At 37.8% G+C, this 144,179-nt stretch overlaps 2 long non-coding RNA genes across 5 annotated transcripts; both read left to right on the top strand.

The window, feature by feature from the left end:
* Nucleotides 44,490–107,158, top strand: LOC102165694. 4 transcript variants are annotated; one of them, XR_002336726.1, is made up of 7 exons: nucleotides 44,490–44,567; nucleotides 64,215–64,318; nucleotides 84,776–84,873; nucleotides 88,325–88,449; nucleotides 88,642–88,781; nucleotides 92,613–92,762; nucleotides 107,119–107,158. It is a non-coding gene; the product is annotated as an uncharacterized LOC102165694 (long non-coding RNA). The 4 variants fall into 4 exon arrangements; XR_002336725.1 differs by lacking the exon at nucleotides 44,490–44,567 and adding an exon at nucleotides 62,490–63,126; XR_002336727.1 differs by lacking the exons at nucleotides 44,490–44,567; nucleotides 107,119–107,158 and adding exons at nucleotides 62,490–63,126; nucleotides 96,202–97,631.
* LOC110255843 lies at nucleotides 107,303–113,796 on the top strand. The gene is made up of 2 exons (XR_002336724.1): nucleotides 107,303–107,345; nucleotides 112,208–113,796. It is a non-coding gene; the product is annotated as an uncharacterized LOC110255843 (long non-coding RNA).

Raw genomic sequence — 144,179 nt, 5'->3', positions numbered from 1 at the left:
TGTAATGGTTGGTTTGAATGGAGGCCAGATGCTGGGTCCTGCCCTCCCATCCCCATCCAGGGCCATTGGGCCAGGGACGCTTGCTCTCACAACAAAACCAGGCTTGGGAAACAAGAAGAACACTGCCCTGTCTTGCTTGAGAGCTGATTCTCTCTACAGTCCAGTAGAAATGGCAAATCGATTTCATTAAACACAGAAATAACTCACTTGTATAAACTGAGATAATCCTTCAAGGATGGAGAAGGGTTAAAATCTGAACTTTGCGAGAAGGTCTTCTTTCCTTTGAGCTAAACACTGGAGTCACGGGACTTAGTTTTCAACAGGAGGGATTTAACTTAAACTTTAGGCAGAGCTTTTAGGTGATACAAGTTCTAAGCTATTTGAGCACATGAACCACAGAAGTTACAGGAACGTATCTAGGGGTTTTATCTTTTCTTCACAGATTTCAGGGCCCTTCCAGGAAGCAAAGAAATGGCCTGGACGAGGTCCAACAGTAACTTCCTAGCACATCGATTCTAATTCCTCCCTCCCTTCTTTCCTCTCTCCCTTCATTTCTAAAACAAAATTATATTTTAACTTTTATTTCTTCTTCCATTTCACTCAGTTAAACATTAGATTTAGGGCATGGGGCCTGGGGATTGGTGATTTTTAAAAACTCTGCAAATGATTCCATTGTGCAGATAAGGTTGAGGAGGACAAGTCCCAGAAATTAGGAGGGCCTGGTCCCCAATCCTGTGATGGGATCCAGTACCGGAATGTCCTATTTCCTGCTACCCATGGTTGCATCTTCCACTATGAGCCACAGAGCTGAGGGGAATTGAGAAAGTCTCTCTCCCCACTGATCTTAACAATAATTTTATAAAGTTCCCTCATGGAGCGCTCTTAATCTTAGTTTTTTACAGGTACTCTGGTGCATCTTCTAAGAGCTTCTTATGGCAACATCTTGTGAGAAAATCAGGGCACATTGTAGAACATTTTTTATTGCAGTTTCCCACCTGAAGTTTTGCCTATTTATAACTAAGAACATTCTTTGAGATAATAATCAAAGGCATTTTTATGTGCCACCCTCGTTAGCATCTTCATTGTACAAATGATGCAGATGAGGCTCAGAGAAGTTAAATAACTTGTCTAAGGTCACACAACTTATGAATGATAGAGTTTGACTGAAAGCCAAGACCATTGGCTTTCGAGCACAAGTTCAGGGTAGTGGGATCCAGCCTCGAGGGAGTTAGAGACGGGTGGCCAGGTGGCTAGCAAAGCAGAGCAGGACTGCAGTGCTGGAAAGGGATGTTGGAAAACTTATTTTTTAAGCCAATGTGGAATTCAAGAATACAAACAAAGGCAGCAAGAAGAGTCACAAAGCAGCAGCCTAAGGAGACTGAGGCTCAAAATACGGGGGGATGATTAGAAAAACTCAGAAAAGCAGTCAAGATCGCTGGAGGCAGAAGGCTCCTGTCGGGATTCTCCTCACCTCTGGGAAGAGAACTTGAAAGATTAGGAATTTGTTCAAGTAGCTGCTTGCGCTGACAGGGCCAAGAGAGGGGAGTGGAGCCACACAGGGTAAGCGATTAGAGTTGCTGATGTTTTATGAGCACGTGCCCATGTTCCAGGCAACCGGGTAAGCAAATGGGATGCATTTTTTAGAATCCCATCCTCAGAATAACTCTACGAGATGAAACCTTTTTCATTTCCATTGTAACTATCACCCATGTGAAGCTGTAACAAATGTACCCAAGTTCAAAGATAGTAAATGTTAACAACAGATTTAAATCCTGGATTTCAGAGCCTTCACTCTTCATCCCCACACATTATGGCCCCCTCCTCAGGACCCCATCTCCCTACTCCTTCCTTTTTTGTGAGGGGCAGATCAATCGGGAAAACTGAATGCTAGCTATTTTCATTTATTAATTCAATGAAGTTAAATTGCTAGCCCTGTCAAACATTCAGTATTTATGGAAGGCCCTCGGTGTGTTTTATTTGGTGGGAGGGTAGCCAGGAGCTTCCGTTTTTGAGGAAATCCCCCACAGTCTGTGAGCTGTGATGAGAGAGGTGGCAATTTCCCCCCCTCTCTCCCACATCCTGGAAGCGATCATGTGACACAGGCTCGGCCAGCAAGGAGGTATTTTGGCCTGGGGCTTTGCATTTTCCAGTCTTCAAGGGGAAAAATGACCAGTGAGAAATTTTCCACAGGGGTGATGGAAGCATTAGATGAGGTGAATCTTGAGTGCCCACTGGGGATGCTGTTAATAAGTCAGCATCATAGGCTGTTTCCGGGTGGGATTTAGGCCGTCTCATCTCCCTTGGGTGCCGTCCATTTCTGAGACTCATTCTCCAGCTGCCCTCCACCTTTCTCAAGTCAAGTTTTTGAGATACTAGATATGCTATAGTAATTTATTTGTATTAATTTTTTGCTTAAACTTGAGTCAATGTCTGCTCTTTACCACTAAGAACCCATAATGATATTGACTGCTATACTTTAGAACAACTTAAAAACAGACTAATTACATACAGGAAGTATACAGGAGTGTGTGTGTATATATATATATACATATATATATATTTCCCTACTTCCCTTCATTGTTGTTATACTACATTTTAACTTCCTCAAAATTTTGGCCATATTAAAGTTTTTTTTTTTTTCCTTCTAATTCACCTACATTTATCTCACCCTCAAACTTTCTTTTTGATCTACTTTTCTGATTTATTTATTTGACTGCTTCTCCAGATTTCTTTTCCAGCCAGGTGGGCCACATGTGGAGTCTTTAATACTTCCGTCAGCTTTCTCTCTGGGTGTTCCGCACCTCAGCTTTCCTAATCATAACCATGATTGCCTTGTACTTTTACAAGGCATTCGCTTATTTAATTTATTTAGTGTACTGTTCCATTAGTGACTTAGTCACTGGCAGCTTAAAGCTTCTGCTGTGCTCCAACTTGGAAACACAAAAAGAGAAGGGTTGCCTTTTTTTTTTTTTAAATCTCTGAACTGGTTTATCTTGAATCAGAAAAGGAGTATTTTAATTCTTTCATCACTGTTGTATCTTCTGTGACCTCACATTAGATTGTTATAAATTCTCTCTCCTGTAACAGCACTTGTAAAGTTGAGGGTACTCCTGGACTATCTCTGGTTATGATGACCTTGACATAAAGGACTACATGAGCTGCTTTCGAGTTAAAAAAAAAGTAACGAGGAGGAAAATGAGGCCAGTTAAAACTACAAATAATATAGCTGTTTTTGCCCCTAAGGAAGTGGCATAATTCTCTCTGGAAATATTGTTTAAGAAAAAATTTAATGGTCTGATCTTGAGAGCTAATGCCTATGATTTGGAAGGCAAAATAGAAGATTGGTAAACTGGCTGCAAATAAAATGAAGATAAATTGAATGGTGGGAGCTAGAAGAAGTGAGAGGGACAGACCAGGACTTGCAACACGGTAGGAGGTCACCCATGTAGAAGTGTAAACATTTGCTAGTGATGGAGATAGTTGAGGGACTTTTAAGGGTGGAATGTCTAATATTTAATCGTAAGTGGTTTGCTCCAAACTTCTAGCAAAGGGTGCTATGTACAGGTGAGGCTGATTGCCAACCAAGAGAATAGAGGTCTCAGAGTGGATAAGGAAATAGGCAAGAGGGGAAATGACTCCGTGATTAATATGAACCAGCTTCTCTCTCCTGAAACAGACCAGAGGAAGGAGGATAAGAGTGGCCTGGAGGTATTTGGGGTGGAATTATTACTACTTAACGAGCATTTGGGGGAAGAAATTAACTAGATAGGAAAGCAGAAGGGGAGACACTAGAACAGCTAAGGTATCTAAAATAAGATGAGCAGGTTGGAGGTATTTTCCTCCAAGAGTATGAGTCAAAGCAGAAAGTATAGATGATCTGAACATCTAATAAAAACGTAACTAAGCATTCTTAGAATGCACATTTCTTTCGAGGAATGTTTGTGGGATGCAGATCATTTCCTTATAGACGACGGGTGGAGAGGCTATTTTATATCCATGTTTATGATACTAAAATATGTGATTTAGATGACTATAGCCACAAATGCTTAAAAAAACCTTTTTATTGAGGTACACTTGGCATATAACATACTGGGTTTAGGTGTGTAACACAATGATTGGATGTTTGTATACACTGTGAAATGATCACCACAATACACCTAGTTAACATCTGTCACTATACTAAGTTAACCTTTAGGATTTACTCTCTTGGCAACTATCAAGTATGCTCGACAAAACTATTGACTCTAGTCACCATGCCCTATATTACATCTGTATGACTTATTTATCTTATAACTGGAAGCTTGAACCTCTCGACCCCTTAAACCTGTCCTGCTCGCTCCTTAAACACCCTCCCCTCTGGCAACCACCCGTTCGGTTTTCTGCACCTGTGCTTTTGTTTTGTTTGTTTGTTTTTAGATTACGCATATAAGTGAAATCATACAGTGTTTGTATTTCTCGGACTTATTTCACTTATTAGCTCCCTCAAGGTCCATCTATGTTGTTGCAAATGGCAAGGTCTCATTCTTTGTTGTGTCAGGTATTATTCCACTGTATATATTTCCCATATTTTCTTTATCTGCTCATTCATAGATGGACATTCAGGATGTTTCCATATCTTGGCTACTAAGTAATACTGCAGTGAAGACAGAGGTGCATATGTCTTTTCAAATTAGTGTTTTTATTTTCTTCTAATAAACACCCAGAAGTGAAATTGCTGGATCACACGGTAGTTCTTTCTTTAGTTTCTTAATACAACAGGTCTTGTTAATCTCTTTATGATTAAGAAAAAACTTTTAAACTTCAAAATTTAAAATTTAAATGTGATTAAACCCCAAGGAAATGAACAATTATCCAACTGGGATTTTGACTACCTATACAAGGGGGATATAGTAGTCTGGAGGGAAGAGGCAAAGGTCTCTTAGGCAATTAGAATAGAGATTCAGGATAGGAGGAGAATGAAGAAGAAGTTAGGATAGAGAGGGTAAAGGTGGTGAAAAAAATGAAGTTGATGCGAATTATTTTTTGAGGCATTTAAAGTAGTATATTCTTCTCAACTTGTAATTTCTACTTGAGAAATAAGATTGGCTGCTTTGATCTTAGCTAACCCATTACATTATGTAGCAGCTGATCAATAGTCATGAAAGTTTGTGCTATAGTAATAGCATATCACCACCATCAGAGAAAATCCACAGGTAGTTTAGTAGTTTTGAATTAACTATTTCGATTTAATGTTGCTCTGTTTGAATACTGAAAGCTTATAAAGCAATTCCAGAGTAAGAGATTTCTCACTCAGTTAAGGGTTAAAATTTAGCATTTTATCATATTTTTAAGAACATACAGTTTCCTGGAGGATAATGGCTGCCATCTAAATACGAGTCTCCCTAAACTTTCTCTAAAGAACCATACGTATCAAAAATGATAGCAAATAAACCATCCATAATCCACATGTAGAGCATAAGGAAGAGATGGTAATCACCACCAACTTAAATTATTTATAAGTTAGGAGATAAATAAAATATGTCGTTAATAACACAAAAGCCAGTTCCATTGCCCACAGTGGAGTGAGCATTAGATAGACACTGAGTGAGAAAGCTATCTGAGGCTTAGCCTGGACCAAGCGTCCTCTCGAAAGAGTTTACTTGAGTATCTTTCTTAAAGACCTCATTAGATTGTTTAAACTGAACATTCCCCCTCCCCCAGTGTAGAATTTGATGGTGACAAGGGACATGGTGAAGGAAAAAAAAACCCCCAACTTTTAGACATAAAATGATTAATTTGTATGAACTGAAAGCTGTTTATCACATTCAACATGTCATTTTGCTTCCCGTTCCTCATTTAAAAGTAAAACATAAATTATTAAACATAATTATTTAAAAAAGCAAAAACACTACTCATGAGTTAAAACATTAAAACAAGCCAATATAGTAAAAGGATAGAAACTTACCCTTTTGGTGGAGAAAATTACCAAAAAGGGGCCAGATAAATATCCTTTATTGGGTTATAATTGAAAAATAAAAATTATATGTATTTGTATGATGATTTAATATATGTACATTGTAAAATGATTTCCATAAGTTAGTTAACATACATCATATAACATAGCTACCATTGTTTTGAGTGTGTTGTGAGGACACAAGTTTTATTCTCCTAACAGCCTTGTGGTTGCCAAAGGGGAGGGGGAGGCGGTGGATAAACGAGTTCCTACTGCATAGCACAGGGAATAACATCCAGTCTCCTGGGATGTATGTATATAACCGAGTCACTTCGCAGGACAGCAGAAATTGGCACAGCATTGTGAATCGACTCTAGTTTTAAAAAAATAAATAAAAATAATTTTTTTTTAAAGTTTTATTCTCTCGGCACATTCCAAGTACAGTTGTTCCTTGGTATCCAAGAGGCAGTGGTTCCAGGACTATCCTGGGATACCAAAATCTGAGGATGCACAAGTCCCTTACGTAAAATGGCACAGTATTTGCATATAACCAAGACACATCCTCCCATATGCGTTAAATCATCTCTAATGGATTAGATTTAGATTTAATAATCTAAATTAGATTTTCATAATACCTGATATAATGTAAATGCTATGGAAATAGTTTTAAATACAATATAAATAGTATGTACATAGTTGTCTGCTCATGGCAATGCAAATGCTGCTTCTGGGAACTTTATGGATTTTTTTTTTTCATGCATATTTTTGATCTGCAGTTGCTGAAATCCGAAGGTGAGGAACCTGAGCATATGGAGTGCCGACTGTATACAACACAGTAGAGTTAACTTTAGTCACCATGCTAGACCTTAGATCCTCAGAGCTTACTATCTTACAGCAGAAAGTTTGTAGCCTTTGACCACCTGTACCCATTTCCCCCACCCTCCAACCACCTTTCTACCCTCTGCTTTTAGAGTTCAACTTTTTTCGATTATATGTGTCAGTGAGGTCCTATAGTATTTGTCTTTTCCTGTCTGGCTCATCTGACTTAGCATAATGGCTTCCAGGACCATCCAGGTTGTTGCAAATGGCCAGATTTCTTTCCTTTCTTGGCAGAGTAATATCCTATTGTAGGGAGGACATTTTATGGGACAATTATAGGTGAGGTCTCCCAAACTCCTGCCTAGTACCTCTGTTCAGAGCTCAAGGGCAGGCAGCTGCAAGGTCTGAAAATGCAGGACTATTATTCTGGTTGACGCTGTCACCTGCAAGATACAACCTGCCTGTCAACCTGCCTGTCAGTTTTTATGTATACAAATAGTTGTTTCCTTCCCCACTGGCTGCAAGCTCATGGTTATAGAAATACTTCTCTCACTTATTCTCAGGTAGCTGAACAGAAACCTTGGTGGTTCCTTTGGTCACAACGTGTTCTCAGTTTATTATGTCTTGTTCCTTACCTGTGACTTCCTCCAAGGAAGGCTTCCTGAAGTTCACCTCCACCCATCCCCAACTTACTACCCATCATCTCACCTGTTTCAGGTGACTTTCCCCATATCTGGTGTCTACTGAAGTTACTTTTGTCCTCATTTTTTTTTTTTCTTTAATGGCTGCACTTGTGGCATATGGAAGTTCCTAGGCCAGGGACTGAATCTGAACTGCAACTGTGACCCGAGCCACAGCTGCAGCAATGCTGGATCCTTTAACCCACTGTGCCAGGCCAGGGATCAAACGCTCACCTCCACAGCAACCCAAGCCACTGCAGTCAGATTCTTAATCCGCTAGGCCATGGCAGGAACTCCCATTTGGTACATTTACGATGTTGTAAAATATCATCTCTCTCTCTACTTCCCAAACATTTTCATCGCTCCAAAAGGAAACTCTATACCCACTGAGCAGTTATTCCTCATTCTCCCCTCTCCTCAGCCTCTGGAAACCATCAATCTCTTTTGTCTCTATGGATTTGACTCTTCTGGAAATTTTACATATCTGGAATCTACAATATGTGACATTTTGTGTCTACCTTCTTTCACTTAGTAATGTTTTTGAGTTTCAGTACTGGTATAGAATGTATGACTACCTCATTCCTTTTCATGGCCAAATAATATTCCATGGTATGGATATACCATGTTTTGTTTATCTATTTACCCATCAACAGACCTTTTGGTTGTTTTGGATACTGTGAATAGTGCTGCTATGAATATGCATGCTTGTATTGCTGTTTATGTGTTTTCATATCTTTTGGCTATATACGTGGAAGTGGACTTTCTGGGTCAAATGGAAATTTTATGTTTAACTATTTGAGAAACTGTCAAACTATTTTCCACAGTGGCTGAACCATTTAAAATTTCCACCAGCAATGTATAAGGGTACCAGTTGCTTTACATCCTTGCCAACACTTGTATTTTTTTTTTCTTTTTTGGTGGGCCCACAGCATATGGAGTTCCCTGGCCAGGGATCAGATCCAAACTGCAGTTGCAACCTATACTGCAGCTATGACCTATGCTGCAGCTGCAGCAATGCCAGATCTTTTAACACATTGTGCCAGGCTGAGGATGAACCTACATCCTGGCACTGTGGAGGTGCCACCTATCCATTGCACCACCGGGGGTACTACACTTTTTTTTATTATAGCCACTTTAATGGATGTGAAATGGTACCTCACTGCAGTTTTAATTTACATGCCTTTAATAGCTAATGATGTTGAGCATCTTTTCATGTGCTTTGGAAAGATGTCTAAATCCTTTGCCCTTCCTCAATTGTGTTGTCCTTTGGTTTTTGAGTTCCAATAGTTTTTTTGTATATTCTGGTTATCAGGTCCTTGTCACATATATAAATTACAAATATTTTCTTTCATTCTGTTGATTTCCCTTTCACTTTCTTTCTTTTTTCTGTTTTTTTTTTTTTTTTTTTTTTTATCTTTTTAGGGCTGCACCCATGGCATATGGAGGTTCCCAGGTTAGGGGTACAATCAGAGCTGCAGCTGCCAGCCTATGCCATAGCCGCAGCAATGCAGGATCCGAGCTACGTCTGTGACCTACAACACAGCTCGTGGCAACCCTGAATCCTTAACCCACTGAGCGAGGCCAGGGATCAAACCTGCAACCTCATGGTTCCTAGTCGGGTTCATCAACAGCTGAACTACGACAGGAACTCCCTGCCCTTTCACTTTCTTGATAATGTCCTTTGATGTACAGAAGTTTTTAAATTTTTGCTGAAATCCAATTTAATCTATTTTTAATTTTGTTTGTGCTTTTTCTGTCATATCTAAGAATCCATTGTCAAATCCAATGCCATGAAGATTTACTTCTATGTTTTCTTCTAAGGGTTTTATGGTTTTAACTCATATTGAGGTCGTTGATATATTTTGAGCTAAATTTTGTATATGGTGTGAGGTAGAAGCTCCTTCTCCTTTGCATATCATCTGTCATTCAGGTAAACAGAAATACATTCATCCAGAATAAATTCCTGTCACCAAGCCTTTATTATTTCTTCTGCCTCCAATGGCTTTACTCACTGTCACTACCTGCATTTATATTACCAATCATTCAATGTGCTACACAAACCCCAACTCTATTTTATATTTTTTCTTAAATTCCTGTATCATTTATTCACTTCCCATCTTACCAACATTAACAGGAATAATTTGTCTTTTCTCTGAACTCCCATAACCTCTTTTATGACACTAATTCATATATCCATTTATTTATTTATCCAAATAATTATCCACACATTCAAAAATATAATTAATGGGTATCTACTCTGTGAATCACTAAACTCTTTTTTCAAATATATTACGTAATATGTCATGTATGCATATGTTATGTCATATATATTTCTGTGAAATACATATACTTATGATTTATACATGTATTATGTATCTGTGAAGATGTCCTCTTTCTCCTACTGGGGTGTAAGTTTTAAAGCACAGAAACATCATCACATTGACCTCTCCTATCCCTCACTGGTCTCAGCTCAGCAAACTGAGTGAATTAATGGATGGTCAAATGCAATCATTTTCTAAACAGTCTACCTTTGCCAGTGTAAACAACTGCCTTGACCCTCACATATCTTTCAGTAACTTGAAGGACTCAGCTGAAGTTTATAGCAGCACACTTTCCCCGAGCTGATCAAATTTACTGCACCGTCTCTCCTTTAGCTCACTACTCATCCTTTCTTGGGAAATGCGATTTTCATTTTCTTCAGGGTGGGAATTGTTGCAGCAAGATAACCATCAGCTATTTCCTGGGAGCAAAGCCAAAGCATACAGGACTATTTCGACTTACTTGCTTATCGATTTTAATAAATGATTGTGCCCAACTCATTTGAAGTTTTCATAAAAGCATTTTACAAAGTGCTAATATTAGAAGTGGTTGATACACTTTTAAGGATGCTTCTGCAAATGTTCCTTATGTAAATATTAGGGGAAGTTACGGTAGTTTTGTTAGGTGTGTGTGTGTGTGTGTGTGCGTGCGTGCACATGTGAGTGATATGCTTCCTTCACCCATCCATGGTGAAGAGTTTTTCACAAAATTTTTTTCTGAGTAGTCTTGAGGCAATGAAAATGGCCATGGTGGGTAGAGGATTGATAGCTTCCAACACAACAGCCGACGTTTTAATCACACCCCGCACTGAAGAAAGACACACTGTTGAATCTTTTCTAGATCTTTGGATTTTTCCAATTGATAGATTTTGATGACCTAATTTCTCCAAGCTACAATATAGTCCTGAGATAGAAAAGTTCTTAATTTAAATACTATTTGCCACGTAGCCCCAGTAAAATAAAAAGTCTATTCTTTGAAAATAAGAAAAGATCTAGGTGGCAGGTATTTAGAAAACAAATCCGGCTGGTGTGCTGAAAAATAAGACCCAAGAGCCATGCATTCAATTTAATTTAACGTAAAACCCTGATAAAAGCATTCCTAATTCGGTGGTTATTTTCAGTTTCTCTTGTTTCCCCGCATTTCTCAAATCACTTGCTGATTTTTAGCGATGCGTTAGATGGCAGTGTTCACACAGTTTACACTGGCACTTACTGCAGTCATTTTATTGCGCAGAACCAAATACACACCTTCATTTTTGATTTTACACCATTTCAGCTCTGTCTTTAAAGCTGCTCTTTTCCTGGACTCTTTTTATGCCTTTGGTGCAACTCGGGAGAAAACATTTCTAAGAATGTTAGTAACTGTGGATATTCAAGCATGACTATAAAAGCATGAATAATTGTGGCTATTCAAGCATGAATATAAGAGCACGAATCCTTATGCCTTACTTAAAGCCATAAGGAAATACGGCTGATTATACCTGTTTTTTACTCATGGGCACTTAGAGTTCACAGAAATACACATTGCTCTCATTTGCCAATACAAAGCCATCCATGCTCACTTGAAAGTAAAGGCAGCTCTTTTTAATAAGAAACTTATAAGGTTTGATTCTCAGTTTGATTAAAAATTGTTTCTAATTTAGAAGTCTTACTCAACTTCACTGTTTTTTTTTTTTTTTTCTTATTCTTTTCTCTTTTGGCTTTCTATTGACTCTAACCCTTTGGCTTTTGAAAAGAAAACCTCTATTCTAACTCTCCTTGTGCTTCTATTTATTTTTATCCTCAAATCCAATAAAGATAATTTTCCAGGTCCAAGCCTGAGAAACTCTCTTAGAGCTGAGTACATTTTGCACATGGACCAAATGCGAAATAATTTAATATGTCTTAGTTGCCATCAGGGAAATATCTCAAAGGCCTAAATCAAGATGGCTTTTAGCATCAGGGCATAGCTTTCTTTTAGAAATTTAAAACAACTCCAAATCCCCAAGTCACTGTTTTTCTCCAAATAGTTGAATGGCCTTCCTTCTCCAATTTCTACCACCCAGCAAAATCTGTTTTCCAGTTTTCCAGAAACTCAGGGACCTCTTGACCTGGGAAGGTATGATGCCATATGTTAAAACCACTTAGACTAAATTTAGAAGCATCTCTTTCCCTACCCCAAGTGAGATCAAGCAGTCTGCAGAGAGGATAGACAGGACTTCCAGAACTAAGGGCTTAGAGGTCAGAGGAATAAAGGGAGCTTTGTAATACCTGAGATTTAACCCTTCTTACTCTTTCCAGAGACACCAGAGATGTTGGCTACATCCAATGATAATAAACATTCAAGTGGAATAAAATCCTTTTGGAGGGTGGAACTCTCCAAATACATTCGTTAAATGAATACCATCTAACTGTGAATGATAAGGTATATCTAATAATAGTTATGAAATTCTTTCTGACATAAAATAAAGACAGGCCCAATGGATTCTCTTAGCCTATTCTGTAGAGGAGGAAAGTGAGAATCAGAGACGTATTTACTGTTCAAGTTAGCAGATCTAAGACTAACACCCACATCTTTTGATTTCTGATTTTGTCTTTCTATTAAATTCTGAAAGTTCATCCAAATCCAGTGCAAATTTTGTTTTTCCATATAACAATCTGGATTATGTATGTCCTATTTAAACATTGATCAGATTTCTCTTGACTTATTAGCTTGGGGTAAATCTAGAAGTTATTTTCTCTTTTGATCAAGAAATCATGATGAGGAATAGCTAGAAGGGCCAATTCACATCTTAGCTGGCTAAAGTGCTGTATTATTTCCAGGTTAACCTGAGTACTTTTTAGGAGGCACCTTTCTCTGGATTTAAGAATTTTTCAAGGAGTGGGTAGTGTCTTAGAGAATTCCTCTCTTAAAGGAAGACTGAAGCAGAACTATTCTCTTTAAGTGAGAGTTTCTATGAAAAAAACAAACAAAAATTTACCAAGTTGCGATAGACTACATTTGCTTTTTAATACCCACCATATGTCTAGTTTTATTCAGGGACTAGAGGAGTGGGTTAGTGCTTATTTTCACAGATTATATAAATAACAGCCTTGCTATTGCTTATTTTTTCTAGGTGATAACATTTTGGATTGTACTAAATAAAGCGCTAGGGAAAAACTTTAAAACCAGCCCTAATTATTAATAGAGACAGTCCGCTGATAGGTCTTTGGTTAGCATCTGTAATACTCTGGGCTGTGACAGTTTTTAGAGTGTGGACTGTTTTACAACTAGAGATAAAGGTGATTGCTTTCAGAGGCTTCCATATTAATATTTCATTTCCTGTTGTATTTTTCTCCCTTTGAATTTTTTTTTTTCAGGCTTGGCTTAATGACCTATCAATCAAAGCGAATTTTAAAACAAGGGTCCAGCAACAGTCTTTCATATTTTTCTTTTCTTCTGTATCTATTCCCTTTTAGGACATCCAACACCACCTTTCCTCTATCTCAGTGGTAGAAATGCAACTAGACCCTGCCTGCTTTAGTGCCCAGAGGGGAGGAAGGCACTCCCATTTCTGGGGCACGCTCATGTCCAGGCACTGTGCTAACCTGTTACATATGTGCTGGGATAATATTTCAAAGTGCTAATTGTCCGGTATAACTGCCAATTCTCCCCAGCTTGGCAGCTAAATGGAAAAGCAGCATGGCCATGGGGACGATTTACAGTGGGGAACCAAGTTCTTTGGCTTTTAAGTTCAAAGGGCACCATCTGGGTAGGAGAAAGGAAAATTTTTGAAATGGAATGCAGCCAGGGAGAACAGGTTTTTCTTCTTCTTTGGAGCCGAAAGAGATAAAGGCGCCTGGAGCTGGAAACTAAGTCATCTCCAAAGTCAGGCAGTTCTCTAAACACGGGACTCGAGGTTACGTTTCTAAGCGTTCCTTCCTCTAAATGTGATTGCTGCTGCTTTGTTTCTGAGGCCACCCAGAATCAGCAGGTTTGCAAAGGACAGCAGATTGAGGTTACGTCTTTGGAATTTGTCACCAAAAAGGAACAATTGAGCACAATGGACATTGACTGAAGAATTGATTAAACATTTTGGTTGAAGTGGTTCCAGATATGCTGTTTGTTGGAGTGGATTTCAATCTTCCCATTCCTCCTAATTTGTGAGTTAATAACGACAGGTCTGGCCTCAGTCCTCCCCTTCCTGAGCTTGCTTTCTCTTGGTTTTAGAGGGTTTACACACTTCTGAGGCGATGACTTCCTCTTCCAGGAGCAGCTCTGTGACGGTTTTCTAGGCTTTGTAGACCACCTCTGCAAGTTCCCCATTTTCTTTTCTTTTTTTCTTTCTTTCTTTTTTTTTTTTTTGCTTTATCTAGGGCCGATCCCACGGCATATGGAGGTTCCCAGGCTAGGGGTCGAATTGGAGCTGTAGCCGCCGGCCTACGCCAGAGCCACAGCAACGCGGGATCCGAGCCGCGTCTGCAACCTACACCACAGCTCACGGCAATGCTGGATCCTTAACCCACTGAGCAAGGGCAGGGACCGAACCCGCAACCTCATGGTTCCTACTCGGATTCGTTAACCACTGCGCCACGACGGGAACTTCCCCATTTCCTTTTCTTACCCAGCCCTGGGCCCTCATCATCTGCCATCCTTTTCTCTCTCGTGGCCCCTTCGCTCCTTCACACCTCTTGCCCCAGCACATCCAGCCTCGGAGGCGCACACCCCAGGTTGCACCTCTTTTCCACGGAGGAGTTCCTTGGCAATTGCAGGATGGGTGGGGCCTTGTATTTCCTTTAGAAAGCTGTCATTTCAGAATGAAAAGTCTGACTTCCAGGAGTAGTGACCGGTTCAGCAGACTGCTAAGCCGAGTCCTCCTGACTTCCTCCTTCCCCAAAAAACAAACCCAAACTCTCTTGTGTCTCTCGTTACTTCCTGAGTTTCTAATTTTAAAGTGTGCCTGCAGCAGCCAGGTTCGGAAGCACAGTGACCCGGCTGCCGGGACCGCAGAGGGAGACAGGAGCTTTTAAGTCAGTTTCTACTGCAATGTTGGCCACTGTGAAGAAGCCACACTAGATATGAGGGCCTCAAGTTCCCGCAGAGGCAGCCCCTCGTGCGGATGTCACTTTGGACAACAAATCATTTGTCTCTGTCTCCACTCTTCATCGGCAAGATGGATTCTACGGCCCCAGAATTAGGATAAAATGAGATGAAAGATATGCCAACTTTTTCAAGATAAAAATGCTTTTAAAATGCAGAGTAGTGCTATTATGCTGCAGAAGCACTGTGATAAAAATATCCGCTCTCTCTTATAAAAGACTAATAGGCTCAAAATGTGTGTTCTATTTAGATTGGATTTCAAAGCAAATCTATTTACAGAAGATAAGTAAATTTGAACTGTTTTTGACAGCTTCATGTTGCCTGAATTATTTAAAGCAAGCAATTTTTGTCAAACTGAGCAAATTGTGTTGATTGTTAAATCAGATTCTTCCTTTTACCTTGAAAGGAATCGTTGGGTAAATTAGAACTCATTGCGTAAGGAAAGGGAGCCCAAAGAACCGTGGCTCAGTTGTTGGATTTTTGCTACCTAATGAGAGTTTTTGTTTAGTTCCAGCTGTTATGAAAACATCACTTTTTATATTTGCCGATGACAAGTGCATGAAAACCCATTTTTCAAGAAAAAAATCTCGACAAATATTTTAGACAAAATGCAGATCCTTTTACGTTTCCTCAGGTGAAACTATGGCAAAGTTGGTTATAGTCTATTTATTTCATTCAGAACACTCCCCGTCAAATAAATATTTCTTCTCTTCAAACAATTGGAATTTAAATGAAAAACATGCTTTCCTATCACAGCGACGTCCTGTGGGGCCTCCATCTCAGAAGTGATAGATGACAGACATAACCTTTTCTGTCTTGTTAAAAGCTCTGATCCAATGGTAAGTTTGTTTCTCTTCATAGGGTGGGATGTGGTGGGAAAAGAGGAGATGATTGGGTTGGGAATTAAGGCTGAAAGACTGATAAGTCCGGAGAGTGGCCACATGAGAAGGGAAGAGGAACAAGTGACTGTGGTGAAAACACTCTTGCGTTTCTGTAGGAAAATGATGCAAAGTGGAAGCTAACCTAATTGGCCTCAGCAATGCAAAGACATCTCAAGACCCCTTTCAGACACTGGGCAGAGATTCAGAAGTATCACACCTCCCACTTCACCACCATCCCCAAACACTTGCACCACTGCCACGGGAATGTAAAGCTTTATGCCTAATGGTGTCAGCATTTCAACTCAGAATTTTACACCTGATCGAAGACACAGTCTTCCCTCCCTTTTCGTTTGTTCCAGGTACTGGTGGGTTTTGGTAAATACTTCTGTGTCCTGCACAGGATTATGAATAACTTTGAAGTCAGGAAGATCCCCTTCCCCCTTTTCGTAATTTTAAGTGTGTCAGTGGCAAGACTTATGATGGTACTTTGCTTCTTGTGAGCGCTCAATTAATAACCTTAGTTAAAATTTAAGAAATGCAATCCATCCACTTTATAAGATGTTTGTTTACGGAACAAACACTCTACACAGCTGTTCACAACAAATAGAATGATACTGATCATACGGCAACCTGGCAGAAGCGTACACAGACAACTGAAAAAAAATATAGTGAAATTTCAGAAAAATGACTACTTTAAAAAGAACCATCTCGCTCTAGAAAAAAGAAGAAAGTATTTGCATGTAGCAGAGATATGTGAGTTTCCCTTTGCCCCCTGCTCCCTGGCCCCCAGGTCAAATCTCTGCCTTACTCTGCCTTGCTCTGTGTTCTAGGAATACAGCTTCTATGAACATAAGTTTTTATGTCTTGAGATGAATATCCAAAGCACAGTTGCTGAGTTGTATGTTTAGTGCGTGTTTTATTTTGTAAGATGGTTCTACTTTAACTTTTCCCATAGCTATATAAATCTTCTCTTCTCTTGAGTTAGCCATCTCCTTCTGGTTGAACTGATAAACTGATAAACTGCTGAAATTGGATAAAAATAAAATGCTGTAAATATAAAAAGTCTTTGGTTCTGTAAACTATTTAGCCAAGTGCTTTTTGCATATACGTATATATGCCATTTTTTTTTTTACCTCACAGCTGTAAACATAGGACAAGAAAAGTGAACAAAGAATAATAATTATCTTTCCCACCTAACACAAGAACTCCAAGATAACATCATTCTCTAAAATACATTAGCAAAAGCTTAATTTGTCTCTGGCTATTAGCTATTGTCTTCTATACATCATGTGGATTCTACACAATGAAAAAGAAAATGAAAGCATCAAAAAGCTACAAAACTCAAATGATCAGTAAAAGTGGGAATCACCCACATCCGTCTGAACATGTGGTATCAGAAGCAAATCCAGCATTGCCTAGCACAGCCACTTAAGTTTTTAGAAAGAGCAGAGAAAACAGCATGCAGAATGCACCATCTCAGAGTGGGATGCTCTGAGCCTCTCCTCTAATTAAAATGCCACATATTAGTCATTCATCCATCCATTCATTAATGCATCCTGCAAATATTTGTTGGTCATCTACTATGTAAAATACGTGGCACCGGAAGCAAGTTATCTTTCTATACTCCAAGTTAATTCTCTGAAGACAGAGTTATTCATCAGAAGTAGCTTGAGATCATCCAAATACTAATAGATATATTAGCAAACCATAAAGGAGGAACTCTGTCCTTGAATTTAGTCATCCAATTCTGCATGAGAAAATAATGGAATCAGATAAATTCACCCTAAAAGACAAGCTCAATTTGATAAGGTATTGGTGGCAATGACATAAGAAAAATATTGATTTAAACATTTTTTTTCTTATTTATTGTTCATGGATGAAATGAACCTCGATTAAAGAATTGCTAGATCTTACAATATTACATTTACTGCCTTACAAATACGATAATCAGTGTGTCAGTTTAACGTAAGATCAGAAGTTTAACACGCTATATTGCTCCAAAGGGTAGAGAGGACAAGGAAAGAGCTCAAAGATAAGAGACACAGATATCTTTACTACTCTCCCGAATGCATGGGACTAGAAATTAGGAATTGGAAGATGCCAGACAAATTCAACCTCTAGCACTTTTCCACCGTGTGTCATCTTGGGTAATTCACTATCTGGGTAGTCTTCCAGTCTGTCTCTGTCTTTCTGTCTCTCTCTTTACAATTCTAATATTTTTTTCCAATGTTATTGAGAAACAATTGACCTATATCACCATATAAGTTTAAGGTGTCAAGGATGGTGGTCCGATTTACATATGTTGCAAAATGATTACCACAATAGGTTTGGTTAACATCCATCATCTAATACAGGTACAAAAAGTAAAGAAAGAAAACTTATACTTGTGATGAGCACTCGGGGTCTATTTTCTTAACGACTTTCCTATAAACATTCTTCAGTGTTAACTCTAGTTATCATGCTCTATTATATCCCTCGTACTTATTTAGCTTCTACCTGGAGGTTTGTTCCTTTTGACCGCCTTTTTGCAATTCCCTCTCATCTCTCTCTTCCAAATTTTTTTTTTTTTTTGGATTATAGGATATTAGCACCTACCTTCCCAAGTGATTATAACCCTTAAGTAACCTGACTTTTGGAATGGTCCAAATGAGAAGCTATATATGGGAAAACACAGTTAAATACACACATACACACCTTCGTGATCAAATAGCGTGATTTGCACTTATTCCTATCAGTTTATTCCATTGATTAAAATTCTTGGAAATTCCCCTTTGAAATGATATTATTGTGACCACTTTCATAAAGAATCAACCTCATTATGCTAAAGCTGCATTTCCCTTTTGGTCAACACACCTTTTCTTTGTTTAATCACCCATTTTATTCATCAGCTTCAAAATGACCTTTGATATTTTTAAAGGAGTTCAGTGAAATCCGCAAGCAGGTAAACATTTGCCATTACTGAAGATATTTAAAAGAAACTGCCTCATGTATTTATTTTAACTGTTTAGTAGAAATAGTGCACACATGTAGAAAGTTCCATAAATCCTAAGTGTAACGCTCAATGAATTTTTACAAAATAAAGACACCAGTAAGTCAGAACACAATTTCACGTCAGGAAAAATAATATTGTTGGTATCCCAAATGCCCCCCTCTTCCCCCTTACAGTCTTTAGCATTTCTTTTCTTGCCCAAGGGTAACTATTAGCCTGATATCCATTAACATAATTTATATAGATAAACTTTACATAGACAAGATTACAAAGTATGCATACTTTTGTGTTATTTACTCAAAATTTACAATTACATAAGTTGTGTATATCGGAGTTCCCATTGTGGCGCAGCAGGAACAAATCTGACTAGGAACCATGAGGTTGCGGGTTTGATCCCTGGCCTCAATCACTGGGTTGAGGATCCAGCATTGTTGTGAGCTGTGGTGTAGGTCACAGACGTGGCTCGGATCTGGCGTCTCTGTGGCTGTGGTGAAGGCCAGCAGTAACAGCTCTGATTAGACCCTTAGCCTGGGAAACTCCATGTGCCGTGGGTGAGGCTCTAAAAAGACAAAAGACAAAAACAAAAACAAAAACAAAAAACCAAGGTGTGTATATCTATAGTTCATTCATTTTCACAGGATGATATATTGAATGAGTATGATAAATATGGCACCATTATCTGCTATAAATGGTTTGATACTCATTTAAAGAGAATGTAGACTAATTTGGGGCAATTTCAAATGATATCCCCATAAACAGTTTTTGTATATGTGTTTTTAGGTAGGCATTTCTTTTGAGTACCTTCTTAGGACTGAAATTGCTACATCAATGGACTTGTTTATTTTTAGTTTCATTTGGTACTGGGATTTTCAAAAGCGATGGTACCAATTTGGACTCTTATCCTCAGTATGGAAGAGTTCCAGTTCCTCCTTTCCTTCCCTCCCTCCTTCCTTTCTTCCTTCCTTCCTTCCTTCCTTCCCTTCTTCCTTCCTTTCTTCTTTTACTTTCTCTCTTTCTTGATGAATTACCTTATTTCCAGACACAAGGTGGATTTATAGTGATTTGTTATTGATTTCTGGCTTTCATTAGAGTGAGAGAAGATACTCTGTCTGATTAAATTTCTTTGAAATTTGTTGCAGCTTGTTTTCTAGAACTGCATGTGGCCAGTTTTGATAACTACTCAGTGTTTACTTGAAAAAGCATGTACATTCTGCAGATCTTAGTGCTCTGTTGTATGTTAGGTCAAGAGTGTTAGAATAATTGTTCAAATAGTTTATAATCTTAATGATTTTTTGTCTTATTTCTCTTTCCATTACTGACATAGGTTTTTAAAACCTCTCACGGTGACCTTTCTACTTCTCTTTATATTCTGGCAATTTTTGCAGAATATATTTTGCAGGTATATGTTATTAGGTTCAGGCATATGTTATTAGACTTACTTTGTCTTTTTTTGTGGAGGAATGTGAAAGAATATCTCTTTTTATGTCTATCAATTTTTTAAATCCTACTTTAGTAATTACATGTGCTAGTTTTCTTTGAATTTGTGTTTATGAAATATGTTTTTCTCATGCTTTTGCTTTCAGCCTTTCTTTGTCTTTTTATATGTTTTCATTAATGTGTCTTTTAAGCAGCATTTAAAAAAATTTTTAAAACACAATTTGTAGCTCTTTTTTTTTTAGGGCTGCAGCCATGGCATATGGTGGTTTCCAGGCTAGGGGCCTAATCAGAGCTGTAGCTGCAGGCCTACCCCAGAGCCACAGCAACATAGGATCAGAGCCACGTCTGTGACCTACCCACAAGCTCATGGCAGTGCCAGATCCTTAACCCACTGAGCAGGCCAGGAATCAAACCCGCAGCCTCATGGTTCCTAGTCGGATTGTATCTGCTGTGCCACAACAGGAATTCTTTCTTTTTTTTTTTTTTTTTAAGAGTATTAATCCACTTATCTTTTTGTCTGGGTTTTTGTTGTTTGATTTCAATTTTTTCTTTTCTTTTTTTCTTTTTTGGCTGCACCCATGATACGCAGAATTTCCAGGGCCAGGGATTGAACTGGTGCCACAGCAGCAACCCAAAGCACAACAGTGACGACACCATAACCTTAGCCTTCTGAGCCCCCAAAGAACTCAATTTTTTATTGAAGTAAAATTTATATACAGTGAGACGTATCTTAAGTATATAATATGATGAGTTTTACGAATGTATGCATCCATGTAAACAATACCTCAATCAAAGTATAGAATTTTCCATCATCCCAGAAAGTTTTGTTGGCCATATTACATGTGATGTCCACTCCACTCTCAAAGACAACCATTGTTCTCAGCTCTAATGATGTCGATTAGGTTAGATATGTAGTCCACATAAATGAATGCTACAGCGTGTAAGCTTTGATGTAAGGTTGCTTTTGCTACACATGATGCACATGAAACCTGCTTAGCGAGTATCAGTATCATTTCCTTTTTTATTTTATTTATTTATTTTTTGTCTTTTTTTTGTCTTTTGTTGTTGTTGTTGTTGTTGTTGCTATTTCTTGGGCCGCTCCCGCGGCATATGGAGGTTCCCAGGCTAGGGGTCCAATCGGAGCTGTAGCCACCGGCCTACACCAGGGCCACAGCAACGCAGGATCCGAGCCATGTCTGCAACCTACACCACAGCTCACGGCAACGCCGGATCGTTAACCCACTGAGCAAGGGCAGGGACTGAACCCGCAACCTCATGGTTCCTAGTCGGATTCGTTAACCACTGCGCCACGACAGGAACTCCTATGAATGGAATCTTGATTACTTCTTAGACCACATGAGTGTCTTTGAATGTTTAATTTTACTGGCATTTATTGCTAACCCTTGCCTTTTGAATTGTTGTTATACATTTTAATTCTATAAATACTTTTTATACATAATATGAAATTATTATAAGTATTTTCAGTTAATATTTATTTATTTAGACATCCACATATTTAAGATTTCATAGCTTTTTATTCTTTCCTGCATTTCTGGGCTTCCATCTATTATAATTTTCCTTTTGCTTGAAAAAAATACTTGTAATATCTCTTTTATGCAAATGTTGGTAACAATTTGTTATAATCTTTGTCTAGAAATATTTTTATTGGTCTTCATGTTAGAAGAATATTTCCCTGATTATAGATTTCCAAATTGGTAGTTTTTTTTTTTAACTTAAAATACGTAATTTCATTGTTTTCTGGGTTCATTTATTTCTATTGCTTTATTTGCCATAGGGGTTATTTTGTTGCTTGGAAGTAAAAACTTGTAATTTTTCTCTAGATGCTTTGAATGTTATGTTTCTTTTTTTGTGGCACATTTTTGTGATTTGCCTAGGTGTATTTTTCTTTGTATTTATCATACTTTTTTTTTTTTTTAATGGCCACACTTGAGGCATATGGAAGTTCCCAGGCCAGGGATTGAATCCGCGCCTCCCCTGTGACGTATGCTACAGTTGCGAATACTTTAAACCAATGCAGCAGACCAGGGACAGAACTTGTGCCTCCACAGCAACCCAAGTCATGGCAGTCAGTCTTAACCCTGGTACCACAGCAGGAACTTCTATATTTATCATACTTGAGATTCATATTGCTTTTTGAATCTGTGGCTTGATACTTGCATTCATTTAAAGAATTCTTGGTTACGATGTCTTCAAATATTAATTCTCTCTCTCTTGCTTTTGTTTCCCCTTTGGGGACTCTAAGCATATATGTATTAGATTTTGACATTTTGTCCTATAGTCTTCATCTCTTTTCTCTCCTATCCAGCTTTGTTCTCCCTACCCTTGAATCTGGATGTTTTGTCCCTGGATCTATTTTACAGGTCATTTTCCTTCCTCCGGTTGTGTCTAACCTATTACATTATGCCTATCGATTGCATCCTTAATTTCACTGTATCATACTTTTCAGTTCAGAGGGCTCATTTGATTCCTTCTTTGAATAGATTTCAACTTTCTTAGAGTCTTAGCCTGTTCAGGCTGCTATACAAAATACTCTACACTAAATGGTTTGCAAACACAGTGGTTTAGTTTTTACAGCACGTGAGGCTGGAAAGTCTAAGATCACACCGCGAACATATTTGGTATCTGGTAAATGCCCACTTCCTAGTTCACAGGTGACCACCTTCTCACTGGGTCCTCACATGGTGGAATGGGAAAGGGAGCTCTCTTTTTTAAGGGCATGAATCCCGTTCATGTGGGCACCGCCCTCATGACCTAATTATTTCCTAAAGGTCTTACCTCCTAACATCATCACGTTGGGGATTAGCTTTCAACATATGCATTTTGGAAGGACATAAACTTTCAGTCTATAGGTCTAGTGAAATTCTTATTTTTTTTCAAATATATTCTTGAGCTACTGTAAAGCCTGGACCTCATAATTCCATTATCTATCCCATATCTGCATTTGTCATCTATTTTCTCTATACATCAGATCTCAGATTTTTGTGTTCTCTCCTCTGTCCTTAACTTCTCTCCATGATCTTGGCTCTTCAGTTCCTGGGCTCCCATTTTTCTATCCCCAGCCCTATGAGACTGGAAAACTCTTTTCTACCTATTCATGCCCATGTTTTCCTACGCGTCTCAGCCTTTACGTCTATGCTGCTTGGGAAGGGCAGACAGCTCACGGGAAAAGAGATATAAAAAGGAGTCTCATCTCACTGAATGTCTCTTTCTCTTGGAATCTTGGCTCCTTAAGTCTGGCTGTTCTGATATTTCTCCAAAACTTTCAAGCAGATTTTAAAAAAGTATTTTGTCAAGCTTGTCAAGTTGTTTTTTGGGCGGGAAACTGATCTACACTAGACTGAAATAGGCAGCATTATTTACCTCCAGTGTTCCTGGCAAAGTCACATGACTTACTAGCTACAGAACATCTGGAGTTGTGCAACAGTCCAAAAGCCCTTTTAGCTTCAGGGCAAAGGCAAGAAAAGCCAGCAAGAAAAGCCTGGTCAGCTGTTCTTCCAAGTCAGCCATAAGCAAAGCTTAGAGAAAATCAAAGCAGGTCTTGACTATTTCAAACCCCCTAGAAAAAACATACGCTTGATAAAGTCTGCTCTAAGGAGCAGCTGTGATCTATGCATGGGAATTTCACAACCTCTGAATTTTCAGAATATTTTTTGTCTGATGGCTATACTACAGAAATACAATAAAACATGAGGCAATAGCCCCTCACCTATGGAGAGAAGTGGAGGCTGATACGATTATTCTATCAACTTGCTCTACATCTGTGCTATTAGTTGAAATATCTTAATAATAAAATACCCTGCCTCTCTCCCAGATGCATACACTGCCCCAAAACTCTTCGAAATTCATGTGTAAATTTAAATAAATGGTACATCAAGAGAAATACCACAAACACTAATTTGAAAAGATACAGGCACCCCAATGTTCACAGCAGCAGTATTTATAAAAGCCAAGATGTGGAAGCATCACAAGTGCCCATCAACAGATGAATGGATAAAGAAGATGTGCTTCATATATGCACAATGGAATATTTCCCAGCCGTAAAAAGAATGAAATTCTGCTATTTACAGCAATGTGGATGGATCTACTGTATAATATACTCAGTGAAATAAGACAGAGAAAAACAAATGGTGTATGATATCATTTATATGTGGGATATGAAAAAATTATAGAAATGAATGTGTAGGTAAAACAAAAACAGACTCACAGATATAGAAAACAAACTTACAGTTACCAAAGGGGAGAGAGAAAGGGGAGAGGGACAAATTAGGGATATGAGATTAACAGATACGCACTACTATATATAAAGTAGATAGACAACAAGGATATTTTGTATAGCACAGGGAATTTTAGTCATTATCTTGTAATAACTTATAATGGAGTATAATTTTCAAAAATACTGAATCACTATTCTGTACACCTGGAACTAATATAATATTGTGAATCAATTATACTTCAATGAAAAAAAGAGAGAAATACCACAAATGTGCGTTTCAACTTTAATTGGTCTAGAATACTGCAAGAATCACTTTTTAAATTCTGAGGTTTCAGGGCTTTTTTTTTTTTAATAAAATGGAATTTGAATGACTAAAAATGTATAATTAACAAAATAGTTGATTAATTACTGTAATAAATCAGAGTAATAGAAAATAAGTTTAATAAAGACAAATATGGTTCACTCATTTTCCTTCCGTTAGAATGAATTCCATCTCTTATTACCTTAAATAAATATATTCTAACATCTAGATTTTTTTTTTTGTTTGGCTGGATTCTTGAGGATAACCTCAAAATCCTTAGAAAAAGAAAATAAACAGCAAAAACAAAATTTAAAACACTGTTAACCTTTTATCCATCAAATATAGTTTGAAATAAAGATTTACCAACATTTCAGTGTCCACTGTTTACATAAAAACTGTACTAGAATGCATTTCTGCCCAGGTAATTTGAGTCTTTCTTTTTAAAAGTCATCTTATTTTAATTGTGGTAGAGGATTTTACTATTTAAACACTCCTGAAATAAATGCACAAGGAAAAAGAATTTCTTTGTTAAAATCAGCTCTTCCTTTTCATTTATGTTTTTTTTTTCCAAGTTTGGAATATCCATTAATAAAATTAAAAAAAATAAATCTGAGCTATTTTTGAGCAAGTATAAATTATAAGTAATTTTGACACCCTATTCAAGAAAATTGAATTATATTTGAGGTACTACGACAGATTTTGAAAACACAGAGCCTTTGACATTAATAAATGCATATTTACCTAATTTAACATTTATGGGTTGGTTGTCAAGAGAGCTACCTTCTAGCAGGGACATCTGTCTCTCAGTGGTCTCAAGAGACCACCTTCAATACTCAATATTTTTCCCTTACAGGTGGCAGTAATGGGAATTCATTTTTAGTCATAAGGTTAAACATAGTCCTATGAGTTCTGTAAGTTCCCATTCTATTTATTTGCTTTCCTTTGGTAGTTGTCTAAAGCCAGACCCCTGCAGGTTTTATTTTGCTCAGAAATGTTTAAGCCAGACTGCCAAACACCTCTTCCTGCAGCTTTTGAAAAACCATTTCTCAGATGTATAGGAATTCTTATTTGTCAGAAATCTGCATGAATCTAAAATTAAACACAACAACAGCAATTCATGTTGAAAAGAATTTATAAAGAAGGAAACCATGGCAACGGAATCATTTATTTTTAAATCGCACCAATCCTTATCTCCACCTTCAACTCCAAACTAAGCACATTTAACCCATAGCTTTTTCCATGCTGCTTTATTCCCATTGTAATTCAACAAGCGTCAAAAATAGCCATAGGAATTGTCATATTTATATTACGAAGGACAGTGCTAGCCAGGCTTCTCCGTGTTTGCTCACTCACATTATCCTGCAAATGGCCTTGGAGGAACTTGCATGGTTGTTAAGGGGAAGCTCAGGTAATGCATCCTTCAGGATCAACACCTCTGTTAATGCCAAGGACAGGCTCTCTAGTGGGAAGATTAGAGTCCCGATCTAATTACTCAAGGATTCCACATCTTATCAGAGTTGAGCTGACCACGATGGGCAAGGGCAGATGTAACTGCAGCAAATTCCAACACAATTTCCCTTGACTCATAGGGACCATGCCTCTGCATGGTATCTAGCCAGCTCTGATTTTGCTATACCATTGCCTGTAATAGCACTGTCCAACGTTACATCAGGCCAGGAGGACCTACAGTGTATGTGCTTTCTTTAAGCAACAGATTACAAACTCTAGGCAAAGAATCTTGTTAAAAAGTCTTAAGAGTGCTCATCAGAAATTGTCAGTGCTTGATACCACTGGAAAACATAAGCATACTTTCCTATGAATAATTTCAGAGGCAACACACTTTCCAGACCGGGAGGTATTTGAAAATCTACTAGCCCCTTTTAATAAATATCAGCTGATACAGGATTTGGTATTAGGAATGTGTCTTTTCTAATTCCTTTGTCTACACTGATTTCTGGTAGTTCTGCTACATGAAGAGCTTAGGCTGCCCGAAGATAAGGGTTCATTCCTTATTGATTCAGTTGAGCTATTCACCCTAGAAGAGCCCTGAGAGAAAATGCAGACATTCGTTTTAAAGATCAAAGCCGTGGGTAATAGAAATAGGCACAGGGTTATATTTGAAGCCATGAAGGGCATTAACCCAATAAGCCAATTGAATCACATGGAAAATTGATCTTATATTTTCTGAAATAAATCAACAATCTGAGGGTTAAAAGGATGCAGGCCCACTATCTGTGATCCACAGTCAGAGTTCAATCAGAGCCTGCAGGAAGGCTTTGTCTCATGATACACTCCAAACAACAAGAGGAATGCAGAGGCACCAGCCCCTTATCCTTCATTCTAACTTGCACCTTATTTAGCCTACTTGTTTCTGGGGCCCATTTACCAGGCTTTCCCTCCATCAGGTTGGTCTTTAGGTCAATTTGCCTGGCTTTGTTTCACTAAAGGCTTTCTGGGTATGAATGAACCAAAGGTTATCAGGTATATTTGCACAAAAGTTTGGCAAATTCTCACAGAGATACTCAATGAAAAGAATGAACCTTTACCAATGGCATGAAGTGCTTGGGTTTTTCTGAAGTAAGGAAAATAAGAAAAAACATTGTTCAGAATTATTTCTTTGAAATCAGACAAAGCCCAAGTATATGGTTTTTCAGCTTCAGTACAGAGAAACAAAACCTTTCTCTTTGGAGGGATTATGAGCAGAAAAGCATGAATTTTATGCAGTCATCTATTTTCCGCTGCAGCTACTCTATATCTGTGATTGCTTCTTTGTCTCCAATACTTTCCATTTTTAGTAGTAGCTCTGAGAATTTATTCAGCAAATATTTATTTGGCTCCTACAAAGTCTGAGCCACTGCCCATGATAAATGGCAGGTGTAGAGTCGGGCTGCAGAAGCACAGAAACACGAGGGAATCCAGGTGTAAATAAGGTCTAGAATAGCTATCTCTCACCATCCCAGAGAGACACGCAAAAAGAGAGGGGCTTATTCAGCAGGAAAAAAAAAAAAAGGAACACAAAAGTAAAAAAAAAAGGACAGATAAGAGATATTTTTCCCCCTACATGTTGTGGACTGCTGCTAAATAACTATCCTCGAAGCAAACTAAACTTTGACACTATCATTTAACGCACAGATAAGAAGAAAATAAAGATTATCCTTTCTGAGCCCAAGCTCAGCTTTGTTATATAAGTCGTTTCTATCAAATTGGATGCCTTCGTATTGAAAGATCAGCTAAGAAGTTGATAAAGCTAATGGTTTCCATTACTTCGATATGACACTGGTGATTTATTAAGCGTATTAATTAGGTAAGCATGTGACGGGGCTGTTTGAAATGTCTGAACAAATTGTTTTTGGGTCTTCAGGGGCCGCTTCTGCGGCATATGGAGGTTCCCAGGCTAGGGGTCCAATCGGAGCTACAGCCACCGGCCTACACCAGAGCCACAGCAACGCGGGATCCGAGCCTCATCTGCAACCTACACCACAGCTCAGGGCAACGCCGGATCCTTAACCCGCTGAGCAAGGCCAGGGATCGAACCCGCAACCTCATGGTTCCTAGTCAGATTCGTTAGTCAGTGAGCTACAACGGGAACTCCGGTGCACCCATTCCTGAGAGGGCATAAGTATTTAAACTCGTTCCTGTTGTCAGCAAACACCGTAACGAAAAGAATACTGAAGTTAACATTAGGAAAACCGAAGCTTTGTACTGGAATATTTTATTTACAGCCAACCTATTCTTAAATGCATGTTTTAAAGTGTCTGATGTGAGGAGTTCTCCTCGTGGCTCAGGGGAGACGAATCTGACTAGCATCCATGAGGACGCAGGTTCCATCCCTGGCCTCGCTCAGTGGGGTAAGGATCCTGTGTTGCTGTGGCTGTGGGGTAGGCCAGTGGCTACAGTTCCGAGTCGACCCCTAGCCTGGGAACCCCCATATGCCATGGGTGTGCCCCCCTCAAAAAATGACCCAAAAAAAGACGAAAAATTAAAAAATAAAAAAATAAAGTGTCTGTTGTGATAACAATAATCAATATGCGATTAAATGAAGGCAAAGGGGAAAGCAGGGAAGAAAACCACTGAGAATAAGCCCAAGGGGCGTGGGGATGAAAAAAGGCACATGGGTCCTGAAGTGCTGTCCCCTTGCCAGGAAAGAGACACCCGCTGGCCCTGGAGCTCTCACGCCACCATCCTAAATGGGAAACAACCACTCAGATGATTCACATTATTCATGAGCTAAATCTGCAGCAGTCATTCAGAAGAAGCCTGGTACGTTCTGGTACTTAGACTTGAGGGAAATTTCCCCTCCCGTGAGTCCTCATAAAAAAGCCAGTGAGTCATCTGGTGAGGGTCCTGGAGAGCATCTCCCCGGGGGGGCCTGGGGGCGTTTCACGGAGGAGCTGCCTCCTATCAGGCCCCTAGGGTCTCGCATCCACTCTGCCACTCAGTCATGAGGTCATTTTACCTCTTGGTGACCGAGATGCTTCGACCGGAGAACGAGGGCCTGGGTGACCTCTTGGGCTCCATCCAGCAGTAAATTTCTGTTTCTTGGCCACTAATCATTACAGTATGTGCTTTAAAAGCCATAGCAGTAGTATACCCAAGACCACCTCTGCTTGCTACAGTTAGTTGTTCATCTTAGGAAGGCCTATTTCAAAATTCTCAAAATAAGGCTATGTACACGTGTTGGTGTGTATGCAGTCAGACTTTTTATTCATTGATCTGCTGTTTTAGTCAGAGTCCAGGAAGAAAAGAGAATCCACACCAGCAATTTGAAAAGGGAAGATTTAATAGCAAGAATCATTCACTGGTAGCAGGTACATAGCCTCTCAGAGGGAAAAAGGAGAACTCAGGTCCCCTAGCACTGAGAGATTAGTACCCAAGGAAAGACTCCTGAGGTGAGGGTGGAGCAGCTGCTTTAGATTTGGACACAGAGTTAGAATTCACTGGTCAGAGTGCAGCTGGACCCACCGGATGAATAACCCTATGTCCAAACTGGTCACAGCCAGCAGGCAGGGGCTGATGAGTATGAAAAGCTGCAAAGGGAGCATTCAGGAAGCCTTCTAGGCCAGTCTCCGCAAAACTTGCTGGAAGGCCTGTGCCACTGGACCTCCTGAATACGCTGTCCTGCAGCCACATCTTAGGAATAAGATGAGAGGATGCAACCTAATCAAGAGAAGTCTTTTCTCTGGCACAGTCCCTCCTCTGACACCCTCTATGGACAAAGGTTAATACGATGCCAGCTGGTAAAGGAGAAATCCTCATGGACTTTCTGGAACCAGTGGATTCTAAGTAACCTGTGGATACTTAGGGACAATTTTACCCACTGTATGCGAGGTGCAGGGGATACAGAGCAAGATAAGAATGAAGAGGCTGACAGTGATGAGTGTTTTGAAGAAGTCGTGTAAGTGCTGTGGAAGCAAACTTGGGGAGATTATATATATGTTATACCTACTCACGAAGGCTGGGGAAAATGTCCTTCAGGGAGTGCACGTACAGGTGCATGGAGGGGAGTTTAGTTGCCCAAAGACAGGGTGTGGTGGATAAAAGCATCCCAGGACTAAGATACATCAAGTACAAGGACCTAGATGGGAAAGAATATACATTCAAGGGGCCGAAAGGAGGTCTGTGTCCCCGAAGCCTGAGGACTTCTTAGGGAGGGGTCACTAGACGAACTCTCCAGGGGACTGCCTTGAACTTCATCTGTATCATCCACTCTCTGGGGTTTCCAGCCTGCTGGCTCTCATGGAGGATTTAGACTTGCCAGCCTCCCTACGTGCGTGAGCCAATTCTTTATAATAAACCTCTTTCTATGTATATTATACTTCCTTATGGGTTTTGTTTCTCCGGAGAAACCTGCCTAACACAGATCTTGGTAGACAGGAAAATACTATGCAGATTCTTTTTAAGGATTTAATGTCTAGCTCAGTGGTTCATAACTGGGGGCAACGTTGGGGGCTTTGGCAATGTCTGGAGATGTTTTTGGTTGTCACCACTTGAGGAAGGTGATACTGGCATCTGGGGATAGGAACCAGCCCTTTTTTTCTAAAATGAAAAAAAGACAGCCCTGCACAACATGGAACTAGCTTATCCACACTGTCCATAGTAGTATGGTTGAGAAGCCCTATTGTATCTGAATGGCTAGCAATTGAAATATTTTACATGGACTTAGGAGTGGGTGGTTGTGGTGAGATGGCAGAAGGGGAGAGCAGTGAAACTGATGTTTTGCATTTCAAAAATATCTTGCTCTAGAGGACATCCATAGTAGGTATACACTGAGCTCAAAGGGGTCTTAAGAAATACTACTGTCAATATTAGCCTTGTAAAACTCTAAGTAGATAAAATTTGTTTACTATCTTTCACAATATTATTATTTTAAAATCACAGCTGTAAAAATTCTAGATCCCGTCTTTCAGGAAGAAGGAGAAAATGAGAGGTAGCATTTACATGGCTTAATGGAGGGGACACAATTAAACATGGCTAAGGTCCATCATTGAGTTAATCTTGTTCAAATGATGTATCACAGATTTCTATGAAATTAAAGGATCCATTTATTTTCGAGCCACTCAACTTTCAGACGTAGAAACATTTTCAGGTAGGAATGCAACAAATGTCTTCAAATTTCCATATGGTTAATTAAATTTTATTGAAGACTAGCTCTACAGGAAGTCATAAATATTTCAGTGGAAAGGTAATGAAGACTAAATTCTGAGACTTCTAGTTTGGAACCACGACACTTAGCTGAGAGCTGAGGGGGAAAGATCCTGATCGTTGCAGGAAGTTTTTCGCATTGTGGTGATAGATGTGAAAATTAGGAAAAAGCATGTTTGGATAGCACCGGATGTGCCACAGTACGCCGTAGACATTCAGAGAGCATTGCATATCACTCCACAGTTTGCAGTCCATTCAATTTACACCACCCTGCACTCAGGAAGCAAAGCATTTTAATAGTTGGTCACCTTTTAATTAAATTCTGTCAAGAGATTACGAAACCTATAGGTCACAAATAAACTTCTATAAATAGATTTGAATTAAGATTTCAAAAAAAGATTTTGCTTTCAACTCAGTTTAAAATGAATTACAAATACTGAAAAATCTTTGTGGCAAGATTTTAACTAGACTTGTTTAAGTACTTGGTAAACCCTTAATTTTCCTCCTCAACTCTGATTGAACCAGGTAGATTGACTATCTAGAACTAACTTTGTCAATGTGCCAGTTTTCACTGTATTTTCAAAGTAGCAAGCACTTCTTTTTATCCTTAGAGAAACTGTCAGGACAAAAAAATAAGTAGATTTCCACTATAAAGCCAGTGGAGATAGCTAAAAATAAAGCTGTCCCCCCAATAAATATTAAAATATTTTTATTTTAGTGTAAGAAGAAAAAATAAGAATCTCCATGCTGGCTGGGAAATAAGTAACCAAAAAAGTATTCCTTAAGTAGACAATCCTAGAGTACTAAAATTTGAGAGATTCCATTTGTTCTCATCTAGAAAAAGTATACATCACTCTTTGCTATACTGAGCCCTCTAGACACTTTAATTAACCTATATGGTCAAGTTTCCCCTTCCCGATTATTTGTTTAAAATAAATAAGCAAGGAAACAAACTTGAGTATTAATAAGGAACACTAGTGAAAACCCAGATCATTTGATAGTTACCAATCAGTATGTGTATATTAGATCCTTAACAGTCAATATCAAAAAGACTAAGTAATATCTGGGACTTCATATTGTATGTATTAAGTAACTGAATATTCAAATGTTACATATTTAACATTTTTAAAACTATGGACTGCCTAGGTTCCTCATCTGTGAGTAAAGTGGTTCTAATTCTACATTTTACTCCAAAATGTTTACACATATTCACCTTTCACTCGGCATCCTGATAAGGGGAATTGCATTTCTTTGGCTATGGAAGCAATTTAGATAGCGGTTAAAAGGAAGTGTTGATGAACACACAGCTGCAGGGGTGATGTCTGCAATTTTTAATGACTAGCCTGCAAAGAATCAGAAGCACAATTTATAACAGCACCACCCTTCCTACCTCTTGCTATATCACATTTTAAATCAAAGAAAACAAAGATTTTAAGAGAGGGAACATGTGGCCGACTGTTCTCACTCTAGCTCCTGAAATCAATCTACTTCACCGGAGAACACTTTAAATGCTAGATATTTTTCCTTCATTCTTTGTGACTTGTTTTTGTTTTTGATACTTACTTTCTCCTTGCCAGATCATTGGCTGACAGACTGTTTTTAAACATTTATATGACTTCTGCTTATGTATTCCAGAAGAGGAAAGACCTTTTGTTATAGGTAGTAAAAATCAAGTGAAACAGATAGTCAGGGCTGTGATTTGCCAAAGGTCAAAGGTTATGACAAGTGAATGGCTCCAGAGGCCTTGAGGTCAAAGGTGCAACTGCAATCCCATAACCTCCCCTCGGCTTTTTACATCACAAAGGAGAGCAGGGCTTTTCTAGCCTCTGTGAAGGAATCTATAGGCATGTTCACATTTTTCCTTGAAAAATTATTTCAAAATGATCTTGCCCATGATTATTTTCCCTCTTGAAACCAAGTGGCATGAAATAAGCTTTTATATAAATTGAATGTCTCCTTAGCCCTTTATTGGTATTCTATATTGGCAACCTAGAGGAGGAAGAACTAACAGAGATTAATATGTGTTTTTTAAATGGAAAATAAGCACATTTTTTAGAAGATCAAACCCAAACCAAGGAAGTGCATTTATCTTTTTTATTATTTTCTTTTCCAGGCCCGTGTGTATTTATTGAATGTACCTAAAAATCTGTTTTCCTTGAAACACTAAGAGCAATAGTGATTTCTTATGCTTTCTATTTGGGATACATCTTTTTGCTAAATTCTCAATACAGGTCCCAAATAAGGTTTTGTAACAGGCACTACTGTGGTACTGTTATTAGGTGTTTTTTTTTTTCTCTTTTTTTCTTTCTGCTAATTTAAAACAAGTAAAATTTCAGTGACACCAGGGCCACTGTTTAGGTCAGGATGTCTGTGGCAGATCTCCCAATATATCAGTAGCAGCAGTTATATCTATTCCACATAAGCCAGAGGAAAATGCAAAACCTTGCTTTTCAACTCCATTGGTTTCTAACCTCTCATGAGCACTTAATTCCTCATAGAGAAGGAAACAGTCACGCTGTGGAATCCTGTGGCCCATGAAGGGTAATTGGATAACATCTTTTGAAAGATTTACAAGGCTGCCAAGGATTTTGCCAGCTTTAAACCTGATTGATTCAGTGTGAAAAGATCTGAACAATTCTGACCTAAAAGTTTAAAGGCAGACCTTTCTTGTGAAAGTATAATTTAAAGCCTGTAATAAAATTGTATTGGAAAACACCACATTGAAGAACACAGCCATAAATTGCAAAACAGTATTATGTTAAAGGACATTTTTTCCCCTCAAGTCCTCTGAAAGAACCCTAATTGTTCACCAGATACTTTAATAATGAGGTGTTTTTGGTTTGGCTTTTTTTTCCCCTCCTTGGAAAAAGTCCCTAAAGAAAGATAAAATTAGCCAACTGTTTTGCCTCCTTAACCAAAAAGTTTGACTTCCTGCTTATACACACAGAATTTCTACAACTTTTTTCTTAGTAGGTAACAATAAAGTGAAATTTCACTTATCTTTAACAAAGAATAGACCAAACAGACGTGTTTCATATTTTGAGTTTTCAAAGTGCTGATTCTCATCATATATTAATTTCCACCTTGACAAATACATACACTCATAATTAGTGCAATATTTTGTGGGTAGGTGCAAATGCTTGTGATGACTCAGACAGATTAACGATTAAACATCTTCCAGCTAATTACTCCAGGCCATTAATTATTTATCTAAGTCCATAAGTCTATCATCTGTTTTCGCCTCTCTCTTCTACTGTCCATTTAAGAAGAGGTAGGTTTAGAAAAACAGAAGCATAAACGTTTCAAATAAACAAAATGAAGTAGAGTACATACTTTGTTTTTTCTTTTTCTTTAGGATCAGGGAAAATTGAGACTATGGTATTTAGACAAAAGCCTGTTTATCTTTAAACAATACCTCCTTTGTGTCCTGTTCACTAACTGCATTTCCTCCTCAAATTTCAGTTTGGAGGATTTAGGGAAGAATTCCACGTGCCTTCTTACCTGTGATTTGGGCGATATGCCACTTGCCTTTTGATTCTTTGAACCATGTGAACTAGTCTTAGATGTCTGCATAGGAGTCTGATTTATGGGTGCTTTTGTCACTACATACACATTTACATGTGACCAGAAAGGATTGCTTTTGATGCAGATTTGTGAGCACACTAACTTTCCAACAAATTGAAAGCCTACTTTCCTCCCATCCTTTAAAAAACGAACAAACAAACAAAAAAAACAAGAAGAGAACTGTCACACTAAGGAAAAAAAAATTTAAGAAATACGTAAAGGAGGAGCCCTCTTCCGTGGAAGTAGTTTGTACTGAGCAAAGGCATTCAGACAAGAAGGAGGGACGAAGTGCTGTGGGCTCTCAGATTTCTTTCCTGAAGAATTAGGTAATTAGTTAGCTCAGGGTTTCACCCTCTTCATACTCTAACTAGAGTTCAGTGTCTGGGAGGTAATTCAACCAGCCACTTGAAAATCCTCCCTGCCTTGTGAATTAAAAGACTTCCCCCTTATTGGATCAAGGGTTGAATAATTTCCCCTGTATCGGCTTCCAGCTGGCAGTGAGCGATTTCTGCAAGAAGGCTTGCTTATTTGGTCTATACCTGTACTCTGAGTTGGCAGGGTCCCCAAAGTTCCTCTTCAGAACGTTACAGTCAGTTGAGCTGAAAATTGTTAACTACTGGAAAAAAACACCCCAGGGTGAATAAAGAGGCAAATTAGGAATTGGCAATAAAAACATATTTTGATATGTTCACATCACATCAAATGTCATCATACGAGCAAGTCTTAGAGCAGAGGTCGCCTTTTCCCCGTGGCCTGATTTTGAGTTCTGGTGCCACCTAGTGGGAAGGGGAGGAAGAGAAGATGCAAAAGAGGCCTGACTTGAGTCTTTGCTCTGGAGATGGAGGGCTGTCTGATTAATTTCCTTCATATCACTATGCATGTGTATATAAATGAAACCTATCAGTTTCCTGATGCAGTATTTTTCAGCTCTCCCCATCAGATAAAGGATTGGGATCGAATCCCGAGGCCCCCTACAATCTGATTCCAGCCTACTTCTGCAACATTACTTGCAACCATGAATTTTTCATAAGTCAGTCCGTTCTGCTCCCAAACAACACTCCTTACTTTTGCTTGTGTTACCTTTCCAGCCAGCACATGTTCTCTTATTCTTGTAGAATCTCATATTTGTAAAGACTTTATGGTTGGATTTAATGTCTTCAATACTAGTGCCTCCCATAAAATTCCTTTATAAGAAGTCCTCCAACCCCTTTCTTGAATATTTCTGGGACAGTGAATCTAATATCTGAGATGGCTTGTTATATTTTCAGCTACTTCTGGTAGAAAGTATTTCCTTAACTTGGACCCATACCTCCAGCTCAAGAGCAGAGTGAGTGCTAGGTATAAGCAGTTCACACAGACTCTGGAACAAGGTAGGCTCACATTCCACCTTTGTAACCTTCTAGTGGTATGATGTTGAGCACGTGACAAGTTCCCTAGGTCTTGGTTTCTTTACCTGTAAAATAGGCATAAGAAGTGTGGCTAATATCATTCAGGGTCATGAATCAGCTTGTACATGTGAAAGTGCTTAGAATAGATGTGACATATAGTACAGGCTTTGTACGTATTTCTTGTTTTTTTCTTAAATCTTTTTAGGGCTGGACCTGCAGCATATAGAGGAACCCAGGCTAGGGGTCGAATTGGAGCTGTAGCTGCTGGCCTACACCACAGCCACAGCAATGCAGGATCTGAGCTATGTCTGCGACCTACCCACAGCTCATGACAATGCCGGATCTTTAACCTACTGAGCGAGGCCAGGGATCGAATCCACATCCTCATGGATGCTAGTCCTATTCCTTTCGGCTGAGTCACGATGGGAACTCCACATGTTTCTTATATTTATGGCTTTGGGAAAGCATTAGGATATGGGTGACGGTTGCAGTAAAGAAAACAGACGCAAAGAGTGCCTTGAACACCATATCTCAGTGGGCATACTTGGAGCACCACATTGTGAGATGCTCCCCTTGCTAAGGTTCCATGGTGGGGAGATGCTGCATGCTCTATGCAGCCACCTGCTGTATGCAGCCATAGCCTATATGTATACAGATAAATGATAATGAGCGTAATCAAGGCTGTCAATTCCTGACATATAGCAACCTACCTTTGTCAATCCTGGCACTTCCTAAACCTATTTGACCCAAGACTTCTTTTTAATATAACATCTTAATGGCTCATTACTCATTTATGTTTTAGGAGAGGGGTCTTCGACTCTAAATCTTAAAGGACAAAGGAAGCAAGATAAGCAAGGGAAGTTGGCTGGGTGAAATACAGGATGGTGTAGGGTGAATTATGGAAACCTAGAGGGCACATGTCTTACCTAAGCACATTTCAATTTGGCTTGTGAGAAAACACCATGTAAGCTAACGAAACCATAGCTGCCAGCTGAATCTGGGCCATGTTCAGCAAATATGTGATTCCTGTAGAGCAAGAAAAGAGAACTAGCTGCATTACCTGGGGAAGAACCAATTGTCCGAGAGACTCAAGAGGAGCTAACAAGACAGATTTCGAAGGAACCCTAAGAGATGTGGAACCACTGTTGCAAATTACCACAAACTTAGTGGCTTAAAACAACACACCTGTACTATTTTCCAGACGTCTGACCTGGGTCTCACTGGGCCACAAGGAAGACATCGATCAGCAGGGCTGTGTTCCTTCTGGAGGCTCTGGGGGAGAATGGACTGCCTACCCTTTCTCTCCCAGCTTCTAGGGGCTGTCTGCAGTCCTTGGCTGGTGGCTCCTCCTCCAGTGAAGATGCGCGCATGCTTTTCTCATCACATCACTCTGACCTCCTCTCCTGCCTCCCTCTTCCACTTTCAAGGAATCTTGTGATTACAGGGATTTGCCTGGATATCCCAAGATACTCTCTATTTTAAGGTAAACTCGTTAACAACATTAATTTTACCTGCAAGTGTAATCGCCCTTTGTCATGTAACACATATTCATTCACAGGTTCTGCGGGTTAGAATGTAGACATCTTGGGGCGGGGGGGGGGGGCATTATTTTTTCCGTAGCAGAGGCTAAAAGGGAAGAATACTGAGGAGAGCCAAGATTTGAGCTCCCCCTACCCCAACAATCCATCCCCTTACTTTATAACAGTGGAAGGGAAAGTTGGGAAAGAGGAAGGAATTCGAAACCCACTTGGCAAGAAATTAGGCTCATCATTTGCACGGTATGGATCAAAATAAGCTGCTCTGTAGTGTCTGTGCAAATTGCAATGAGGATGCCCCTCCAGGAAAATGAGTTAGAAAAAGCGGCCTCTTTTACCAGATAAATTCCCCCAAACCCACCTGGGGACAGAGGACTGCACAGGTGGCCCTCCTCCAGGCTGATGCAGACCTAAAGCGACTGCATAGCAGGACAGCTTGGGCATCTTTGCAGCCCTGCGCTGGGTTCCTTGGTTTGGGGCACAGTCCCCATAACCACAGTGACAGGCCAGAGACAGCCTGCATCCTGGGGTCCCCTGAGAAAGCTGTCCGGAGCTCTAGAATAGCCCACAGCACGTGTTGTCTTGGTTTCTCCCTTCTTGACAGTGGCTCTGCTGAAAAAAATGGCATTTGAAAAACTTTTTCAACTCCAGCAGAATGTCTGTATCTCTATCATTAGATTTGCCACTGGTGGGCGTGTAAGATGTTTTTACATGATATAAGGGTAAGTTAAGTATATATTAGAAAAAAAAATGTACTAAATCTCGGTATTCAAAGTGGGGTTCTCAGCCTTATTCGCTAAGAATTGATCCAATAATTCAAAGCAGATCTAGTATGAATTGTTGACAACTGAAGCCATTTTATTATCTAAGACATTCAAATGATCACTTCTGCATGTTATTTTGATGCAAGAGCTATAATTTAATGTTAATCAGATGTCTTAGGTTCTTTATTTATATTTTCTCATTTAATCTTCACAACTTCCGTTTTATAGGAGAGAAAAATGAGGTACAGTTGCTTTGAATCCAGGCAATCTGGGGAGCAATTTGAAGCTCTTAAGGCCTTCATTACCTCCTTAACTTAAAACTTTAAAAACATTTTTAATTAAAAGAATTTTTTAAGTTAAAAGTGTCTGTGAAGCATGAGTCTAGAATATTAGGGAAAAAACTGGCTAGCTTTAAATAAAAATACATTGAAACGGAAAGCAATTAATTTTTCTTATTGTGAATGAAGGTTGATATAAATACTTATAGAGAGGGGATTTCATATGTGAAAACTTGCCAGAAAAAAAAAAAAAGTCCTCTTCTTTGAATAAGCAATCATAGCATTAATCCTTTGTTTTTAATATTTATATTTACATTTTTTACATATGTTCTTAAAACTTGGTATTTTCTACCAAAGCCCTGATGACTGGTATATTATATTCTCTCTCTCTCTGTGCATATATACACATATATATGTATATATATATTCTATTATTTATTCATAAACTGACTGAGATTCACTGCCCTGCCCCTCTTTACTCATCTATAAATCTTTCAGTTCTCCAGTGTTTGGAAAAGAAGTATAAGCAGTTGAATAATCTCAACCAAAGAGGCTTTTAGTCAAAGCCTTGCCCAAGCCTGACTGGCCATTCGCACCTTAGTATCTTCTGTCTGTAACATGAGACCCTAACAGATAGGGTTGTGGGGAGCATTACATACAGTAAGGAATGCCAATAATACCCTCCCTGTGGAGGGACTTCGGGATTTGATTCTCCATGCCTGTTTGCTGATGTGTTGGTAAAAGACCTAGTCTCATTTTGAGGGGTGCTTATTAAATTCCAGCCCTCCTTCTTTGAGTCAATAAGCTAGGACTCAACATAAGCCCCACTCAGGCTTACCTGTCTGTTCTGTGTCAGTTACAAACTGCACTTCTAGCAAACACAGCTTTCCCTCCAATGTGGTAGGAAAAGTGGTGGCCTTGAGGGAAGTTGGGGAATAGTGTAACAAAGATCTAGTGAAATTAAAATACTGAAGAATCACGGAACTAGTATATGCTGGAAAGGGCATGATGGCACCCTTGTAAAATAAGATTAGCACATGCTTTAGAAAAATTTTCAAATGCAAATGTTTTTTCTCTATGGTTATTGTTACTGAGGCTGTTGCCCCAGAATCATACCCCTGCTCTTCCCTAGAATAGAAACCAATTACTCTTATTTAAATTTCAGGAGGAAGCTGCAAAAGATAAAAAACAAGAACCATTTAGAACCAACTAGGCCTAAGGTGGTGAAGAATTTAACTTCCAGTAGAACTTGAGCCCCATTTTAGGCTCATTTTGATGCATTAGCTAAAAGACACATCCACCGGTGCTGTGACAGTTGACCATTGCTGCGACAACAACGGGAAAAATCCATACAAGGAATGAAGTGTTGCATCAGTTCCTGGTCCAAACTACATTCCTGTTGTGAGATAATTCATGAATATTCCTCTCACACTTTCCAATTCCCTCCTTTTTTACCTCAACCCTCCTATTTATTTGGTGTCTCCATTTGAATTGGGCTGAGAAGTTGATTTGCAACTAGGTTCCTGCTTGTCCACTTGGCCATTAAATAAAGTTTGTTCTGTGCATTGATTTTGCTATCAGCTGAGTAAATTCAATCAGAAAAAGACCCTCGCTGGCAGGAGGGTCCATTGTCAATTGGACCAATGGTCCAATGACCATTATGACCAGGGGCACAATAATTTTTATATGGCTATGAGGCTTGATGTATGAATTGTTTAGATTTCTTTCTTTTCTATTTTTCAGGAAATTAACCTTTTTCTTCCAGCTTTTATAACATTCCTTAAAGAAATCTCAAAAGAGACACTCAAATGTTTCAAATAACTATTCTGACCTGTTCTGAAAACTGCAGAGGAAGGAACACTCCCAAGCTCATTCTATGAAGCCGTCATTACCCTGGTACCAAAACCAGACAAAGATACCACAAAAACAGAAAGTTACAGGCCACTATCACTGATGAACATAGATGCAAAAATCATCAACAAAATATTAGCAAAACACATACAAATATACATTAAAAAGGTCATACACCATGATCAAGTAGGATTTATACCAGGGATGCAAGGATTCTTCAATATCCACAAATTTATCAATGTGATACACCACATCAACAAAATAAAAAATAAAAATCATATGATCATCTCAATAGATGCAGAAAAAGTTTTGACAAAATTCAACACCCATTCCTGATAAAAATTCTCCAGAGAGGGGGCATAGAGGGGAACTACCTCAATAGAATAAAAGCCATTTATGACAAACCCACAGCTAATACCATTCTCAATGGCGAAAAGCTGAAAGCATTTCCACTAAGAACAGGACCAAGACAAGCATGTCCTCTTTCACCAGTGTTATTCAACATAGTCTTGGAAGTCCAAGCCATGGCAATCAGAGAAGAAAAAGAAATAAAAGGAATCCAAACTGGAAAAGAAGTAAAACTATCGCTGTTTGCAGATGACATGATTCTATACCTAGAAAATCCTAAAGACACTACCAGAAAACTATTAGAGCTCATCAATGAATTTGGTTAAGTCACAGGATACAAAATTAATACCCAGAAATCACTGCATTTCTATATACTAACAATGAAAATCAGAAAGAGAAATTAGGGAAACAATCCCATTGACCATTGCATCAAAAAGAATAAAATACCTAGGAATAAACCTACCTAAAGAGACAAAAGACCTGTACTCGGAAAACTAAATGACACTGATGAAAGGAATCAAAGAACAAATAAATAGATGGAAAAATATACCATGCTCTTGGATTGGTCAAAATGACAATACTACCTAAGTCAATCTACTAATTCAATGCAATCCCTATCAATTTACCAACGACATTCTTTACAGGACTAGAACAAAAATATGTAAAAATTTGTTTGGAAACACGAATAGGCAAAGCAATACTGAAAAGAAAAAAAATGGAACTAGAGCAATCAGGCTCCCTGACTTCAAACTCTACTACCAAGCTACAGTCATCAAGATGGTATGGTACTGGCACAAAAACAGAAATAGAGATCAATGGAACAGCATAGAAAGCCCAGAAATAAACCCAAACACCCATGGTCAATTAATTTATTACAAAGGAGGCAAGAACATACAGTGGAGGAAAGACGATCTCTTCAATAAATGGTGCTGGGAGAAATGGACAAGTGCGTGTAAGAGAATGAAATGAGAATATTGTGTAACACTACACACAAAAATAAACTCAAAATGGATTGAAGACATAAATATAAGGCCAGACACTATAAAATGCCTAGAGGAAAACATAGGCAGAACACTCTTTGACATAAATCACAGCAACATCTTGTTTGATCTACCTCCTAGAATAAAGACAATAAAGACACAAATAAACAAATGGGACTTAATTAAACTCAAAAGCTTCTGCACAGCAAAGGAAACCATTACAAAAACAAAAAGACAACCCACAGAATGGGCGAAAATTTTTGCAAATGACTCAACTGACAAAGGTTTACTCTCCAAAATGTACAAACAACTCAACAACAAAAAACAAACAACCCAACTGAAAAATGGGCATAAGACCTAAATAGACATTTCACCAAAGAAGACATACAGACGGACAGCAGGCACATAAAAAAATGCTCAACACCACTAATTATTAGGGAAATGCAAATCAAAACTACAATGAGGTACCACCTCACATCTGTTAGAATGGCCATCATTAAAAAATCAACAAATAACAAATGCTGGAGAGGATGTGGAGAAAAGGGAATCCTCCTACACTGTTGGTGGGAATGTAAATTCATACAACCACTGTGGAAAACAGTATGGAAATACCTCAGAAAACTAAAGCTAGAACTACCATATGCCCCAGAAACCCCACTCTTGGGCATATATCCTGACAAAACTTTCACTGAAAAAGATTCATGTACTTGTATGGTCATTGCAGCACTATTCACAATAGCCAAGACATGGAAACCACCTAAATGCCAATTGATGGATGAATGGATTAGAAAGATGAGGTACATATATAAAATGGAATACTATTTAGCCATAAAAAAAGGACAAATAATGCCCTTTGGAGCAACATGGATGGAACTAGAGACTCTCATCCTGAGTGAAGTAAGTCAGAAAGAGGAATACAGACACCATATGAAACGACTTATATGTGGAGTCTAAAATATGGCACAAATGATCTATCTACAAAACAGAAAAAATCATGGACATGTAGGGTGTGTTTGCCAAGGGGGGAGCGGGAAGGAGGGGCATGGATTGAGAGTCTGGGGTTAGCAGATGAAAACTCATGCATTTGGAGTGGATGGGCAATGAGTTCCTGCTGTGTAGCACAGGAAACTATATATCTAATCTCTTGTAATGGAACATGATGGAAGATAATGTGAGAAAAAGAATGTATATTTAGGTATGACTGGGTCACTTTGCTGTACAACAGAAATTGACAGAACATTGTAAATAGATCATAATAAAAAATTTAAAAAAACTATTCTGCAAGCCTAAATTTTCTATACTTAGCATGTATTGGAGCATTTATAATTTTAACATAAATATTTTATTTAAATATTTTACTTTAAAATTAGATAATGTTTTTTGAAGTTACTTTAAAAAAAATTGCTTTTGGGGATGATTGTAGCCATTGTGTAGAGCCAGCACTTAAAGAGGGATTTGACACTTCAAAAAATAAAACACATTTGGCATGTGAAAAGTCATTTACAATCACACTTCGAACTTTAGCTGTTAATATTAACTGGGATAGTTATAGCTGCAAGGGTCGTTACACACTTATAAAGGAAGTTTCACTAAATATAGTTAGCATTAAGGAGAAGTGTTGACAAGAAGAATTGAAAATAAAACCTCGAGACAACTTTTTGATTTAAAATGCTACTCTTTGTGTGTGAATGTCATTTCTGAGGAAACTTATATTTTCTTCCAATATAATAAAGAAATGAGAAAATAAGCCAAAGAAAATGTTATTTAGCTGAAGTAGCAGGAGAGTCTAAATAGGCACACAACTATCCTACGGGGACAGTTTGAGACTTTATCTTGGTCACCCTGCATCTATTCAGGAGACCTGCCTATCCCAATTTGATTGCAATATATCATCTTATAGTTTTAATTGAATCACATGAAGATGATTTTGTCCTAATAAATAATCTGCATTTTCTTCACTATAATACAGGGTTAATAGTCTTATAAATATTAAACCAGAACATTTTAATTTCTTACTGAAAACATGTCTCCTTTCAGGTCAAAGACATGGGAAGGCAGAGCTTTGGTCTCTACTAAAATGATAGCCTTGCAAACTCAGTTATTGTCGCAAGAGAGGTTTCTTAATTCATTCGTATCTTCTATAAGCATGTCAGGAAATAAAGCTGGGGCCCCTGAACTCGGGTTTTTTCCACAGAGAAGATAATCTTTCCAACATAAAGACACTGTAAACTCTTCTATCTTCATGTTTTTCAAAACCCAAGGGACTGAAATAACTATTATTTTTTTTCATTGTGCTATATAGAAGAGCAATATTCTCACAATGGCACTTGAATCTTTAAAAGCAGGTTAAATTCAATTCAATAGAAATTGAGTGATTACATTCATTTCCTCAGGTCTGTGCCCTGAGGAATCTGGGCATCAGTCCCAGTGCCATCGTACTTTAGATACGAGATGTTGATGTTAGAATAGTAAACAGTCTTTGCTTGTGTGGTACTTACATTCCAGAAGGTAGAGGCAGCCCAGTGAGTAAGTAAGCAAGCAATTCACCAAGAAAACTTCCAAATATGGTGAGTACCTTCAAGAATATTACCAGGGTCATGTATTGAGCGACTGGGGGTTGGGTCTACTTTGAAATGGGAAGCAGGGCAGGAATTGACATATGAGGTGATAATTAAAGAAGAAGGAGACAGGGAGGCAAAGGCCTGGGGAATCAGTATTTCCAGCTGCATCCCCAAGGAAGCAGAAAATGCAAAGCTTCTAAAGAAGAAAGAAGCTTGCTGATTTGCATGCAGGGAGAAAGCTGATGAGGGTAAATAAAGCAGAGTGAGTGAAGGGAGAGAGTGAGAGAAGAGGTATCTGGTACGAGTTCAGTTTTGAAGCTGGTGAATGAGGCATCTGGTTTGCAATTTAAAGATCACTCCGGCTGCTGTGTGGAGAAGGGCTGTGTGGGGACTTACAGGTAGAAACAGAAGCTGGATCAGGAGGTCACTTTATCAGAGAAGACACGAAGAGGCTTGGACTGAGGTGGTAGCTGTGGAGATGGAAGAGAATGGATGTTACAGGCCCTATAATATATATGCTCCAAAAGGGCCTGTTTGGGAAGTAGACTTGCTAAGACAAGAAACAAGAAAAGGGTCAAGGACAACTCTAAGGTTTTTGTCTTGCAAAGGTAGTGTGTGATATCATTTCCTGAAATGAGGAAGTTTAAGGAGAAAGAAGATTATGCCACGAGGAAAATTTTCAGAGCCACGTGGCCCATCTCAGGTGTGGATGTTGTCCACATGTGACATGATTCCTTGGGCACAGGGCAAACCTGCCTCTTCCTTCATCTTTTAAAAATATCATTCACTTCTAGCTCATGCTTAAAACTTGATGCAAAAGCTTAAATATTTTTGCTTAGCTCATGTCCGCAGCTCCCTATCTGCCATTCTAAGATCCAGTAGCTTGAAAAACTACAAGAATTATGGAACTCACTTGGTGGCAAAACTCATCTGATAATGATCTCATTAGGCAAAATCCAACTTGAATTTAAGTGAGACCATTTGTAGACTTGATCCCTTTTGGTAAGTATCACAGTTCATGCATTTTAGTGCAGAAATATGAATACGTGGTTACAGGATACCACTTTGGATCCTATTGGATTACATAGGACAGAGTACATGTTTGGTATTATCTTTATCAAATTAAAAGAAAATTAAGAATTCGAAACACGTCTGTCCCAAGGTCTTAGAGAAGGGATTATACAGCTTGTACTCTTAAACTTCAAAATGGACAGAACTTTATTATGTGATTTACTACTTGGTATTTTTACACAATGTTGGATCCTTTTCTGGAAGGAAAACAGGTTTGCAGAGTGCATTCTGCCCAAGGGAGGAGAAACTGGGAAAGCAAACAGCTGACATTATAATTTGTTTAGATCCAAACATAGGGAACAATGTAGGGGATCAGAATAATGGATTATGAGGGCAGAAAGGTCAGTACCCATTTGAAAGAAAAAGTTACACAGGTAAATTTTCCCTTTTTTATTTTAATTTAGTTTAATTTTTTGTCTTTTGAGGGCTGTACCCACAGCATATTGAAATGCCCAGGCTAGTGGTCAAATCAGAGCTGTAGCCACTGGCCTACACCACAGCCACAGCAACACCAGATCCAAGCTGGAGCCATTGTCTGCAGCCTACACCACAGCTCATGGCAAGGCCAGACACTTAACCCACTGAGCAAGGCCAGGGATCGAACCTGCATCCTCATAGTTACTAGTCAGATTTGTTTCCACTGAGCCACGATGAGAACTCCCTTTTTATTTAAACAACTTTTTATTCACTTAACCTTTTTTTTTTATCCCCCCACATTCACAGCATGTGGAGGTTCTAGGGATTGAGTCAGAGCCACAGCAGTGACAATGCCAGATCCTGAACCTGCTGTACCACCAAAAGAACTCTGACAGGTTAAAATAATCAGCAATCATTTAACTCTAACAAATAAAAGTATTATATCAAAACTCTTAAATCATTTCGTCCAAGTTAACAAGGAACAGCTTGAACATTAGTGTCATTAATTCTACACTATACATTTTCCACATTTTACTTTTTCTGAAATTGGCATATATCTTACAAACGATGTAATATTAAAATGGACTCTGAACAGGTAGAAGGGATGATATGTTATTGCTTGTGTGTGCTTGACCTTGGCTGTTGTTTCTTGGCAGCACGATGGGAAATCTGAAACCCTCAATGTCGCCATCATAAACTATCTAAGGACCTTAATAGGTTGGTGTCTTAGTACATTCAGGCTGACATGATCCAAATACCATAGGCTGGGTGGCTTATAAACGACAGAAACATTTCTCAAGAGTTCTGGTGGCTGGGAAGTCCGTGATCAAGGCATGGGGTTTGGTCCCTCCTAAGGAACCTATTCCTGGTTCATAGATGGCTGCCTTCTTGCTGTGTCTTCACGTGGTGGGAGAGGTAAATGAGCCATGTGAGGCTCGTTTTGCAAGGATGCTGATTGTATTCATGATGGTGCTATTCTCATGACCTAATCACCTCCCAAAGTCCCCACCACCAAATACCATCAACATTAGAGATTAGGTTTCAATACATGAATTTGGGGGGACACAATGTTGAGCCTAGAGAAGGCTTAACTGTTACCTGATATCCTGCCTTGTCAGTATCAGTTAAAATCAAGAACCACCAGTATCAAAACTTGCAGGATATCAGAAACTTGGAAGAAGATCCCAAAAAACAATATTGGAATATATTTTAAGAGCATCCTTTATTTTCTGGATGGCACAGAGGGGGATATTTTATAAGAAAACAGAGGTGTCTATGTCTTAGTTGAAAGTGATCCAAAAGAGTAAGATCTGATCATCTCTCCCAATTCATTTTTATTCTATTTTCCTCTTTATGAATGCAAAAGAGTGAGATATGAAAAGCATTACATGCATATATAATATTTTGCATATTTTTTCAAGTATAAAATGAAAATTCTAGTTTTAAGAAAGCATTGTTAATTTGGCTGATTCAAAAAATAGCTCTACATGAATCAGGGGTGCATCTTAAAACTGATAACCATCTTAGATTTGATGAACTACCCTTCTCCTTTATAGAAAGAAAAAGGCTAAAAGGACTTGGGTGTAGGGGACGACTGAGCAAAAGGCAAAGATTCCAATCTCAGATTATATTTCTTCTACACTGCATTTTTATTTCCTGAGCCCAGGTTCATCTATTACTTTCCCTCTGGCCTTTTCCTGGTACTCTGCTGCTAATGCTTAAGTGAAGTATCCACTTCATTAATTTCCAGCATTTCTAGCACATAAACCTTTGAGTACAGGTCAAAGACTGGACTTTTGGCCACAAGCAACCTAAGTGGATGTTTTCCTCAATGATGGCACATGTCAAGAAAGGTTAGGCTTTATATTCATGAAATCTAACCTAATGAAAAATAAACTTTGATTTTTTTTTTTTTTTTTGGCCATGCCTGAGACATGCAGAAGTTCCCAAGCCAAGGATTGAACTTGAGCCACAGCAGTGACAATGCAGAATCCTTAACTGCTAGGCCACCAGGGAACTCCAAACTTTGAATTTATATTCCTTGAGTATCATCCAAACTACATGATTTTTTTTGTCTTAAATTCTCATTACTAAATAAGAGTATCAGATTTGTAAAGGTTGTTGAGGTGCAGAATTTTATACTTACAAGTTGCAAAAAATGTACCCTGTAACAGAGATTTTTGTCAAATTTTTAGCACTTAGTCAAAACACATTAAATGGCAAATTCCAATGTCACATTCAAGGACATTCGTTTTCAGATTGTTTTAATTTGACTTGTATAATCTGAAAAAAACCTGTATCCATTGAGGTCAGTTCAAACATGACAGCATGATTAAAAGAAACACAAATCTTAATTCCAAAAGTATTGGAAAGTCGAGTCTTCATTGATGTTTTCTGTAAGTATTCTGGATGTTGCTACATAGTATATTTTGTAGGTGAACTATCTTCAGTCTAATGGTTAAGCAAGTAAGCTAGAGCCAGACTATCTGGGTATGAATTCCAACTCTGCCAATTTTCAACTGATTTTAGCAAGGTACTTATTTTCAATGTTCCAGCATTTTCTTATGTGTAAGATGGAGGATACTAAAATTACATGACTATTTATGGTGTTTTTTTTTTTTTTTTTTGAGGATCAAGTTGAATTCAGACATGTAAGCCACCGAAAAGAGTACCTGTTACATAATTAATAATCAATAAATGTTTCTTTCTGCTATTAATTTTTAAAATCTCTTTTATATATTGCTCTCCTTCATAGTGTCAGTTATTTCTCAAATTTCTTTCCCTTGTATCTTTCAAAACTCTAGCCTACTGCATTATGACACTTCCTTCCAGATGATTTGTTTTCTTGAGTTTTTGCTAGGTGTAGCTCTGTTCTTATATAAACCAACTTAGATTTTGTTGGCACAATTTTCCACCCATTAGTTCAGATAGCCCAATAGAAGTTGGAGGTAAAGTACCTTTCCAGGAAACCAAAGTGACTGGTACACAAGGAAGAGGTGAGGAGGAGAGGTGATTATTATTTCTTATATTTTATCTTGTGTCCATTTTGGTGTGTTGTTGTGAGAATTTTTTCAATGCTATTTGTAAAAGTTGCATAAATATATAAAATAGAACATGAAGTCATTTAGGCCCTCAGCCAACAATGGAAAATATATGCTGACAGTTATTTTTAACAATTAATGGAATGAAATTTAATGGGTCAAGTCTGAACTGGAAGGCAGGGTGTGTTTTATTGATTTCTCATTGAGCCTGCCAAAGCACTCGTCTTTCTTCTTGAGTACAGTGGGGTAACACATTTAGAAATGACCTACAGGAACATTTTGAAGGTTCATTGTCCAAAAATTAATTTCAGCTCTGTAAGAACATGACAAAAATATTTATAGTGTATATTTTATTCATATATTATACCCTATGTACAATGGTATTCTGGTAAATGTTTAACTACTGAGCCCTGACACCCATTCCCCACCCCCCTCAATAACCTGTTTACTGTATTTTCTGATTTTCATGGTATAAATACTTCCTCCATGGCCCATTTCAAGGTATTAATGTGACATCACTGAGAAGATTTGAGAAGAGATATTAGTAGGATACCATTATGGGGTATTTCCACCACAAATAAATAATAAATGTAAACAACCTCAAGAACATAGATAAAAGGAAAATGCATGAAAGTAACTAGAAGTTGGTTTCGTTTTTTGGTCACGGCCACGGCATGTGAAAGTTCCTGGACCAGGGATAGAGCCACAGAGGTAACAACTCAGGGTCCTTAAACTTCTGAGTCACCAGGGAACTCCAGAGCTGATGAGTTTTAAGTATATACTGCCTTTGATTTTTGATGTAAACATTTAACTTTAGGTTTATATGATTTAATTTTTGATAATGGCTATGTTTAGTGACTGACTTCCAAACTTCCCGAAACTTAAAGAATTGGTGTTTACAAGCACAGCAGTTCTGTATGCATAGATGATTTTTGATGTTGCCTGGTATAATGTAATAACATAGGCTGAAAATACTGAAGCTTAACCTCATGTGAAGACCCTTCTTTCCTTCCTTCTTTTATTTTTATTTTTTCCAGCTTTTGCCGATTTGCCGGACATGTCAAGGATTTAAACGGGCAGCAATCACTTTGGACGAATTATCAAATTACTTATTTATGGTGTTGACATGGGAACTGAAATAAGAAGGTTATATTTAATTAGGATTTTATGATATGCATTTCATTATATATCATGACATAGGTACATAACTGCCAGCGTATCTAGATATCATAGGAGCTCTATCTTTGTTTCTATGAAAACCACGTTGCATGCCATGGAAAGAATCAATAAAGGTGGGTCACTATAAAAGAGTTTCTAAGTATGAGCAAGAGCTGTGGGAGCAGATAGAAGGAGTACCAGCTGATGGTATCTTGTGTTGCTAGCCCCTGCTTTAAGTTCTTGGATCACTTTAAAGACGAAAACTGGAAACTTTAGATAATGAACTCTTGAGTGTGGAGAATACTAATCTGTGGATTTATAATCAGAGCAAATATCTATATGTAGAGAAAGGCAAACAAATGTGTTTTTATGTTAAAATTTATTTCTAATGATTATCTGCTTGAACCTTTTTTTCTTTTTTGCCATTAACTGATAAATTAATGCTCAAAACCCAGTGGATAATGTGGCTTCAACTATATTTATACTTAGCATTTCCAAAATTTAGAAACAAAGAGTAGGAATGTTGTAAGCCAACTAGATAATTAATAGCTTTAGATGTATCTCTTCACATAATTAAATTTAACCAGATTCAAAAGAAAAAAAAATCAATGAAGCTATTTCACCTTTTCTGTTGAAATAATTACACGATTTATTTAGAGTCAATTTTGCTAATACCTAACAGTTGTTGTTTACTTTTTGTTATATTGTCTAGCATAGTATAGTTACTTCTAAGAGGAAAAAAATCCAAATTCTTTTTATCCCAAAGTCTTTGTCATGAATGTGACTTCATAGATTTTTCTAAGGGTTTGTGTGCATGTGTATGTGTATGTATGTGTCTGTGCACAAAATAATTATTGTTTAAAAATGAATATTAAATTTGTTACAGATAAAAATTTTAAAAATTTAGTTCTTTGTTAGGCTTATAAATCAACTTATATAGTTATAAAACTCAAAGAATTTAATAATACTTTGAGAAGATTTTAATTATTGATTGGTGTTGTTTAAGAGAAAGATTGGTAAATATTTTAAACTAAATTCTTATTGATATAATCAAATATACTTTTTGGGTAATTTGATTTTCTGACTGACCAATGTTCAAATGCTCCAGTAGTACATTTACTCATTAAACTTATTAAAATGGTTATTTGTAAGTTCCATTAAATGTCCGATACTTTTCATTAGTATTTCACTTACACTTTCAACTTTAAATCACAAGTTGAAATCAATTATGCAGCAACACATTTTAAATTGAAATCACAACGTTTTTCCTCTTATAGGAAAAATTCTCTGGAACATTACAAATTATAGTAGCTAAAGGCCCAGATATCTTAATACAAAGATGTTAACACCACATGCTTGATTCTCTTAGGCCTCTCCAGACTTAATTTTATACCAGCTCTGGGTTTAAAGAATCTTATTTTTTAAATAAACAATTTTAGCATCTCAAGCAATTTGGGAGATATCTTCTCAGTTATGGCTACACAATGAACAGAGACATTTGACAGAATATTCACTGCCTCTTTTTTGTGACATTGATGGGGCATTATAAGCCCTATTTATAATCACTCATATTTAGAGCCATAAACCTAGAGTATCAGAAGTCTATTTTCCAGGACTACTCATGGGAAATTCCCACTCATGATGCTCTATTACTTGATTAGACTTTGTATTTCTTGGGCTCTTAATATTTACATGACCTCCTTTGCAAGTTGTAAAGACCTTCAACGTTTTGGGAATCCTGCCTTCTTTTCCTTTTCATTTTATCTCTTTGGAAACATAACTTTTGCAAATATAATAATGATAGACGATTAATTTTTGAATATCTCTCACGGCTTTAACTATTTGGCCAAGTCTTCAAAGATCTGTCTACTGTCAGAAAAACATTTGAGGCTTCTTGTTAGTTTAAACAAGATCAGAGTGATAATTCCATGACTTTAACACCAAAACTATGGAATAGATATATTCATCAGTGCTATTGGTCCAATCCTTTTTTTTTTTTTTGAATAATAGCTTCTCTATGAACTTAGAAACTATGCCTATGACATGATGATATAAAGAGCCCTTGTAAAAATTTTAAACTTCTCTAATTGTAAATACTGCCAAGTTGGACCTTAACCTCCCTTAAACCCTTGGCTTCCTGGGTCCCTTTAGAAAAAAAAAAATAGAATCATTGATTTCTCATGAAAATATATGGACCATAAACACAGTGGGCACATAGGTCAAAGATGTTGCAGCAGCAGCTGTAGTGAAAGCATAATATGCCTTCAGGATGGGCTACAACACAGCACCCTGGGGAAGAGGGGGATATCAAGAGTGAAAAGGAGGAGAGCAAGTCAGGGAATAGTAGAAATGTGGCATTTTTTCAATCCCACTTTCATATCTTTCTGTATTTTGATGTAAAATGATTGGAAAATAATACGTTCTTTGCTTTTGAGTGCCTGCACCCTGCATATTACTAGAAAATTCACTATACACATCATAAATCAAATGGCAATCATAAAGTCTCAAAATGTACTCATAAATCTTAAACATGTACTTCTGAGATGAGACCTGGTGTGGGTTGGTCAGCTTTTCACAATATAAGGCAAGGAAGCATGGGGTCTACTACTAAATCTGTTCAAAAAAGTCATGTCAAAAACTACCAGTCCACTGATTTTTTTTTTTTCTTTATCTAGATTTCAAGCAGTTACACTTTCCTTTGTGGCTATCTTTGCCTGCTACAGAAATTGCCCTCTTTAGTGCTCCACATCTTGAAAGTATTTTTCAACTAAAATGTGATTTTTTTCATGGGGACAGCTTGTATACCCTGAGGTATACAAAATGTTCATATGCATAAATTGCAGTAGAAAATTGAGAATTTTAAATCAAATGCTTTCAACCTTTGCTTTCAGCACATCAGTCTTTGGATATGAATTATCATGGTTCCAATAATAACTTAGGAAATCATTTTGCTTGGGATCAGTTTTAAAAATACTCAAGTCAGTAACAATTAGCTTCGAGGAACATGCAACTTTTTTCTAACAATGTTTTCACTTATGGTTTTTTTTGGTTGTTAACATCTGTGTTAGCATCCACTTATCTGATGGATAGGGCACAGCTGTAGGTATTAATGTAGGAAAGAGGACGTTGATCTAGATGAGAATATATATTCCCTTGTACAAAGACAGTGAAACACTAAGTCCATTACGCATGTCTAAATTCCAGTCACCAAAAAATCTCATTGATGGGTTGGAAACAGATGCAGAGCTTAAGACAAACACAGGAACACAGGAACAAAACTTACAGGAATGGGTGTGTGTGTGTGTGTGTGTGTGTGTGTGTGTGTGTGTGTGTGTGTGTGAATTGTTAGGTCTTATGTTGGTAACAGCTAGAAGTCAGGTGAAATTCAATATTAAAATTACTTAGATACTGCTTCAAAAAGCGTATCAGGTTTCCACATTTGGCAAGCAATTTTTTTTTTTCTGGGTAATTTCTTTTCTTCCTTTCACTACTCATTCTTCTAAACCAATATCATTCTAAACTGGTATTGTCCATTTATTTACCAGGTTAATGAGTGAATGTATTTGTACTTCTAATGCAGGCCACTGTTTTAATTGTGATCTCCTGGTCTTTATAAAGCCTTTCTAAGGATCACAAAATTATTTGAGAAAATTTGGTAACTGGGAGAGATATGCATTATCAAAGTGAAAAATTGAGCGAAGTAAAAGTAACTGTGACAATTAGGGATAAAAAAAGAAAGAGAGGAGAATACTTTCATCCTAATTCAGATTCCAGGCAAGAGGAATAGCCATTTGCAGAACTATCTGGAAAATTGCTGTAAATAATTGAAATAACGTATGCTTTGGTCTCATTGACCATTCATATTACATACAATAAATTATGATCAAACCCAATAAATACATATTTTAGTCAAAAAGACTTTTTGTGATAGGTTTGAATTCTGTAGTTTTCATTTTTTTTTTTTAAATTCAACTTTCCTTTTTGGTTATCACTAAATCCAGTTGTGTGCTGTAGTTTGAGTTCATGCAGTGAGTGCTTAACTGTGTGGTTCTACTCAAGTGTGAAATTAATAATGGCGCTAGGTTTGTTGTGTGGCCTCTGACTTCACTTCCCACAATTGGAGGTGTCAGAATTACGTCTTCTATTAACATTTCTTTAAGAGGAATTTGTGCAGCAATCAGATTTGCTCCCAGAGAGACGCAGTAGAAATACAGTCATCCTTGCTGTTGTTTTTCATTGTAAAACTAAGAAGACACACTGGTCTCAGCTTGTCAAATCATTTCAAACCACCCACTGATCTGAGCGTGTTCAAAACCACAGCCCTGTGCATCTGCTGTGATTGTGACTAAAGTGGTCAAGAGCTTGAAAAACAAAACAGAGCCCCTGAAAGATACATCACCAGGATGAAAATCATAGCCTCACCTTCCAAAGAAATTGTTTTCCGTTTCCCAAGAAGAACAAGCTAGCATCATATTTACTGCGCCGCATTTACTGCAGGAAAACATTCCCTCGTGGATTCAGCCCTCAAGGTGGGTCAGTGACATGGACAGTAAGTGCACTACAGCAAACCATAAATATCCTTTTGTGTCCAAAACACCAGACTTTATTTAAATATCACATAGGAGATGTCTAAAGTCTGGTGAAAAGCGTCCACAATAACTGAGTAAATTTAATGCAACAGGAGGAAGGAATCACATTATTCCTAAAGAAAATTTTTGTCACTATGACTTGTTTTACTTAAAAAAAAAAATCTTCTCATCTGTGTATCCTTTGAAGTAGAGATATGCAGCTCAACAAGTCTACTTACCACAACTGTGGTAGCTTTTTTTATTGTTGTAGTTTTTGTTTTAGTCTCTGTTTACCCAGTGAGAGAGATTTCAGTAAGTTTTACTATTAAATCAATTCAATACAGAGCTCTTCCTCTAGTGACAGAGCAAGCATTTTGATTGAAGATCTCTTTCAACCTTGAAAGGGTCAGTTAAATTTTACCCCAGCCAATGGCTTTATTGTCTGCATTGCCTTGAACTGTGTTTCAAATAATAGGGCCTCTGCTCTACTTTTAAATCCAGTACTTTGCAGTGTGTGTTGCTTTTGTTTCTCCTAAGCGGAAGGGTGCTGGAGGCATTTAAAAAATTTCATTTTTTCTCATATGAGAAAAATAAATACATAAATACAAAACAAACCTTAAGCATCATTATTGTTATTTTTATCAAGAGGGACATACTTCTCAGTTCTTTATGAAAAAAAATTTGTTGGAAAAAAAGACTGATGCTTCATTTTAATTTTTAATACAGAATTCAATTGGGTCAGGGTACCTATGCTTTGTAATCAATGAAGGGGATATGATATCTAAGAAATGCATTTTAGCCAAATCTATATTCTCTGCTTCCTAAATGGGTATTTCACTGCATTTGTTAATACTACCAATAGTAGCCTAAAACCCATTCTCTCTCCTCCATCTTTCTTAATCACTCCTGAATACAATCCCCTGAAATCCCACCACTGAAGGCTTTATTTCTGTGTTTAATGTTTTCAGTGCCAACATAATTTTCCAAATTTGTGTTGTAAAGGAAGTTTCACAGGGAACAGCAATATTTCAAAGTTATCACTTATTTTTACTTATATCAGAATTAACTTTGGTTCTATTCCTAAGATTTGATGTTGATCAGGAAGGAAAACCATGCACAATGGGGAATGGGAAAGAGAGTATGTGCCTTGGGGCATAGAAGATCAATATTTCATTAGTAATTATAACTGAAGGTGGCCAGGAATCTTAAGCTTTTATAGGACTGGCATATAACCCAAATGTGTACATGGAAGAAAGATTTCCTCCTCCTTAGGTTGCAGCCTAGGCTTTGGTCTTAGGTCGCTTGATATTTCTTAATCAAAAGGTCTGTTGGGGGCACTAAAACAGAAATTTCAAATTATTAACACCTGATATTAATTTCCAGTTACCTATTTCCCTCAGTTGATTAGGGATGAGTCTCCTGTTTCCACTGGAGGATCCTATAAAGACCATGCCTAGTTCCTTGTAGCTGACTCTAGATGGAAAAATCTAGGAGGTCTGGGCAGAAACAGATTAATTTGAAGGGATTCTCATGACATTTCCGATTGCTGGTGGCACGTGGATCTCTCTACCTTTGACCTTTTTTTTTTTTTTTTTTTTTTTTTTTGGCTGAATGTGGAAGTTCCCAGGCTAGGGATCAAATCTGAGCTGCAGCTGCAACCTAAGCCACAGCTGTGGCAACGAGGGCTCCTTAACCCATTGTGCCACAGCAGGAACTCCTGCCTTTGTCTTTTCTCTCTCTGGATGATCTCATACATTTTCATTCCTTTAAATACTATATTATGCAGGTGATTTCCGCATTAATATCTCAGCCAAGACATGTCCTTTGTCCTCCAAACTCACATATACAGACATGCCCTCTAGGAAGTATTTCCACTTGAACAGAACTAAAAGTGGACTCCTGATTCCTTCTTCCACCCAACCTCGGTGTTCCCTCCCTTCTGTTGGAGAGGCAATACCGTATCAGCAAATGCATTAACTTTCACCCATTTTCTCTAAAGTCAGCCCTGGTTCCTTGCTTTCCTTATTCCCATCTGCACTATCTAATGCTTCAGCAAAGGATATTCAGTCAAAGAGCTCTATTTTTCCCTGTCATGACTGTGATTGCTCAAATTGAGGCTGCCATCGTCTCACTTCAGAGATACCTCTATGGCCTTTAACTAGCCTTCCCACTTCCACTCTGGTTTCCCTTAAATCTAATCTTCACATGGCAGCAAGAAAAGTTTTTAAGTTAAATTAGATCATGACCTCTGATGCATTTGGAGTAGGTGTCAAACTCTCCCATGGCACTTGGAATAAGAGTCTTATCTTGGTTTTCAAGCCTTTGCATATCTTCCCACTGCCTCTTTCTCCAACTTCATCTTTTGCCAAATTCCCTCTCACATACTCCTCTGACCTCACTGGCTTTTATTTCTGGTTTCTTGGACATTTGGTTTTCTCTCTTTCAGGAACTTGGCACATGTGTACTCAGCTCAGAATGTATTTCTTCCCACTTTTTGAATGGTCATTCTTTTTTTCTCAACTTCTAGGTCTCAGAATAAATATCATTTATTCTTAGAAGTCCTGAATGACCCCACCCCTTGTCCACTAGTTACTCTCTACTCAAAACAATGTTTATTTCCTTCACTATGCTTTCCACTAAATAATAAGCTGCAGGAGATCAGAGATGTTTGTCACATTCGTTGCTGTCACCCAGTGTTCACCATGCAGCCTGGCACTTGACTAATATTCAAGTACTGAATGAGATGAATTCTCACTTTGTCTGGATTCTCCAGTTGCTGCAACCATCCTGAAAGCTGTCTGCTTGCTTCTTTTTATTTTTTTAAAGCCTCTGCTGTTTCCTGCTTATTTTCCCTACTGCTTATAAATACCTTCTTCTTTGTTGGTTTCTGTGCATTATCTTGACTTCCATACTACAGTGTTGAATCATGGGTGTTCATCTGATCAATTTGTTTAAATGTATTTGTGAACCCTTTAAATGAAAGGCAATCTGTTAGACATTGCAGGGCATAGAACCATAAGAAAAACAAAAGCCCACTCTTTTGCCATTGGCATAGTTTTGGATATAGACATGAGGCAGAAAGCAAGGAAGAAAAGGTAAATAAACAATTACTACATTTGAAGAAGGTAAGGGACAGATAAAGAACTATGGAAATTTCACCATGTTCTCTGTTGCTGACATAATACATAATCTAAATCCTAAATTTTCTGGCTTCTAGGGCCCAGCTTCATGCTTTTTTTATGCTTTGGGATTTGTCATAATTCTAGAACTGAATATAATAGTTTTTTTGTTACATACATTTTTATTACTTTTTATATTAAAAAAATTTTTTTTTGTCTTTTTTGCCATTTCTTGGGCCGATTCTGCGGCATATGGAGGTTCCCAGGCTAGGGGTCTAATCAGAGCTGTAGCCGCCGGCCTACGCCAGAGCCACAGCAACAAGGGATCCGAGCCATGTCTGCAACCTACACCACAGCTCACGGCAACACCGGATCCTTAACCCACTGAGCAAGGCCAGGGACCGAACCCACGTTCGGGTTCCTAGTCGGATTTGTTAACCACTGGGCCACAACGGGAACCCCTTCATACATTTTTATATTTCTATAAACTTATCTAAGAATTTCAGCTCATTTGTTCAAGAGACAGTTACTTTAATGAAAAACAAAATATTTAGAGAAGTTTGATTTATATCTCAGTGGCAGAGATAATGGAAAAGCCAACCAATTACAGTATGTTATTAAATATGCTGTGACCAGATTCACCACTTCAAAATGCTGATGTCACTCTGAAGCTATATCCTGGACAGGCATCCACATCAGCAGCAACAATAGAATTTTTCATTAAATTAGTTTACCCAGTTTCTTATAAGCAAAATTTTGCTAAGGTTTTGGAATCCACAAAGTGGCTGCTCTTGAAAGGATGGAAAAAGTTCAACCAAACCGTAAGCAATGTTGAGAAAAAGTTAACTGTAAAGGAAAGAGTTGCACAGTTAATATAATGCTCTTTCTCCTTTACAGAGTTAATATAATGCTCTTTACAGAGTTAATATAATGCTTTCTCCTTCTTTATAAGAAGAACAGTTCAGTAATATAAAAATTCATCATTACTTCACATTGATCTGTTTGATTTTTCAAATATTAATCTGCAAGGGAACCAGCCAGAAAGTGTTCATGTTTATTATACTTGGATCCAAATTCAATGAACCAGTAGTTAATAAATACTAGTAGAAACTTAATTGCATAGTAACCTCATTCCAGCAAAATCCAAAACATGCAAACAAAAACAAGGCAGAAAAAACCCAAAGAGGCGTTCTGTTCATGGCTCGGTGGTTAACGAACCCAACTGGTATCCATGAGGACGCAGTTCAATCCCTGGCCTCGCTCAGTGGGTTAAGGATCTAGTGTTGCCGTGAGCTGTGGTGTAGATCACAGACACGGCTCAGATCCCATGTTGCTGTGGCTGTGGTATAGGCTGGCAGCTGTAGGTCTGATTTGACCCCTAGCCTGGGAACCTCCATATGCTGCAGGGCGCAGCCCTAGAAAGACACAAAGACAAAAAAAGAAAGATAAAAAGAAAAAAAACCCAAAGAATTAAATTCTAAACACTTGGCTTTTGCAATATCAAACTAACTTTAATAAGAGAAGATGAATGCTCTACTTAAATCTATCCAAGGAAGAAACAAAACTTTTCTGATCACTAACAAGAAATTACTGGCTGATAACTTGTGTCTGGTCAGTTTAACATTGTTAACTGTTTATTTAGTCTGCCATCAAGCATTTATAAAACCTAGAAAAGTTTCCAAAGTTGCATGAGAATGGTGCTTGAGATTAATTCTCAGAGTAATTTATCAGCTCCAATATGTTGATTATTTTAATTTTCAATTTACATATTTGGCAGAACTAGCAGCCACTTGACAATGTGAATGGATCCACATGAGAGGGCAATGACTTAGGTGTGAAAAAAATTTACAATTCATCAAAACAAAACATTATGAGCAAAAGCCTCACTGAATAAACCCAGATCCCTGCTACCAAGGAATGCACACTCTCCTGAAAGCTGTAAATGAGTGACTGGAATAATTTTCATTCATCAATTCTTTTAAAAAATAAATACCATAGGCATCCATATATATAGAGACACATCTCTATTTTGATACTTTTTTTTCTTTCTGCTCTATATTTTCTGTTGTACAAGAGGATGTTAATTAATTAGATGCTGTTGAAACAAAATTTCCATTTAAGAATACGTATAAACTCTTTTTTTTCCTAAAGGTCAGTGTGACTCAGATTGAAAAAAATATAGACCAATCCTAATCCAAGAGGAAACCTCATCAGATTTTACAGAATTACGTGAAATATAATTCATCACTCCGCACTGAATACAATAATATTTTGGTAAAACTAAATTCCCAGAATAAAATGGTCTTTAGAACTAATGAGCTTTAAAGAGAACATATTACTTTCAAATTTTGATCATTCTGAAATTAATGCAACCTAATGCAATTATATTACTATTTTAAAGTGATTATTAAGATATTTTAAACACTTAATGAAGAAAATTAAGAAACTCCATAAATAATAAAGCCAGTGTGCTGAGATTTTGAAGGCACCAAACTTTAGTGAATGATTTGAGTTACAGCTTTTTATTGTGTAAAATTGGTGTCAATATCATTGATTTGAGTTATAGGGTTTTATCATGTAAAACAGGTGTCGATATTATTATTCACTTTCTGGGATACTTTATATAAGCTCCTTGTAACATGGTTTAGTGGTGTGCACAGCAAAATAAGTAGTATTCTTTGTTACTACACAACTAATTTTTACAACAGCTGTGCATTTTACCATCCTCAGCTGCTCCAGTTACAACAATCATCCTTTTAACAGCCTGACACCTGTCTTTATTATATTAGAGAACAATTGTTAATTTCCTTAAATTTCCCATCCCTCTTAGTGCCTTTGCATTGCTTTATTTCTCAGATGCAAATTTACATGGGCTATTATATGAATTCTCTCATTTCATCTTGAGAACTTAAAAAATTATTAGCAAGCTAATTGTGCAGGGATCAGAGGTGTTTCTCACTTACAGTATAACTCTGTTAAATGACACAGTTTGTTCCAGCTTCTTGCTGACACTGCAAGGGATTGTCTAGAACGAAGAGTTCAATTACTTTCACAGTGCTAATCATATATCATTATGTAGAGGCATGGATCCTTAATTCCCAAGCCAGTGCCCAAAGCAGCATGGCAGCAATAAAGGATACATTCCAAATTCCTCTGTCCACTGCAGCATGCAGGTAATAACTGAAGAATAAAATAATTGTGTCTCCTTGGCTATGCTCTTTATTCATTTGAATATTTGATGCCCACAATGAATCATGTTCCATTAATTTTTACGCACCCACACCAGATTTTTGTCAGACTTGATTTAAGATGCGTTGTTCAAGGCCAAATATGTATTTACACTTTTTTGAGAATTTTCCCTCCACAATTTAGGAAACGCTTACTTTCTGGTCCTTTGTAACTTTTCAGGGTACAAACTAAAGACAGTAAACAACACAGCCTTTTGAGTCTCACAGGTAAAGAATTCCTCAGCTATTGGGGAAATAACTATTTAAAAAAAAAAAAAAAGAAAGAATTCCTCAGCATTAGCAAAGCCTGATTACTCCTTCTCCCCCCACACTCTCAGGCACAGAGGTTAATGTGTAACCCGGACCCTTCTCTTGTTCAGCCATCCCAAGGTCAACGAAGAAACCACATCAGAGAGAAGAATACTTTGTTTGTTTCATAGGCAGGAAAATGACTTATGAAATCTCAGAGCAGGGTGTAACCTCATTAAGATAAATGTAAAAATAACTCACCAATCACAAAGTTATGGAAACAGGAAATCAACGCCTGTGTTTTATAACAAAGGCACTCTTACATTTCTGGCATAAAAAAAAATGCTTCTGTACCATTTGCTTTCCTCTCCTCCCCCCCTCTCGCTGTCCTCTCTGTTTGCCTTGGCTCACTGTTGTCTGCTGCCCTTTTGTTCTATCATCTGCCCAGCGCTGGTGGGAGAGGGCTGATCAACTCCCCCCCACCCCCGCCACCGCCCCCCGCCCAGACAGATGAGTAACTTCCAAATCTGGGAGAGTTATAATCAGATTGCCTTTTGAAGAGAAACAGGGGCAGCCGAGCACAGTCCTTAACTGTTGAATATTTTTTTCCTCTTAAAGCTGCTCAGCATCTTACTGCCTATTTTTCAACTGATGTTTTGTAGGTTGCACTTAGCACTAGAGATGTTCTAGAGCTGCAAGCACATCATTTTGTTTAGAGAAAATAGCTTCTAAAGGACTTTTCTGTTGTGTCACTTCAGTCAAGCAGCGATGTTGGCAAATACTAAGTTTGAAATGGGTCCATTGTTTTTATTTGCTTGATTTCCCCCCAAATTGATTTTCCTGTTCCTTCTCTCTTCCTCCCACCATCCTTCCACTCCTCCTCCTTTTCTTCTTCCCTCCCTTCCTTCCAACTTTCTACCCTCCTCCCATCTTCTTTCTTTTGCTAAAAGTCTCTCCTGTGCCCTTTTGTATTCCACATACCTAGCTCCTACAGCTGGACTTTAATTGATACTCAGCTAATATTGCTTCTGTGTCTGCTTATAAATCACCTGTAAGTATAGCTCAATATTGTCTATATTTAAAATGTATTTGTTTTTCACAAGTTGAACCTGACACATCAACAGTTCGTTTCTGTTTTTCAGTCCCTTCCTCAGCATAAACATGTACTCTGCTTCATGTAACTGGGAAGTAGTGTTTTTCTTTGCATACATAATCATTTCTATAGATACAGCAGGTTCTTTGGGGAGTTAACTAATAACTTTTTGCCTTTGTCTGCTATGTAATCCACTTTAACAACTGTGAGATGCACTTTACCAAAATATCACTGTGTTACTCTGTAAATATTTAATAATGTGACAGCTCCTCCGGTTTTGATAATCAGAGCACATGACCCAATCAGGTTGAATGCAATGAGACAGGGAACAGCGTGGGATTGGGGATTTAGCAACTGTAATTAATCATTAATTGACTTGTGTGTACTCGGGATAGGTCACAGAAGAGATGATTATTAACTTGGGGTACAATTTAAATGGCATAGGGATCTTTAAACACATACCAGTGTCAGACCAATGGAGTCTGGGGGGGGGGTGCCTGGGCACCTGTATTTGAAAAAGTATCCAAAGTGTTTCTGATGCAAGTGAAGCTGAGAATACTTGAGTTCAAATCTCTCAGTAACATCAATGAAAGAAAATGCTGCTTGGGGTCACTATGACCAGGTGATCAACTATTGATCCTACACACTCTTAAGCCTCTTACTACTCTTTATTTGCTTTCACCTCTTCCTCTTCATGAAAATAGACACAGTTTGGTTGGACTCATTATTCTGCCAAATCAGTATTTGCTTGGCATATATCAGTGAGGGCCTGGCTACCCGCTTGACTTCAGTCTCCATTTCAAATATATTTCAAATTAGCTTTCTTAAATATTTCATTATCTCATTTGAAAAATCATTGTTCTGAGGTTTACCTTGAAAATGTGTTTACATTTTAATGTATTTTTTAAGTCACTGAATTCCATAGTTTTTGAACTAATGCTTTATCTTGTGTTACTAGAAGTCGCCTCCTTCAAAAGGCAGATATTTCTTTCAGTCTAATACCGAAGGATTTTGTAATAAACATCATATTCAAGTTTATAATTTCATAAACTGATTATTATTGGAATTCATGTATATCATTGGGTCTATTCCAATTTCATTTTTTCCTGATTTTTTTTAAGTTAAAATCATATCTTATGTAAAAACGTGAAATTTTTGTAACTGAAAATTTTTCATGTAAATGCAGTCACATGCCAGAACATACACTTTTTAAAAATTCTTTTGGCTGTGCCATGACATATGTAAGTTCCTGGGCCAGGGGACTGAACCCTCACCACAGCAGTAACCAGAGCCACAGCTGTGGCCATGCCAGATCCTTAACCTGATGAGCCACTAGGGAACTCCCTAGAACATGTACTCTTAGTTCATGTATCTTATTAAGAAAATAGTCATGTTAAATATATTCATTTTTATTTTTCTTTCCGAATCCTCAAGACTACTTTTCATTTGTATGGCAATCTCCCTCCCACCTTTTTTTTTTTTTTTCTAGGTTCTTGTTTTTCTTTTTTCTTCATCCATTGTAATTTATGAATGGCCAGTGGCTGGTGCATGTATCATATATTGATTAATTCTTGCTGCAAAACCAATTACCCAGATATTCCATGGCTTAAAACATAATCATTTGTAACATTTCTTGCCCCCTCTGAAGGTTGGCAGATGTTCAGCTGGTGTAGGCTGGGCTCAGCTTGGTGACTTCGCTTCTCTGTTCAGTCTTACAGGATGCCTGGGGCAGCTCTGCTTCAGGCTGTGGGGACCAGGATGGTTTCCTTTCATGTATCTCTCATCCTTCCTTGGGGACCACAGCACCACCTAAGGTATGTTCTCTGGAAAACGCAGTGATGTGAGAGAGCAAGTGGAAACACAGGAGGACATTAAGGTGTTGGCTCAGAAATTGCACGCTTCTAGCCACATGCAATTGTCTGAAACAGGTTACAGACCCAACCACAAGTCAAAGGGCAGAAAAAAATCTACTCTGCTCTTCCTGAGGACATGCAAAAGTATGTATACAAAAAGAGGGTTGGAATTGGGGTAGTAGTTGGTGTATGACATTGCAATACTCCTCATTCTTGTGCTCATTAGCTGATGTCATTTACCTGGTAAGTCACTCTTTCTATTGAGCTAGGAAGGTTGGCTTCAGAATTCTCAAGTCAGTGTTCTCTGAAACTAGGCAAAATTGATTTCCTAATAGAGTGGGAACCTGTTTTCCTTTCCTTACCTACTGTTTGCCTTCTTCGTGTTGATTGTTTCTCCTTTATATTATTTAAACATTAAAACTTGGTCCAGATTGGGTGACTGGTATAAAGCATTAGTAACAGCATATTTTTATTTAACTGCTAGTTCATTTTTGCCTTCTTTTGGACAAGACTGTAGGGAGAGATGGCACTGCTCTGCCTCTTAAGGTGATGTGTGGCCACGACTTATAGTTCTAATGGAACATGAGCAGACGTGACCCATGTTTCTCCCAGGATGAATCCTTTAATTTTGAGACTCTTCAGCACTTTCACCCTTGCCATGTGGTCAAGGAAGAAAATATTCATTTGGAGGTGTGATCCTGAGCCATTGCAGAGAAAACAGATCCCCCAAAGCATTAGCCTGACCCACTGCCAACTTGCTTAAGTGAGGAATAAAACTTTTTTTAAAAAAACCACTGGGATTTTGGGGACTTTCTATTACCCCCAAACTTAACCTACCATGAACAAACTGTGTTTTCCTAAAACTGGAGCTGAAGGTAAAGATATCTATAAATGAACGCTATTTTCTGGAGCCAATTCACTATTTTAGATGAACAAGAACATCTAAAGTAGCCACATAGAGATCAAGAAAGGAAGATCTCAGCAGACAAATGTGAGTGATTTTCAATATTTCTTAGGTTTTTTTTTTTCATCACTGGTTGCAGTTCAAATTGATGGCCTTTGGAAAAACTCTCATGCTGATCACTATGTCTAGCCAAAATAGGAGAAGAGGAGAGGCTTAAAAACGCCACGCAAAGGTGGGGGTGGGAGGGCATTCTTAGCAAATTTTCCTTTCCTGCTGTCACTTACTCCTGACTGAACTGACGCTTGACTTTGGAGGTATTGATTGGGAAGGTATCTTTGAAGAAGTTGTCCATTCAGCCTTTGTTTATGTCAGGCTAATCTTGGACTGAAATTTAAGATGCTGCTCTTACAACTCTCTGCATTGATTTATCTCTTGCCTGCCCTGCAAAATTGATTTTTGACACTTATTTTGGTATCCCGGAAAGTACAAAGTTGAGACTTTGATATACTTGTGGATAGAGAGAGATAGTAATTTTTTTGACATTTGGCAGAGATGTGTCCTAATTTATACAATACTTAAGGATATTCTTAACTTAAAAATGTTCAGGAACATTGCTTGTTTCATGAGGACCCCACCAGTCCCTTGAGAAAGAATTTGAACACTATATATAATTAGGGTTCAGATATACAGAAACAGACGACAGACTGATGGGCCTGGAGGTAAGGAGGGACATGAAGGGTTCCTGATGGAGAGTTACATGGATGAGAGAGGCATCTGGTGGGCTAGGCCAGAATGAATGGATGGGGATGGATGTCAAGGGTGGGGGAAATTCTAGGTATAGAATGAAGCTCTGCTTTAATACCCTCAAGCCCAGAAGGTAATCAGTGCTTTTGGGCTTTGAGAAGAAAAGGGCTGAGATGAAAACAAGAGGCTATGGAACTGGAGGCTCAGTTCTCCTCTGACCAACCACCATCCTCACCTCTCAGAGACCTGAAGGTAGGATGTGGGAATCACTTACTTATTTCTTGAGACAGAAAAAAAAAGAATCAGGGAGTTCCTGTTTTAGCTCAGCGGTAATGACTAGTATCCATGAAGACTCAGGTTCAATCCCTAGCCTCACTCAGTGGGTTAAGGATCCGGTGTTGCCATGAGCTGCAGTTCAGGTCACAGATATGGCTTGGATCTGGCATTGCTGTGGCTCTGGCGTAGGCCGGCGGCTACAGCTCTCATTGGACCCCTAGCCTGGGAACCTCCATATGCCACGGGTGTGGCCCTGAAAAGACAAAACACACACACACACACACACACACACACACACACATAAATAAATAAAATAAACAAAGGCTGACAACTTCTCAAAAGATATCTTGCCAATCAATACCTCCATATTCAAAATTCAGCTCGAACATTTTAGTGAAACATACATACCTACAAAAAGAAGACTAATCTTTGAGCTGACTATATAACTCAAAGGACTTCCACAAAATAAACACATTGGTAACACCAGAACCCAGATAAAGAAATAGAATACTACCAGCATCCCAGAAACTTCCTGATTTACCCTTCCAATCAATATGCCTTTAAAACTGACACAGCTTAGTTTCGCCTGATCTTTATTTACATGGAATCGCACAGTAGATATATATTTTTTTAAATCTGGCTTTTTTGGCTCAACATTTTATGTTTGAGGTTTATTCCTATCACATGTAGTTTTAATGTGTTAATTTCTTATTGCCCTATAGTAATCCATAGCATGATTAGACCATAATTTATTTATCCATTCTACTGATGGATTTCTTTTTTCCCCAGCTTGAGTTTACTAGGAATAGTCCTGCTGTGACCTTTCTGGCATATGCGTTTTGATAAGCATCTGTACAAATTTCTGTTCTTTGTATAACTAGGAATGAAATTACAGTGTTACAAGAGGATGCGTGTATATGGCTTATATACAATTGTACTGAACATTCTACCAAACCGGTTGTGCTAACTTACATTTCCATTGGTAGTATATGCAGGTTCCATTTGTTCCATGTCATTGCTAACACTTAATACTGTCTTTTATTATTTCATTTTAACCATTCCTGTGTAATTATAAAAGCCTCTCGTGGTTTTAAATTGCATTTTGCTGATGTCTAATGATATTGAGTACTTTTTTATATGTTATTAGGCATTTCGATATATTCGATAAATGTCTGTTTAATCTTTTTTGTGGCTTTCTTTTCTATTGGTATTAGGCTATTTTCCTCTTAGTTTGTCTGTCTTTTTCTCACTGATGTGTCTTTGGTAATTATTTCTTATGTCAGAACATACTCTGAATTATTTCAGTATTTTAAAATGTGTTGCCTTTCATTATGGCCCAGATTATGGCCAATTTTGTTAAACAGCCCATAAGTATTTGAAATAAATGTTAATTCTAATGCTCTAACACATTTTACATATGCTAATTAGATAAAGTTTGTTAAGATATATTTTATATCTTTACTATTTTTGTATGATTTTTCTGCCAGCCATCTAGAGATCTGCGTTAAAATCTTCATATATGATTGAGGATGTGCATCTTCATTATTTCTGTCAAATTTTGCCCATATTTTTTAAAGCTATGTTTTTGTATACACATAGATTTGGGATTATAATGTCCTTGTTTTAACTGATCTTTCAGCATTTTGAAATATCCCTCTTTATCTGTGGGAATCTTTCTTGCCTTAAAATCTGCTTTAACTGCTATCGATAGACCTACACTATCGATCTATGTATCTATCATTTATCTTCTATTATTGTTCATTTGGTTGGTATGTGTTTCCTATCCTTTTTTCCCCCCAAACTTTCTGTGTCCTTGTATTTAAAGTGTTTTCCTTTTCATAAATAGTATATAGCTGGATGTAAGTAGCAAGTAATTTGTCTTTTATTTGGAGCACTCAGTCCAAAATCTTTTAATGAAATACTGAATGGTTGAGTTTATACCAACCACTTTACTATTTGTATTACCACCTGTATTATGTTAAATTTCTCTACTTCTTTGCTTTTAATTCATCAAATATAATTTTTTATTATTTAATTTTTCTCTTCTAAGAACAATGTGGTAGCTGCTAGCCACAGGTGGCAATTTAAATTTAAATAAAATTAAAATTTTATTTCTTTAGTCACACTAGCCACATTTCAACTGGATAATAGTCTCCTCTGGCTAGAGGTTAAGGTATTTTCAGTACAGATATCAAACGTTTCTTTCACTGCAGGAAATGCTATTACACAATATTGCTCTAGAGGATGCCTCCTGCATCTTTATTAGTCTACATTAAATTATTATTTTTATCACTCTCTTGATAATGCTAGAATTTTAGTTAGTGCTAACTTATATTTTTCCAAAATTTTGCATTATTACTGTCATTCATTTTAATTCTATATATTTTAATAAACTTTTAAATTTACATTTTGTTTTACACTTATAGAAAAATTGTGAGATGTAACAGAGTTTCTGTATAATTCACACCCATTTTGCCCCCATCTTACATAATTATAATAACTTTGTCACAAGTTTACAATACTGATTTCACAAGACTGATATATTATTAATGAAAGTACATACTTTTTTCAGTATTAGATTTTCTTAGTTTTTAATCTGATAATATTTTTCTATTTAAGAATCTTATTCAGGATACCAAATTGCATTTAGTGGACATGTCAATGCATTTTTCAACTTCTAAAATTTTACTGTTACTTAGTACCATTAATATTTGCTTGTATGTGCCCACTTTTTAAAACCTTTTCTAATCTTTTTCATTCTTTCTGGTACTATTAGCTTCTTCTTGCTTTTATATTTTGCCTGAGATCATTTTTCTTTTTTCATAAAGAATTCCCTTTTGTATTTCTTTTTGTGAAGGTGTTCTGTCAATGTGCTTTAGCTTTTATTTGCTTGAAAACAACTTTATTTCATATGCATTTTTAGAGGGCATTTTCACTGGGCATAAAATTTGAGGTTGGTTGTTATTTATTTTTATGAATGTTAAAGACACCATGCTTTTGTCTTTTGGCTTCTCTGACTTCTGTTGGAAATCTGCTGTCACTTTAAAGTTTCTCCTTTGAAGGCATTGGGTCTTATTTCAAGAGCTATTTTTAATAATTTTTTCTTCATCTTTGCTTTCAGCAGTTTTATCACAATGTGTCTACATATGACTTGCTATGCAATTATTTTGCTTCAGATTTTGTAGCATTCCTTGAAAATGTTTATCAATCTTTTCCATTAATTTTGTTATATTCCAGTCATTGTTTCTTCTGATATTGCTTCTATCCCATTCTTTTTCTTCTCCAAGTTCACATGTTTAATACCTTCTCATAAGGACTGACATGCTTCTTATGTTTTTTTTTTTTTTTTTGATTTTCCAGTCTTTTGTTTCTCCCTTTACTTCAATTAGTATATTTTCCTTTGACCTCTCGTCCACTTTACTAATTCTGTCTTTCACTGTCCAATCTGGCAGTAAACACAACCAATGCTATCTTAATTTTAGATATCATATTATCAGTTATAGGATTAACTTTTGATTATGTATTTTTTAATCAACATAGTAATCATTATTACTTTAAAGCACATAGCTGCTAACTCCAATAAATGGATCATCTTCTAAAATTGAATTTCTTGGTAATCAGTTAATTGGTATGTAATGGTTTTGAGTAAATGCTACGCATTTTGGATAAAAAAACCTCAGAAGTACCAGATGAGGTTATCTTTCATGAAAGAAGCATGACAATTGCCTCTGTTTAGCAAACAGAAAAGGGGACTTTGCACCTTATACTTCCATTTCTAAGCTGAATTGATTTTGGATAAACTTTGTCTCGTTCTGGTTCGATTTTTGTCTTTGACCGTAGACTTGCATTTTTTGGGGGGAGGTCCTTTAAGGGATGCATCCACGGGATATGGAATTTCCCAGGCAAGGGGTCAAATTGGAGCTGTAGCCACTGGCCTACGCCACAGATCTGAGCCACATCTGCGACATACATAATGGTTTTGAGTAAATGCTACACATTGTGGATAAAAAACCTCAGAAACACCAGATAAGGTTATCTTTCATGAAAGAAGCAAGACAAAGCCAGATCGGAGCTATACCTGTGATGTATGCCACAACTTGCAGCAATGCTGGAGCCTTAACTCATTGAGTGAGGCCAGGGATTGAACCCGAAACCTCATGCCTACCAGTTGGGTTTTTAACCCACTGAGCCACAACCAGGACTCCCAATTTTTTAAATTATTCTTTGGGATCCCTATCCTTGGATGATGTTTCTGTCCTTTGCAATGAGCAAATGAAGAAAATCCTGTGACATTACTTATAATTTCCTTCTTCAGGCATCTTCATAAATCAGCAAATGTCTATAAAGGCCCTTAAGTCTTCAATTTTGTTACCTTTACCCTCTGTGAACACTAAAGTCTCTGCTGGTTTGTCTGAACTTCAGTCCTTTGCCAGGGGGAAGAATGGATTCTCAATGTCTTCCTTTCCCCATTAAAAAAAAAAAAAAAAAAAAAAAATTGAAAATACAGCCTTGGATCAACAGTACACCATTCCTTCCAAGACTTTCCCCTGAAGTGGGTTCACTGGAACCACTTCATCTGAAGGGTCTTTTCCCTCCAACATCACAACATTGTAGAAAAGTCTGCTTTAAGTTTCAGAGGTTTTTGGCTGAGCTATTTTGCGTCTTTCCTGTGCAGTTAGAATTCAGCGCATGTCTTTGGAGGAAACGGCTATCTGCTTGAGGCTACTCAGTTCTACAGTCTTGTTTTTCTAGTGCTCTACAGCCACTGAACACTTTACTGGTTTGATTTCCCAGTAGTGGGTCCCTGCCCAGGCCCAGCTATATTCTTCTCCTCTTCCTGGTGCTCTGAATTAACAAATCTCTCTCTACCTCCTTGGAAAGAATGGGTCCAGATCATTAGGTCACTTCTCCATGGTCCTTCCATGTCCACTTTATTCATTGCCAGTTTTAGTTGCTTCTGCAGTAATATGATCTTTTAAATAAATGACTTTTGTAATTTATCCACCTTCTGTGTCCTTTGTGGGAGCTTGTAATTTATCCACCTTCTGTGTCCTTTGTGGGAGTACTAGCATAGCATGAATGATCCAATCCTTCTTTTAGTTTAGATTTTCTAGATTTGATTTCTGTCTAACCAGTGGCTTTTCAGAGCATGGCAATTAATATAAATATAGCAAATGTTTAGCTATAGAATTACTATTTATAAAATTACTTTCAGAAATAAAAATTACCTCAGAAATTCTCCATATAGCCCTGAAATATGTAAAAATTTTTGGTCTTTTCTCATTATTTACGGTAATATTTTACAGTACTTTACATAGCGCTATGTATGTATTACAGTATGTTAATGCTATGTACCTACTATTTTGAGCACAAATAAACCTTATGTTGTTGTAATAGAAGGTGAGCTCATTAAGACCGTAGGTGCAAAAGAACAATTATTATTGTTAGTTTCCTTAATGTTTTATGCACTTTCTTATTTAGGTACTTTAAACTTGCACAATTTCTGCCAAGGGTAACCTGTTCTCAAGCTTTGATATTTTGTCTTCATTACCCTCAGTTTTCTGCCTTGTAACAAAGTTTATTAGTTAAGCTAACAGCCATGAATTGTGGTTCATTAATTGAAACTTCGGATTCACTGGTTTTAATAAAAAAGCCCACAGTCACGTCTTCAATCACTTTCAGATGTAGTTAATTTATTCTAATTGTTTTTGTTGTTGTTGCTTCTTTTTCTATCCTTGTGTGAAAATAATTACTAGAGATTAATTAATTAAAAATAGCTAAATGGTTCAGTTTGCAGCATGAATAAACTAAAAACCATAAAATTCTGATATTCTTTTTCAGGTCGTATCATTTTAAAACACTTCTGATAACTAGGATTTAAAAAATTGAAAAAAAATTGTATATTCGTTTGCAGTTTTTGAGATAGTAAAAAATGGAAGAGAGATCCAACTATTTCATTTTATGAAGGCCTTAATGTGGCAATGTTTTTTTATTTTAATTCACTTTCTTGGTATTATCACAAAGTGTTTTGTTTCTAGATAACATCATGTAGTTTTGAACCATTTTTCATGTCTTTTTGCTAAAATGATAATTTCAGTAAAAATCTAAATTTACAAAGATTTTGCATATAACACAAATAATTTAATATATATGCATACAAATATACACACATACACACACATTACACACAGAAATATAAATAATATTCTGTTAAATCTAATGATAAAAAATATAACTTTCAATTGTTCAACACCTTGTCACCTCTTTGAAAAGGAGTATTCTTCAATATACGGTCAGCTTTCAAAGTTTAGTGAAAGTTTACTTGATAGTTCCAGTGTTTTTGAATTCTTGTACAGTAAATTAGGTTCTACAAAGCTCCCATGTATTTATTGGAATTTAACAAAATTGCATGATTTTGTACTGCTTGGTACCAGCAGGAAGAAACCCCGGGGAGAAGAAATCACAGCTGGGAACAATTAAGACTGATTAGTTCGTGGCTGAGGAAAAATGGAAAGAAACTTCTCTTCAGGGGAATTAGGAGCTGCATTCCCAAGCATTTCCAAGTGAAGTGCAGTTCTCAGAGGAATTTAGGATTGAGGGAAAAATGTGAATTTTGAATATTTGGAGGTTTTCTCAGCTTATTTAATGTCTGCTTAACCACTGTGTGTTCACTATTGGATATCTGAAGGAAAAGAAGTTCAAGAAAATTGACCAACTTTTTACATATTTCTCAACTTTTTTATATACCCCAAGACTTCTGTAATATTTTCATTTGACCTTAGAGATAGAATATAGACGGTTTTATAACCTTTTACTATTCATTTTATAGAGATTGGGATAGTTGTGGTTTCTGAGAAACTGGCAAAGCACGTAAATATCAGTTCTCTTGGAAAAAAAAAAAAACCCACATTATTGTGCATGAGATTGGGCTGAATTACCCTTTAGAAACCATAAAACAGTCCAGTTGAAATTTTAAGCAAGAAATACGCAGAGACTTTTTACTTAATTCCTGAAACTGCCATCCTGGATAAAGAATTGGTTTTTAAAAGCTAGATAAGGATGTGCTTAATAAAGCAAAAGAAATTAAATAAAATGACAATAGAATTCATAGACTATACCAGTTTCTTCTGGTTTATATTTGAATTATAGGTATGCATTGGAAGCATATTTCTTTTGAATAGGTTGAATTGGGTAGCTAGAAAATTACAAATAGTTAAAGCTAAATAGAAAATTGTTTTCCTAGACTTAAAATAATCTACCAGAGATTCATTTATTCTCAATTCTATTTGTCAGCTGGTGCTAACCTTGTTTTATGTGGCTACCTTTGTTATTACATTGAATCTTCTATAGCATAAATATTATGACAATCCTAGAATGTCATAAACAATAATGATTTTATTTTTTTCTTTCTCTTAACAGATAGAATGGATTATTTATATAATAACATCTATTTAACATGATATTCATCTGTATCCAGATTTTCACAATAATGTTTTTAAAATTTCCCTCTTGCTTTTCTTTCTCCCTTCTTCTCCCCCTCACCCCTTCTCTTTCTCCTTTCTCCACTCTTGGGTATGTTGAAAAATCACATGTGATGAATGAGGCAAAGGCCAATTTTCAAAAATATATTTCAAACAATCATTTTGAACGACTGATGGCTCAAAATGCATAAACAGTATAAGAGAGGGAGTGTATAATTATTAACTACAAAAAAATATGGCCTAGCAGGATGGTAACTACTGAACCAAAATTGTCTTGTGTTTTATTTCTAAATGTACTTCTGTGTAGCCTGTTTCCTTAATTTAGTTTACTACTTTAACCACTTTAGAGAGTGATGATGCTAATCTTCTCTATGCCAGATGAGTGAATCACCTTAATATTATACTTTTAGAAAAATCTTTATTAAAAATGTAATACACTTTATTACTAGTTTGGGACAATTACTAAGTTTATAGGAAGTCATGGTTTAAAATCCTGCAATCGCTGACCAGAGATTACATGAAAGGGAATGGTTACTGCCCAGCTGACTTTCTATTTTCTAAACCAGTAGTTCTCAATTTTTTATATTTTAAGTCCCATGAATTATTCTATAAAAGAACATAAGTTTCACATAAGAAAATCAAAAGTTCACTTTTTCTGAGTTGGAAATGCTTATATTTTCCTGCATTATAATGACATTCACAGTAAGATTCAGAAACATAAATCAGCTAATCAATGTAAGGGTATATATATTTGCCATTGGACAATTTTTATCTGATAATATTGTATCTCTTGGGCAGGGCAAGCTACATGACTGTCGGTAGTGGCAGTAGAGCTGCTTCCTAGACTGATAAGACACAGCTATAAAATGGCCAGCACATTGGGAGTGAAGTGTGGAATCTACAAAGAACTGCAGAAACCATTAAAAGAAAGCCTAGGAAGTGATTAATAAGCACAAGCCTCAATTTCCAGGTTAATCCTATATGATCCATAGAAGGATGGGTCAGCAATATGTTTCTACTTGCAACTGGATGTGGGAGTTTAGAAAAAATTCTTGGGGAGTTCTGTCATGTCGTGGCGGGTTGAGAACCCAACATAGTATCTGTGAGGATGTGGGTTTGATCCCTGGCCTCGCTCAGTGAGTTAAGGATCTGGCCTTGCCACAAGCTGCAGTGTGGGTCACAGATGCAGCTCAGATCCTGTGTTGCTGTGGCTGTGGTGTAGGCCTCAGCTGCAGCTCTGATGTGACCCCTAGCCTGAGAACTTCCATATGCTGCAGGTGCTGCCTTTGAAAAAGAAGGAAAGAAAGAGAGAGAGAGAGAGAGAGAGAGAAAGAGAGAGAGAAAAGAAAGAAAGAAAGAAAGAAAGAAAGAAAGAAAGAAAGAAAGAAAGAAAGAAAGAAAGAAAAGAAAGAAAGAAGGAAAGAAAGAAAGAAAATTAAAGAAAGGAAAAAAAAAAAAGAAAGGATTCTTGGACTATTTAGGAAAGAGCTTTGTGTCACCAGTTGTCTTCAAACTAGGACAGAATACGGGAAGAGATGCATCAAGTTCAGGTTTGGATCTGGCTTTTAAAAGATATATATTTTACCAGCAACTTAAATCTCTAAAGGCTGAAACTTCCTATGAAATGCTCCTCAACTGGGGAACGGATAAGCAAACTGTGGTTCATCCTCACAGTGGAACACTACAGAGCAACAAACAGGAACAGACACTGATACACACAATAACATGAACGCATCTCAAAATGTGCTGTGCTAAGCGAAAGAAGCCAGATTCAAAAGTGTGCTTCCATTTCTATGGAATTCTGGAAAAGGCAAAATTTTGGGACAGAAAACAGATGGGTAGTTGCTAGGGGCTTAGGATAGGAAGGGTTGATGTCAAAAAGCATGAAGGGATTTCTGGAGGTGACAGAATTGTTCTGGGTCATAGTGGTGGTGATGTCTCAGAACTGTCACTAAAAAGGGTGATGACTGCTGAATGAAAGTTATATTTTAAATTTTTTAAAAAGCAAGTAAGAGTTCACATGAATTTAACTGTGGTCCCACAGGTATAACTGCGCACGTCTGCTTGCAAAGCTGTGGGTCACTCAATCCTTGCTCTTCCTGTTTCCCTGTCAAAGGGTCCCCAGTAGCGTTTGTCAAATGGAGTGCTGTTGCATTTGAGATGGGATAATTGTTCAGTACCTGGGAGTGCCCTGTGCTTTGTAGGATGTTCAGCAAGTCTGGCATTTATCTGCCAAATATTTGCCAATGGTCCCTGGGAATATATCTGCACCCTCGCTGAAAACCACATGCCAGAGGTGTTTTTTCTGGACTCTCTCTATATAAAGATGAGTAGTTCTCCAGTTCATCAGTGGAGAGGAAAAGAACTGGCATGGTTGCCTCAATCTTTTCTATTGTGGGGGAGAACTGTCTCCTTGTAGAGAAAGTATGTTCTAGTCGTCTTTCTCCCATGAGTAGTGGAGCTGACTTTGCTTCTGCCACATGTTAGGACTGGGAAGTGTGAAAGGGAAATTCACATGGGTGTTTATAAGCCATCTGTCAGCACACCTGCCTCATGTCCTGCGATGTAGCTTTTAGCTATAAGAGAATTGGCGCTTTAGTCTCCATTAGTCTGATTTCTATATCTTATCAGAGTTTGGGAAGGAAGGGGAGGGATATTTCATACAGACCTCACCTCAAATTTATATAATGTTCATTAGTAAAAGTATCAAAGGGTGACTACGTAGCTTCAGCTTTTAGTTCCCATTATTACGCACACGCGAAGCGTATTAACCCAAACCTTGGAACTCAAAATAATACTATGGCACTGAACTTTCTGCAATTGGTTCAATAGGTGTGTACTAAAACCTGGTGCCATTTGTGTCTCTCAGCACACCAGCTGTTTCTAAGATCTTCACCATCTTTGAATGTTTCGGGTCAAGGTTACATAGCAGCTATCCCTGCCCTGGTAATCCCATGTCAGGCTCTCTCATTGTGACATGGATCTCCACTAAGTCCTGCACTGCAATTTGTACTCTGCACACAGCCTACATGAGACTTCCAGGGTTAGGTGGAGACTAGCTTTCCCTTTGAAGCATGGAACCTTTATTTATTTATTTATTTTAAAGCAAGAAAGTCTTTATTTTGTGGGATAATGGAAGTGTCATCCCATAGAACATTATCAGATCTTTTTGTCAGTGACTTCAAAAGCTTGATGTACTACCACATAAAACCTGAAGTTGAAAATTCTTGTTTTAAAGTAGTATTGACGGCATTCTGAGATGAAAGAGGTGGATCAGCCCTTGAAAAAATTAAGTAGGCAGTTTATTCCCTCTACCTTATCATAGAGCCCTGCAGGCAGTCTCCTGTTAGCTTCCTTGTTCTTTCTCTGATAGAACCCCACTGACTCTTTGTAACCAGTTGACCAATCCAATAAACTATATGGCTAAAGTGTCAGGTATTATCTTATTTCCCCATCTTGTTCTAAGTGTTGGCCTCTGTTTTAATATGTAATATCCTCTTTCCACTCTTTAATTTTTTTTTTTTTCCCAAATGAACGTTCAGTGGTTTCACCAAAGTCTTATTGGATGGGCTTCAGGCACTAGAGCAGAGTTTGTGGGAACGCTGTGGAGTTCTCAGAGGCCCTCAGATAGCATGGCAAAACCACTTCTTGCTCTGCCAAGACCATCCTCTGAACTTCTTATTGTCTTAGACCTTGCATATTTATCAAGTGTGAGAATACTCTGTGCTATATGACCAGATTAGGGCTGCTAGCCATTGTTTTAATTCAACAAATATTTACTGAGCACTGAGAAAAATAATAATGAAAACATAATAGTGTGATTCTGTGCTGGACCTTCTTCTCAAGGATTTCTGTGTATTGATTTATTTTAATCCTCACAACAATGCTATGAGGTAATTCCTATTATTAACATCTCATTTCTATAGATGAGGAAACAAGTTCAGAGGGATTATGTAACCTGCCCAAATCACACAGCAGGTGAAACTTGATTTGAGTTTCAACTCTCACATTAGGCTTAAGTTTCTGCAGTAGAGGTTAATGTTGAAGGAGACTAAAAAAGATTCCATTTCAAAGATAATTTTATGTCTGCATATAATAAAAACAACAAATATATGAACTAAATTTCTGCAGAATGGCTCTAATCATGAGGTGATTGTTTTCTAAGGGGTATTATTTTGTTCACATTTACAGTTCTTTTTTTTTTCTCAAAGTTAATTATTCCTTTCATAACTTCCTCTAACAAATAATGCAACTTTTGCCTGTAGATAGAAGCAAACTTTACAGAAATAGAATGTGAAGTTTTATCACTGGAAAGTATAACATTTCTTCATTTTAATTTTTAAATGATTAAAAATCACCTATTTAAGAAAGACCTCTTTTCTCTAGGAAGGGACACTTTGATATCCTTTAAAAGATATTTGTAGACTATTTTTTAATTTTCTCATTAAGATTTGTTTGTAAAGAGTCCATCATGTACTATGTGTTTTTACTTTTAACTTTTTTAAAAATTGAAGTATAGCTGTTTTATAATAGTTCAGCTATACAGCAAAGTGATTCAGTTATACATATGTGTGTATATATATATTCTTTTTCAGATTATTTTTGATTATAGGTTATTACAAGATATGGAATGTAATTCCCTATACTCTACATTAGATCCTTGTGGCTTATCTTTTGTATATAGTTGTGTGGTATCTGTTAATCCAATTTCCTAATTTATCCGTCCTCCTCCTCTTTCCCCTTTGGTAGCCATGAATTTATTTTCTATTTGAGTCTATTTCTATTTTATAAATAATTTCATTTTTATCATATTTAAGATTTATGATTTTAAAATGTTATTTGTCCTTCTCTGACTTATCTCACATAGTATGATAATCTCTAGGTCCACCCATGTTGCTGCAAATGGCATTTTTTCATTTTTCTTAATGGTTACTATTCCATTACATATATGTACCGCATTTTCTTTGTCCATTCCTTTGTCGATGGACATTTGGGTTGCTTCCATGTCTTGTAAATGACTCTGCTGTGAACACTGGGGTGCATATGTCTTCAAATTAGAGTTTTTATCTTCTTCAGATATACACCCAACTTATAGTAACTGATACATATGTAAACTTCGTAGAATGGCTTTTACAAATATGTCAAAACTTGCCAGGCCTAAACCAAAAACTAAGCCAAAGCCACACACAATAGTCACTACAATGGATAAGAGTGCATAGAAAAACTCACTTACAGATCTGATGTTTGCCAATAATGTTTTGAATATATAGTAATGATGTACCAATTTAGGAAATAATTTAGGTACCTGGTTTTATCTGATTATTTTTTGGACAGTTATTTATATCAGCACTATCCTCTGTAGGTGTAGAGAAGTTGTAATTATTCTTTGAGTTAATTCTTTCTAAATTGATAAATTGCTTGAAATTAAAGCAGGGAAAATTAACTTTTTTATTCTGTAAATAACAAAGACAAGATCCAGGACAAAATTAACTATTTCAGTATTTTGCATTTCTTTCATTGACTTGACTGTATGTCTTCTGCTTTTTTATTTTTTAATAAGATTTTTATTTTTTCTATTACAGTTGATTTACTAAACATATACATATATGATTGGGTCACTTTGCTGTATAGTGGAAATTGACAGAACATTGTATGTCTTCCACTTTAGTTATAAAACTTGACTGTTTATGTTAAGCATTCTCTTCAAAGTGGTTGGTGTGTTGGTGACACATGAGTCTCTTCTCTGAGGGGGGCTGGTGACACTGCCTGCTTCTGGGAGGAAAGGGAGGGTGGTCCATACTTTCCCCCCCTCACTTTCAAGTCAGGCTCATAGTGAAGAAGGTAAACTTTCTAATAATTTGGTAAGTAATTTACCCCAGTCAACTTTGGTAATTAGATTAAGCAAATCATTTAACTTTTGATATAACTGCATCAATTAAAAAATCAAAAGGTGGGGAAAGATTAAATTTGTATCTCTCTCAGAATCTTGAAGAATAGTTCAATAATTTTAAAAGTGGAAAAAGTAGTATCAGCAGTGAAAGTGGCCTCAACTAGAACTTTGGACACTGGGGTCTAAATCCCTACCTTGCCGCTAACCAGCTGAATGATTTTGTGTGAACCACTTAAACTCTTGAGGTTTGGTCACCTCATTTATCAAAGTAAAGGCTGAAAAAGGAAACTGATGACTATGCTGTTTTAGTCTTTTCTCCATCCTTCACTCTGAGTTTACAAAGATACCTGTTTTCCTCTGGAGAAGTTAAGGATGAGTCAGATCTGAAGGCCCTGGAGAATGGAAAAATGGGTCCAGGAGACTCTCCAAGCATAACCAGTTCAATGAGCACCCAATTTCTTCCAATCCTGTTGTTCTGGGAAAAGCCAGCAGAATGCTTCCTCCTTACCCTTCATGATGCCATGCCCACACTTAACAGGTAACTTGAATTCAAGAGTGCTCATGCTCTTAGAATTTAATATCCCAGTCTTAAAAATATGTCAGAGAAAGTGAATCGATTCTCCCCTGAGCATTGCTTTTGTAAGATTCTGTTGCTGCTCTAAATTATCTTTCATCACCATTGATCAAAAAAACCAAATTTACCTGACAGGGAATTCATTCAGACATGTGTCTATTTGCCAGGAATGATCATAAAGGAATTCTCATTTTTTCTATCATTTTATACTTTTTACATTTTTTACATTACATTTGTACATAAATATTTTTATATTTTCAGATGCATTCCATGAAGCTTTGAATTAGACTGAGTTGCCCTGAATCAGACCTTGAGATGAGGAGTTAGATAAAACTGATTTATCAGTAAATGTATACAGGAAAAATGCATAAGATGAGTGGAGCCTGAAACAGGGAAGGGATGGGCGGGAGGGAAGGGGAGGAAGCAAAACAAGCTTGTGATACTGGGTGAAATCCAAGAGTTGCCAAGAGCAACTGTGGCTGAATGTGGCAAGGTGTATCCAGAGAGGCTGCATCAACTTCAGCTTTGCCCCCACCAAGGATGGGGGAGCAGAAGTATTTATACACCACAGCCACAGTCAATGATTGGCTGCAGTTGGGTGAGGAGTCGGGGGCTATGAACATTCTGGACTTTTCCATCTTTTCCTGTGCACAGGCAGAACCGTTTTGGCAATCAGGAAGAGCAGGTGTTAGCTTAGGGGATGAAAATAAAAGAAACCAGCAAAAAGATGTAGAGATATGGGCCACATGCTGACAAGGTCTGTTGCAGGACTGTTTGTAATTGCTCCACAGCAACCATAAAGCTGGTGAAATATTATTTAATGAAGTAGTTTTCCTTAAAGACCAGAGAGGTAGATCCTGCTAATCTGTTTTACAGATAAGTTGTATGAGTGAGGGTCCTTCAGGAAACAGATGGCACATCCTGCGGAGTAATTTTAGGAATTTAATAAAGGAACTTTTTACGGAGGGGAGGATGGAGAGCAGGGAACCCCAGGCTGAGCGAACCCCACCTGGTGGTGGGGGAATTTCCATCCTTAGGCTTGAAGGGGCTAGCAGTATAGAAATGCTGAGAAGAGAAGCTGTGTCCCGTCTCAGGGGGAGGGAGAGTCAGCCTGCAGAAGGAAGCTTCTATCTGGTCTCGCGCTCCACCCCCTTTCCTGTTGTGCCGCTGCTCCCTCTTTCAGCCAAAGGAGAAGCCAGAGACTGGAGCTAGCTGAGCGGAGTGGGTAGAAGACAAGGGCAGGGGGACAGAAAGGGGCAAAAGGAAGCTGTGCAAAGGGTGAAAGGTAAATTGTTAAACTGGCTTAAAGGAAGTTAAATGGTGTAAGTCCACACCCAAAGCATTCCTATCATTTTTTCACTCCAGGAAGATAGTCTAAAAATTTTCTTCAAGACCTTTTAAAAATGTACTCCTAAAACCTCTCTTCTGCCCCTTACCAGACCTCCCTATTTACCTTGCTAGACTTAGGAAAAGAGAAGTGACCCACGCCTCGGGACTTCTTTCACTGGATACAAGGCCTTGTCTCAGTGCTTCAAGATTTGGACTTCGACTCCATCTCATGTTTATCTTTTAACATTTGAGTTTCTGTGGTTTTCTTCGCAATAGAAAACTCTTTTCGGGTCACTTTCATTTCTTTCTTTTTTATCAAAATTAAGATAGCATTATTTCCTGTCATTCTATATGCTTATTGTTATAAACAAGGCAAACAATATTCATTTTTTAAAAGTGCAGCAAAAATTTACCTTAAGTCCCCAAACCAAGAGATAATAATTGTTAACGCATTGTTATCCATCCAATGTTCATTTTACACAGACACGCACACACACAAACACACATATAGATACTCATTTGTCAAAGTGGGATGGTTTACAAAATTACTTGGATTAGGTAGATAGAGCTTCATAATAATTTGATGATAGTACAGATATTTTATTTTATGAATACAAGCAGTTTATAACATGTAATAAATCTCACAATATTGAACATACACTTTCTGATTTTTTTTTTACATTCTTTACTATTGCAAACAATGTGACTATGGTATACTTGTACATATATGTTTTTGTTTTCCTCCTTGATTTTCTTAGCCTAATTTCTAGATTTAGTTCACTTGCTAGAAATTTTTTTTAATTAAAGGTATTTCTTCCATTTTTACAACTGATATTCTTTTTGGGATGCCCGTCCTAGGTGATATTTTCAACTTGGCAAAAATTTTATCAACTGAACTGTCCATTAATATAACAAGAATATTTTCACTATATATTTATTGCTCTTGTCTAGTAGAAATAAGTAGAAATTTCTTGAGGTTAGTGTATTTCAAAATGGGACATGCTTTATGATGCTGTAGAGGTTTTTCCTGTGATCCAATGTTAGAGTTATAGTAGGGCCTTAAGAAAAGATTGAGTTGAAGAATAGAGGATTAAAAACCCAGGGAAATCTTTTGGGTGCATGTGCATATTCTCTCCTTCTGTGTTTGTATAGGAATCTGAGTAGGAGTTGTGGCTCAGTGGAAATGAATCTGACTAGCATCCATGAGGAGGCAGGTTCGATCCCTGGCTTTGTTTAGTGGGTTAAGGATCTGGCATTGCTGTGAGCTGTGGTGTAGGTCGTAGACACAGCTCGGATACCCTATTGCTGTGGCTGTGGTGTAGGCCAGCAGCTTTGGCTCTGATTTGACCTCTAGCCTGGGAACCTCCATGTGCTGTGGGTATGGCCCTACAAAAAAAAAAAAAAAGAAAGAAAAGAAATCTGATTAAAGCCAATCTTCCTCAGTTTCTCATTTCTCATATAAGCCATTGTTTGTTCCATTGAAATATACTGTTCATAATTCTCTGGTCCAATTCCTAATTTCCTTAAGAAGGTGGCAGATTGACTACAGCAGTTTGGATTTGAATGCTCATTCCTGATCTCTCTCAATCCATGAGAGGTGAGTAGCACAGGTAACACAGGCATGACCACTAGAAACCTTCTGCTATGACCATGAGGATTGCAGGAGACAGTGTGAACCAGTGTCTTAAGACAAAGTGGATGGACAGCCAAGCCAAAAGTTAAAAGTATAATTGGAGACTTCAAAACAAACTTCTAATAATGGATAGAACAACCAGGCAGAAGATCAACAGGAAAGAGAAAACTTAAACACCTCTATGCACCAACTAGACTGGAAGATACCTTTGGGACACTCTACCCAACAACAGCAGGATACACATTCTTCCCAAATATACATGGAACACTGTTCAAGATGGGCCACATGTTAGGCTGTAAAACACACTTAAATAAATTTAAAAGAACTGAGATCATACAAAGTACAATGGAATGAAATGGAATGAAATTAGAAGTAAATCAATAAGCAAGAAACTTGGAAATTTCGCAAATACGTAGAAATTAAGCATTCTACTCCAAAATAACCAGTGGGTTAAAGAAGAAGTCACAGGAAAATTAGAAGTTACTTTGAAATGAACAGAAATGAAGATACATATATAGAACATATGGCATGTAGCTAAAGCAGTCCTTAGAGAAAAATTTATAGCCGTAGATGCCTATATTAAACATTTATCATCCAAATATAAGCATATTACCTGTGTCTGATACATCTGCCTGAGTTCTCTGCAAGAATATGAAAAAAAGCACCACAATATGATACATTAAAACTGAGAAAGTATATCGTTTAAGGCAGAATTTCCAGTAAATGCACTTCTGTTGAGTTAAAATGTGTTAAGATGCTCATTACTGAAAAACAACTAATATTCTAATCTTTGAATCAAATAGGAGACCAGAAGCTGGATAAGCATTTTGGCTATTTTCACTAACCAAATTTTATAATAATACATACTAATAACCTGATAACCAGAGGGGAAGCCCCCATTATAAAGGAATAAATTTTGAGTTTAAAATGTTTTCATTATTAACAAAGGGGAGAAATGCTAATTTTATTCTCTGTGAGCCACAACGTCACTTTGGTTTTGTAGTTTTCCAGTTGTATTATAAGACAAGTTCTTCCTGTTTCATTTTTTTTGAAAAGGAATATCATATATTTTTTAAAATGTCTATTCTGGGTTAGGAATTATGTTAAGGACTTTTTTTTTTTTTTTTTTTTTGTCATTTCTGGGGCTGCTCCCGCGGCATATGGAGGTTCCCAGGCTAGGGGTCGAATCGGAGTTGCAGCCACTGGCCTACGCCAGAGCCACAGCAATGTGGGATCCGAGCTGCATCTGCAACCTACACCACAGCTCATGGCAATGCTGGATCCTTGACCCACTGAGCAAGGCCAGGGATCGAACCCGCAACCTCATGGTTCCTAGTCGGATTCGTTAACCACTGCGCCAGGACGGGAACTCCCAAGGAATTATGTTAAGGACTTTGATACACGTTTGTTCAGGTCTTTGTCTCATTATCTCTGCTGAGACATCTATAATCATCATCATTTCAGGGATTAAGAAACTGAGCCTGTGAGTAACTAAACAATTTACCCAAAGTCATGGCCTGTGTATGGGCAGGTAGATTTAAAAAGGTCTGACCCAGGCTTGAGTTTCTACTTTTTCTATTACTCCAGGCTGTCTGCAACCTACCACCTCCATTTCTGCATGTTGCTGTAAGAATGCCATCTCCAGTCCTTTTACCCTGTACTTTTCCTTATCTCAATGGAAGCACGTAAGCAAAACCTTTGAATTACTCTTTTTATTACTTGGATTGCTAGAGCAATTTTGGGTTCTACCTCTCATCTTACCATCATTGAAAAATTAACGATTGAATTTGAGAAAAGTAATGACAGTTCCTCAAATATATTGTCTATTTATATGTGCCTGTTTGAATTTCAACAAGATTTAAGACATTTAATTCACATTTGTGAAGCCTTTAAAGTGTTTCGAGTAATTTTACATACGTTGTCTTATTATGAACTTGGTTTGGCATGCTTCTAATCTCAACAAGTAGCTATCTATACTTATAATAAACCTTATAGTTTCCAGTATCTTCTTTTCCATTTGTAGAACACATAAATTCTTTATTATCACTACAGTGGTCAAAATTTAGCTCTGCAATTTGACTTGTAAATATGTGTATATAAAAATCAGAACACATTTTTTAATGTTTTTAGACAATTGATGTTCCTCTGAAAAGTGCCACGTGCTTATGTGCCACTGATTATTTGATGACAATAACAATACATTCTATCTATTTTGTAACTTTTAGGACTTTTACTGGTTTATGGTGACTGGGTTTGCTCTGAATGTATGATGACATTGCCTTGCCTACATGAGGCAGTAGAAAAAATCCTGTAGATTGAAAAAGGAGATTCAATTGAGCCAGATAATAGCAATGATTTAGTAGCAAACATATCCTTTTTCAGTCTTTAACATCCAATAGCAAGTAAGAAACTATTAGACCTTGCACTCTTTCCTCTCTCCCTTCTCTGTCTCCTTTGGCTGAAGATAAATTTCAATTACATAAACTATTTCCTGTTACTAATCACTTTCTCCAGTCAGAATTCTTTAAATAGTCATTTAAGGCTGGGATGAGATCTCTGTCATTTCTGAAACTAAGAGAACAGGAAATTCCCTAATATCCTCAAGATATGTATAGAAACCCATCACAATTAAGTACAAGAGGAACTAACATCTCCTGGGGATATTTATTAAATAAACTTGCCTAAATATGTCTGACAAATACATTATCCTTCTAAAAAAGTCTAATTACCAAGATCCATTTATCTAATTAAGGGACCCTCAAATGCCCTAATTTTTCTGTTGAAACTCCTCTATGATAATGAATTTCCTAATAATGAAAGCAGCTTGCTAAAATGGGTATCATGATAATCAACTCATTTGTGCATCTTTTGTATTTCCCATGTCAGATAAAAGCATTCAGAGGGGGGAAAAACATAATTCCATCCTCTAAGAGTAAAGTAACTCTTCCCAAACCAATTGTTCAAGAAAAATAAAAAACGCTATTTACTTCATTGTTATTTGTGGCAGTGGCAGTAAGATGAATGAAGGAAATAAATATTAAGCAACATGAATTACATTTTTAAAAGAGAATTTAAACTTTTTTCTTTAAAACTGTAAAGAAGCAATAATGCTCTGTTATTCCAGGTAATTAAAAAATAATTATCTCATAGAAGAGAGGAGGCAAGCATTAAAATATCTGTCCATAAAATGAAGTCTTGTTATAGCACAACTTGCTTGGAATTCGGCAAAATGGATGCTCACTGAAGGAGCATTGCCCTAAAACTATTCAAAATACATTTTTGATGTCAGAGTCTTCAATTTAATCTGTCATTAATTTCTTCCTATCTGTATAAAATCACTGTTTCCTGAATTTCAGACTGATCCACACATATAATTCTTCTCCAAAATTTTCTTTCATTCCTTTGGCACCATTTGCTCACCACTTGTCTCTGTGTTTAGAATACTCTTTCCCACTTGTCCTTAGTTTAGAATCACAAAAGGAAGTTCTAGAGAATGAGAAGATGAAAGATTCTGAAATTTGAAGGAGGTGGATTTGAATCCAAGCTTGCCTTTTCCTAGCTGTGCAACAGTGGGAGGTGTAAGACAATAGGACTGAAATGGAGTCACTTATGCTAAGCCCCATGTCACCAAACCCTGACTTAACTTCATGATTTCAAATGTCCCAGAAATGGAATCTTACACTTATCAAGCAGGAATCACCTTACCAGCACTAGTTGGGTAATCTGGTTGAAAGATGCCTGCAATCCCCTAAAGAAAGTAACCTTGTGATAGATAATCAACCCACTTTTTCTGCCAAGTATAACTTTCTTCTTCCAGGCTTCTCTGCTTATAAAGTTCTTTACTTTGTATATCTTGGAGCTCCTTTCTATTTGCTAGATTGGATATTGCCCATTCAGGAATGGTTGAATAAAGTCAATGAGATCATTAAAATTTACTCAGTTGAATTTTGTTTTTCAACAGAAGAAAGCTTTAAAGTTTAGTTTTGTCATTTATAAACTGGCAATCTGCCTATCTCATGGGATTGCTCTAAAAGTTAAGTGACACATTTGAACTAAAAAAATTGTCTGTTTTTGGATTTATGGAAAGTTCTTCATAAATCCTACCTCTCTGTAGGATTTTTGTGGCAATTACAGCCACAGTGATCTCTCCTTTAGACATGCCTTCCATCGGGCCCTTTTCACTGGCCTTCTGCAGTTAGTCAACTTCTAAAGTTCCCTGACAAACAGTTACTGAACACTTGGTAAGAGTCATACTTGGTGTTTGATGCTGGTAAAGATAGAATCACAAGAATCTTGTGATCTATGTTAAATGAGTCTAGTAATTTGGACTCTGTAGAGCTGAAAAAACAACTGCAGCTGACCCCAAATTGAAGCAGTTGTAAAGAGTAGCTCTGAGGAGGTAGCTTTAGTAGGAAAGAAGATTGTGACCCCAAGGTTTTCTCCTGTTAGATATTTCTCTCTGTCAACAACAAAGATCAGGTTATAGAGATCACTTCTTTCTGAAGCCTGTTCTTTCAAATTCTAAAGGAAACCACAATTAAGTTGACAGAAGAGGGAGAGTTGGAAGGGCAAAAGGCAAGTAAGTAAAAATCTTCAGGTTCAAAACTTCTAGAAATCTTGCTAATGGAGACCAATGCCAGAAGTTTACTGTAAGCAAACAATTGATAAACCTGACCAAAAAAAGCTGGAATTACTTCAGCTCTATAGTAACTTTCAGGAACTCAAGCCTCCACTGTCAGGAATCAGGCTGCAAAAGTATAGGCCCTAGGAGGGGCAAACTTCCCTTTGTTCGCCACTTTTATGTGTCTCTAAAGGATAAAGACAGAAGAAATTTCTAGAAGTACAATTAGGGGTACAGGAATCAGGAGCTGCCAGATGAAGCTGACTCAGCACCTGAGTTTCTGGGCAGGACTCTTTCCCAGTTTCTCCTCAGCAGGAGTTGATAATTCCAGCAGATTAGATATTACTGAGCATCCCCTTTTCTTCCCTCTTTTGGAAGGAAGTTACTACTAAATTATTATTTTAAAAATTACTGTTCTCCTGCATCTATGACATCATTGGGTGTTGATTTTGTGGGCATGTGTGTGTGTGTGTGTGTTGAGATGGGGAACATACTAATTTCTTTCTATTTTATAGTTTCCTGATCAGGAAAGGCAACAGAAGATTATGGAGAAAGCTGTCTCTCAGAGATCCTGGACTTTGATATAGGTGCAGGAATTGGCTGGAATTTTGTAGTCATTTTCCTTGGGCAAAATGTGAAGGTATGTTTTTAAGAAAAGAGAGATGAACATTTGATATTTCAGTGGTCAAAGAGGCAGGTTGTGCCCAAAGCTGCTGGCTGTTCCCTGCTACGCATTCTTCCCACTTTGATTATCTGTTCATTTATTTGTTTATTTTTTATTAATATATATATATATATTTTTGCAATGGAAACTTGATTTTTATATTTCCAGGCCTCTTTTGAAGCTGGTGGAAGTGATGTGTGCATTCAAGTTATGCCCTTGAAAGAAAAGAATTCACTCACTTCTGGTTTTTGTCTCCTTGTTGGCTAGAATGTGGACACCATGGTAGTGAATCATCTTAAGCCTTGTGGGTAAGAGGGAAACTCTTCATTTGATGAAGCCAAAAAACAAAAATAAAACTGGGTTCCCAACAATATTGGAATTGGAGAAATTTACTCTTGGACTGCTATGAGAAAGAAAGAGTGAAAAAAAGTGGAGCAGGAGAGGGAAGTGGGGAAAGGGAGAGGGAGGGAAAAGGAGGGAGAAAGAGATCTCTCATGTAAAACTCTTGCCATATTTGGTATATAAAGTCATGGATTGGGTGAGTCCACTAAGGCAGTGATTCTCAACAGGAGATGATTTGGCTTCCAGGGGACATTTGGCAAGGTCTGGAGACATTTTTGGTTGTCTGGAAGGCTGGATGTTACTATCATCAGGTTAGTAGAGGCCAAAGATGCTGGTAAACATCTTATAATGCCCAGGAGAGTTCCAACAACCAAAGAACTACGCCAAACCAACTGTCAGGAGTGTCAAATTTGAGAAACCTTAACTTAGGAAAAGTGTTGATAAAGTTGAGAAGACCTAAGATTGAAAGAAACAATCAGTTTCCTTAGGGCACAGAGTAACGGCAGAAAGAGAACTGGAAAATCAGACAGGTCCAAATTGTTAACATTCTTGTTAAGCCATTGAAGAAGTTTAGACTTCATATTCAGGGCAAATAGGAACAGGGACTGAAAAGGGGCTTCACATAATAGGATTTGTGTTTTAACGAAATGAATTTGGCTTCAGCGTGTAGAGGGAAGTGACTTGGAATGAGCAGGTCTGGAGGCCATTTAGCCCAAGTTTAGGACAGAGTATCCCTGGTGAGGGCAGCGCAGTAGGAAAGGAGAAAGCAGCAGATTCAGGAGACTTTCGGAGATAGAAGCCAAGTATCTGGTGATCATTTTGACAGGCTGGTAAAGGAGAGAGAGGGTTCTGGTTTGGACTAGAAGCACAGAGGTGCCACTTAGAGAGAGGAAAAAAAATCACTTCTCTGCCTTGTGTATTTTCTCTAGCCTTATGGAGATGGCAAGTATGCAGCAAAGGATTTAATAAAATATTTAAATCATCACCAGATTCCAATTGGTATTTGGAATTGGGGAGGAACGTATTTTTCACATTTAGCAGAACAAGCAAATGGAAGGCATCTTTGAAGGACAGTCAGGAACTAGGGTCCGGGTGAATAAGTGCTGGTCAACCTTTTCACTGAAGGTGCCCGTTTCCTGCTGTAGTAAGTACATTCATGTTGAGGGATGGTGTCAGGTTGGAATGTTTAACTAGAGTTATGAGCCCTTCCCTCCCCAACCCCATCTTCATAATTAAAACTGAAGCCAGAAATATTAGCAGTGTTCCAGGCCATTTGCCTCTGAGTTGACATGGTTAAATCTATTTTAACCACAGTACACAACTTTGTTAAAGGTCTCCCAGTGCCTCCATGGCCATGATAGAAACAAAGTCAAGTGTAGAAATTGTCCTTAAAAAAGATTGTTATTGTAAAATTTAAAAAATCTCTCTATATAAAATACATGGATCAATTGACTCAAGAAATCCCACGTACGTGTCCTAGTTCCAGGAAACATATTAAGAATTTATAAATGCTAAATGCAATAGGTACACATAAAGAGTGGTCTCCTGGAAGGATGGAAATTTGTGTTTAAAGGCTACAATAAAATGTCAGGCCATATCAGGATTACTCAGAATGGAGAATCATTAATTTTTAAGGTTATTAATTATTTCTAAGACTGAAAGAAAATCTAGATAAGATAGGATTTTAAAAACTCACTAAAGAATTTTATTAAATCAAAATTTAAAGCCACTTAAAATTACTTAAATGATTTTATATTAAATATGAGAAATCACAACCTAAAAACTGTGATTTTGAAACTTACCTAGATCAAGACATTCTAATGCGAATTTAATATTACACAATTAATTTGCAAACAGCTTATCTCAGAATGTGTAACATTTTTGTCTTCTGTTTATGTGGCATGCTTGTATACTACTAGTTTTCCAAAAGGCAGGGGAAAAAAAAAAAAAACACCAAAAGCAAAACCTCTAGAACAGATTATTGTTAAATAGGCATTATATGTATTTATATATATTAGTATTTCAAGAACTTAAAAATATTTTTTCTTTGTTTGGCTAGTATTCTGGATTAAATTTTTAAAGATATAGTGCTTCTAGAAAAATAAAATCTTAGGACTTACACATATGAGTACTTTATGAACATTTAATATATGCTCAAGTTCACTTGAATACAGTTTCGTTACAAATTTACTCTTTAATATAGTCTCTTATTCATATATTTTATCCAACAATACACTGGAATTCACAGAAGTTCTATTTGGTAGAAATGAAAAAACTTATTTGCTCCCTCTGCTGGAGAGATAGGTGTTAATTTAAAAAGACAATGTGATTTCAAACTCTGGAAAGCAATGTGTACGTTTTATTTCTCAAACCCGAGAAGTGTCTCAGTTAGCAAATGTAATGGCATTTAGAGAGGCAGAAATAAAGCACACTTAGGTGCATTCTCTTTTAAACCTAAAATAAAGGGATGCGCTTCTGGAAAATGTTAACTTGGGAATGAGGATTTAAATGTTTATTTCTAAAGTTTCCTTTGCTATTTATTGTACAGGGTCACCTCCTAGAATTATCAGCCTATTTTGTATTCCTTTATAGATGATGTGGACTCTTGAGTATTATATTTGTATAATATGAATACACAAGGAAATAAAACAAGAGATATTGCATAACTTTTAGCATTTAGAATATTTTTATTTTCCTCTTCTCATCATTCTGCAAGTAATCTCTGACTACATATTCTGGGGCAATTATTGTGAAAATGTACTAGCAAGGCTGACAGTATATCAGCTTATAGATATAATAACAATGATAATATTTAACATTTATTGTGCTCTGTTGAAGTGCTAAGAAATCTACTAAATTCCTTATGCAAATTATCGGCTTTAGTCACTTCACAAGTACGTGAGGGTTGGTATCAAAACTAGAGTTGACTTTCTGTAGAAGTTGGCACAGCCTCTGTGGGAATAAGTACTGTCCTGCAAAGGAGACTGATTCTGAATTGGTGAACTTCTTATCAGTGGCCTCGGTCACCTGCTGGACTCCTCAAATTCTGAGAACCAGATTTATACCCTCCCAGCCAGGAAATCAGAGGATGCCTTTATAGCAAACTGAGTCCAAGAAACGAGACCTACAGATGTTGATATCTGAAGTTCCCTCAATGAAAAACTCTGCTTTCTGTTTTTTCACCCTATTTCAAAGTTTGCTTGTAAACAACTACCCCCATCCCTACCAACCTCATAAATATAAATTCAGGTAGGAATGATCAGATTTTCCAATGAGAAGTTTTAATATTAAAAACTGAAACCAAAATAAATGAACTCAAAAACCAAAAAACTAGTCCCATTTTTTTCTTCTTCTCTGTCTGCCCCATGGCATATGGAGTTCCAGGGCTGGGGGCCAGGGAACCAGATCCTAGTTGTGGCAATGCTGGATCCTTTAATCCACTGTGCCAGTCCAGGATTGATCCTGTGACTTGGCACTGCAGAGACGCTGCTGATCCCATTGCATCACAGTAGTAACTCAAAAACCAGCCCCATTTTACAGATGGAGAAACTGAGTTCTGATAAATAAATCACTCGTCTAAGTTCATTCTGATAAATAAATAACTCGTCTAAGTTCAAACACATATATAGCCAAGCCAGAATTTTAATCCGGTTATCTGACTCCAGACACATGTAACCATTATAAAAAGTTCTGAATGAAATCTATAGAGTGAAGTGTCACTTGCAAATTGTACGACTGTTTTAAAACCAATAAATGCTTAGATATGTTACTACAAAGCTGCCTTTTCTTCCTGCCAGGATTATGTTAATGAGGAAGACTCCTTGCTCTCTCCACTGGAACAGTAAAGACACCTTGCTGAGGCTGTGTGGGAAATGGGGAAATGCCTGGCACAATGGAGTTCTTGGTTAAGAAGTTGGCATTTGAGTGCTGATCCTCTGTGTCAAAAGGTTAAAATTTTCTCAGTCTTTTTCATTGTTAAAATAAATGTGCCTCTTGCAGGGAAGTAATAATGATAAATCTGAAAAGATCTGCATGATGTGCTGAGCCTTACAATGTAGGATAATATGCTGTATAAATATCAGTAAAAAACTTATCAGCCCCAAATCCAATTTGGTGTGTAGCTATACTCTTGTGCATCACATATGGTAATGGCATAGAAAATCATCTGGAAAAAATATTTTACATGTTAGAAGAATCAATTCAGTGCCCTAAAGCTGAAGAAGTTTGAATTAGAGTGTTAACACCTTATTTAACGGTTTGAATACTGACTTCTCACCAATTTAAAGGAAATGTAATAATGCATCTGCTGCTTTTATGATGATACAGTCAAATTGTAATATAAGGCCACTGAATCCATTGCTACTTGAATGAGTCAATACTCTCTAACTAAATGTCCTAGCTAATGATTCCTGACTAACTGATTTGACCAATTATGTATCTGATTCTCAGAGCCCTGAGATACTGAGTAAAAACAGTGGTATGGAGATTTTAATTGTGACCATATAATATGTAGAAAATATGATGTTAAATTGATTAATTGGTGCATCATAAAACACTTGAGGTCTATACTTTTAAAGTTAGCTATGGAACAAAGAATTGTGCACTGAATTTTATACTCCATAGACATCTTTAAAAACATAAACCCAACTCCTTAAGCAGAACATAGTAATTCTATTTCTAATACCAAAAAATCTCTAACACAGTGTGAACATTGCACAGAAAAATCTCTTTAGGAGAAACTGTACTAGCAATATTAAGACTCCTTCAAATAGCCCAATGGGCATCCAATATATCTGCCACATCAATTCAATAAACCAGAGCTAAAAAACAAGATAAAAGTAATTCCTGTCACATTGCAGAAAGGGCTGTGTTAAAGGACACAAGACGAATGACCAGGCATGTCATTGAGAGATTGTGTGGGGAGTACTTCAGAAGTGCCATAACAGAGGCTGCTGTTAGAGGCAAAACAACCTATAGCCTATTAATATGATTTTATTTCGATTTTACAACCAGTATGGCCTGAGAAAATATAAGTGTATTTATACATGTTATGTTGCATGTGAGAAAAATGAGGCCCAAGGAGGCTGTAACTTTTTCAATAATATCACTACTCTTTTGGTAAAAATAAGCCATAAATACTGTTTTAGGGAAAAAATTCCTTGATATAGTGAATAACATAGTTGAAAAGCTCTGGAATTACAGATGTCAGATCAGTTCAAAGAGGCTATGTTTGTGAAAAAGGAATGAATCAGGAGATGATTAAATAAATTATAGTATATCCATACAGTGGAATTCTATGCAGCCGTTAAAAAGAATGTGGTGGATACATTCAAAACATTATAGGTATATCAAAGCAGAATTCTAAAATATGATCAGGTAAACCATGGGAAGTCTGGAAAAACAAAAGAGAGGAAATAAACTGAACATTTAAAAAAAAACCCAAATTAACATATCAATAATTTCAGTAAATGTGAATGGTCTAAATATACACTAAAAACAGAGATTGACAGAGTAAATAAAAATTATTAAACTATATTCTAAGAAATTCTCTTCAAATATAATGAGATAGGGAAATTAAATTAAAATAATAGGAAAATATATATTATGCAAACATTAATCCAAACAAAGCAGGAATGGCTATATTAATATGAAATAAAATTGACTTCAGAGTAAAGAAAATTACCATAGACAGAAAGGAACTTTACATGGTCAATTCACCAAAAAATCATAGTAATGATAACTGTGTATGCCCTGAACAATAAGCTTTGTGTCCTAAAACCTGTTTGATAGCAATGTTTTGTACAATTAAAGATAGCTATTTAGAATATCTTACTGATAATTAATTCTATATATTTATGATAACAAGTTTATATTTTCTTTGGCCTTTCATGGTTTTCAATATTGATGTTTTCCCATTACAGAAAAACTTTACCAACTCTTCTCTGGTACAGACTCACTAGTTAGGCAGACAGACGCTTTCAGTGGTAAAGCAGCTAAGAAGTTTAAATTATTAGCACCTGTAAGAGAATATGCAAAGCGTATTTTGAAAAGTTATATGAGAATAACAGAGACTTTTTTCCCTAACACCTTTGCTCAGTGTATACTGAGTTATACATCAATAATGCTGTGTAACAATATACCCCAATAGATTTTTTTTTTTTTCTTTTTAGGGCCACACCTACAGCATATGAAGTTCCTAGGATAGAGGTCAAATTGGAGCTGTAGCTGCCAGCCTACACCACAGCAACGCTAGATCTCAGCCACATCTGTGACCTATACCACAGCTTGCAGCAATGCCAGATCCTTAACCCACTGAGCAAAGCCAGGAATTGAACCCACATCCTCATGGATATTATTCATGTTTGTTGCTGATGAGCCACAGCAAGAACTCCTCCAATACTTGATGACTTAAAACAGCAATCGAATATTTGCATAGATTCGTGGATCAGTAGACTTGGCTGATTTAGGCTGCCCCAGGTGAGCAGCTCTTTTTGCAGGCTATAACAACTTGAGTAATTTTGCTTCTAAACACAGATTTGTAGGTTATCTAGGTGGCTCTGCTCAAGTGTTTTCCATCCTCCTTGGAACAACTGGCTAGTTAGAGCATGTTTTTCACTTGGAAATGGCAGAGGCACAAGAGAAGAAAAGCTGTGAGACAGTTTAAGCCCACTTTTAGAAGAACAGCAAATTCCCTAAGCAAAGGGTAAAGATAGAGGGAAGTGTGAAGAATTGGGGCCAATGGTGAGCTTGAGTAAGACCATTAACTGTGTGATTCATCTCATTTGCCAAACACCACGCGCACACACACATAGACACGCACACAGGCCACTGATGTCTTCCTGCTGGATTTTTGTTTTGCTTCTTTTAAAAATAATGTAAAATATATTTTATTTGCAAGTCAAAATTATGAAAGAGGATGACATTGAACTCCCATATTTGTGTTTACTACATACTTCAGAGGGAGCGGCATAAGCAGGAAATGGTGGGCAGTGGTAGAGGCTATGTGATCCAACAGTTTAAGAAACTTTATGCTATACGCCTGGAACTGTCTTTGTCCACTTGGTCAATGAGTGTGTATACTTCTTTTCCCACTTTCCTTTCTCTTGTGAGGCTGTCATAAAATCATGGCATGTTTAAGCTAGAAGAATCCAGACATTTTAAAACTGAGTCAGTCTAAAAATATTCAAACTGTTCCTCATAACTCTTGGGTTATAAAGTGGGAGGGTAGATACTTGAGGACCTTTCTCTACTTAATAAGAGGAGGTTTGTTTTAGCTCTTTTGTCTACTCATCTTTCAGGTAATGTTTCATGACACAAAATGGTTAGAGCATCTTTGATCTTACTGAAATCACCCTCTTTTTTTTTTTTTTTTTTTTTTTTTAACAGATGAGGCTAATGAGATCCTGAGATTTGGTTTACTACTACGAGGTATTATGGCTTAAAACAAAACAATACAAAACAAAACAGATATCTTAGGCTCAGGTTTCGTGGCTTCAACACTTGATTAGTTTGCCTGTGTAACAAATTGCCATAGCGTTAGTGGCATAAAGCAAAGCGTATTATCTCAAAGTGTCTGTGGGGTAGATGTTAATGGCATGGTTTAGCTGGATCCTCTGCAAGGCTGCAGACAAGATTTTGTCTAAGGCTGCATTCAAGACACTGTCTAAGGCTGCATTCTCATCTGAAGGCTCAAGTGGACAAAGTTCTCATCTGAAGGCTCGAGTGGCAAAATTCATTTTTTGATGGCACTAAGATTCAGGTCAGCTTGCTTCTTCAAAGGCAGAAAAATACAGACACTCAAGCAAGTCAGGATGCTGCATTTTTAGGTAACCACATACATCCCATCACCTTTCTCACATTCCATTGGTTAGAATCAAGTCACAGTTTCTGCCCACACTCAGGGAGAAAGATTACACAAAGGCATGAGGATCTGAGCATGGGACCATGGGAGCCACCATACAATCTTCCCACCACCAGTGCAATACTGCCTCAGCTGTCAAATTATTAGTAGATGAGGGTATGATAGTGGTTTAAAATCTGTCTAGGGTTTAAAAATATTCTTTCCTTTATCTCCACTCCCTTGAATCTGGACTGGACTTAGGAATTTCTTTCTAACAATATTAGATGATGGATGTGATGGTGTGTAACTTCTGAGACAAAGAACGTTGGAATCTTTTTTCCCTTTGCTCTCTTTCTTGGATGATCACTCTGGGGGAAACCGGGTGCCATGTCGTAAGGACATTAAATCAGGCCTGCCGAGTGGTCCATGTGACAAGGAACTGGGAAAAACTTGTCAAAAGCAGAAAGGGTTTCTGCCAACAGCCATGTAAGAGCTGGCCTTCTGCTGACAGCCGCATAGGCAGCCATTTCAGAAGAGGCTTCCTGAGCCCCGGTCAAGCTGTGAGATTTCTACAGCCCCAGCCAATATGACCTCTGAAAAAGAGCAGAACCAGACCACTCAGCTAAGCCACTCCCAAATTCCAGGCCCACCAAAACTATACAGTCGGTAAATTTTATTACTTTCAGTTACTAAATTCTGGAATAATTTGTTATTCAGTAATAGAGAATTAATAAACACACAAAGTGCTTTATTTTTAGGTCTCATTTCCATCAAGGAACCTCCCCTACTGTATATTATGGGAAATTCTTACTGATAGATCTTTTTATATTTATGAAAATCCTCTAGAGATCTTCTGTTTATTTTCCTCTATAAAGTGACAACAACCCAAGATAGAAATGTCCACTTTTGTTAGCGTTAAGAATTCCTTGTAGAGGAGTTCCTGTTGTGGCTCAGTGAGTTAAGATCCTGACTAGTGTCCATGAGGATACGGGTTCAGTCCCTGGCCTCACTCAGTGGGTTAAAGGATCTGGCATTGCTGCAAAATGTGGCATAGGTTGTGATGTGGTTTCAATCTGGCTTTGCTGTGGCTGGGGCATGGGCTGGTGGCTACAGCTGCAATTTGACCCCTAGCCTGGGAGCCTCCATTTGCTGTAGGTGTGGCCCTAAAAAGACAAAAAAATTTAAAAAAAAAGGATTCTTAGTAGAAAAAATGAAATGTCTATACTGTGTCCTAAAGCATTGATTGAAGGGGTAATCTCCTCTGGAAAAGGCTGTGCTTTAGTTAACATTCAAATCTCAGAGCTGACTTAAACTTTCTCCACCCACATTTTAGAGAGTGTGGCCTGCAGCTAGAGCCGCACATTCTTCTACAGAGAAATGTTCCAAAGACAAAGTAGGAACGATGAGGACACTTGTTCTTGGACTGTTCCAGGTGAGCGAAGCCTCGGCACCGATGCAAATGAACTTGCTCAGAGCCTTTACTCAGAGAAAACAGTCAAAAGATCAAATCTTCATTGGGAGTTATAACCCTAACAAAAGTTAGAGAGTGAGGTGCTACAGAGAAAGACCCTGCAGCACTGAGCACAGAAGCAAAGCAGCAGAAAATGTCATCCAATTGGATTGGTTTCCTTAATGGGACTGAAATAATCTGGTCTAAGTGAAAAAATAAACTCTCCTTATTGAGGCTGAATTTAAAGGGGCAGGTTTTTTGTGGTTATCAAAAATAACTGGCTTTACACTTGGATGTTAGCTCTGCATAGCAATTATTCTTCATTTCTTTACTACTCTGACCCTTCTTGTTTTCTTGTTTTTTTTTTTTCCCCTAATCTGCCATGCATTCCACTTTTATTGTTAGAGCTGATTAAGCCAGGGTAGAATATTTTCACTTTTCCACTTGAAAAATTATTCTAGAATGCTTTTTCCTCCAATGCATCTATTTCACAAGCAGTCTTATTACTCCTCCTTTGGTATTGGTGTTTCACTGGCCAAACTGAAGTCAACTAATGTGTTTTTCATGGTGGAGGAAGCAAAATATCTATTGGTTTAATTTAATCCACATTAAATTGTGATATTAGTGCCTTAGAGGGGTAAATTTAAAAAGGCCTGGATTTAATTTATCAAGTATACCGAAGTAGGTAAATAACAGCATGGAGCCTGATGCATCAGAGTTGGAAGTATAATGAAATCAGTAGGTAAGCCCTCCATAAAATTACTTGGGGCGTAGGAGAATCCAGACATAGCAATTATACTTAGCAAGAAGAAGCAGTTCTAGAGAGTGTGAAGCAATTAGTCAGATTTACAATCTCGGAGGAGAAAAGGGAAAATTACTTAAGTTTAACTCAGAAGCATCTTAAATCATCATTACACTGCATTGATCTCAGTTGAAAGCAACTGGCTAGAAATGCTTGGTTTATCTTTACCATTGTATATTTCCATAGTGTTTGACGAACACTAAGATTATACAGCTCAGGATTTGAACTATAGGAAATTATAAACACGTAAGGCTTTTGCAGTATGTGCATGTCTTTTGGAAGAGGAGTCTTAGAACATTTAGAAGAATCAATGTTGATCTATAAATTGTATTTTTTAACATTCCTACCAATATACTAAAGTGAAGGGAGGGTAAATACATTTAGACTTGTGGTTGCCAAGGGGGAGGGGGAGGGAGTGGGGTGGTTGGCCAGCTTGGGGTTAATAGATACAAACTATTGCCTTTGGAATGGATTAGCAATGAGACCTGCTGTGTAGCCCTGGGAACTATGTCTAGTCACTTATGATGGAGCATGATAACATACGAAACTAGAATGTGTACATGTATGTGTAACTGAGTCACCACGCTGTACAGTAGAAAAAAAAATGGGGAAATAACTATTAAAAAAAAAGAAAAAAAAATTTAAAGAAAATGAAGAAGTTTACAGGGCACTGGTTTTAAGTGAGAAATAAGCTGTACTATTTTAACTGGTTTTAGTTTCATCCATTTACTTACTGAGTGGTTCTGATTATTAACAATTTTATTTTTAGAAAAATTTAATGTTCTTAAGAATAATATGAAGATAGTTTGAAATATGCATTCTGATGTTGAAATATCTATATAGTCAGTAGAACAATTGAGAAATATCTTCCATTGATTTGCCTGAATACACTTTTAAAATGTCAAACTGTTCATATTGGAGGCATGTGACTCATACATTAAAATTTGTGATTGGGGAGAGGAACATAAAATTACCCATGAATTTCTAGTAAAATGTACTCTTGAATTTGTCTTAGAACTATTTGGAAAATTAAGTCTTCATATGTTATCTGCATATTTTTAGCAAAGGGCTAAAAATTAGAGATTGTCATTTTCTCAAAGAGAGGGATAGGCCAGTTATTATTTCTACCAACTCTCTACTAAGTACATGTCTTGAAGAGAAAAGAGAAAAAAAAGGAACAAGATGGCTAACAGCATCAGTAGGTAGATGTAGTTGGGTGTGTGTTTGTGTGTTGTTGTGTGTTTGCTCACATGTACTTTTGTTGTTTAAGATTTTAGTTATCATAATTGGTTAAGCATACACATACACAGAATGGCTACAGTGACCAGTGCTATAGAATTTCTCTTTTTAGACTCTACTGCTGAAATATTTATGTTTAAAAAAAAAAGGGAGGTGCCTAGTACTTAGACTGTACCAGAGGCTGTGATGGTAGCTTTTACACTTTAGTTAATTTTAACCTAAGCAACTCCTAAATTACCATGCAGCTTCCTATTTACCAAGACAGTGGATCCTTCTAATATTGAAGCTTAGGGAAAACTACAGGGTGAAATAAAGGGCAGTGTTTATTGGCTTTAACATGGGCCAAAGAACTACTGCTCTAATCCTATAATTTAGGTGTAAGGAGAATGATTTTAAAAAGCCACTGGTCCCTATAAAATCTTTCCCCTTACCATTTCCCATAAAGCAATGGTTGGTGGAGAAGGAAAACCTGAGTTTGAAAAACTTTCAAGATTTGGTTATTTATATTGCTAAAGATGGACACTAGGGTTGTCCCACCTTCTTGTTTGGTAATTTTTGTATTCATGTTTTGAAAACACTTTAATGAGTCCTCATTTATGCACGTGGAAGGTATCAGAGACAATAACAAAAATGCAAAGCCATCTTTTTTAACACATATTAATGCAGAAATCATTAAAGTAATAGCATCCAGCAGCACATGAAAAAACAATACAAGTGAGCATCTTTCCAGAAATCTAAGGATGGCTCAATTTTAGACTGCTTTGGTTCATATGAATAGACCAAATGTAAACCCAAAAGATCATTGTCCATGGGTGTTGAGATGGCTTCATATAAAACTCAACACCCATTCTTGATAGTGTGCTGGGTGTATTTTCTCTTCCAGCTCATTCCTCTGTGCCCCAGGAAGCTGGCCTGCATGGAGTCTGTCAAAGGACTCTTTCAGTCTCTGGGGTCTAGCTCAGTTCAGGAGGAGCTCATAGAGTGAAAAGAGAGTGAGGTCAGAATATTTAGTTCCGTTTCCCTTCCTGAAGCATTGTTTCTAGCTAATTGTGTGCCTTAAAAAATGTCACTGCTACCTTGATGTTGGCTTTTCTATATGACTTTCTCCCCCTGGGTTCTGGTCTATGCTTTGATCCCTTGTTCTGTCTATCCTTGGAATAATTTCAGGTTTACTGAAATATCCTTTGAGGTTCCTTGATATTCCAGCCTCACCTTAATAAACAGTTCCTTTGTTAAAATAAAATCACCCTAATTCAGTATGCCACTGGTTTTCTTCTATGACTTTGATTGGTTCATGTGGGAAACTTCCTCACCATGATCAAACACTGTGGTGTATCAATAAAGTATAGAGACAAAGAACAAAGGTGTCTGGTCTTTTGTCTGAGGTTCCTGGTACAGAGCTGCAAAAACCAGGGGAATATCCTAGGGATAGGAGGGTCTTTGCTATGCTAATGAGGTGACTCATGGTGGGTCTCTAGGTAGCTTCAGTAAAGGGTCTGATCCCCCAAAGACTGAACACTGGATTGAAGCATTGGGAACTCTGAGGTAGTCTGACTTCTAGGAAGTAGAGAGGGTCTGGAGACTGGGCTCAATCCCATGGCCAATGATTTAATTATTCATGCCTAACTTATGAAGTCCCAATAAGAAGCTCATTGGACCTTCCTGGTCGGGGAGTGCATTGATATGCCTGGAGGGTGACATGGCCTGACTCCTTGTGCAGAGGGCATGGGGATGCTGCATTCCCCTCCCCAACTCCCACTACCCCCTATTGAGTATCCTTTATAACAAAACTGTGATCCTAAGTAGAGAACTCCCCTGAATTCTGCCAGTCATTCTAGTGAATTATTAAAGCTGGGGGGTTATGGGAACTCTCCAATATGTGGTCAGTCAGTGGGAAGTCCAGGTTGCCTGGTAACCCCCCAACTACGCTGGCATCTGATGCAAAGCTGTCTTGAGGAGGAATAAGCCCTTAAACTTGTGGGATCTAATGCTAACTCCTGGTAGTTAGGGTCAGAATTGTATTGTAGTACATCCATCAGGGCGGTGAAACAGGACAAACATGTAGCAAGTTAGGAGGCAACATCATGTTTAATGGTGAAACTTCAAAAATATTTCTTCTAAAATTGGGCCATCCACTATCATATTAATATTTTCATTTTTAGTAATATAATTTATTGAGGCTATGAATTTCCACAGAGTAAACAATGATTTTGCTGAATCTTCTAAGTTCTAATATGTTTCACACTTATTTTTAGAAAATACGTTCCCTTCCCCAGAACAATTTTGGATTTACCAGAATCTGTGTCTCTCAAATTTTAATTCCTAAGACCCCAAATAAACTCTTGTCTTATTTGTAGCCTTCTGTGTTTCTTGGTTAACAATAGTTTCCTTAAGGTTTGTTCTTGGTGTTGTACAATCTTTGATATTGGACTCTTGTGTAATGACATATATCTATTATTATAGTTTTAGACGGAGTGTTTTCATTCCCCTAAAAATCCTCTGTGTTCTGGCTATTTATCCCTCCATCTAACCACAATCCTGGCAATTTCTGATCTTTGTTTACTGAGCCAGGCACACAGCAAACACTCAGGAGATTTTAGCTTCTTCCCTTTTCTCAATTTCTTTCTTTCTTTCTTTCTTTTGGTCTTTCTAGGGCCACATGTAAGGCATATTGAAGTTCCCAGGCTAGAGGTCGAATCAGAGCTGTAGCTGCTGGCCTATGCCACAGCCATAGTAACTCAGGATCCAAGCAGCATCTGCGACCTATACCACAGCTCATGGCAGTACCAGATCCTAAACCCAGTGATTGAGGCCAGGGATCAGTGGATTCTTGAGGATACTAGTTGGGTTCGTTACTGCTGAGTCACAATGGGAACTCCCCTTTTCCAATTTCTTACATGTACTTTGGGATGTGGCTTTTATTTATAGACATTTAAAGACTTTTCTTAATGTTTTTTAAGATTCTCTTTATATAAGGACTCAATTGTGTAAATTTATTTTTATTATATTCAGCCTAAATGAGAAACTAACAATGATTTATTGAATATAAATCTGGGTAGAAATGAATGTCTTTTTAAAATTCCCTTACTGTAAATCAAATTTATTTATTTATTTATTTTTTTGTCTTTTTTTGCCATTTCTTAGGCTGCTCCCGAGGCATATGGAGGTTCCTAGGCTAGGAGTCTAATCGGAGTTGTAGACGCCGGCCTATGCCAGAGCCACAGCAATGCAGGATCCGAGCCATGTCTGCAACCTACACCACAGCTTAAGGCAACGCCGGATCCTTAACCCACTGAGCAAGGGCAGGGATCGAACCCTCAACCTCATAGTTCCTAGTTGGATTTGTTAACCATTGAGCCACGACGGGAACTCCCTCAAATTTATTCTTAAACAGCCATCAGTGCTGTTAAAAACAAAATTCAACTGAGTACATTTGAAGATCTAATTAACTTTATTAAATGATATATGAATCAGGCAGCTTTCCATCTAGTAACTAGAAGGGAGTTTTGAGGGGTTATACAAAATGAAAGTTTTTTATAGAAAGGAAGGTGGGGAAAGGAAGTCACTAAAAACAACAACGAAAAAAGGCAGGGAAATTTCTTTCTGGAGAATGCCAGGGCAAGCGTTTTACCAGGCAGACTGCCTCTTCTTTCTTTGTTGGGGGGTGGATAAGAGAAGGCTCACGTGACAAATAACTTCACTAGTTACCAGAAAATTCCACATTGGTTAGTTTAGACTATATTTCTGGTAAAGGTCAAAACTGCAATTAGGTGAGGTATTAAATCTAGGTTTCAGAGTTCCCTGGTGGCTCAGTGGGTTAAGGATCTAGTATTGTCACTGCTGCGGTGAGTCTGATCCCTGGACTGGGATCTTCTGCCTGCCCATTGCAGCCAATCAATCAATCAATCAATCGATCAATCAATCAAGGTTTTGCATCATGGGCTTTAGCATAAATGACATCATTTTAGTATTTCCCCTAGCAGTGCTCTTCTTCAATTTAAGAAGTGTATTTACAAGATTTCTGCATTTATGTGGTGAATCATTTGTTATGAATTCACTCTTAGATATAATGCTCCTCAGATTTTGAAATTTAGGATTTTCTTTTCTTTCTTCTTCTCTTTCTTTCCTTCCTTCTTTCTTTTTTCTGTCAGCATCATGTTTTATTTTTACCAGAAAAATTGCCTGGATTATTACCGTACCTAAAACTGTGTAGCTAAATCTGAGATACTTCTGGTGAGGCAAACAGTGGTAACTACTTTTCAAGGCCAAATATTCCTGATTTGATGTGCTACTAACCACAGCCAGTCCTTGGCAAAAAGGCAAAATTTGTTTCAGTTTCTTGGTTCATTTTGTACTTTATTTAGTTATTTTTTTGGTAGCAAATCTTACCCTTTTCTTCAAACAGGTTTATTTTGCTTTATTCTTACTTCTATTATGATTAAATATGTTTATTTCAAAGCAATGCATACAAGGAGATATTCAATGAATACTATGCAAATTTGTCTTTTTTGGCAAAATATAGTTCTTTCTGATATTTGGGCCATGTAGTCCAAGTATTGAATTGTTCTCTCTTCTAGGATAAAAATAGATGCACATATTCTCTATAGTAAATTTTCAGTGAGTTCACTGAAATCAACTGCCTTACATTTCTGTTCAGCACTTTGGAATTTTAAAAGTGCTTTCAAGCTTTATCTTTCTTACTAACTGTGTAAGATAGGGCAGGTGCTATTGTTGCTCTTAAATAGAGAAACTGCAAATTAAAGATTCTAAATGATATATCAGACTCTAGTAACTGGAGGATGGGTTCAACACCCAATCTTTGGCCTTTTTGTTTTAATGCTGTTTTTCTGCTAACCCACCCTGCCTCTCTCTATATAACTCAACTAAACTTAGTGACTGTTGATATCAGAGAAGTTGGGGATATGTAGTTAGTTATATTAATTCTGACAGGTCAAACCATAGAGTTGTTTGATTTTTCTATACCAATAATTGTAGAGAATTATGAGAGCTGAACTTATAATTCTAACTTTTGCTATCATAGTAACTGATGGCTGTTAACTCACATTCAGGTTCATTTATTTAGAAGAATTTATCTGGTGAGTGGATTTGTCCTGAGCCATGCCAGCCAGTGTCAGGCAATGCAGGATGATTGGAGCTGAATGCATCAGAATTTTGTAACTAGAGTTTGTCTAAACGAAAATAACGAAGCAAACTAAGTTAAAGTGTTACCAGCCCTAGTGACAAATTATTGTATTCCCAAGAATTTAAATCAGAAATCAGGAGAAATAGTTCTCTCAAATAAAAAAGTATGTGGATCCAAGTTATTTCTCACCAAGTACAGATATTGGCAAAAAAAAGGGATTGTTATTCATTGAATAGCATGTTCTTGTTCCTTTACATGATCAGCTCTTTAAAGCCTGTCAAATCTGTCAAGTCTATGTTATTGTCCCATTTTACAGATGAGAACATTGAGGCTCAGGGGCAATCAATTGCCATTAATGACAGAGCTCAAATGTGAAGAAAGTGTCCTCAAACCAAAGTTCATGCTTTTTCTATTCTCCAACAACACTCTCTCACAAACAATTATCTGCAATTTGTATAATCTTGAAATGTTTACGTTTGCAAATCTTATACCTAACAGATAATCATTTCTTAAGGAAATTAGACAACACTTTCATTTGCCTGAGGAACTAGAAGAAATGTTTTTTAAAAAGGGAGATAAAAGGTAGAATTAAAATATGTTCCTTAAACCATTTTGATAATGTCAGACCACAGTAAATAACTGCAGTTAGTTTAAATGCCATGCTTAACATACGTTTGATTTGGAGGTAAGGGATTCTTCTGATACCCTATAGGAGTTGTTCCTGGACTATAAAAAATTATTTTGCACAGGAGAAGAAGTTTAGTAGGGTTAACAAAAATTTGCCAGGACAAAAATGCAGAAGAAATTGACCTGTGTAGCTACATGTGACGTAGACACATTTAGTACATAAAAGGTTCGTGTATTCTATTTATAAATTTAAATTTTAATTACCATGACCCATGATAAAAAGACTCCTAATACTATAATTTAAAAAACTACATAGATTTATTTTTCCAGAAAAAAAATCTTTATAATTCATTGCAACTAACACCCCTAAGGGCCTCCTCAGTACTTTGCTTCAGTGTATAAAGTTTCTGTTAAAAAAAAAAAATTATAATAACTCATTAAGGATTCACTTTGAATATTGTTTTGCATTTTAAATACTGTTTGGTAAATTCTAGTTTCGACAGTAGTGAAATGATTTGGTGTGGAGTGGGCTCTTGGTCATGCTGAAGGACAGTAATAAATCAGTTCCATGAAAAAAAACCTGAGTGAACGTCACTACATTAGCTCCAGGACATTCAAAAGCAGCTAAGCCTTTGTTTTACCTCCAAAAGGAATGTTTAATTCATTAGAACAGGTAGAAAAAAAACATGCTTGTGCTTTTTCTTGGTATTTTACTTGAAAATTAATCTTTTGTTCACCACTGGATCTGTACAAAAACAAATTTATTTGAAAGGAATTAACTGTCATGCGGTGTGTGGGCCTTAGTTTTCCTAAAGTGAATAGGAAATGTCTGGAGCCTAAACAATATTTCAGTTTGAGGGTAATGTGTTTTCTGGTTCCTACCCTGTCAGATTCTCACCCTCATCTCCAGGGAGGCAAGAAAAAGAATGCCTATATGACGTATTTTGCCTTAAGCAAGTCCTGAAACTAGGATTCATATTATTCATTTGACTGCTTTCCATAGATTTGCCAAGGGTCAGAATATAATCCATTTTCTCAAAAAAAATAATACCTTTCTTTTACAAATGAAGCTGTATTTTGTAATAAATAATGAAGGAAAATGGAGAAATAATGACTCTGAAACTTTTTTATACATTGAACTAGATAGAATCAGGCTTTTAAATGGGTTTGAATATTTTTTTCTTTTTCTTTTTTTTTTTTAGGGCCATATCTGTAAAATATGGAAGTTCCTGGGCTAGGGATAAAATTGGAGCTGCAGATGCAGGCCAACATCACAACCACAGCAACACAGGATCCCATTCACATCTTTGACCTATGCTGCAGCTTGTGGCAACACCGGATCCTGAATCTACTAAGCCAGGGACCAAACCTGCCTTCTCACAGACACTATGTTGGATTCTTACCTGCTGAGCTGCAATGGTAACTACAGGTGAATATTTTATTTATTTTACTTTATTTTATTTTTGCTTTTAGGGCCGCACCCTTGGTCTATGGAGGTTCCCAGGCTGGGGGTCGGACCAGAGCTACAGCTGCTTGCCTACACCACAGCCACCACAACAAAGGATCTGAGCTGCATTTGCTACCTACACCCACAGCTCACTGCAATGCCAGATCCTTAACCCACTGAGCGGGGCCAGGGATTAAACCTGCATCCTAATGGATGTTAGATTCATTTCCACTGAGCCACAACAGGAACTCCTCCAGGTGAATTTTTTAAACTGATCTATTTTTGGAGGTATTGGAAAATTTAGGAGTCTGAATACCCTTCCTGGACATATGGAAAGTGAAAAATTTTTAAATCCACACATGTATAGAGAAAAAAATACTTAGAAATCATGAGGTTTTGTCTCATAAAGTAAATGGAATATGATTTATTCCATCCCAGATGTTAGTTTCCACTGATAAAAATCTTCTTAAATCACTGACTTATCTTGCAGAGAGGCATAATCAATGGACTCATATGATAAAGATTAACGATGGTATTACAGTCTTCAGAAGTTAACAGAAGGTCATAATCATATTTTGCTATATGGGAAAGCTTTTTAGAAATAAGCAGTATCCAGGAGTTCCCATCGTGGCACAATGGAAACGAATCCGACTAGTATCTATGAGGATGTGTGTTTGATCCCTGGCCTTGCTCAGTGGGTTGGTGATCCAGCAGGTTGATGATTCAGCATTGCCATGAGCTGTGGTGTAGGTCTCAGACGCAGCTTGGATCCCCCATTACTGTGGCTGTGGGCGGTGGTGTAGGCTGGCAGCTGTAGCTCGGATTCAACCCCTAACCTGGGAACTTCCATATGCTGAGGGTGTGCCCCCCCCCCAAAAAAAAGGAAGACCCCATAATTACATTCCAAACACAGTAAGTATGTGAACATACAATTTTTGTTGTTGTATTTCTTCAAATTCAGGGATAAAATAATAGAAAAGGTCTATGAAATCACGGAAATGTTCCTACCCTAGAATTAGATAAAAAAAGACAAAATAAGTACCCAAACTATATGATTTGTCTGTAGTATATCTGGGAATGACTTTTACACCAGTCATTCTCTAAGTCTTAAAATTTTTCTGTCATGACTATTACAACTATAACTGATCCTCAAATTGAGAAAAGTCACATCATAACCTTTCCAACAACCTGCCACACCAATTCCTTGATCTGAATTCCCCATAATGGACCACACTTGACATACTGGAATATCTTTTATGCCAATTCTTATGTTTCATCCTCTACATTCCATAAATGCCAATTTATAAATATTCTATTTCCATACAGACCGCTTTCTTGATCCGCTTCATTGTCCCCAAATCCATTGCCATTACCCTTGTAGAGTAGGATAAGTTAATTCAGAATTTTCTTTTTTTGCTTTTTAGGGCCACACCCAGGGCATATGGAGGTTCCCAGGCTAGGGGTTGAATCGGAGATACAGCTACCAGCCTATACCACAGCCACCGCATCACCAGATCTGAGCCATGTCTGTGACCTACACCACAGCTCTTGGCAACTCGGGATCCTTAACCCATTGAGTGAGGCCAGAGATCAAACCTGAATCCTCATGGATCCTAGTCGGGTTTGTTAACCACTGAGCCACGAAGGGAACTCCCAGAATTTTCTAATTGGAGAAACAAACATCTTCCACCTTGTAGAATTTGAATATCTCACTATTACCGTCCCCAAACACCCAAATATCACTCACTCAGAGTTTCAGGATTAAACCCTTATTGCTGTAGAACAAAGAGAAATAGTTATTTGTTGAATTGATTTTAATGGACCATTAGAGTCAATAAAGGAAGAACTAGTGGAGAGAATTTTTACTTAGCAGTTAGAAGGGTGGAAAAAAAGAGTGCTCGAGAGTTCCCTTGTGATGCAGTGGGTTAAAGATCTGGTGTTGTCATCGCAGTGTCTTGGGTCGCCTGCTCTGGTGTGGGTACAATCCCTAGCCTGGGAACTTCCACATGCCATGGGTGTGGCCAAAAAGGAAAAAAAAAGAGTGCTTGAAGAAGCGAGATGGAAGGTAAAACATTTGAGAGAAGAAGTCATGTCCTAGAGGATGAGAGAGGCGAGAGAACAGGTAGGTCTTTCAAGAAGGAGAAGGCACTGATATTTGTGCTTTGGGTAGACTTGGAAAAGAACCACTGTGAGGCATTGCTAATACTCTTAGGGCTCAGGTACATGATTTGACCTCCCATGCTTTGCCTCTCCTTGCCTCAGCCAGGTTTTATGATACTTATTATTTTAAGGCTGCACCCATGGCATAGGGAAGTTCCTGGGCCAGGGACTGAAGCTGAGCTGCAGCTGAAACTTGCTCCGTTGCTACAACTTGCTCCATTGTAGCAATTCTGTATCCTTTAACACACTGGACTCTGCATTGCTCTGAGCCTCTACAGTCGGATTCTTAACCCACTGTGCCATGGCGAGAACTCCTCATGCTATTAATTTTACTGAGTGGGGTTTTCCCTTCATCTGGTCCTTTATTGGGTAGGTCCTTCACTTGGTTCAGTCCTCATCTCTGAACACCCAGAACACCCTTAGTATCAATAGAGGGATGAGCTGCCTGCTTCAGTCTCTAAACCTCCACACACACTTGGGGAATTGCTGAACTCCATCAACTAGAGACACCCAGAACTCCATGGTGCTTAATGATACAGTGGAACATACGTGAGTCTTAGAGGCAGCTTGGATCATCTCTGATTTATCATCTTTTTCTTTTCCCATTGTTAAAAGACACATTTATAAAAAAAAAAAAGGCCAAATCCTGACTCTCATAAAAAGCATAAAATGAACACATGTCAAAAATTGTATTTAACTCATGAATTTATGAGGTAACCATTTAGATGTTAACAACCAGTTCAAAAGATAATTCAAAGGGCAGAGATATATAGGCCATGAAATGATTTTATAGATGGAAGCAAAACCAACTCTTTTCCATAGGGATGGGGGAGGTGGGGTTAGGTAGGAGAAATAAAATGTCTATCAGACAGGATTATTTTGCATGCTAATCAACAAGAATCATCTGCAGTGCTATCAGCTACCTACAATTTATGGAATTCTAAAATCGCTCCAAAGACCAGGAAAGGTACAACTCCCTTAAAATCAGAAACTAGAAATAGAAGGTGGCAAATTTTTTTCTGTAAGGGATTAGACAGTAAATATTTGAGGGCTCTGTGGTCCCTGTCACTTATTTATCTTGGTTTTGTTCTGTTTTGCTTTATGACCTTTTAAAAAATATAAAAACCATTTATAGCTCAAGTGCTGTCCAAAAACAGGCCACTGGCCTGATTTGGCCCAGGGCATGCCCAACTTGTATGCCTGACTCCTGTTCTCAACAGCTATAGTTTAAGATTAAAGTCTCCCAATAACCTTTTCGGTTCATTTCAAAGTCTTTCACATTTTTTCCTTGTAATATCTGGGCTCATCCTTCATTTTGCTGCAAAACAATTCTTTTACGATGCTACTTTGGCCTGTCTTCTACTCAAACAACTTCATTGGATCCTTGAGGAATTAAGTAAGTGCAGGCTTCTTAGACCTGGCATTCAGGACTTTGTAATTGCTCCTTTGACTGCTGCAGATTTATTCCCCAGTATCCTCCATGCATGAAACACTCACTCACTCACTCTTTCTCAAATATGTCCCATTTTCTTACTTATGTGCATTTTCACATGTTTTAACTATTACTCAGAATTTTCTTCCTTTTGTGAAATCCTAGCCTGTTTCAAAAGCAGCCTGTCCACTGGAGTCTTTCCCAGTTTTTATGCAGGGGGGATGTTCTTCCTTGAGCCTTCTAAATATCAGCACCATTATTAATATCCTTCAATCTAATCTTCTCTCTAGTAATTCATCTTTACCTGTATTACTTCCTATCTTAGGCAGTCTGTTTAGGCAGCTGTAACAAAAATACCATGGACTGGGTGGCTTATAAGCAACAAAAAATTATTTTTTTGTAGTTCTGGAGGTTGGGAAGTCCAAGGTCAAGGCAGATTCAGTATCTGGTGAGTATCTGCTGAGAGTCTCCTTCCTGGTTCAAGATGGCTGTTTTTTCACTATTGTTCTATGTAGCAGAAGGGGCAAAAGATCTCCCTGTGATTTTTTTATAAGGGCACTAGTTCCACTCATGAGGGCTCTGCTCCCATGACCTAATCACTCCCTGAAGACCCCACTTTCAAATAGCCACACACTGGGGATTATGTTTCAACATATGAATTTTAGGAGTACACAAACATTCAGTCTGTAGTATTTCCTATTCAACATCAAAAGGCCTAGTCTAGGCCTTTCAAAGATTAGGTGCTCGGCAAATTTTTGTTGCATTGCATTACTTGTTCCTTCTTTTGTTTCTGCATGATTTTTAAATTTGCTGGCATATGAATGTTTATCGACTTAGTGAGATAAGCTAAAAGTTTTTATTGCCTTTATATCATTAGGCAGGCTGATATCTATGGGAAATCACTTTCTATATGTGTAGTAGTTACTTATTTATGGCATACCAAACTACTCTAAACCATATTAGCTTAAAGTTAAAAACACATTTATGATTAAATGGTTTCTGTGCATGAGAAAGCTATGTGTAGATTAGGGGGATGCTCTGGCCTGTGGTCACGCCTAGCACTGCAGTGGACATAGAGTCAAGGCTACAGTCACCTCAAAGGTCAACTGAAGAAAGACTTCCTTCCAAGCTCACTCACATGCTTTTGGCAGGATCCAGTTTCCTGTGGGCTGCTGGACTAAGGGCCTTGTTTTCTCACTGGCTGTTGGTCAAAGACACAGAGGACCCTCTGACCCTTGTGTATTCTCCACAGGGAAGCTTACAACAGGATTTGGGTTTGCTTCATCAGACCCGGCAAGCGAGAAGAGCCAGAGGGAGGAGGAGGGAGAGAGAGCGAGAGATCAAGTCTTTTATAACCTCACCTCAAAAGTGGCTTTCCATTACTTCTGCTGTATTCTATTTGTAAGTGGCACATCTCCAAGTCTGGCCCACAGTCCAAAGGAAAGAAAATTACACAACAGTATGAACACCAACCAGGAGGAGGGATCATTAGGGGTCATCTTAGAGTCTGCCTGCTCCAATTCTATTTGAGTTATTACCAAACCATTCAGATGATGGTGATAATACTGAATCTATCAAACTCAGAGAATTGCAAAATTAAAATGCTATCATAAATTCAAAATGCTATGGAATGCATTTTGTGGTCCCTAAATGTAAGAAGGTTATGGGAAACCTTCTCCTGTCAAATAAAGGAGAAATTGTCAGAGTGATCATATTTAGGGAAAAATAATTCATCTTCAACAAAAATTAATGTTTACTAAAAATAAAGATGACTTAGTATGACTCTACATCTTTCCCTTTATTATCTAAGCTTCCATCTTTTTGAAATCCAAACATTTTTCTCTTGTTTTGCTATGGCACTGAAGATTCTAAACAGACCTACTTGCATCTTAAAAGAGGTTTTGGAAAGAGGGAGTGATTATACACAAAGGAAGGTTCTCAGGCATCTTTGAAGGTCTCTAATTTTGGGAGATTGCTTTCCTACAAATCTTGGAAAAGACTGTTTACTCTGCTTATATATATCATCAGAATTCCTTGAGAAATCATCTTTAAAGGGTCCAGTTAATCCAATTTAATCACCATTGTTTCAACTATTGCTGCAAAAATCATTACACCTGCAATCTATCAGGGTTCCAGTAGATGGCAAAAGCATACTATGCACCCAAGTTGGAATAAGTTCGAAAACTTGTATATTGGAGGCATGAACAAATGGTCTCAACCTGTTTTTAAAATCTGCTTTTGTTGTGTTTGGGACACCATGGATGTAAAGGGAATTGAAGCATTCCATCACAGACACCTCTGATGCACACAGGTTTTGCTGAAATTCTACAGAATTAAAAAAAAAAGTTCATAGGAATGAGCAATCTAAAGCAGAATCGGGTCATGCCTGTGTGTTAATTTTGTATTTAATTCAACCAGGCTTTTTACTTTTTGATTTGTTTTAATAAAACAAACTGGATATAATATGGAAATCACTTTAATTAAAAGAAAGGCATATGGCACTTTGTAATTATAAGTCATGAAGATTCGTTATTTAGATACTGCTCTGCTATGGGAGTTAATTGACAGAAAGATGTAAGACATTTGTATTCAAATGGTGTTTTTCAGTTATGTGATACAAGTACTTTTAAAAGAGTGTACATATTATTGCGCATATTGTAACTTAGAAAGCATATATGCATGACAATTTCATTGCTATTCGTATCTGTTTATGTTCTTGCTAATTTGACAATATTGTAATTTAAACCAAGAACATAATGCAGCTATGTGATTGTAACCAGTGGGAGATAAGGATGGTTAAATTTATATTCACACAGAATAAACATAAATTAGCAAAATTCAGATAATTTTTCTGGTATTGATATCATCTGAAAAGGATGCACATATCCAAAACACAGCAAGGTAAATCTTGATTTTCTGTTTGTTTTCATTCATAAAATGAGATGCATTCCCACACAAAAAAGAAAGACGGACATTTCCATAACTGAGCGTGGTAATGGTAATAATGCTTATTTGCTTTATTTGTTCCTTTGGCCTCAGAGAATATTATGAAAGTCCTTCCCGTGAGGCGTGCTCCCCTGGGTAAGGAGCTCCCCATGGGGAGGGGCCACTTTGAATCAGAATAAATACTAGGAGGTTTGTGGGAGTTGCTCTGCAGTGAGCAGATGGGCAGGATTACAGCTAGAGCTGGCTCAGGTTGTCAAATCAGAAAGCCTGAAGCAGTAGCTTTATAAAGGGAAATGAATACCAGGGTTTGTAGCTGGGGAATTAGAGCAAGACTGGCTGAGCTGAGATCGATGTGGGCAGGTCAGGAATGAGTTTCTGAAGAGAAGCTGTGTGCCAGGGTACTTTTTCCGCGTGGCGTTTTGGAAGACTTTCTGTTTGAAGGCACTAGCTACATGGATGCCTTTAGGGACGGTCAATCTGCAAAGTCCTCTCGACTGTTTCCTGAGTTTTGCTGGTAGCTCAAACCCAGTTAGATTGTAAATGGGATTTGGATTACTCTGTGTTTAAATACATTATCTTACATATGTTTAGAGTAAAGCTTAGCTGGCATTTTTCTATCCACTGTAGATATTTTTTCAAGACAACCCATTGGACTGGGCCTTTTATTATTTCAGAGTGCTTGGTTTTGAAGTACAGTTTTATAGAATTTATTGTGTCCTCTCATCTATGTTAATTAAAACTTGAATCTATTTTAGCACTAATCCTTGGAGGACCTTATTTTTTCTTTTTCCAGAGGAAATGTTGATTTCCCTTTATATATTTTTATGTATCTATGCTCTTTGTTTTTCCACTTTTCAATCCCATGGAGATTTTTAAGTAGCCATGAAAGTAGTTTTATTCAAAGTTTTCCTGATAACATAAATAAAATATGCATATCCATCCATTTCTTTTTTTATATACAGATTCTCCTTCATTCTAGATACTGTATGAAATTAGTTTTACAGATGCATAACTGTTTATCACAAGTTAGCTGAAAATAAAGATATTCCGAAAATTAGACTCTTAAAAAATTCAGTAAAAGAAAAAAATCAGGTTTGAAGAACCTAAGACCTTATGGTAAAAATGGCATTAGAGAACTTACCTACACACTTTTCACATCTGATGTTATTTGAAAAGACAGCTGTATTATTAATTTTGATTTACTGTATTTGATGACGAGGAAATTGTTAGATCTCTGATCCACATAAGTTTAATGATATATTTTTTTTTTGTCTTTTTTTTTTTTTGTCTTTTGTTGTTGTTGTTGCTATTTCTTGGGCCGCTCCCGCGGCATATGGAGGTTCCCAGGCTAGGGGTCCAATCGGAGCTGCAGCCACCGGCCTACGCCAGAGCCACAGCAACACGGGATCCGAGCCGCGTCTGCAACCTACACCACAGCTCACGGCAACGCCGGATCGTTAACCCACTGAGCAAGGGCAGGGACCGAACCCGCAACCTCATGGTTCCTAGTCGGATTCGTTAACCACTGCGCCACGACGGGAACTCCCTAATGATATATTTTTAATTTGTTTTCTTTGTTGGAGAGAGTGTTCAGGCCAAGAAGCTCTAGATGCTTGTTTTTGTGTGCTGGCCTCAATCTAATGGTGAATACTTTTGTGATTCTATTGCTTAGAGCAGCGGACAACAGGGTTCTGATACTGGTTCCCACCTCTAGGTCTTCTGTCCCTTTGCTCACTTCTCTAAAGACATCATTGTTTGGATATTTGACTTTTAAAAAGCTTTGAGTTACTTTTTTTTTTTTTTTTTTAACATACTAAGGTATTTTTCACCTCCTCCCAATTCCCAGGGTTTTATGATCTTAGCTCTGCTTTATGTCAAAATATATGCCGTCAACCCATCTTATGCCTTAGCTTCTCCTATCTCACAGATAGAAACACCAGCAACATGTAATTCCAAAGCATGGCATTGTAGTCTTTTATCTTCATTTGTTTCTAAAGGATTTATTGAAAAGCTACTCATTATCTCTCTGCTACTCATTTTAGCTTCATTTTCCAATTTCTGAACGCTATGATCCTCTTTCTTTATCTTATCTCTAAGAGAACTGCATTCCATAATTTTACAATTATATTCAGTAATAGTTACTGAACATCTCCGCCATGAATATAGACATGAACAGAGCTGATAAAATTCATATCTGCATCAAACTTCTAGGGTTAAAAAGAAGAGAGATGTTAAAGGCATAGTTAAAGTGAGATGAGAGTTAGGATGTTGATGACAGAAAGACCAAGTCTCAGAGAAAGACCAGGGGAGGGATCTCTTCCAATTCTTAGGGAAGCATGATATACTAACTTCAAACCTAGTGCATCCAACAAGTGCTATTATGCTTGTAGATGCAGTGAGTCAAACATGAAAACAGACCGCAGTGTGATGACTGTCTCTGTTCTTTGATATCTGGGGGCTCAGCTGAAGGACCCAAGGAATAGAGGCTGGAATCAGCTGAAGGACATTCAATCTCATGTCTGGTACTTGATGCTGGCTGTTGGCCAGACCACCTCCCATGATCATGTGCTTGGGCTTCTTCACAGCATTTGGGATAAGTTCAAAGGCAAATATCCCAAGAAAGAGGCAGGCAGAAGATGTACTCTCTTATGCCCTGGTCCCAGAAGTCACACAGTATCACTTCTGCCTTACTTTGTTGGCTGGAGAAGTCACAAGCCAGCCTAGGTTCAACAGGAGGGGACAGAGACTTTAGCTCTCAACATAAAGGGACAGGGCTTTAGAAAACATAAGGCGATGCATATTGCTCTGCTATAAACATTTTCAGAAAAATACAACCTGGCATGGTGTCTTTGAGAAAGTGATAGTTAAGCTGAAGCTGTTTGCAAAGCAATGTATATGGAAAGCTACTGTGGTCAGAAGAAGCTGTCTGAGTAAAGTTCCTGAGGTGGGACAAACAAGTGACTTAAGTGAGGAAAAGAGAGCCAGTTTGGCTGGGTTATGGAGAGTGAAGTTGTGACTGGCAGGAGAGAAAGCTAGGGAGCCCCATGCAGCCCTCTAGATCTTGGTGAAGAATTTAGACTTCAAGCAAGGCCCTACTGATCATGTGAAAGATACACAACCTGCATCAGAAGGACTGTAGGAGACCATGGGCAAGTTACAGTTGGGGAATGAATGACATGATCAGATCTGTGGTTATAGATGTCGGGCTCCTGGATTGCAAGATACAAGTGAGTGTGGTGGGAGCAGTTCAAGGACAGTTGCAGTGACCTAGGTTGGAAATAAAAGTGGCTTGGACTAGGCGGTGACCATGGAGTTAGAGTCAAGTGGATGGATTTGAGGTCTAATTGGTTGGAAAGGGCAAGGTTTGAGAAATGGTTTGGCTATAAAGATAAGAGGGCAGTCAGATTTGAGCATGTATTTCTGGAGTTTTGCTTTGGAAATGGTACAGGCAAAGACCTGATTAGCAGGAATGACTTTTAGGGGTAGAGATTATGAGCTAAATTTTAGAGACACTGAATTTGAAGTGTTTTGAAAGCTATATTGAGATGTCCAGTGGTAAGTGGATTTTATGGGACCGGAGCTCAGGAGGGATGAAGTATATTTGTGAATCATCAGCCGTAGGTGGTACCTACAGCCATGGATTAGATCAGAAGAGGCCATCAATAAAAGGAGAGGCAGTGTCACAAATTAGGTTACTTAAAAAATAGGCAGAAAAAGAAAAGCAACTTGGGAAAAGGAATGTAACTATTCTTACAGTTTAAACTCCTTCAGGGCAGAATGAATTGAGGTAAATATAGGTAGAATGGTTAGGGTTTCAGAACTGGTTTGGCTTTAAAGAACCTCATTTCAGAGATCATTTTCTACAGCACATGGGAAAATTCATAGACATGAGGCTAGAAAATACTAAATTCACCAATAGTGGAGAATAATGCTATAACTGGAAAGAAAGGCCTGGCTTTACATAGATCTTGTTTTATGTGCTATGAAATAAGAAAGATGTTCTCTAGGCAGTAAAAAAGTGAAACTGTATTTAGAGTGAAGGGGAACAATCAGAACCATTTGTACACATTGGCAAGACTATATTCCGAAATTATGCTCAATGAACCTGTAGGCCCAGGAATTTTCTATGGGAGTGAATATACTCTATGTTTCGTAACAGAGAAGGGTGGTCTTAAGAAGAATGTGTTCAGACTTTAAAGTTCTCCTCTGTCCATTTGAATGTGACTAGGTGGGAAGATAGGAAGTGTTTTTACAGAAGTGTGTCATTAGTAACTACAGGCATTGCTGTGGTTGGTTACACATAACCAACTAACTGGTGGAGCTAACGTGGGCATCTTCACTTTAATCTGCAATAAATAAATGGCCACTTGCCTGTCTTTGGGTAACCCATCTCGTTTCTTAGTGACCTAGTAATATTGCCAACATAGTCATGCTTCTCTTAATGTGTATTGTTTCCTGATTCTTGGTCAATCATTTTCAAGTAGTGGGTTATTTTGAAGAAAATGGGCATAATTATGAATAATAACCCTACCTCTGAAATATTTTAAATGCGCAGAACCCCAGAATGTTGTGTCCTCTCAGCAGAGAGAGACTGAATACTTTGGTAATAAACATTATCTAATGTGAATGGGTTTAGTGTTTTCCAGTGGGCATCAGTGTAGGGAACTCCTGAAGATGGAACTTTTTATTGAAATATTTACTTATAAATTTCAGAACTAGGTAATTGTAAACAGAAGGCTGATTTTCTATAAGGTGCATTCATTCATTCATTTAATATATTATTGAATATTTGCTACTTTTGATTCTAGTCTCTTGAGGTCTAAGAAATGAGCACAGTAATTGCCATTCAGGAGCACACAGTGAGAGTAAGAAGCAAATCTAGAATACTCCTTACTGCGTTCAGGATGTTATGAGAGTACAAAGAACTGTTACCTAAACCAGAAGCTTTTCCTGATGCCCCTCATCTAAAAGGAATGAATCCTGCACAAGACAATAGGTATTTCCATTTAATATTTAAAATATCCCGGATGAAAGTAATATGGTTCCATAGTGTGAACAGTGAATATTTCGCTTTTCTATATGATAGGTGGAATCTGGGGCAATGAGACATTGAACATAGCGAGTGTGCTGGAAACAGCATGAGATAAATTTCCCCATGGGTATAATTTTCCCTCCAGATTTGACGCTGTGCTATGTATGTTGGGCTCGGTGCCTGAGTGTGATTTTTCATCAGTGATTCTCAAAGCTATTAGCAAGTATCTGGATCACCAGAAGGACCCCTGAAGGCAGAATCCTGGGCTCCAGATCTGGAATGGGCTCCAAGATTTGCATTTCCCAAGTAAGGCTGCTGCGGAAGCTACGGGTTTCAGAATCACACTTTGAGAACCACTGCATTCTATTTATCCCTGTCCTCAGCGAGTTTACAGACAGGTGGGGGAGACAGTAAGTGAGCAGGTATGAACAATACAGTGTAATTGGTCCAAAGGGGAGGGAAAATTTAAGCTGAGATTTCTTGGAATCATGAACAATCACATTCATGTCACATAATGACTTAGTGATTTGTAGACAGGCTAAATGAAGTAAACATCTGATGTAATTATGAAGACACTTAGTCCCCAAAGCCCAACAGTATAAACCTTTTATTGAGGAAGAAAAAGTGACAATGATTCGCTGATTGCTTGTCTGTGCTGATTGGTTTCACTAGTTAAATGCTTCCCTTTACAATTCACCTTATCTTTGTAGATTTAACCTCACATCGTTTGGGAAGTACTTTTCTCTCCAATGTCATCAGATAAATAGTGGCTGTGTTCCTGTTTTTTGACAGCCATATAAAAGGGCATTAATAAGTCAGGGTTTCATCTTTCTTCTTTTTATGTATAGTTGCAAATATAATGAATTATGTCAAAGCCTAAGTAAAGGTCCTTTCTTTTCCCTTTTTTTTTTGGCAAGGTTTATCTTCTGACCCAATTTAAGCACTATCAACTGTGAGACAATCTTATACAATGAAGAGAATAGAAAAACCCTAAACTTTTGAAGAGAGATTTTGTTAGTACAAAGTATGTGAATATTCTGTAATCATTTTACTTGAATTTCCAGAGGGAAAAATAGTTATTTCTTTCAAATTTCACTTTAGTGAGAGACTGAAAAACAGTTTCAAACAGTGTAGGTATATTTCAGAGGTCAGATATTTAGAGAAATATAGAGAACGGTGCTTTTTAAAAGCATATTTAGAAATTAACAAATAGTGCTTTTGCTTCATATTTCTATCATCTGTGTTGCTTTAATATAATTCATTGTCCCCTTAATTTTTCTCTCTCCCCCAGCCCCCTTTCCTTTGCTTTCTGCTACACTCTTCTGGGGAAAAGAGGGATTTCTTGCCAGTTACTGTCTCCGGGTTTTTTACACCATCTAACCCCGCATCGTTTTCGTTTTCTTTCCCTCTTATACACCCCAAGTTTTGACCTACTTTTCCAGTTTATGTCACTCAATCTTCCCTGTGATTTTGTTCTCTTCTCCCAGATACTGTAGAATAGAACAGAGGAGTCTTAATCTCTATTTCTTTTTTTTAAAGTACTTAACTCCCTTTTTCTTAAGATTTCACTTCATATTTATAAGAAGGCAAATATGGATTACCAAAGTTAATACATGATGAGTATGTTATAAATACACAAGAAGGCTTAGAATGTCTTCTTTGGAGCTATATCCCATTTTGTAATGTGACCCCGACTTGCTTTTTTAATGTTTTTTTTCCCGACTTCCTGATCCATTTGACTCCTTGATTGAGTTTCTGATTCTTCTGGGAATCTCTAGGAGACATTTTCTCATAGGACGCAAAACCAAACCTTCTCCCCCTTCCTCCCCCCATCCCCCGGTTTTCTCCAAATGACAATCCTACATGTTTTTATACTAGTGCAGGCACCTTGCTTTTCACTGTTTGTACTTAGTAGGGTCACCTGGGGCTAGAGAAAATCTTTTCCTTTCTAAAACCTGATTTAATGCCATAAGGAATACCTGCATTTACCTTATATTCTGCAACCTCATCCCCTCAAATTTTCTTTCGATGGTATGATCTAGTTTCCACCAGGCTACAGTAAATAAATTAGTTAGATGCGTCCCCAATGCACCCGACAGGTAATATCTAGCCTTTCTGCCTTTCTTCCCACTGAGAAACATCCCATTTCTCAAAGCCACAGGCAAATTCATACCTTTAAGGATCTCTGTCTCGCTATGCTGTACTTGGCATCAATTTCTATGCTAGACAAGGTTATTGGGTGCAAGGAACTGAAACCTGCTCAAGATTCCTTAAACAAAAAGAGAGGCTTATTAACAGGTTTAGATAAATACAGCCCAGTCCAATGGGAAACTGTCATTGGAAGTAAAGCTTCTGTCTGGAACCATGTTTATTCTTTCAGTATCTTTTGGGCAAAATGGTCTCCCATAGGCCTCTGTAAGTCTGATCTGTTCTTGTTTCTCATGATTTTAACTTAGCTTTGCCTTTTCCCTTGTTTTTCCAGAGCTCATTGATTTAATATCTTTGTGTCTCTTTGATTAAATTCAAGAGATGGGCCCGAATTCCTGATCCATCTGTTATCATTCATAGGGGCCTGCAGGAAAAAGTTGGCCACACTTTCACCTATTAAAGAGAGTTCATCAGAGTTCCTGTCATGGCTCAGCGGTAATGAACCTGGCTAGTATCCATGAGGATGCAGGTTTGATCCCTGTCCTTGCTCAGTGGGTTGAGGATCTGGCGTTGCCATGAGCTGTGGTGTAGATTGCAGATTCGACCCCTCGCCTGGGAACTTCCATGTGCCTTGGGTGTGGCCCTAAAGAAAAAAAAAAATTCCATCACATTTATGTGAATTTTTTTTTTTTTTTTTTTTTTTTTTTTGTGAGAGCCACCCCTACCACAAGATGTGAATAGGTGAAGCTGCTTTTAGAAACAAATTAAACTAAAATTTTGCATGTAGGAATTATCTTCAAACTATTCTAAAACTGTCTTGAAAGTAGACCCTCAATACAAAAAATAAAATACATGTTCAATGTACATCAGGGAGTGCTTTGAGGGTGTTCCCATTGCAATGCAGCAGAAACAAATCCAACTTGTATCCTTGAGGATGTGCGTTCAGAATCCCTGGTCTCACTCAGTGGGTTAAAGGATCTGGCATTGCTGTGAGCCATGGTGTAGGTTGAAGACGTGCTCCAATCCAGCATTGCTTTGGCTGTGCTGTAGGCTGGTAGCTGCAGCTGCAATTTAACCCCTAGCCTTACAACTTGCATATGCCACAAGTTTGGCCTTAAAAAACCAAAAAAAAAAAAAAAAAGGCATTGACAATTGTAACCTTCCTTTTTACATTTAGAATGATTTCAAGTACTCAATTCAAGAAGAAATCTATTAGTAAACAGTGACAGAGACCTAAGTTAGTGCAGAATATCTGCCAATCAAAATAATAATTAATGAATATCAACGACCTTAAACAAGGGAGAAAATAAACTTTGTAGTAGTTGCTTTTCGAAGCAAGCTTGAACTACAACTTGTTCTGATCTATGAAGAAGTTCTACAAAAGCCATTTTCTAAGGTCATGAAGGAGGGGCTGTTCCGACGAGATTAGTGCCTTAACAGAAGAGATACCAGAGAGCTTGCTGGCTTTCTCCCTCCATGCGTGCACACAAGGAAGAGGTTATGGGAGCACACCCAGCCAGCCGTCTGCAGCCTAGGAGGAGGGCTCTTGCCAGGTCCTCAACTGGCCAGCACTTTGGTCTTGGACTTTTCAGACTTCAGGACTGTGAAAGATAAATTTATGTTGTTTAAGCCACCCAACTGATGGTGTTTTGTTACCGCCTCCTGAGCTGATTAAGATGCTGTCCTTTTTTTTTTTTTTACATACATATATATCTATTTTTATTCAGATTCTTTCCCCTTATAGGTTATTACAAAGTACTGAGTATTGTAAGGACTATACAATAGGTCCTTGTTAGTTATCTATTTTCTATGTAGTAGTGTATGTATATCAATTCCAACCTCCTAATTTATCCTTTTTTTTGTTTTATTACTCAAAGATGCTGTCCATTTTAACTTTTTTTTTGTCTTTATGGGCTCACACCCTCAGCGTAAGGAAGTTCCCAGGGTAGGGGTCAAATCAGAGCTGTAGCTGCCGGCCCACACCACGGCTCACGGTAACACCAGATCCTTAACCTACTGAGCAGGGCTGGGGACCGAACCGAGTCCTCATGGATACTAGTCGAGTTCATTATTGCTCAGCCACAACAGGAACTCCCATTTTAACTTTTGCAGCAATCAGCTTTTGTGGGGAAGGGTCCAGTTAACCATATCAGTGTATTCAAGGAAAATAATTTCTAGAACAACAGTCTCTCCCTTTATCTGCACAGCTTTGAACAGGAAACAGCATCTAACAAGATATACTTGATCTACAGTAGAGAGGAAGGCAAAGTAACTTTCTGGTACATGGTGGGATAGTCTTGAGGGAATTCAGTTACCCAAAATCTAGTTAACTAGTTCTAAGGTCAAGATCTGTACAGAGTCACGCTTTTAAGTCTTGTTCATTCAGGAGTTTCTAGACAAGTCTTTCATGGATGAGGCAGGTTTCACACTTGTACTTGATATCGTAAGCCAGGGATTGACAAACATTTTCTGTAAAAGACCTTACAATCTCTTTGGCAGTTAATCAACTCTGCTCTTGTTTGAGCCATAGTCAGTATATAAATGAATGGCGGGGCTATATGCCAGTTAAACTTTCTTTACCAAAACCGTTACAGTCCACAAGCAGGATTTGGCTTACTGGCCATAGTTTGCTGAGTTTTTTTTTTTTTTTTTTTTTTTCCCCTTCCCACTCGAGCCATCACATATCAATCTTAGGATCTTAAGAAAAAGGCATTTCTGGGCAAAGTAAGCTTTTTCATTGCCTTCCCCCAAAGGCATAATACCTTATGAATCAAACCATAAAACAGTTCCAAACAATCATCTGGAAGTAGGGCTTGCTTTTCCTATGGAAGTACCTGCTTCCTTCTTTCCAATATTCCTCACTATTTGGGGTCTATCCATGGAATAACTCATAGTAGAAATGGTTTGTTATGGCCACATATTGACTGCCTGTATTTATTTTCCCCTCAGTAATTTGGATTGAACTTATATCCCTCTTCCAAATTCAGGGATCAATTGAAAATTGGATTTTTCTAACTTGTGGTGAACATTATGAAAATAAATAAGATGGTGTTCTTGTTTTCTACTGATGCCTCATTATCCAGAATCTTCAGAGAAAGAGGTGTGCCATGTAACTGATTTCCTGCTTACAAAAGCCCATTGTTTTAAGCACCAAGACTTTAGTTTATTAAAACCATTTTGAGGACGGGATTAAGATGGTGGAATAGAAAGACTGGAGCTCAACTTCTCTCCTAAAAACAACAAAATTCACAACTAAAGGCTGAGCACACTTCACCAAAATGGACCAGAAACCTTAAAAATGATACCCTTCTCCAGAAGAAAAATAGGAGGCCACATCAAGAGGTAGGAGGGGCGATTTAGCGATATAAACAACCCCATACCTCCTGGGTGGGAAGCTCCACAAACTGGAAACTAACTGGTTCACAGAGACTCACCTACAGGAGTGAGAGTTCTGAGCCACACATCAAACTCTCACGTGTGGGGATCTGGCACAGGGAGAAAGAGCCCCAGAGCATCTGGCATTGAAGGCCAATGGGGCTTGTGCGCAAGAGCTCCACAGGACTGGGGGAAACAGAGACTCCATTCTTAAAAGACTTTAAGACTTTCACATGCACTGAATCCCAGGGCAAAGCAAAGTCTCCAAGGGAATCTGGGTCAAACCTGACTGCAGTTCTTGGAAGACATCCTGGGAAAACAGGGGTGAATGTGGCTTGTTGTGAGGGAAGGACATTGAAAGCAAACCTCTCAGGAATATTCAGCAGCATGCCTTTCTCCAGAGGTGGCCATTTTGGGAAAATCTGGCCCCACCCATCAGCCAGCCACTGAGAAACCCTAGGGCAAACAAGAACCCAGGTGGGATCACAGCCCCACCCCTCAGTAAACAGGCTACCTAAAGAACCCTCAGGCACACAGCTGCCTCTAATCCCAGCCAGAGGCAAAGCCCCACCCACCAGAGGGATTAGAATCAGCATCTCCTGCCAGGGGGCAGACATCAGCCCCTCCCATCAGGAAGCCTACAGCAAGCCCCCATACCAACTTCAGCCACAAGGTGGGCAGACATCAGAAGTAAGAGAGGCTACAACTCTATTATCTGTAAAAAGGTCACCACACCAACCAATAACAATGAAAAGACAGAGAACTCTAACTCAGATGAGGGAGAAAGAAAACCCCCCAGAAAATCAGCTAAGTGATCAGGAGATTCTCAGCCTCTAGGAAAAAGACTTTAGACCGTTGATGCTGAAGATGATGCATGACATTGGAAATAAACTAAAGGCAAAGATGGATAACTTACAGGAAACACTGAGCAAAGAGATACAAGATATAAAACTTAAACAAGAAGAGATGCAAAATACAATAACTGAAATAAAAATTCACTAGAAGCAGCTAACAGCAGAATACAGGAAGCAGAAGAACCAATAAGCGAGGTGGAGGACAGAGTAGTAGAAATTACAGATGCAGAACAGAAATGAGAAAAAAAAATTGAAAACAAATGAAGAGAGTCTAAGAAAACTCTGGGACAACATTAAATATACCAACATCCATATTATAGGGGTGCCAGAAGGAGAAGAGAGAGAGAAGGGAACAGAAAAAATATTCCAAGAGCTAATATCTGAAAACGTCCCCTACATGGGAAAGGAACCACTCGCTCAAACCCAGGAAGCACAATGAGTACCATATAAAATAAACTCAAGGAGGAATACCCCGAGACACATATTAATCAAACTGACCAAAATTAAAGACAAAGAGAAAATCTTGAAAGCAGCTAGGGGAAAGAAACAACATACAAGGGAACCCCGATAAGGTTTTCGGCAGATTTTTCAGCAGAAACTCTGCAGTCCAGAAGGGAGTGGCATGATATACTTAATGTGATGAAAGGAAAAAACCTCCAACCAAGAATACTCTACCCAGCAAGGCTCTCGTTCAGATTTGAAGGAGAAATCAAAACCTTCTCAGATAAGCAAAAGCTGAGAGAATTCAGCAACACTAAACCAGCCTTACAACAAATACTAAAGGAACTTCTCTAGGCAGAAAAGAACAAGAGAAGAAGGAAAGGAAAAAGAGCAGCAAAAACAAATCCAAAGTAATTAATAAAATGGCAATAAGAACATACATATCAATAATTACCTTAAATGTGAATGGACTAAATGCCCCAACCAAAAGACATAGACTGGCTGAATGAATATAAAAACAAGACCCATATATATGCTGTCTTCAAGAGGTGTTAGCTCTTCTCTAAATGTTTGATAGAATTCACCTGTGAAGCCATCTGGTCCTGGACTTTTCCTTATTGGAAGTTTTTTAATCACAGTTTCAATTTCAGTTCTTATGGTGGGTCCATTCATCTTTTCTATTTCATCTTGGTTTAGTCTTTGAAGAGTGTACTTTTCTAAGAATTTGTCCATTTCTTCTAGGTTTTCCATTTTATTGGCATATAGTTGCATATAGTAGTCTCTTATGATCCTTTGTATTTCTGTGGTGTCCGTTGTTATTTCTCCTTTTTCATTTCTAATTTTATTGATTTGAGTCTCCTTCTGAAACTATTTCAAAAAATTGCAGAAGAAGGGATACTCCCAAACTCATTCTATGAGGCCACCATCACCCTGGTACCAAAAGCAGACAAAGACTCCACAAAAAAAGAAAACTACAGGCCAATATCACTGATGAACATGATGCAAAAATCCTCAACAAAATCCTAGCAAACTACATCCAACAATACATTAAAAGGATTATACATCATGATCAAGTGGGATTTATCCCAGGGATGCAAGGGTTCTTCAATATCCACAAATCCATCAGTGTGATACACCACATTAACAAACTGAAGAATAAAAACCATATGATCCTCTCAATAGACATGGAAAAAGCCTTTGACAAAGACCAACACCCATTTCTAATAAAAACCCTTCAGAAAGTGGGCATAACGGGAACCTACCTCAACATGATAAAGGCCATATATGACAAACCCACAGCAAACATCATTCTCAATGGTGAAAAGCTGAAAGAATTCCCGCTGAGATCAGGAACAAGACAAGGATGTCCACTCTCTCCAATACTCTTCAACATAGTTCTGGAAGTCCTAGCCACAGCAATCAGAGAAGTAAAAGAAATAAAAGGAATCCAAATTGGAAAGGAAGAAGTAAAACTATCGCTATTTGTAGATGACATGATACTCTACCTAGAGAATCCTAAAGACTCTACCAGAAAACTGTTAGAGCTCCTCTATGAATTTGGCAAAGTTGCAGGATACAAAATCAATACACAGAAATCGATAGTGTTTCTATATACTAACAATGAAAGATCAGAAAGAGAAATTAGGGAAGCAATCCCGTTTACCATCGCATCCAAAAGAATAAAATACCTAGGAGTAAACCTACCTAAAGAAACAAAAGACCTGTACTCTGAAAACTACAAGCCACTGATGAAAGAAATCAAAGATGACACAAATAGATGGAAAGATGTACCATGTTCGTGGATTGGAAGAGTTAATATTATCAAAATGACTATACTACCCAAGGCAATCTACAGATTCAATGCAATCCCTATCAAATTACCAAGGACATTTTTCATAGAACTCAAACAAAATATTTTAAAGTTTGTTTGGAAGCACAAAAGACCCAGAATAGCCAAAGACATCCTGAAAAAGAAAAATGGAGCTGGAGGAATCAGGCTCCCGGACTTCAGACTATACTACAAAGCAACAGTCATCAAAACCATATGGTATTGGCACAAAGACAGACATATAGATCAGTGGAACAGGATAGAAAGTCCAGAATTCAACCCATGCACTTACAGCCAACTAATCTATGACAAAAGAAGCAAGACTATACAATGGAGAAAGGACAGATTGTTCAATAAGTGGTGCTGAGAAAACTGGACAGCCACATGGAAAAGAATGAAATTAGAACACTCCCTAACACCATACACAAAAATAAACTCCAAATGGATTAAAGACCTATATATAAGACCAGACACTATCAAACTCCTAGAGGAAAACATAGGCCAAACACTCTCTGACATAAATGACAGCAACATCTTCTCAGATCCACCTATCAGAGTATTGACAATAAAAAGAAAAATAAACAAATGGGACCTACTCCAACTTCAAAGTTTCTACACAGCAAAGGAAACCCTAAACAACACAAAAAGACAACCCACAGAATGGGAGAAAATCTTTGCAAGTGAAACAACTGACAAGGGATTAATGTCCAAAATTTATACACACCTTCTGCAGCTCCATACCAAAAAAACAAACAACCCCAACCAAAAATGGGCAGAAGATCTAAACAGACAATTCTCCAAAGAAGACATACAGATGGCCGAGAAACACATGAAAAGATGTTCAGCGTCACTCATTATTAGGGAAATGCAAATCAAAACCACGATGAGGTACCACCTTACACCAGCCAGAATGGCCATCATCCAAAAGGCTACAAACAATAAGTGCTGGAGAGGGTGTGGAGAAAAAGGAACCCTAGTACACTGTTGGTGGGATTGTAAATTGGTGCAGCCACTGTGGAAAGCAGTATGGAGATTCCTCAGAAAACTAAACATAGAACTACCATTTGATCCATCAATCCCACTCCTGGGCATCTATCCAGAGAAAACTACGACTCGCAAAGACACATGTACTCCAATGGTCATTGCAGCACTATTTGCAATAGCCAAGACATGGAAACAACCTAAATGTCCATCGACAGAGGAATGGATCCAGAAGATGCGGTACATATATACAATGGAATATTACTCAGCCATCAAAAGACCGAAATACCAGCATTTTTAGCAACATGGATGGACCTAGAAACGATCATGCTAAGTGAAGTCAGCCATACAATGAGACACCAACATCAAATGCTTTCACTGACATGTGGAATCTGAAAAAAGGACAGACAGAACTTCTTTGCAGAACAGATGCTGACTCACAGACATTGAAAAACTTATGGTCTCTGGAGGAGACAGTTTGGGGGGTGAGGGAATCTGCTTGGGCTGTGGGATGGAAATCCTGTGAAATCAGATTGTTACGATCATTATACAACTACAGATGTGATAAATTCATTTGGGTAATAAAAAAAATTAAAAAAAAACATTTTGAATTAAAGTTTGGAAAAATTACATATTTCCTCATTATTTTAAACAGTCTGCTGACCAGAACTGTACCCTTTTAGTGCTTTAGAATTATGAGATGAACAAACACAGTGAACCGTAATTCAGTTAGACTCTTAGGAGATGGTGAGCTATATAAAGATATTTTCTTTTATACTAAATGACTCAAGGGAGCTATGTTTTTGAGCATCGCATGATTTGTGCCACTCAGATCATTTGTTTCCCAGCTCAGCTCGCCACGGGATTACACCCAACCTCAAATATATGGAAGGCTATCGTGTGTGAAAAATAAACAAGCTGCATCTACTTATTTACACTGATGAATATTTTTGATTCAAAAATCTCAGTGAGAGGCTCAAGGCAGTAGTTTTCAACCCATCATCCGAGCCTGGTATGAAGGTTGAATGAAAGATCTTTCCTCCTTCAGAAAAAAACCCTTGCAGCAGAGTCATTGATCCTTTTTTGGTAGGAATCCACAGAGGCAGCCACAGCTGCAGTGTGAGAGGCTGTGAGGACCTCAGCATGGTCTCTGTGCCCCTGCCAGGAACCAGCATGGGATTATGCATTTAGTTCAGAGTGTCTTGACCTGATGGAACAACTTGAGAGAAACGTGACACTTGCCTGGTGAGGCGGCAGCAGCAGCAGCAGCAAAGGCTATCATGGAATTTGGGGGGGTTGGAGGCTTCTTCAGGAGAAACTATCAAAGAGTGTTGAAACCAGAGGGAGTGGAAAAGCAGGATTGTTGGTTCTTTGAGGCAGTGACAGTGTTGTACCCAGGAGATGTGAGTCAGATCTGACCGAACTTTCTGGGGAATTTGCTAGAGCTCCCACGTGGTTCTATAAGGACAGATATTGTTGATGCATGAAATTGTGACTTTAAGATTGGCATTTAACTTATGTTGAATAGCTTTGAGCACCAGTTTCCAAATATGGAGAAGGGATAAGCAAATTTACTCGGTATGCTTTTAGTAAAGATTAAATGAGGGTTCACAAACCACCCAGTAGGATACATGCCTAGTTCTCAATCATCTACCATCTTTGTTATCTCTCTCAGCAGTCCCTGTCCTCTCATGTGTAAGGGGAGGGCTGATGGATTTCCAGGGCTGTCCAGTGGACCGCTGATTCCCAGTGTGGGGTGTCCTTTCTCACTATGGAGCGCCCCGTCCCTCCACCCCTCACAGCTCCAGACACAGGACACCTCCTTCTTTCTCCGGAGGCAAGACACAGATGGACATATGCAGGCTCCTTTCACCTTTTCTGCCCTGTCCTTTTAATCATCTTCCCACCATCACCACTTCAGGCGAGGCAGGTAGATAGGCATTTTTTTTCTTGTAGAGTTGGAATTATTAAAAGGGAATCACAACCATTAAAGACTAAAAAGTTTTTAAGATAAAAGATAAAACCAAGTTACATTAATTAAACAATGGGGCCATTAGATGGATGTGGCTGCAATGCCATGGTGGCCAATATACACAGAATAACATCTAAGCCTGTAAATGCCTCAAGATTGTGAACTAGAACCTGAAGCACTGCCAACCTCAAACAGCCAACTCGGCTTAAGCACCAGTCCATCAATCCTTTCCTCACTTTACTTCTGTCTTTTCTCTGTGAAAGTTCCTCCCTAGCTGCCAATGTAGAGCTCTTACGCACTTTCTATTCGGTACTGCCTGATTCAAATTGATTTTGCTCACAAGAACTCTCCAAAATGTTTAATACGACTCGATTTATCTTTTAGAAACTATGCCACTTATAAAAGCATACATTGAAAGCATGTCAGTTTTTTTTTTTTTTAATATCATGACTTAAGAACACAGTAGGATCGTATAATTAGTTCCAAGGAAATTTTAGCTTTCATATTATTCTTTGATTGTATCCATTTGGTGTACAATACACCCAAGTACGAGAGGCAGGTATCTTCTCCATGAGGTGTAAGACTTGTTCTTTCATGACCGCCCTCTAAGAAGAGTCAAATCAGCAGTTTTTGTAGCTGCATGCATGTGTGTGTGTGTGTGTGTGTGTTTCAAAAAGTGTCATGTCTTTGTCTATGAACCTGATGGTAAGAATGAAGCCACAGAGTATTGATGGACTACCAGAAGGTTCTGAAAGCACATGAAAAAGACGACTGGCAGCTGGATAGACTTTGGGTGTGGGAGAGGTGGGGAATTTACAGCACCTGAGATCCCCAGGCTCTGGTAGAACAGTGCCCATGGAACAAGCAGCAGTGCTGTTTGTGGTGTTTGGGGAGAAGGGGTAGGATGTGACCCTGGGGATGGATGGCGTAGCAGGGTGCCCTCCCATTCCCGGTGCCCAAGGCCCCAGTATGTATCCTTATGGACCTAACAGACCAGATACAGCTGGATCTGTGGGTGCACTACATGGTCTCAGAAGCTCTGGAAAGGGCATATTTGGTGTGGGATATGACTCTGTGGGGCCAGAGCCTGGCACAGTTGGGGCTGGTTAAAGACTATTAGGTGCAATGGGTTACATTTATTGTAAATGGATACAAATTTTAGAAACTGTGTTTTCTGTCAACCTTACTTCCATTTTCTGTGTAAGAGTCTATGAAAGAATACCTTAAGACCACCCAGTGATTGTTCAGTGGGAGCTGCAGACCAGCCTTCAGTGACGGAACCGCTAGATGGGTACAGAGGGCACCTGGGCGCTTTCGGACTAGTTTGTGGCCTCAGGTGGAGTAGCAGTCAACTCAGGAGCTGGAGCATTCCCTTCACTCTGAAATTCTTCCTTGGTCATAGTCTTTACCGCAGCACCCACACTTCCTTTTCAATCCCTTCAGGCTCTATGTAGAAGTAGGGATTCGGCTTGATCTCCCACAGGTGTTCAAGGGAGACAGGGTCCCACAGAACTTGTGGGGTCAACATCCACCACAACAGAGCTGCTGAGTGGGCTCCCTTCTCCCTGCATGAGATACAATGTGTGCACAGTGCAAAGGAGAGTCTGTGTCACACAAAGCAGCAGCAGGCAGGTTAACGTGAGACACCCCTGTCTTAGGAAAGTCACAACTGCCTCCCATCTTCAGGTAATGCTAGCAAGCCTACTTATTCTTCCACTAAAAACACTGGCAATCCTTTTGTTCTATAAGTCTTTCACATTTTATCCCTAAACAACAAAGAAAAGACAGAGTTAAAGCTGTGCATGAAATTTGCTTTTCTCCAGATTCCACAGGAAAATTACCTTAGCAATCACAGGCATATCCCTACTTTCTATGCTGACCCCACTCCTGCTTCCCTCTATCTACCATGGAACTTTCTCTTAAAAAAAAAAAAAAAGTAGATCCCTACCCCATTTCATGATGTTTAAGATTTATCCAATGAAGTCCTTTTACTGAAGGATCTGGTCCCCTCTTCCCATTATAATTCTCTCCAAGCAGAGCTGCACCAGTGCCATGAGCCCTTAGCGGAGTCACTGGTGCTGGCTGGAAACATCTTGAGATCTACAGAACAGAACAGGAAGGGACTTTGCCATGGTGAGCCCTGCAGTCCTGCTCACATCCTTCTCCATCAGTTTCAGCTTGTCTGTTTTTGCTCTCACCTTTTCAAAGAGTAGATATCAGAATTGTTGGACACATTCACACATAGGTGCCAAGGGTAAAACAAATTAACATAGACAGTAGGCTAAATCTATTTTGAAGCAAAAAATAAATGTTTTCCACACTGCTTTACAATTTTTCAAGGTGCTGGCTCTTTCATAGAGTCAGTCCATCACTCCATCGTGTGTGATGGCTTTTCGTTCTTTGCCTAATTGCCGTGAATACTCTTTTGAGATTTCTGGGAATTAGAAACAGAATAACCTCTCTTTATGGCAATCCCTTTAGTTTCAAAAATGAAAATTTGAATTAATTTTTCTAGTAAGGACTCAGTTAAACTCTTACCCAAGAGCTATTTTATGCTCAGTGTCTGTCAGGAAAAACAGAAGGAAGGTTAATGATCTCATTTACAAATGCTTGTTCACTTCCCTTTCACTTTTTTCCAGTCTGAGAGAAATAATATCACCGATAGAGCTGAATCCAAAACAGAGGTATAGGGGCACTAAGGGAGATTCTACAAGGGTGCTGACAACCTTTGTTTCTAATGGGCCAGGCTGGTAAGTTTTTCAAGCTCTGGGGCCATATGTTCCCTGCTGAAGGTACTCAGCTCTGCTGTTGTAGCACATGAAAGCAGTCATAAACTGTACATGAATAAATAACCATTCAAATTTTATTTAGAACAACAGGTGATAGGCCAGATTTGGCCAATGGGCCATAGTTTGCCAAACCCTTGTATAAGAGGGGTTTTTTGTGTGTGTATTGGTGGTGGTGGTGGTGTTGCTGCTATTGTTTGTTTTTAGTCAATGAAGTGATTGGGTTTAGCATTTGTGATGAAATGCTTTTATCTATTTAGGCTACTCAGAGAATTTTTTTCCTTATGTTTCAGATGAGACATGTGCATATGTTTGGAAAATAACGATTTTTACTTAGAGAAAGACACAAAGCAATTATGAAATAATATGACAACATTGAGTTAAATCTGTAAACCATTCTCCACAGAGTATTATAGTCTCAGCATCTGCTTTTAGGCATACAGTCGAGAATTTTGTCTCAACTGCATGCCTTTACCTAGTTCATTTCATTTCTCATGTATCATGTTTTCATTTGGTGCTATTGATGTTATGGAAATAACCCTTTTATTGCCAAAGTACACTCTAAAAGCTCATTTTTGTGGCTGTTGGGCAGATATTAAGGTAGGGGTGTGTGTGTGAGAGAGAGAGAATTTTTGCTATTCTCAAATCCATTGATTGGGGCCTCTCTGCTCCATCCACCCATGGGGCTGGTCCTACCAGCTTCTCTCTTCATGGTGCTGAATGGCTTAGAATCAATAAGCCCAGAGCTTAAAGGGAAGTTTGAGCCTGGATTCAGGTTATCAGATTAAAAGTCTTCTTTTAACTTGACTCCCAGAGGTCTTTAAAGGATTCCTTCAGACATGGTGGCATATGAGAAGATAAAAACATGATGGAAAGGCATGAAATAAACAAGAGTACTTGATTGTTTTTGAAGAATGTGTTAAAAAATTTAAAGTGAGTCTGGACCAATATAATGCCTACCCCAAAGAGTTACCATCCCTTGCTCACTCTTTAAAGGCATTAGATACCACATAAGAAATGAAAATAAGGAGTTCTCATTGTGGCTCAGTGGTTAATGAATCCAAATAGTATCCACGAGGACGTGGGTTGGGTCCCTGACCTTGCTTAGTGAGTTACGGATCCAGAATTGCCATGAGCTGTGGTGTAGGCTGGCAGCTACAGCTCCAATTTGACCCCTAGCCTGGGAACCTCCATATGCCTAGAGTGTGGCCCTAAAAACACACAAAAAAAAATGAAAATGAGATTTTCACAAAGAATCATAGAATTCCCATCATCATACTTGATCAAAAATATGTGGGTTAAGGTTTGTAATTAATATCTGAAGCCAGAGTGGTTAGAATTCCAAATTCCATCCAACATTCAAAGTTCTTTTCTACAAAGAAGTCTTCTCACATAATAACATCACACAGAAATATTTTTTTTTACTTTGGACTTTAAACATTTAAATTTATTTCAATATTTATCGTTTTTGTTTTTTTGTTTTGCTACTTATTCACAACCCATCCATTTACAGGTATCTCCTCCTTCTGCCCGCTTAAATATTGAGATATAGTCAATCTTAGGTCTCTTTCTTTAAGTAACCCTCTCTCTTGCCGATTCATTCCAATTCCATAATTTTAAGTACCATCTAAAGTTTGATGCCAAATTTATATCACTCGTTCTAATTCCTTAGTTGAGCCTCAGACTTATATATACACAGCTCTCTAGTTTTCACTCTCATGTCCAACATTTCTCTTAAATATCTCAACCTAACAATTCAAAGTAAAACTCGGCTCTGCTCCCCCCATTTTCTCCCCACTCAGTGTTTTCCATCTAAGTTAATACCTGCCATTCATCTACTTATAAAGGCTAAGATCTGGGAGTTATCCTGATCTTTCTTTTTCCTAACCACTCACATTTAATCCATATACATCCTGCAAATTCTGACTTCATGCTCTATCTGAAACCTGGCCACGTCTTACAACTTCCACTTCCCTAATATAAGCCCCCATCACCTGTCATGAGGATTTTATCAAGATCTTCCTCCTTGATCCCCCAGCTCCCATCAGTGTCCCTTTACCAGTCCAGGCTCCACAGAGATGCAAGAGTGTTTATTTAAAATGCACATTCGATTATGTAAATCTCCTAATAAAAAGTATACAAAGACTTCTCACTTTATGCAGAATAGGATCTCAGATCCTTGCTATGGTCTAGAAGGCTCTAAGCAATCTGCTTCTTGCTTACGTCTTTGATGTTTGCTACCATTCTTCTCTTTGTTCATCATACTACACTCACACGGGTCACCTTTTTGCTCTGTGGTTATGCCGGTCCTAGTCTCTCCTCCAAGGCTTTATCTTAGTTGCTCCCTCTGTCTAAGGTATTTTTATGGCTGGTCCATCATCATCATTCAGGTCTTCGCCCCAAAGTCTCTTTCTTGTCTAAGATACATACCCCACTGACTGCTTATTAGCCTTTTAGCTGTTCTCTATTTCTCATTTTTTTTCAAACTTTAAAAATTATATCATTTATATGTTTATTTACTTGTTTATTGTTAGCCTTCCTTTCCAGAATGTAGGCTTTGTAAGGGTAGTGACCTGCATGGTTTCCTACCCATTTCTGCAGGGAACAGAATGCCTGACCTAGAGTATGTACCCAATATATACTTATGGTATGAATGAATAACAAGTATTTTACACTTTGTTTCCTGTTTTGCTTAGATATAGTTGATTTCATTAAAATTTTCTTAAAATTTCATTGAAAGCAGTATTTCATTTTAATTTGGATTCCTTTATTTGTGAGGATAAACATAATTGTATCTGTTTACTGACGAGTTGTGTTTATTATTCTGGGAAAAATCTGCTCAAACTTATTTTCCCTCATAAAGAAAAGATTGTGGTAATCATGATAGCATAATAGCAAGACAGTAGTATTCAATGCAAGTAAACTTGGCATTGCCACATCCTTCACCCATCTTTATTCATGACAATAATTTAAGAAAGCTTATAATAAAGCAAAATGTCCCCTGAAGGACTGACTATTTTTAAAAGCAGTTTACAAATTTTGGTATTTTTCTGGAACAAATTATTGTGTCTTCAACTTCTGGATAGAATTTTAACTTTATGTGGCTGTAATCTATTTTATTATGACAACATAATTGCTCACATAAACTGAAGTAGTATAAGTTGAAATACTACACTACATAATTAGAACAACCTGGACTTCTCAAAATAAATGTGGCAAAACATAATTTGAATACAGTATACTTAATGTTTTTAAATGCTCACCAATTTTAATGCCAATACTAGAAATAAACTTCTGAAATTCTTCATGTATTCTTCAATGAACAGATCACATTACTAAAGATAATGGAGGGAGTTCCCATTGTGGCTCAGCAGAAAGGCATCTGACTAGTATCCATGAGGATGGAGGGAGGTTCGATCTCTGGACTTGCTCAGGGGGTCAAGAATCCAGCATTGTCGTGGGCTGTGGCATAGGCTGGCAGCTGTAGCTCTGATTTGACCCCTAGCCTGGGAACTTACATATACCACACCTGTGGCCCTAAAAAAGAAAAAAAAGAAAAAAAAAAAGAAAAGATAATGGAATCTCAATATACAATACTTTCATAAGCCACTCCTACACAAGAGACCTCATCTCTATAGTATATTGTCTTTAAATAAACATACTTATGTTTTGCAAACAACACATCTATTGCTTGGTCCATATTGTTCCTTGATATTTAATACTAGAAATATACTCCTCTGCGTAAGGTTCAGCATTGGACACACCACCTGTCTTCCTGGTCAGTGATTTTCAACTCATTTCCTTGATGTCTTTGTATTTGCCTCAAGAATGTGGATTGAGGGGTTCCCGTCGTGGCGCAGTGGTTAACGAATCCAACTAGGAACCATGAGGTTGCGGGTTCGGTCCCTGCCCTTGCTCATTGGGTTAACGATCCGGCGTTGCCGTGAGCTGTGGTCTAGGTTGCAGACGCGGCTCGGATCCCGCGTTGCTGTGGCTCTGGCGTAGGCCGGTGGCTACAGCTCCGATTCAACCCCTAGCCTGGGAACCTCCATATGCCGCAGGAGCGGCCCAAGAAATAGCAACAACAACCACAACAAAAAAGAGAAAAGACAAAAAAAAAAAAAAAAAGAATGTGGATTGAGGGTGAACAATAGGATGGAAATTCAGATAAAAATAGGCAGTAGTCCATGACCCTTCACTTAAATGAAATATGGATTTCTGGTCTTTTTCATGATGATATAACAGGTCAATATCAATGTACAGATCCAGCCAAGGATGACCTCATTGACTGAAGGGCCAAAGAACGATGTGAACTGAATTCAATCTTGAGAGAACTGCAGAACTCTGCTATTACTTTAAACACACTTCTCATCTGCAATAAGGTGGAATGGCAGATCTGAGTACCTTTCCTTTCATCTACCTTGTGGGTCAGGGAGCCAGAACTTATTTCCACCAATGAAAAATTTAGAATTGACATGTGCTGTTTTCTCATGGAATTTAAAAAACCAGAATTCATATGTAATGTTATTCTGTTTGCATGATTTGAATCTTCCTTCCCTTCCTCCTCTATTTTTTTTCATTCTCCTTTCTCACTTTACCTGTTTATTTTCATAATATGTATTATTCATTTTCTATGAAAAGCAATATATTTAAAAATGGATATATATATATATGATATTCTAGCTAAATAAGTCAATATCCTATGAAATGAAATTATTTTTTTATTTAAAAATTTTTTGGGAGTTCCCATTGTGGCTCAGTGGGTTAAGAACCTGACATAGTGTCCATGAGGATGTCAGTTCAATCCTTGGCCTCACTCAGTGGGTTAAAGGTCCAGTGTTGCACAAGTGGCTCAGATTGAGCATTGCTGTGTTTGTGGCATAGGCCGGCAGCTGCAGCTCTGATTTGGCCCCTAGCCTGGGAACTTCCATCTGCCTCAGGTGCAGCTGTATAAAGAAAAAACAAATTCTGTATTTTTTTTTCTTTTTTGGTCACATTTGTATCATACAGAAGTTCCCAAGCAAGAGATCAAACCTGACCTGGACCTTTAACCCACTGTGCTACATAGGGATTGAACTGGCACCACCAGAGAGGTAAGCTGGATCATTAACCTACTGTGCCACAGCGGAAACTCCTGTAAGTATTTATTTTTTTGGCTTTGCCCACAGCATGTGGAAGTTCCCCAGCCAAGGACTGAACCCATGCCACAGCAGTGACCTGAGCTGCTGCAGTAACCATGCTGGATCCTTCACCTGCTGCATCCCAAGGGAACTACTGGTATGTATTTCTTAAAGTCAGGAGTTCACTTGTATGTGCATCAAGATTCTTTCTTCCTTCCTTTCCTTCCTTCCTTCCTTTTCTTTCTTTCTTTCTTTCTTTGTTTCTTTCTTTCTTTCTTTCTTTCTTCCTTTCTTTCTTTTTCTTTCTTTCTTTCTTTCTTTCTTTCTTTCTTTCTTTCTTTCTTTCTTTCTTTCTTTCTTTCCTTCTTTCCTTCCTTCTTTCTTTCTTTCTTTCAAGGGTTGCACCTGAGGCATATAGAAATTAACAGGCTAGGGGTCAAATTGGAGTTGCAGCTGCTGGCCACAGCCACAGCCATAGCAATGCCAGATCCAAGCCATGTCTGCAACCTACCCCGCAGCTCGTGGCAAACTGGGATACTTTAACCTACTGAGCAAGGCCAGAGATCCAATTCACATCTCATGGATACTAGTTGGGTTCTTAACCCGCTGAGCTGCAGTGGGAACTCCAGTCTTCTTATTTTAAATGACTAACAATCACTACTGCTAACAGGTAAGTAAAGAAAATATTGATGGACAAGACAAAACTCTAAGAAGGGCATTCTCACTCTTAGAGAGGCTTGGAATTAGAGATCTGAATGCTGCCAGGAATCTGCTTCTTTTCATATCTCATCTAGTGCCTGAAGGCCTTATTCTCCTTGGTGAAGTCACAGACACTTAACCAGGCAACTGCAGACTTTATAGTCTCATAATCTAAACTTTATAGTCTTATAGTCAACAACCCCCTCCCACCCGTTCCCATTACAGAAATAACAAGGAAAAGAACTCCTTGAACCACCCTGAGCCACAAGGCATCTCTGTATTAATTACTGTGGCTTAGAGAGCCTATGACCAGACAGACTTATCTGCCCTTACCAGGTCTCCATGGTTGGAAGGGAAGAAGAGCAGTTCCCCTCAAAGTGGACTCTACTATCTTATGCTGATTAAGCAATGGACCTCAACTAAGAGCACTGACACAGGGGATCTGTGCCCTGAAAAGAACTGCCAAGTGCTGCACTAATGTATCAGAAATAATGCAAATGTTGACTATTGTGAATAGTATCTGTCAAAATGGTATAGTGGAGAATGTGGGAATCTCAGACTTTTTCTCTAAGAGCTCTGTTGCTTCTGGCAAGTCACTTAAACAATCTGATCTATTGTATCTCTATCTGTAAAGTGAGCATAAATAACCACATTATAGTTTTGTTTTAAAGACTGAAAACCAAAAAACATGTCCGTTTACTGCCTGCAATATAAGTTGGCACTAAGATGGTGGTAGCCTTCATTGTTCTTTGTTATTGCCGCAGTATTTTGCAGTGAAAGAGCTTTTCTGGAGCTTTCTTTTGCACCCCAAATCATCTGAACACTCTGCTCAGATGGTAAAGCTTCTTTTTTCCATCTCAGAGCACAAAAGAAAATGCTTTACAATGTGCAGAATACACATTTCTCCTGCTTCTTTTTCTTTTACCTTCTGACTCTCTAGGGCTCTACTTTCTGTTTCCTTTTTCTTCCTCTTCTCTCATTGCCACGCCACGTTTTTCCTCTTCCATCTATCTTTTGTCTTTGCTCAGTACTGATTCCCTGTCCACCAGTGACTCTAGTGTCCCATCAAACTTGTGGGCACAGTTCATCAGAGAATATGAGGCCCATTAAGCTTTCAAGGCTGTGACCAGATCATAAATAACAAAGTGTTAATCCTGGCAATGCATTTTTCCGGGATGTGAGAGGGAAATGATGGTTATTAACATGGAAACTGCTGGAACACTGAACTTAGCTGCTTGCTTATCCAAACCACACTGATAAGTTGTTACAGACAGAGTTCAGAGTAAGTAGTTTCAAAAGAAATGTAGAAGTGCATTCTTTGAGATGAGGCCTCAGTGAAAGGGGAGTGGATTCAGCATGAAAACTTTCCAGATGTGTGTGTGTGTGTGTGTGTGTGTGTGTGTGAGACAGACCAAATCCCCTTGTGTCTCTCATATTTGGATGGCATTAACATAGTTCTAAAGCATCATCCTTTTCAATAAGCAGTATGTGTTCTGGAAATGCCACATCACATTAAAATATAATTAGGAAGGTAATCCTCTTCTCCTGGTAATAATAGTGCATTTCAAATCCAGTATACATATTTTGGTACCTGAACCATGCTTTCAGTCATTAGTATATAAAAGCCATTCTATTTTCTTGTCATAGGCATTGGTAGACCAGGTCAAGACATGAACATAAACCCAGTATGATATCATCCTCCTGAGATACTATACTGATACATGGAAGACCAAATCTAGTTTATTCTCTATCACTGAATGGCATCAAAAATTCACCTTATCAACAATACATGTCACTCTCAGTTTCAAAATACACTTAATTCCGACTCACTCTTCAACATCCTTTTGGTTTTGTACCTTATTTTATGCTGTTCTTAGTTCCTTTCTTTCTCTGCGTATTCACAGGTGTGCTATTATTTTCAATGTGGAAACCCTCCTTACTAAAAGTCATTTATGTAATACTATTAGCAGAGGCAACTTCAGTAGTTTTAAGGATGATGATGTAAGTATAAAAATACCCCACACATTCTGTGAGAGTGTTTGACAGTGATTTATACATTTGTAACACCTTAGGACTTTGCCGTTAACAAGTGTCATCCATGTCAAAACATAAAAAGGTAATTACTCTGTGGAAAGAGATGTTACCCAAGTAATTTCTCAGAAGTGTATGTTACTTCCAGGAGAACAGAAATTGCATGCCATTGTTGATGATTTTCGTCATCAGTACATAAATCTTAATGAGGTCCCAATCACATTTGGCTGTCATAGGCTTCTAAACATCTCCTAGGTCTGTTACTTGGTTCCATTAATTAGTAGGTATGTTTTCAAAAGCTTAAAATAGATACCATATTAAGCAGAAAATTAAGAGATGTTCTTGACATCCTGTTTGGTTTTTACACTATTCATAGGCTACAGAGGTTTAAGTATTAGTGGAACAGCCTTTTCTATTCTGCTAAGACAGAGAGCATATGTTAGAGACATTCAGTAACTTCACAAGAAAGTTCTATTAGTGCTTAATGTTTTTCTTTAATGGCTTTACTAGAAATGAAAAAATAATTATCTTAAAGTTTCACTGTGCACATTTTGGATACACTATGGAAGTGTGGTGACGGGTGGAGAGAGTGCTATAGTCATTAAAGAATTTTATCAATTCTCTGAGTGATGTGTCCTAATTAAGGGCAAGCTTTATTATGAATTGAATTGTGTCCCTCTAATTTTCATATGTGGGAGCTTTAAACCCCAATATGATGGTATTTGAATATGGGGCCTTGGAAGGGCAATTAGGTAATGAGAGCCGAGTCCTCATGATGGGATTAGTGTCCTTATGAGAAGAGACACAAGAAAGCTCTCTTAGCCTCTCCCTCTTACTTTCTCTTTTTTCACTCTCCACACTGTAAGGACAGAGCAAGAGGCCAGGAGGATAGACCTCATCAGGAACAAAATCGGCCAGCACATTGACCTTGGTCTTTCAGTCTCAGGAGCAGAAAAATAAATGTCTGTTGTTTAAGCCACCCTGTCTAAATTTTGTTATAGCAGCCTAAGTAATAATACACTTTTGTAATCTAAATAGATGGAAATACGCTAATTCTATTAGAAGGGTTAATTAACTATTTGATAGGCAGTGGTAAATAGAATGTTTCTCTTTGATTTTGCAGGGAAGATGTCCTAGAAAATAAAACCAGCTCACCTTGAATGGCTCATAGTTTAAAAGTCTGACTCAGAGTCTTTATGCTCCAATGAATATTTCACTTTTAAATTTGGCTGAGCATAGAGCATATGAGTGACAAATACGTGGTGGAGACATGTCACTACAGGTCATGTCTCAATGGTATTTTCCAAGAGCTGGTAAATGTAATAGAGTTTCGTAAATTTTCTGAAGCATTCAAGTGACTATGATAACTTTTCTACAGTTCCATCTAAGTCATAACATGTTGCAAATATTAAAATCAGCTTATCTTTATTTAAAACAAAAGTCAGTGTTTCTGTGATGTGTTTTCAAATGGTTGTCAAATATTAACTTTGTACCGTATATTTCAGCATTTATAAATAGCCCTCTAAATAAATCATGACACTCAAATCACGGCTACATTAGCATCTTCTATCAAAGTTTTATATAACTACATAATTAATGAAGAAACAATTATATTAACAATTTTTAAATGATTTTTTTCCATTATAGCTGGTTTACAGTGTTTTGTCAATTTTCTACAGTACAGCAAAGAGACCCAGTCAGGGACATTATTTGATAATAGTGATAATTCTTTTTACAAAAATATTTTTGGTTATAATTCTACATGATACACGATAAGGTTCTAGAATGAACAATTTGAAAATAGCAACAGTTTCAGCCTCCCGGATAACCATCTCTTTATATTGGGGAATTTTCATTTTCTACAATAAATTATATTTTCTACATCAATACTATGAGGCATGTATTTATGTAGGGTCAACCAAAAACCAAAAAAAGAAGGACAAAGTAAATATAGTTTCCAACACAGTGCAAATTTATGTTCTTTTTAGAATCAAAAACATTTTTCATTATCCTGATTTATAGATTTATGGATTTAGTGAATGAACTTAAAAAGAAGTTTTATTGATCTATGTATTTGTGTCCATTAGAGAAGATGAACTCAGAAATATGTTTAATGAAATAAAATAAATTAAAGCACTTCATAAACTATAAAGTGCTGAATAAACCCTCCAAACACTAGAGTCCCAGTCTTCTCCCCTCTAGTTTTGAGACTCTTCTCTTGGAACAAACCAAGTAAAGAGCATTCTATGCCTATAATTAGTGAAAGTAATTTTCTCTATGCTAAAACCTTAGATGGGAGCACACGTATGTGAGTGGATTCCTTTGCAGGCCAGGATATTTATTTGTTTCAGCAATCATTTGAGAATCCTAGTGGAATTCTACCACATATAATGCTCTATGAAGAATTTCTAAGCAAGTAAATTCAAAAAGCTCACTTAGGTTTCGATAATTAAAGTCAGGAGTTTGTTCTTCAGTTCAAGGACTAAGTTGGACATATAGTTTGTTTTTCAAATCATTAAAATGAGAATGGTTTTGTAATAACAGTGGCCTTAAGTGCTGTTGCCAGTTACATAAACTTATTTTAAAGGCTAGAAATACTTCTTGTTCATGGGCCTTATTTGACCTGAACAAAGGTGGACTGTGATATGGTATTAATTCCTCCGGGAAGAATCAATACTTTTAATACATATTAAAATGTTAAAAATGTGCAAGTGGCTCTTTGGGAGAAGCAAGTTAGCATAAACACTTTTATTACAGATTGCTGCTTATGTCCTTGTGCTTGGAGTGTTAAAGAAAATGTTCTCTTACTAGGGAGAAATTAAACTGAGAATAAAGATAAAAGGCTTTAATATAAGCAGTATTCGGTATAAACATAGGTTATTTAAGTTGGTTTACTGAAACTTGGAGAGTGTTTTCTAATAAAAGTTATGCTCTGAATATTAAGTAAGAGAATAAAGCCAGTACTCTCTCTTACACACATATAGACACTCTACAAAAAATTTGTCCTTAAT

This window comes from Sus scrofa, chromosome 11 (genome assembly GCF_000003025.6).
Source record: "Sus scrofa isolate TJ Tabasco breed Duroc chromosome 11, Sscrofa11.1, whole genome shotgun sequence".
NCBI classification, from domain to species: Eukaryota; Metazoa; Chordata; class Mammalia; order Artiodactyla; family Suidae; genus Sus; species Sus scrofa.
Note: the sequence above shows the minus strand (reverse complement) of the source record. Positions and strands in the feature narration are given on the sequence as shown.